At 35.6% G+C, this 144,179-nt stretch overlaps 1 protein-coding gene across 2 annotated transcripts; it reads left to right on the forward strand.

The window, feature by feature from the left end:
- Positions 1-38,722: 38,722 nt before the first annotated feature.
- LOC149530288 (putative boron transporter 2) lies at positions 38,723-115,204 on the forward strand. Of its 2 annotated transcripts, XM_089811661.1 has the most exons (13): positions 38,723-38,881; positions 39,233-39,278; positions 40,061-40,158; positions 40,487-40,569; positions 40,990-41,182; positions 41,358-41,496; positions 111,930-112,095; positions 112,564-112,730; positions 113,278-113,373; positions 113,466-113,603; positions 113,708-114,027; positions 114,174-114,438; positions 114,527-115,204. In XM_089811661.1, the coding sequence occupies exons 5-13, from the start codon at positions 41,106-41,108 to the stop codon at positions 114,947-114,949; spliced, it is 1,791 nt and encodes a 596-aa protein (XP_089667787.1). In that variant the 5' UTR covers positions 38,723-38,881; positions 39,233-39,278; positions 40,061-40,158; positions 40,487-40,569; positions 40,990-41,105; the 3' UTR covers positions 114,950-115,204. The 2 variants fall into 2 exon arrangements, with proteins under 2 accessions (XP_089667787.1, XP_089667786.1); XM_089811660.1 differs by having other exon boundaries at positions 38,729-38,881; positions 39,233-40,158.
- The last annotated feature ends 28,975 nt before the right edge of the window (positions 115,205-144,179 follow it).

Genomic DNA, 144,179 nt, shown 5'->3' on the forward strand with positions numbered 1-144,179 from the left:
TAGTTACACCATTGTTGTTTTGGGCTAGCCCCCTAGTTTTGGTTGCTTTTATATCAAAAACAAGAGGGAGGAATATGCAAGTACACACATACATAAAATTGCCAACAAAATTTTAAAAATAAAATAAAAATAAATGCAAAGATGCCAAGGAAGAAAGTACCCTAAAACTATAAAAATAAATAAACAACTTTAAAATAAAAATAATATATAAAAATAAAAAGAGAGCCTAATGAAAAAAGCCATTACACAATACTAGAGACCCACTATGTTTGTGATTGCTTCTCAAAGCTCTTCTAGTTATGTTATAGTAGTTGTTTTCATTGGTTTATGGTTGCTTTTCTTTGTTGCTTTCTCATATCCTATTTCTTTCTTCAAGTTGATTAACTCTTGTTGTCCTCTCTTAATGTTGTTTTGTAGGCTTAAAACTTACTCTTTTAACCACTTGTTTTCCTTCTCAAGTTCCCAACTAGCTACTGTGATCTTGTGTAACCTTTCATTCTCTTGTTGTCCCTTTGCCTCCAATACATCGATTCTATTTTCATGTCCATAAGGTTGCTTACAATTCTAACAACCAAATCAAAGGGGATTAAGAGGGGCTATATAAATGTTTATTGTTTGGAGACCTCCTCTTCTACTTCTTTGCCTATCACAATAGTTTCAATAAGAATATATTTCATACCATATTTGATTCTTCTTTGCATTTCTTAGTCATGCATTGCATGTCTCCTTGAAGTAGCTATCAAGAGTATGTTTTTAGCTACTCTAGGGAGGATCACAATAAGCCTTTCCTTCTGTAGTTGTTTTCTCTTCTGAACTCATCTCCGTTTTAGAATCCCCCAATATTGTTTTCATTCATGAAAATGAACTTATTATTTATGTTGCTTGTTCCAATGTGATAAAATTTTGATATGAGGGATTTCCATGCTAGGTCGTACAATGATTGTTCTCTTGTTAATTGAGGACTACCTAGTGTCCATTGTATCAACCCTAGGTGATTCAAGTGAATGTTTTTCCTCAAAACATAACAACCATTAAATCTATAGGCCCCTATCTTAAAATAGTCTACACCTAGACTTGCAATTTGGGCATTATTTAAGGAAATAGCTTTGAAACCTTAGAGGGCCAATAACCAACGTGTTTGTTCAAAAGCCTATATTGTTGATGTGCAAATTTGATAATTATATTGAAGTTTGCAAATTTTATAATTGTGTTGAAGTTTACAAATTTGATAAATTTGTAAAAAAATCATATTGTAGTCTTTAAGAGGTTTTTAAAGGAGAGTACAGAAGATATACTACATTAAGAAAATAGAGGGAAGAGGGTGGGGTGGACCTCTTCTCATAGACTATTGCCAGAGCAACAAACAATTAATAATAATGTTTATCAATGTTGTCCATGAACACTTGTATTGAAATCTGTCTCCTAGCCTACCTCTAATTCAAAGCTCACAATGCTTGTTGTCAAGACCAATGAAAGCCCTCACCCCCAACAAAACCCACATTCCAAACACACAACCTTGTCCCTGAGGAAGAACCCTAATCACCTGAAACAAACTATTTTCATTTATTTTACACATATAATGTGAAACTACTAAGATGCAATTTTAAGAGGACACAACTATGCTCCCACAAAATCATTCTCTCATACACGAAAAGTACAAAAAATGGACATGATAAATACATCCTTTTTATGGCATGATACATACATCTAGGATACATCCCATGGACCCATTTAGACGTATCTATGGTCATTCTTTGTCCTTCTTTAGGTGTCTTGTTGGCATGATTGACGAATGTTTCATTGAACTGACAATTTTGGATGGTTTTTTTATAAATTATGCAATCTCGTATAGAATCCAAGTAATGGAGTTCTAGTGGAATTGTCACCATGGATTGCTTTCATATGAATACTTACTAACAACGTAAACTCATTCAATGTGGTTTTGTGGACCTATTAATGTTGCATGAAGTTAGATAACTATTTATGTGTCTCCAATTAGCCATTGTTGTTACTTCACCATAGAGTTCAACATTTGAAATGAGTTAGTTGTTAATCATTTTGTCACCCTTCTTAGAAATTCAAATATTCAAGGTGAAAACCATGATCACATCAATTATATTATTCATAGAAAATTTATAATGAATGAAGCATTCAAGCTGCGATAATGCAATTTTTTCCTTGCTTGCATCATTGCAAGCAGTTTCAAGCTTAAACAGATTCAAGTTGCGACCATGCAAAGTTAACTATAGTAGTTCAGATTCATGTTCTCTCACATCATCATGCACGGTTAAGGCTTACCTCAGGTTTAGGCCATGAGGTTGTAGAATTATGAATCGAATGAAAGTAGATTAGTTGGATCGATTTAACTCCATTGATGAGCTTCAAATGTTTAATTTACAAACATACAAAAGACAAAAGCCAAGTCAAATCCAATGCTTTCATGAGGTCACAAAGGGTTACGAGATAACCATGGTTCATACTATGAAGTGGTGAAATGGCTTTGGTCGCTTTATCATAGAGTTAAATGCTAAACCTCAGGTTCAGGTTGTGAATGAGTGGCGAGTAGACACATGTCTTAGTGGACCCAGTTCATGTGAGGTCTTTCATCGCATCTTCATAGGGTTCGAGTCTTTCTCATTGAATGAGGGAAAATTGATAAATCAATGCACTCTATCAAATGGCTTCAATTTGTAACCATGCAAAGTTAACTACAATAGTTTAGATTTATGTGTTCTCACATCATTGCACACAGTTAAGACTTACCTTAGGTTTAGGCTGCAAGGTTGCAAAATTATGAATCGAATAAAAGCAAATAAGTTGAATCGATTTAACTCCATTGATGAGCTTCAAATTTTTAAGTTAGGAACATGTGAAAGTCAAAATCGTAGTCAAACCCAATGCTTTTGTGAGGTTGCAAAGGGTTACAAGATAACCACAGTTCAAACTACAAAGTGGAAAAATGCCTTTAGTTTCTTGATCATAGGTTTAAATGCTAAATCTTAGGTTCAGGCTATGAATGAGTGGCGAGCAGACACACGTCTTAGTGGGCCCAATTTGTGTGAGGTATTTCATCACATCATCGCAAGTTTTGAGTCTTTCTCATTGAATGAGGGCAAATTGATCAATTAATGCACTCTATAGAATGGCTTCAATTTATAATTGTGCGAAGTTAACTAGAATAGTTCAAATTCATGTGCTCTCACATCATCGCACATGATTAAGACTTACCTCAGGTTTAGGCTACAAGGTTGTGGAATCATGAATTGAATGAAATCAGATAAGTTGGATTGATTTAACTCCATCAATAAGCTTTAAAGGTTTAAGTTATGAACATGCGAAAGTCAAAATTTTAGTCAAATCCAATACTTTCATAAGGTCACAAAGGGTTACGAGATAACCATAGTTTAGATTGTAAAGTGGAAAAATGCCTTTGGTTGCTTCATTGTAGGGTTAAGTGCTAAACCTCAGGATCATGTTGTGAATGACCGATGAGTAGACACGTATCTTAGTGGACCTAGTTTGTGTGAGGTCTTTCATCGCATCGTCACAGGGTTCAAGAGTAGTTATCATTGGTATTGCAATGATCATAGATAAATTGTGACTTGAATTGCGATAAAATTTGCTATACAATCGATGGGATGGAGATGGCATGATTGACTGATATTTGTGACACCATGTCATTGGTTATATAGCATTATTGTCGCAACCGAGTTGTGATATCAGCTACAATGGCCTACTAACAAAAATTTGTGACAATTTGGCATTGAAACATTTAGGCTCTCTATCATAAGATATAACCAAGTGACAATAGAGCCAAGGTTTTTTGATGACAATTAATATCATAGTTGTGATAGCAAGCCAATATTTGTAATGATGGGGTGTCGCACAATTTGGTGGAAATCCAACAATTTTTTATGGGAGTGGTCATTAAAAATGCAATTGCAACCCCCACCATCACAAGTTGTGACACAATAGTACCGATGCCACATGGTGTTGACATGGCGATGATAGGGTTTCATAATTTTAACGACATGTCGTCGAAAAATATAACCAAATGTAGTAGTGGTTTGAGTCTTTCTCATCAAATGAGGGCAAACTAATCAATCAATGTACTCTATCAAATGGCTTCAATTTGTTAAGTTGCGAACACGCAAAAGTCACCAACTCATTCAAGTCAAATGTTCACATGATCACTTGTGGTTGACGTCTACCCATGGTTAGAGCTGCGAAGTTACGAAATGCCTTGCTTGCACTGTCATACACAGTTAGTGATAGATCATGGTTAGGGTTCTGAAATAGTGAAATACAAAGAGCGCATCATCATAGGGTTAATACTGAAGTCAAGTTTTTTGTCGTGATGTTGTGATGATAGTTAGTGTGGTGGCCTCACATGGTCGTAACAGTTAGAAAATTAAGGAGATACCAGGTTGCGAAGCAACAATAAAGAAAAGGATAAGGACATCGTGGCTTTGCAAGGCTAGACAATTAAGTTGGAAACCAAGCTACGAAGCCACGATCTGAGGCAGTCAACAAGTGAACATAGGATAGAGAGCTATATGAGATAGCAGAATGTTGTAAGAAGATTGGGCCCCATGGCGAGGTTGATTATTCAAATGACGACACAACTTACTTGGCATGATACTAGCCCCTTGTTTAATGTAGTTTCTTTCCTCTGCTGCTCTGGTTTTCCATCTACCCAATCAAGATGATAATAGTCATCATTTTTATCATCTCAGAGTCAAATATGCATGTAAAAGATTAGATTTTATGTATAGGGACGTGGATCTGAGCATGATTTTTTCTGATGAGCAGTTGTTGCTCCTTTGCAACCTCAACTCTAACTAGTTAGAGTTTGAACTTAATGTAGTTTCTCAATTATGTTTGAACTATAAAAGAAAGTTTTATGATCCCTCCAATCAATCTTTTCTCTAATTATATAGAAATTGTATCATATTCTCTGTTACTATAATTTCCTTTTGCCTATGAATGAATGTATTTCTCTGTTGTACCTCATTCTCCCATTAATATAAGTGGAAAACCTTCTTACCTTTGTTAATGTATTGCCTTCATTCTTCAATGTGCATGATTGTATCTATTTGTCCTTGAATGATATAGACTAAAGTTCCTTCCTTATAATATCTCATTTGGTTGCTGATCTACATGTGATTGTTGAATTAAAGCAAAGGTTGAATCAATGTATTTTGAGATTATATTGGTGAATAGTGCATTTTTAGGCAAAGAAAAGATTGAACATACTATTTTGGTGTATCACCCCCTTTAGATTAGATTAGGTAGTTTGAAAACACAAAATAGTTTCATCCATACTTTCATTATGTAGTCCAGTACATTTATACGATATGTGTTGAATGTTTTCGAGCAGCTTCAGTTTTATTGAAAATACATTACAATTTCATCCATAAATGGATATTGTTATTGGATAGTGAGGTTAGGGTATTATCAAAATTGCATTACAATTTTATGCATATTTTGATATTTTTAACGAGTCATAATATCAAAATTGCATAACAGTTTCATCCATATTTTCATGCATAGTTTGTAGTCGAAAACAACAAAAAAATAAGAAAAATATCACTACATTTTTGTGATTCTAGAAAAAAAAATTGACTTTGTTTTGTCTCTAGTGCGTTTTGGATGGAGATTAGCATGTCCCATTGGAATAGGGATACATCAAAAACCTTGGTCATTTATTTAATTTTCTATATTCCCAAGTCTTTTGATTATTTTCATATTGTAAGTCTCACCTCTATCATGTTTTCAATTGAGATCTTGCAAAATTGTCTTGGTCACTCCATCGCTCCATTATAATCACCAACAGTTTTGGAAGTTGTGAAGGTGTAAAGCAGTCACGATAAAGGTCATCACAACATTGCACAATCCTGGCCTAGTTCTAGCTTAAAATATTTTAAGTTGCGATGTTGTGGGAGATAACCATGGTGGTCAAGTTTGGAAGCTGTCGCAGCTTTGCAGGAAGTTAAGAGTAACCTGAGATTGCAGTAGCAAAGCAGTCAAAGCCTATGATTGCAACTTTCTAGGTTAAATGGAAAATCAAAATTTGTAGTTTGCAAAGCTGCAAAAGATATACAACAGTTAAATTCAAGGTTGGTGCTTCTAATTTGATCTTTGTGCATTGTTATTATGAAATTCATTTACAAATGTTCATTCTTATGTTGAAATTAATGTATTATAATATTGATAACTAATAAAATTATTTAGTAATTTCATTTATCTACTACTAAAATCAAATTTATAATATAGTTATTTTGGTTTTCTTTATTTAAATTTAAATATTATAAGAAAAAAATTTCAAAAGTAAAATATTATAAAACTAAATTGAATCTCACCCAAAAAAATACATTAAATATATTTATAAAAATATATAAACAATAGTTATGACTGAATCTCAATGTCCTCCTTATGCATTGCATTTTTGTAACATCAAAGGCAATGAGTTAGCCATTTCTTTATTAGACGCATCAGTCAATTGTGGGGGCTAGTATTTGGCCCAAATTTTGTTGCTCACATCATATCGAAGATATACACCATAATCAGCTATCATATTTACTAATGTGTTCCCTTGTTTGTAGATGTGAGTACATTTCCATTCTTCAAAAGCTTTACACAAATTTGTAGCATTTTGAATTATAACATCTTTTTTTGAATGTCCACAGTCCTCATTATTAAGAGCTTTGACAATAGTCATACAATCATCTTGTATTTCCAATTTTGTTCATCCATGTTCTGCTGCAATCTGGATACCTTTCAGTAATGCTCTAGCTTCAACATTGTATGATGTTTGTGTTCCATAAGCTTTAGCATATGCAGCCAGGATATGCCCTTCTGCATTGCGAAAAATTCCTCCTATTTTTCTAGGATTTCATTTCGAAGCACCATTGAAATTCAATTTAATCCAATTATTTTGTGATGGCTACCATTTCACACCTTCCCTCTTTTGAAATCCTTGGTTATAAACAACCATTTTTTTCCAAATTATGCTCTGCTACACAAAAGTCAAAAGACATAGTGGTCAACTCGGCTATAATTGTAGGCAGTCTACGGAGCTAAACAAGAATCCTATAATCACCTACAACAAAGAGAGACCCACCACCACCCTCAACAGACTTACTTGTCTGTCTACGCTCACTTTATTGACTATAAGTTCCAAGCAACAGTTCAGCTAATTCACGTTAAAATAGTATTGAGTAAGTTATTTGATGGAGAGAAGAAATCACATATAAGAAATCACATGTTACAAGAAATATTTGCGTCTATTATATGAAATCACATGTACTAATAAAGATGGGTCATTAAATGAATTTACACTAAAATGAGTTAAAGAAGGATTCACGTTGCCCACAACAAATGCATACAAAGCATAATTATATCATACTCTTGAAGCCATCATCCTATTAAGGAAATTGTAGAATTTTAAATTAGAAAAAAAATATAGTGGTTTTTTATTACTTTAGCTACATTTTACATTTTACAATCTGCATTTTAGAGCATCCTTCAAATAGAGGTAACCATTATAAAACTTTTTAAAAAATTATTGTAATGAAAGAAGTGATCAATTGTGCATTATAGTTAAATGGTGCATCTATGTTTTTTGACTTCAAAGTTAAATTAATCAACTCTAAGTATCTAGCAATTACTTGTGCTTAGTAGAATGGTCGGATTCAATTGCACTCATTGTTCTATACAAATTTTTTTTTTCCCTAATATGATTCAAATCATAATGGACCTATATAAAACGTAATTGACTCTTCATTTTGAATTTTGTCTTTGCAAAATGATTACAACTTTAATACAAATTAATAAAAAAAGTAATAACAAGAAAGGAAAAGAAATAGTTGAATCATTAGTTTTCCTATTGGTTTTCCTCTATATCTACAATGTCAAGTAATCCATTTTATTCACTGTCATAGATATCATTGTCAATTTGGTTATTTTATCGATTTTCCCTAATAATGCAAGCTTGTTGCATGGTATGAAAAAGCCTCTTAATTATATTGTTTTCCATGATAGAAGATAGCATTGACAAGCTATGGTTATTGCAAGGTAAACATGAACATAATTTTGCATGTGAAAGACCAATCCCAGGATTTAATTTCGTCCATGGGCACCTATTAAATGCTCAACACTATGGTAATAAGCATTTTTCATTATTTTGTTTCATTATTCTTCCTAATAATTTAAAAAATTGTCTTATTTAGTAGTAACAATTGATATGAACTATTAGTCAATGCTTCTCTTCTTCTACAAGGTTCATGCACACATCTTTTTTCAATCATTCATTTGACTTCAACTAAAAAAAAATATTATCTTTGATATACAAGAAATAATTTCAAGATGACTAGATCTTTGTCTAATCTTAATTGATCCAAGGTAGATAATAATTCAAAGGAGCCAAAATATATGAAAATTATTATAAAAAATGTACTAAACTATAATATAATGATAGATGTGTAAATACTTATATTTTTGTATACTTATTATAAAATTAGTTGCAATCTTTCTTCTATTTACCTATCAGCTTATCCTTGCACCTTTTAGTGGTGCAAGTGCTAGTTTTGATTTATGAAGACAAGTTAAATCAATGTTCAAATAATTAAATCTAACTTTAGAGAAGTAAATTAAACTTTATATACTTAAATTAGCTTATATAGATTAAATAAATAAGTAGATTAATTTAATAGTAAACCGTATTAAACCTTAATCCTTGTATAGGTTTTATTTTAATAGTAAAATCAATTGTTTGTTGCTTTGAAATCTGAAAATGAAGATGAGTATAAGTTTTTTTAATCGTATATAAAATGACTATTAGTTATTAATACTTGTAAAATCTTAAAATTATTGAATAGGTTTCTTAATTAATAGTCATATTTCTTAAATTATTCAAGTTTTATATCTATGTTGTAATCTTCAATTCTTGTAATTTTTTCCCATTAGACCAAAAAAACTATCTTACATTAATTAATGATCATTCCACATTTTCAGAAAAAGTAATGATATTTTGGATATTTTGGAAATTGGTCAACTGTACAATTTGTAGGAAGGATAGTCGTGTCCATTTCACACCAGCCTCCCTACGTAACGTCTTCGCTACACCAACCTCCTTCTATAATGTCTTTGCCACTTGCATGGTGAAACAACAATCAACTTCAACAGTTTGTAGATGCAGATGTCGAGCCTAGTTGCCAATTACATACTTTAATTCGTGAGAAAGTTTATATCGACAATTTTTAAAAAAACATGAGATGTTATGAAGCTTGAAAAAAATGTAGTGCATATTTCCCACAACAAAATGCCAATGCATGCTCACCAATATTCAATGAAGTAGACACAGGGTGACCACTAACTTCAAGTACATGCAATGAATTCTTCTAGTCCTCCCCCTCCTATGTCCCTCGGTGAGAAACACAGATGACTATGAAGAATAAGGATCATGATTAATATTTTCATGTTGAGAGGCATGCTTTTGTTGTCGCTTCTAGGGGACTCGTAGCGAGGTTGGACTAAACTACAGACACATTTGCAATGTGCTAGTAACAGATGGATCAGTGTTCAAATTAAGACTAAATGGGAGAAGATCGGACATGCCAAGATCATTCTAAAATCCATTTATGCATTAATGGAATGTTTTCACTTGTTCGTCAGACTCTGGCTTTATATATGTGGCAGCATTCAGCAATGCCATGGATTCTTTACATTAGTCAACTCTCTAAAAAGGGTTGTGTCTTGTTCTAGGGGGTTGTTCTCCACAACCAATTATGGTGGTGGGATGTATGTCTGTAAGTTGCTGGAATAATCTTGTGTGCATAAATTGTCTATCCCCATTGCAATAGTTATGTTAGAGGCACATGAATCACAAGTCCAAGCCAAATTATACAAAAGACTAAATTAGGAGAATGTGTATACTTGCCAGTAATCATAGGTGTAATCATAGCTGAGACCTTCAATGCATGCTTGCATGTGTTACCCTACAAGGCTCAAGGACAATCACACATATACAACTAATCACCGAAGGGTCTGATGATATAATAATTGCTTGTAGTATGGCTCTTCACAAAATAGTATCCTGGTCTAGTTTCATCAACAATCGAATCATCATCGAGAATTGCCTGTGACTTATCTATACTTTTCTGCAAACTTTGCACCTTGTAGTTCCTGATGAAATCAAATTCCTATAACATTTTTTTTTTTTGTAGAATGGTTCCATCCTATAAACCAACATGAAGTATAGGTGATCCATTCGACACATACATTTATTTTGACAATCGCGAAGGAACCACATCTTCAACGTACAACGATAAGATTTGGTGGTAGTTTTTGTGTCCTAGTTTGCATGTGGGAAGATTCTAAACACTTTGGCCACCTTTTTATGTGTGTAATGGGAGGCGAGATTTCATGCAAAGTCAGTGTAGCGAAGAGAAGATAAATTTCAATATAACAACAGTTCAAAATAAGAGAGCAGAATGTCTTACGTATATGGCCATCCCCTTCACACCATGTCCTCTGGAAGTATACTAAGAAATCTTGCTGATCAAAGAATTCGACAAAAAAATATCCAATAGCCTATAAGTGGTATCCTCATTCTCACCCATTGCATTCATAATCATCCTGAGCCATTCAAACATTGACTTCACTCTATCATTTGATGCATACTTCAACACATTCTTCAACCATGCTTGACGAACATGCCAAATAGACAAAATGACATGACAATTGAAAGCATCCCTGGTGGACACAAAGATGAAATTCATTGCCTTTTCTAGGGGAAATCTTCAAAGATATAAATGTTAACAAATTTTAAACATGGAGTCAAAGATATATATATTGTTGCATCTCTTACTCAATTGCCTATATTTCGGTGTTCGCATCGTCAGTCAAGAAGGCATTGATTGTCTAGTCATTTCTAACCACCTTTCCTCGTCTATAGATAGCAAAGAGCTAGCATTCGATGTCCTCAATATTTTTGTGAGATGAGATAGCCCATGCAACTAGAACCCCCGATTAATGTTCATCAAAGATGAGAAGAGAATATAGTTGGTACTGCAATTGAATAAGAAGTTAAAAATGACTTGCGACAGATTATCGCCAATTAAGAAGAAGAGCAGAGTGTTAATGGTAAAAAACAATTGTACATGTCTCACCCCATATTTGTTTGTTCCAAAAGTGGAATCCATGGATATTATAGAATTATGAGAATGTTTGAGCATCATATCAAGCATCCATAGGGTTTGGAAACCCATGATGAAAGGTCTCCCATCTATCTGTGGCTTCTGCCAATAAAAGAAATTAGTTTGGTCCTCTTCTCTCCATTTAATAATACTAATTGTATCATTGACAACCTTCTGTGCTTGACCACACTTAACTCTCCTCCAAGCATTCATGACATCTTTCCAAGTTAGGCAAGTATCCCTCTATAATATAGCCACAAAATATGGATCTCTTAGATGTTTGTCCATTATAGCATCCACACTCACATCCATTTCCAAAAGGGCCTCTATGTAAGCCTTGCATTCGGCAACATTAGTTCGAGGCCAAATTAGCCTATGGCTCATTGCTTGGATCATTATCCCATGACAATCTAAACCTTCATCATCTATGTGTAACATATCAGGGTAGCTAATAATAGCGACATCCGGTCTACCAAATATAACCTTTACATTGAAGTGGCATCGACACCCCCTTTTCTTAATAAAATGATGACGGTGTTTCTTTGCCGGTGATTTGGTCCTCTTATTATCTGGCCCAAAACAACACCAATAGTTGCACACAAAGGATAGTCAATCAAAGTTTAACTCATAAAGGTTATGGTATAGTTTCATAGCAAACAAAAACTACTGATTACATCTCTAATCACCTAGAATTGAATTTCACTCTGCCTTGTAGTTTGCATGGTTGTTGCCATCATGTCTCTCATGAATGAAATCATATTTTGTACCTTCCCACTTTGAGTCCTCTATGATAAATGCATCAAGTCTGTGTAGTGGAATAACTATAAGGAAGTTTGTACCCACATGTTCGTCAAACTAAAATGTAGTCCACTGAAATTTATCCATTAAAAAAGGCTTGATTCCATCACCTCCATCTTGCACTTTAAGTTTGACAAGCAAGTGCCACTTACAATCTCTCCCCATCACAAGAGACTAAAATTGCAAAGGAGAAGTATAAAATATGGAAAGCCACATTAAAACACGCTCAAACATTTAGAAATCATGATTGTTGCCTTCCTGCCAAGATTGGCTAAAACCAAGTCTGATCATGTTTGTTGCAACATTTGTTTAGTTGTTTTCATGGTAATAGTCATTCTATAAGCATTCTCTGAAACTCGTATGATAATCTATTATATGCATCTCGTGTCAACCCTCGAAGGTTTTGTCATCGTAACCATTACTATACTTTTCTCATATACTATTATAGTTTTAAACATGGGGTAGTTTTGTGCATTGAAGTAGCTACATTGAATGAGTCAAATATCAAATGAATATATTTCTACAGTTCAAGAATTGTGGTGCATTTTCGTGCTTGTGTAGGAATGTTGTAGCTCGAGAATTGTGCTACATTTTTGTGGTTGTGTAGGCTCGCATGACTATTTGGAGTGAAGAGATTCCTTGTTGCGATCTCACGATGTTATGTGGTTTAATGCATCAAAGGAGATAGAAAAAAGTGATGAAGAAACATATTTCACTATGTGATATCACAACAAAGCAGTATAGCTATAACAAGGATAGCTATAGATTATAGTGAGAAGGCAATTTTGATCGCGGATCTCTTTTACAAGAAAATGGATATGATAATGAGCATTAGGGTTATAGTTATTACTATAGTGATAAAAGTAAAAAATGTAATAGATCACTATTAGGAATAATAAGCTAAAGCGATTGATGGTCTGTACATGTTTTTCGCTAGGAGTTACAATGATCATTTATTTGAATATTTTTCATGGAGTAGGTGAGTAGTGACTAGAAATGACTATTGACACGCTTACAATGATCAAAAATCTTGACGGTCCCAATCTTAACTACGGCAATCAATGTGGTGAAATGAATAAAGGACATGCATGAACTCATTCCCTCCTTGAACTCAGGGCATTTTTACCAAGAAATTGATCACCGTGAATTTCACAAGTAGAGAATTTATAAAGAATTGTGAGATTTTCTAAAGCTTCCTAAAGTAACAGTTTGCAGAAAAATGGAAGGCACTAGTTCATCAGTAAAGAGAAAGGCCAAGAAGGTAAAGAAGGGGAAAATAGAAAAGAAGCAGAAGACAAAAGATGAAATTCCTCTCAGGAAGTTGAATGAAGACTTGATTAAACAAATGGAGTTTGCCAAGCATAAATCCAGAAGGAGTAAATTTGCCTCTTTGGATAAATTGGAAGACAAGTACAATGAAGTTACTGATATATGGACAAGAACTCGAGGATATGAACTTTTCTTGTATCACTATGTTAGAAGTGATCATAAGGGGACCATATGTCATCCATGGGTAATGAATTTGGGGAAATTGATTTTGCCAGATGTGTTTGTGAATGTCAAACTACTGAAGGTTATCATTGGCAAATACAATGCTGATGACATATGTATATATAATGGTACAAGGAAAAAGTTCAAGGAGATTTCCATTGATTCTCTTAATGAAGTTTTCAAGCTGACAGATGCGCTCACCAAAAGGTTGTCATTCATGAAATTAATGAATGAATATAAGAGGTTAGATATATCATACATGCAATGGAAGCTAATGTTACACAAGGTCAAAAAAGAGCCACTTATTGAAGTAGATGGGCTACCATTCAACATATAATTGTTCAAAACATACTTTGACATGACATGTCAGTCTTGTGGACAAGTTGGAGCAATGGAGGTTGCCAACTTGATGGAGATTGGACCTATGGTGTTGGCTTCTAATGTCCAAATGTTGGAGCCCAGGCCCTACGATTATGCTAAGTATGTTGTTGACAACATTCATACTTGTGTTGTTAATTTCAAAGATGTTGATACTCCTATTTTTAGGCATTATTCTTTGTTTATGCACACGATTTTGTATTATGGTCAAATGAGAGATATGTGGCATAAGAATTTGAAATTAAATATAAAGGAAATTAATGGAGAAGATAAGCTAGCTAAGATGTGGACTTCTATGTGGGACTATTGATACAGTGCCTCATGTTACCTCACCTTTTTATATTAGTTTGTTCAGCCATTATATTCGTCATTTGGATATCAAGCTTTCCCTTCCATTATCCCTAACATAAAGAGGTTTCTATGACCTAAAGATAATGGGCTGGGAGAAAATATTAAATGCAATTGGGGTGATTGGTATACCTATGACTATTTCACTTGTATTAGAGTATATTGATTTGAAGGGATGCCCTACTAGTTACCAACCTCGATACCAAATAGGATTTCTTATTTGGAAATTGTGAGACATATGTCAAAGTCAAGCAAAAAACATTTTGGAGGGAAGCAAAGGAAACAAACTTTTCTCCCTATTGCTCTATCTTTTGGAGATTTTACTATTTGTGCCACCAAGTCTTATAACAAAACTTGGCACGAATTGAAAAATGAGTATTATATATACACCATGGATCCCTAGACCCATTACGATCCTGAAGGCTATATCCATGCCTATAGAAAGTCACATAAATTGGGTGACTATATTCATAAAATTATTGAAAATGAGGAAAAATACAAGAACATGAAATGGTTGGAAATTTAGCAGAAGTTGCAAGAATAGAATAGGGAGTTGGAAGAAAGAAGGCAACACGAGATGGAGAAATTTAGAGATGACATACATAATGTGCCAGACTCCCTTGTACCACTGAGGAGAAATTTGGAGAGACTCGAGATACAAGCACTGGAACAAGATGTCTAGGTAGTTGATAGGGTTAACATGGAAAAGGATGAAATAATCCTTGAGTCAAATAAATTTATCAGTGATGATGAATTTATAAAGTCAAAGGAATTCATGACTTGCCTGTATAATTATAGAGGCAAAATCTTCAGGTAGAGTGTTCCACACATCACTCCTAAAAATTAAAAGGAGATGATGGCAAGACTTAAAGAAGATATCAAGAAACAGGCAAAAAACATGACTCCGACAAGAGAGAGAAAACTTCTTAGTGAAGGAGTCATGGTTTTGCCTAGATGGGATCTTAGTGCATCCTATATATTTGACAACTTAATGAAATCTAAGAAAAAGGATATGAAGCTTGATGTGCAAGAAATGAAAGATGTCATTATTAGTTCTAGGTTTACTGAGGATGAGAGACCTATGCTGCTATGGGCTTTTTACCCTCCACAGAGGAGGCCACAAATTATTGATATTGATCAAGCATTTGGATACTTGATGACTTTGAAGGTAGGGCTAACAAACCCTAATAATAAATTAGCACACATGCAAGTGGGTTTGGCCTAATTCAATGAGGTTCAAATGAAACAAGTGTCAATTGAAAGAGACAAGTGGAGAGAAATGTATGAAAGCCTTTCAAAATGGTAAAGACACAAATGCAACCTATGATTCAATCACTGAATGATGCCATGAAAAGGGAATTCAAGAGACTGCAAGAGGAAAATAAGAAATTCAAGGATGCAACTATGATCAAGAGAGAAGTATCAAGCTCCATATTGAGAAACCGCTTCAAAATATTGTTGAACAAGATTGGACATGTGTGAGAATTATACAATGGTTACAAAAATTTGGCTTTAAAACAAAATTAAATCTACAAAAAATTGGCCAAGGAAAGAGATGAATTAGTTAAAGACGTTGATATCTAGGAAGCCAACATATTAATTCATGATCATTACGTATTTACTAAGGAATTCAACAACACTTTAAAGATGTTGAAAGATTTGGTAATGGAGTACTAACATGACACAATCAGAATGGATAGATTATCAACTAGGAGATATGGATTGGGACTTTTCATGCAGAGGAGGCCCTGGAAGCATCACAAAACGATGACTTGGAATTGACAAAGATGAGCAAGCAGTTGGAGAAGATGATCTAGATGGATTTCAGAGCTCAAGAATTCATTGTAGGTGTAGACTTGCTCGACGACGATAAATATCAGGAGCATATAAAAAAATACAATGATTTTATTGAAGAGCTAGCATCAAAATCACCCAAATGAATTCAATTTCCTTTGTAATTTTGTTTCAATTGATTGTCATATAATACTTAGTTACTACTTGGCTAGTTAAGATAAATTTTATAAATAAACAGACAAGCCTCTTCATTTTGTAACTGATTCATTGTCCATAAGTATAGGGACCTAATGGAGATAGTGACTGAATAGAGCTTGAACAAAGCATGAAGAGCCAATAGACACTATAGGAATCTATCTGCAGTATCGTTTCTTGTTGTTTTGTCTTAAATGTAACAAGTTAAGTTTGTCAAATGGAAATATGACATGTGTCATTACGGTCCCATGTCTGAAGCTTGTTGCAATCCTTATGTTATAAAAAGGATTTCCAAGACTGGGATGTGGAGGGTCTGAATTTGAATAGAAGGAATGTTATTATCATGTTTTTAGTCATTTCAGTGCTCTCTATTTCATGACATATGATATCTAAGTTGTATTTTGCAAGAAAATCTATCCCTCTTTCATTTCTTGTGTTGTTCAAATTTGAAATGTAAAGTTATATGATTTTGCAAAAGGAACTATGGCTACTAATAGAAAATCTCTAACTAGCACTTGCACCTTTCAAGGGTGCAAGAGTTACGCTGATAGTAATATGTATCAATATTTATGAATCTATATCTATCTATTTCTATTTACATATGTCTCTCCCATATCACAAACACTCCTTGTGTACCTCCTTATCACTATCTTTATATTAATTAATATGAGCTAGGGTTTGGTGAAATTTGTATTGAATACTATCCTCAAATATTGTCATTGTAACAATGGTTATTGTTGAAAATATTTATGTTAATTAAAGGAAAATACATATTTCAAAAGAAAAATACTTTCAAAATTTAGTAAAGCAAAAAAAAATTAATTAAAGTATTTATTATTTTTACAATACATTCATGTTATAGAAAATAATGAATTGTTACAATTTTACTATTTTTAAAATAAAAAAATTATATTCAAATTTAATCAATTATTTAAAAATTAACCTTATTTTTTGAGATAACATTTTTATATATCATAATTTTGCACTTAATTAATCAGATAATTAATTTAGAATTTAAATTTGCAGAATATCAACACACAATCATGTCACCACCACTCTTTCCACCTCTCTCTCTCTCTCTCTCTCTCTCTCTCTCTCTCTCTCTCTCTCTCTCTCTATCCTTGTGTTTTTTTCTACCAATTTAAAACCCAAAACAAAGATAATATAATAGAGATTGCTAAATGTTTCTTTCTATGATATATTAATTATAACACATTACTATTAAAGTATATTACTTAAATCATTTTGACTTAAGTTAATTGTAAGTATAGTAAAAAATCTATCTATTAAGATTTAACATTTCCTAGTGAGTGATAGCATCTATCACATACTCTTTTAATTCTTTTGCTTCCATTCAATTATTTGTTCTACAATAGACCATCTAAGAGATCCACTCAGGAAACATATAAATTTGTTCTACCTCACTCTCTCTCGCTCATAAACTTCCTTTGTCTACTTCCATATCCTTACCTTTACATCTTTCTTATTTACAAACATAGACACCTCCCTCTCTAGACTTGTATGCGTATATCTAGCTACATCTCTATCTTTGTATATCCATATTCTAGACATATAATATAATCTTGTAATAACTTTAGTATTGTCAAAATTGATTAGATATATTTGTATCTTTAACTTTAATTTGTTTTATTGATTTAAAATATTTTCAAGTATAAGATACATATTATAAACCTATTTATATTTTTAAATATTTTTAATGATAATTTTCAAATTATATGAAACTTTACTAATGTAAATAAATAATAAAATCAAAGCCAATGAAAATTATCAATCTTTAAATTAAAGTAAAATTTGTTTTTACAAGAGTATTTTATTTACAATTAAAAATACACTTAGGCAATCATCCAACTCACGTAGAAATCAGTGAAATTATTTTGAAATTGAAAATAGACAATAGTCATGAAATTATTTCAAAATTGAAAAGATATAAGTCATTTTATACCTTTTATATTTACTTGTATTCATTTATCCCCAGTTTGTATTAAAAAAGTTTTTCTTGGTATTATTTACTTTTTTTAGTCATTTATCACCAGTTTGTATTAAAAAAAATTGGCGTTGTTAGAAACGTCATTATAAATTTAACCATGACTTTATGGTCATAGATGATAGTCTAGAACAATCCAACCCTAAATCAATTTTATGGATTCTATAGGTAGACAATGACACAAAGCTTAGGAAACAAGTGGATGTTCTACTGCGTCTGATTAATACTCTCCAGCAAGATTTTCTTGAAATCTGTCATTTTTTTAGTTGTGAGGCGATCCACAACTATATTGCCTAAAACAACTTAAACATCACCAGGTAGAGATAGATAACTGACCAAACATTGGCGACAATAAAATCACTAAATTAACACAAAGCAGAGGATTTTTTTAAAGCTTATAAAAGTTTTTATTTTCCTTTGTAATGGCCAAGAAAAGGCCTAAAATAGGTGGTGACAATAGTTTTTAATTTTATTATTTTATTATTATTATTACAGGTGTGGGGTTTTAGTTTCGATAGGTGCTTAGTTTTTATCTATACAGTGGCTTGGCCATCTATAAACATGGCAACTATAGATGCTTGGAAGATTCTAAAATTTAAATTTTGGTAAATTTTTTATCAATAAATCAATATTACCCCTAGAAAAATTTCAAAGAGCAAATTAGAAAAAATAATTTATTGACTAAAAAATAATTTAAAAATAAATCAATGTTTGAACTTTAGCAAAAGAAAGTTTTTAGATATAAAAATTAATTAAGCCCCACAATTGGAACCATGGGTGCAATTATTTTTAATTCATAACTTTCCTTCTCGATAAGTTGAGCTGATATCGTTGTTTCCTCCCCACGCTCATGCACTACACATGCCCATAAATTATAGTATCGTAGCCACGGTTAGCAAGAAATTGTAATAAAATAAAGCAAACACTAGAATTTCACAATCATTTCACTGTAAACGCACCTATGTGTTTCTTCAGAAATTGCAGACCTTCTTGGTGCCAATTGCTTTGTCCCTCCTTTGGCCTTTCCACTTTCAGCTCTATAGTTTAGAGATAAACCCAAAAATGTCTACTTTTGTTGTGCGTTGCCCGTTATGATTGGAGCGAAGGGGAGAGAAAGTTTTTGTATGCATAATCATTAATATTTTTAATGTACTTCAATTTCGTGCAACAACTTTCACCACCTTTCCCTTAATTTGATGACTCCATTTATGAATACACGTATGAGGATAGGTTGACTAATACAAATTGATACAATACAATATCTCTATCACTCATCGTTGTACTGATTATATAGGGTTTTTGTTTGTTGTTGATCACTATATCTTATAGTAATACCTTCTTTATCGCTCATTACTATATTGTATTTCAAGTTATGAGCATGAGAAAGATTTTCATCACCTTCTGGCTCTAGTTTGAGATCTAATTGTTCTTATGGTTGCGAGGATGCACACAATCAAGATAACCCTCAACATGGCTTCATGGTTGTTAATGCTAGCATTCAAGTTAATGTTGCGAAGGACCACCTTTCGTAAATTTTATGTCTCCATTTATGAACACACATACGATGACATGCTAACACGATTGACTGTCCATTCCCACATATACTGTAATGCAGTTTTGATAAAAATGAAGCTACCTAAAAACATTAAATAGATATTGTATAAATGTATTGAATTACATCACAAAAATATGGATGAAATTGTTATGCGGTTTCAATAAAACTGAAGCTACCCAAAAACATTAAATAGACATTATATAAATGTATTGAATTACATCACGAAAATATGGATGAAATTATTATGCTTTTTTTTATAAAATAGAAGCTGCCTGAAAACATTAAACATATATCATATAAATGTATTGAATTACACACGTATGAGGACAATCTAACACGATGAACACATGTATGAGGATAGGCTAACTGATACAACATCTCTATCGGTCATTGTTGTAATGATTATATATGTTTCTCGTTTGTCATTGATCACTATATCTTATAGCTATAAGCCTTCTTTATCACTCATCGTTATATTGAGTATTTCAAGTTACGATCATGCAAAATCCTTTCATCACCTTCTCGCTCTGGTTTGAGATCTAACTATACTTAGGGTTGCGAGGATGCACACAGTCAGGATAACCCTCAACACGACTTCACGACTGTTAATGCTAGCATTAAAGTTCATGTTGTGAAGGACCGAGTCATCGTCAATCGCATGATCATGGATCAGTTCTAGATTAAGGGAATTGAAGTTGTGAAGATGCAAAATTCAACAACAGTTAAGTTGAATGGGTATCACATCATCGCAAATGGTTAAGTTTGACCCCAAGTCAAAGTGGCGAGGTGGAAAAATTATTCATTGCATCATTGTAGTGTCAAGAGACAATTAATGTAATCAATTTTGAAGGATTGTCGTATCGAATAAAAGCGAATAAATTCAATCGATATCACTCCATCGAAAGTAATCAAATAGGGTTTAGTATTTCAAGTTGTGAGGTTGCAATGGAGAGAAATAACTAACTTAAATGGTTTTCACACGTTTGCATGCAGTTAAGAGGAACCATCATAGGGTTAGGACTACAGTTAAGAATCATGGTTGTGAGGCTACGATAAATGAGAGGTCAATCAAGTTAGCAATCACAACATTGCATGGTTAAGAAACATGTATGTTTGTCCGTTGCGATAAGGTGAGACAGTTAAGGATAAAGGCATCATAGCATCGCATGTAAAATAAATGTTAGATGCCAAACCATTGCAGAGGTGCAAAGCAATCAGTTTATGAGGTTCGCAAGGTCGCTGCAGTTAGGTAGCATTGCTATACAAAAAAGTAAATATTGATTTGAATTTAAATGTGCTTTGTGTAACCACATGAACATATCATTTTGCATCTAAATTGATGATCAATGCCTTATCCATTGCTATAGAGAGTCTAACCAGCAAAACTTGAGCTATGACACATAGAGAACTATTGTAGCTAACTATGACACATAGAGAACTATTGCAAATAAGTGCTAACCAATGATTATTTCTTCATACAATTCCAACATAACCAACACATAAAATGAAGAATTTTTTTAGAGAAAACAGGTATGGCAGACATTCCTTTTGTATTAATTATCCTTGAAGATTATACAATACTGATGAAAAATCAAAAATACTTCATGACATGACAACTTATCCTTCAATATTTTCCTGTATTCTTAGATTTGTAGATGAATACATCACAAAAACTACACCAAGACTAACTGGACCGAATGCAAAACTAGCATACCACTAAAAATTACATAAATTTTAGACCTCAACTCCACATCTTGGAAATCCTTTTATAGAAGCATTTACTTAATTCATTGAATTAACAACAATAGTAAATTGATATATAACTTATTCTAGTTGCATTAAATTGCATAAACATTGCTCATACAATCTCAACATAACCAACACATAGAATGGAGACAGAATTTAGAGAATATAGATATAGCAGAAAATTCCCTTTGTATTAACTCTCCTTTGAAGATTATACAATATTGATGTAAACTCAAATAATACTCCAAGACAAGACTACTTATCCTTCAATATCTTCCTATATTCTCATATTTATAGATGAATGCATCATAAAAACTACACAAAAGACTGACCGGACCAAATGCAAGACTAGCGTGACACTAAAAATAACATAAAATTTGGACCCTAACTTCACATCTTAGAAATCCTTTTATAGAATGGATTGCAACAAGATTTAGACGGTAGGACACTTGTCAAAAAATTGTTAAAAAATAAAAACAAAGGTATTTTTTAAATCAGTTACATCACAAAACGTTCTTTGTACTTGGTTAAAACTTTGGATGTAGTTGCAAAAATTGGCAGGTGTCATTTGTCAGTAGATATCTCTCTAGCAAATTTGGTTTATCTTCAGCTCTTGTCACCACCCATGCCTTTTCTATGTTCTTTATACCTCTAACTGCATCCTAACTACATCATTCAACTGCACTAGTGACTGTCACTAGACAAAAGTGCCTTAATATTTGCAATCAATTTCCATATGGTAAATATCTGTATCAATATCAGGCCAAGTGGCATTCCTAATTTCCTCCAATTCATCCAAGCACTTGGTCCACTTGGCATATGCTATGGCTTTAACCTCAATACTTGCCTTGGGCATTTATGCCTCTATCTTATAAAGCATGTCAAGCATATCATAAACTACTGTAGCACTTGCTTCATTATTGCAGAAGGACAAAAACCTAGGATGATCAAGAATGTTTCCAAAAGAGGATGACCACTCTACCCAGTCTTTCATTTGCCTTCGCTATCCAAAATTGTAGGTACAAAATTAGGTGTACCTACAACAATTGTCTTCATATTGTTTTGGATTAGTTGCATCTTTCCACCAAAGAAATCATTCAAATCTTTCACCTTATGGATCACTTTTCTAGTATTTGCAATGGTTACCTTTGGCAAGTCTTTTTTCTGAGGCAGTAAAGTGACTAAACTATCAAAGAATTGTATGTAGGGGCCCCATGTATTACAAATTGGAGCTAATAGAGTAACAGCCTCTGCACATTTATACTTTGCTCCTTTCAATGCAAGGTAACTGCTATGCACATTCTGAGAAACTATTTTTAATGCATTGATCTTATGAATTAGCAAGTTCTTCATGGTTTTGATCTTTGCATCCTTGCTTGCTTCCAAATTTTCTTCATCAATCTCCATTGCATAGTTTGATGTTTCCCCTATTTCAAAAGCTTGGCCCTCTCTTTGCACACCTCTATCATGGATCTCAATAGTGTTTCTAACAGTTTTCTTCAAAGTTGTTACATCCACTTCCAGCTTGATGGTTTTTTCCTTCAAAACATATGTTTTCTTCATCTCCTCTTCATAGCTTCTTCTTGTCCTGAGGTATCTCTCATATGTTTCTTCTAGTTAAGCTTGAAGAGTGTCCATCTAGTTTTTTCTCATCAGTGCTACTGAAGTATGCATCCCATATAGATGAATCACTGGTGCACATGCTAGAAAATAACATTCCCTCTAAGGGATTCCTTGATTTCCATAAGGGTGGTCTTATCATGCTCTGGAGGTAAACTCCAAATCACCATTGTCTAAGAATCTATGTTGAAACCTGACCCTCTCAATTCTTCATACTAATTTTCATCTTCAAATGAAATTGTTCTTTCTTATCTCCTTATTTGATCTAATAGAAAAGATGAGCTGAGATCCCATCTTGGAAAAACAATCATGCCACTCCTTGTTACCAAATCTCTTGCCTCTTCAACTGTGAGGGTTTCGCTTGTAGGATCATATTCTTGTAGTTTTTTCACAAGTCTAGCAACTACTTCATCTAAATCACCTAGCTTCATTTGCAGAGCAAGTTGATTCTACTTTATCTTGAATAAGAAACTCTTAAACTCCTCAGACTTTATAAAACTATCATCACTCATGAATTCATGAGCTTCAATAATCCTGTCATCTATCATCTGAGCCTTTAGCTATAATTTGTGTGCTCTTTGCTCATCTTTTGATGCTTGAGATATCAAATATCTTCTCCTTATATCATCAAAATAGTTACTACCCCTTGGAAAAATTTGGAGGGCTTTTTTTTGGTCTTTCTCCAGTAGTTCAACCATTTTTTGTCTTTTGCTTCTCTGTTCTACCCACTCAGAACTCTCAGGAATATCTTCTTCAGCTTGATCTTCCTTTGGTTGGTCCTCATCATCAGATTCCTCAACAATGATCTCATCATCTAAATACTTAGGGTCACTCATTTTTTTGATTGCCTTTGGAACTTGGGATGCTAACTCATCAAAATTTGCCACACATTTATCCAATTTGGACTAGTAGTCTTCATTGAGATAAAAGCCTTTGAATGCTAGATTTTCCTTTTCATCTCATATTCAAAACTAACAATATCCCTATACTTAATCATTATCTCCCTACATACATCTTCATTAAGCCTATCAACTATGACATCTTCTTCCCACATGGGTTTTGTAGGAGGCAAATTATATCCTCTCATACTTTTCAGGGCATGTTATATCCTCTCATACTTTTTAGGGAATGGGTCATAGGTTCTAGCTAAACCAATTGGCAATCTATAGTTTCTCAAAAATTCATTGGTTTCTTCAATGACATTTTTTCCAATCTCAAAATCTCCTACTTTGGTGCATCTACACAGGAAGGTTTCCTTTTTGACACCTTTGCCTAAGTATTCTCTATTCAAGGAAATCAACTGCCAAAATACTTCTACAAACCCTAGCCTCTTAGGGACATATTTGGGTAAGATATGGGCTGGCTGAGGGCATCCATAAACCCTTATAACAATATACTCTTCAAATAAAAAGACACTTCCCCAATCATGTGTCAATTAGTTTCCAGCATCAGAACACATTTTGGGTTTAGCAACCTTTCTAACATTCCTAGGGATTCTTTCAACTTACAATCCTATCATCTTTAAAACTAGATACACAAAATCATTGTAAAAGGAAATGACATTAGAATATGGATAGAACATTTGCCATACCCTTGTCCACCTTTGTACTAGTAGACTTTCACCCCATTCTTGTGTTCATTCGAAGAAACTCTAATAAAAAATGTTAGCATTCTTTAACAGGATCATATGCATGAGTAAGGAATAATGATGGAAACTGAAATCCTTCAAATTTCCTTGTTGGACAACAATGATCACCTTATGGATCTAAACAATGATATATTCCACAAAATCATATCCAACATTATGATTTGGGTCTTGGATATTCAGAGCCATAACATAATGTGCTCCCAAAGCTTTTATGGTTCCATCTGAACCTAGGGCTTTGTTAATTCCAAATACAGTATTCTAAAAGTATCTTTGGAAGAATTCCAAGGGCATAATCTTGTCAATATCTTTCCTTTTCAAAATATCTCCCACATTCTTGTTTGTAGATGGAATATGTCAAGTCATGTTCCTACCCATGTAGAAGCTCTTATGGTTCTTGAAATTCTTAGTTAACTTCTCTATCTCTATTGGCAGTAACATAGGTCCTCCCAAGTCGAAAGCTTCTATGAATGTTTATTTATCCAAGGATAGGAGAATACTTCTATCCTTTCTATGAAATGACTTGTTGATAGGATTATAACATGTGATTACTGCATTCACTAGGTCCACATCTACAAATACTTCAGGCATAATTAACTCCCCTAAGTTTCTTACCCAAGGGTTACAAACTGGAACCTTCTCTACTCTATTCTTGTAAAAGTACCAGAACAACTTGTATCCATTTCTTTCAGGAACCTTTGCATCTCTACATAATGCATATGGATATTTGAAAGCTAGGTCATCGGCATTTTGAGCATTCATAGAACCAAGTAGAATATGAATCCACTCTTCTACAAATGTGTTGGGTGCTTTTGGTTGTGCAACTAGTTCTTCAATTACTGCTTGTGCAATTAATTCTCCTTCTCTCTAAGCCATTTCTACAAGTAATTTTGTCAATTTTGTAAAAGATATCAAGAAAAATTTGCATATCCCTATTTTGAAATTGTAAAGTCAATTTTGAAAGGGCTTCAACTAGTCATAAAAATGAAAGATTTTGACCTAGGGTTTTTCAAAAGGGTTGACAAATTTCAGAAACCCTAAGAAAGGAAAACACAACTCTTTCATGGTTTTCAAATATGTTTTTTACAATATTTTGGGCAAGTGGAAAATTAGACCAACACATTGAATGCTAAACAATCACTAGAAATCACTCTACATGTAGTGCCTACCCTTGTTCACATCTTTCTGGACATTGTTGCTCTTATTATCAGACTATGTTAGATTAGTTTTATGTTGATGGATTAGTGGTATTGTTTTGAGACTATCATACATTATGTTATGGATTCAGTTGATATATGATGAGATTATTTAGAGTTTACATTTCATGTATGCATGATGATTAGTTAGATGGTTTATTATCTCATGTGTTTTATTATGGATATTTACCCCATACTTGCATGTGTATGGTGTGCGTGTTTGTTCTTATTGTATGGCATTTCTAATGTGATTAAGGAAGGGAGTCGTAGTCACCTGCTAGTTGGGATCTACATGATGCACCACTTCCTGCCATTGCCTGTTTAGCTTAGCATTATATATATTGTATGTACATGCATGGTTTTTATGCAGGTTGCAGGTACCGGGTATCGACTTCCCTGAATTGTCAGGATGAACGTACCCTATTACACTATCTCAATGATAAGAGAAGGGAGATAAATTCTCAAGTCCAAATGCCAAACCTTTAAACCATTTATCCTAGTGAGGTAGGACAAGTATCTAGATATTTTACCTTCCGAATTTGTCGGATGACATGATTCGTGATTTTTAACCCTTTAGACTGATTTTGTGTGAATTTTTCTATGATGGGTTTTCATATTTTATCTTGGATGTCTATGGTAAATTTTCTATTAATTAAATCTTAATAAATAGATTTAATTAATAAATTAATTATTTGGAAAAAATTAATATAATATTATGATCTTTGATATTTTGATTATAGTTAATTAAATGAGAATTAATTGAGAAAAAGAATTAAATAAAAGAAAATTAATAATTAAAATTAATAATAATTATAAAATAATAATAAAGTAATAGATAAATAATAATAATAAAAGTTATAAAAATTAAAATGAAAGTTATAAAAAAATTAAACAGAAGTTATAAGCTTGCATAGGAGTAAACACACCTTTTTATTTCTCATATGTCAACAACACGGGGGTTAGTGCACCAATTAAGCACATGATGTCTACAGCCTTATGACTCATCTAGAAGGTTGGAATAGACTCATGCTTAATTGTCTACACCTAGTTGTTTCTAGAGACATTCTAGGTGCTTCCTGAGAGGCCTTTATATTCAGGCATTCCTAGAAGCTTAGAGACAACGTGGGAGAGCGTTTTGGAGCATTGGAGGACTCGGAAACTTTGGAGAAGGGAAGAGCTTGCTCTGCGGGTTTTCTAAGGAAAAGCAAATAAGCATCAGAATCCGAGTAGACTCTTGTGATTTTGCTTATGCTATCTCTGCATCTTGCACTTCCTGTCTTCTTCGTGTCTTCCATATGTTTTCTGAAGATTTTCCTATTTTGGTTGTATGCATTCTCAATATGGGTAGTTAAAATTTATTTGAAAAAACCTTATATGCATAGATCTGAAGAGATTACGGGGCTAGGGGTTAAATTATAACCAAATTCTTTAAAAAAATTTACTGAAAAAATTTAGAGAGAAAATATTTTATAGGAAATTCTTAAAATTGTATTTATATTCTTTGTGGAATATATATATATATATATATATATATATATATATATATATATATATATATATATATATATATTCAGATCTGCATAAATATACATTTATATTTACATATAAATATATATGTTTATGCTGTATAAAATTATGTGCACACACACACACACACACACACACACATATATATATATATATATATTTATTTATTTATTTTTATTTTGTTTAATTAAAAAAAAAATGAATGTTAAATTGCAATTGAGAAAACCTTATTAAGAAATCACATTGCGATTCATGTTTGAGGAAAGCGTTTTAAAAACGTTATTAAAAAAATAACAATAAACATAACTTTGGGCGGGTATATAACTCGTACCCCCTGCACGCCCTACGACGACACCATACCTGCCGTCGCAGGCCTGGCATGGGGTCGCACGACTTTTTAATAGCCGACGGTGACTGTTATTAAAACAGTGTTAGTATGTGATAAAAGTTTTTTTTTATTATATGATATCAATCGAAATTGTTGTAATTCGATTTTATATTCCATTTTTTTATATAAAATGTAATATTAATAATTTGATATATATATATATATAAGTATGCAAGTATGTTATTAATAAATTTAAATTATTATATAATTGATAAATGATTTATATTAAAGGTTCATCTTTTATAATGGTGAATTATTTTATAATATTACAATTTAACTATTAAGATTTAATTAATTGATTTAAATTATTAAAAAAAATATGAAATTTAATTGGTAGTTTGATGGGGGACGTTTTCAAACAAAATATTATAATTGGAAGATGGATTTTTAGACTTATAAAGGAAAACCTTTATCCATCCAAAACAATACATGTGTTAAGGTAAAATGTGCAATTTCTCTGCTCAATATCTAAAATTGAAATTGAAAACTGAGACCTCTACATTTAATTCAAAGATGTAATTTTAGCAAAACCAAAACATGTACTTGCATTGTGTTTTCTCTATGCTATTTGTTTTGAGTTTTGGGTTGACTAGTGTTGACCAGTTATAGGACGTCTACCAGAGGCTTGGGGGTTATGATTGTGATGTCATGATGATGTCTTATTTCCAATCTTTATTAACCCAAACATGGTTATGTGATGGAATGCTCTATGTAATATTTGTAATTACTGATTGTTATAGTTGAGATTCTTATGTATGAGACACTTGACTTAACCATTTTTGAGTCATCGATCAGTTATCCTTGGGATATTTTTCAGTCGCCATGATGGGACTGAAATATTGATTTATGATGTCATGTTGTGACACGTTTTGACTCAACCATTTTGGAGTCTTCGATCAATATGCTTTGAGATATATTTTGGTTATTGAGAACCAATGGATACTTTTGATTATCAGTGATGCTTCAGTTGCCAATAGAGAGTTGTTGTGGTCATAATTTTCTATGGATGTTTTTCAATTGCTCATGGAGATTTGATGCTTTTATTGTGGATATTTGATGTTCTTATTTTGGATTATCTTTTGAATTTTCTTTCCACTCGCTTGTATAGGACTGGGGTGATTTATGATTCCATTAGCTTAGGGTAGGTTATCTGCTTGTAGTGTCGGGAAGTGGCTTGCAATGGGGGCCGGGGCCCTAAGAGGCTGCCAGGGTAACTCATTGTAAGTTGTTTAATAAGTGAAAACATTCACACCTAATACTGACTAAATGAACCTAAAAAGATAATTGTTTTGTTCTCGTCCATGCCTCGAGTGCTAGTACAGACTAGGATGGGAGTAGAGAGAATGCATGGTTGCGACCTTGCATTCCATAGTATGCCTTGTCAATATGAGAGGATACTAGTGGCCGCATGAGGATCAGTAGGGACCCGTGGAGTTTAGCTAACTACCAAGGTAACTTCTACATGATATATGTGATGACACTTTCCCGTTTGCATAGTAGGTTTCCTACATGTCTTTGTGTGCCTCTGGGGATAAGATGTCGGTTTTGTAATTGGAACCTTCGAGTTAGTATACTTTTAGGATTCTTGGACTTAGAGAGTATTTATGCTATGTGATTTTGTTAACTTGTTTGGGACTTGAGATTATCTCCTCAGCACGGTGGGAGTGGACCACTTAGGTACCACGCGGTCGGGTGGTAGTATTTTTCCACTCTTATCATTTGAGATCCGTCTGAGACATCGTGGCTGATGCGTCCTTCATGATGGTGGATATGTATCCTTTCACTGATGATTAGCATATGTTTAGATGATGTTATCTTATGCTTTATTTTATGTGCTAGATATCTTTCTGCATATGATGTAGGATGTTTTAGGTGTGACATTCCTACTATGTTAATACCGATGATCTCTTCGGTGCTTTGGAATGTTACGCACAGAGGGATAGCTAGGGCCCATGATGGTTTAATGATGTTATTAATGATTGGGAGGAACCGTGCACTTAGTTTATTATGTTTGATCTTCTATGATGGATGTCTATATTTTCTATGATGATGTATCATGTGTATCATATGGTTATCTTTTCTTTGTTGCATCATGGATTAGACTAGGATGATGTACCTTATTTCACATATGTATATTCTTTAAAGCTTATCATACCCTGTGACATGTACAGTGGATGATTGAGCATTTAAAAATGTAATGTATAAACATTGGACTTATCATTATTATTTCATGTGATTGTTGTATTAGATGGATTCAATAATGTTAGTTGATTTAGATGTAATTCAACGTTAAAGGATCGTTAAAGAATGTAATCTGTTATGTATGTTATGTTTACTTTTAGATGGACATTGCTATTGCTTCTGTTATTGTGTATAAGTGGTATTTACTTTCATGTTTTTTAAAAAAAAATGCTACCAAACTTAGTGAAATTCTAGGTTAATTCTTTGGATCCCTTGGCGGGGCATTACACTGCAACTTGAAATTCACTTAGAAAATCTCCCTATCTTTTAGAATTTATTTGTTTTTGTAATGGGAGTGTGGCATTAATGGCATTTAAGGTTGGCACACTTGAAAACTTGGCAAAATCAATGCTTTTTCATATCTTTGTACATCTAGCTCATGTTTCTTTTGTCCAGCTCAGACATGGCTATTAAAACTGCTTTTATGCCTTAAAACTGACAGTTATGATGATGCAAAGACCACCTTATCATTGTTTCGCCACACTTTCTTCTTTTTCTTTGTTTCTAGCTATGACCATGGGATTAGGGCTTTTCTTACTATCTCCCAGCTTCAGAATTGTTTATCTCTTAACATCTTGCAGGCTTGCAATGAAGCAATGCTTCATATTTTATTATTTTCACTTCTTCGCAACCGCCAAACATAACATTCATTCTATCTATGTGATGTTGCGCCAAGCATTTTCCTTGAGTGTTACTTCACCTCGCAACATAGCAACATAATATTTTGACTAGTCATGGAAATATGCAAGAGTGTGAGTTTTCTTTAGACCCTTCAGAGCTAGTGATAAATATTTCTTCTAATTGTTGGGCATCTTTCATGGTTTTGCAACTTAGAATTCTCCTTCATAATAACTTAACCATGCAATCATGTGAATGGGGCTTTTAACTTGACTGTCTTCTTTTCATTGCTGCTTCATAGCTTAAACCTTTAACCCAACAAGTGACCCTGTGAAGGCACAATTATAAGCTTTCGCAGCCTCACTTCGTTAACCTGAGGTTTCCTTAACTCACTTACGAAGATGTTCTTGTTGTTAACTCTTAACCATCAGTTCCTTTTCGCATCCTCACAACTTTATCTTCACAGTTTATGTGACCCTCTACGATGTTGTGCTAACATTTCTACTAATTGTTTCCTTCTATTCACATGGTCGCAACTTTAGTTATCCTTAATGTTTTCTAACCCACAACCTTGCGATGATGCACTCTTCATTGTTTCGCTCAATCACACCTAACATTGATGCTAACAATAAATGTTGTGAGGCCACGCTGAGCTAAGAATAGACCTTTTCACCTCCTCACAACCTTAAAAAGGGTTAGTGAGTAAAATGGAGCGATGTTGCAATCATATAGACTTCGCAACATTGCGACTTAAAAGAAATAAGAGATCATGAAATATATAATTAGTATTAGCTCAAAACTTAGGGATATAAAGATATAACATAAAAGGTTTTTCACATATCCCTTTTTTGAATTGCAAATCAATTTTCGAATGAACTCTATTGAAACAAAAGACAAGACTTTGCTGTCCTCCCACAAAAATGTATAGTTGACCAATTTTCAAAAGATCGAAAACATAATGGATTTTTTTGAAAATTTCAGCGTTTGATCTTCGTGATCTGCATAATTTGTAGTCGAAAACAACAAAAGATTTGAAAAAAAATCACTACATTTTCTTGAATCTGGAAAAAAAAAGTTTGACTTTGTTTTGTCTTTGGTACTTTTTTGTTGGAGATTAGCCTGTACCCAAGACTTTGCCCTTAGGGTTTTTCTACGAGGGTTACACAAACTTCAAAAACCCTAAGCAAGGATAAACACAACTTTTTACCTTATTTTTCACATATTTTAGCAAAATTTGAGGCAAGTAAAAATTTAGGCTAACACAATGTTCACTTCTATTCTCATATTTGCAAATGAATACATCACAAACCGAATGTAAAATAGCATAACACTGGAAATTACACAGATTTCAGACCTCAACTCCACATCTTGGAAATCCCTTTATAGAAAGGATTGCAACAAGCTTCAAATGGGAGGATACTTGTCAAAATTCTAATGGAAAGCAAATACAAAGATATTTCATATTTAGTTAGTAGTTGCTCCTTGCAACACAAGTTAATTGTTGTGCACACTCTGTGAGACTAGTTTTAATGCACTTATTTTATGGATCAACAAGTTCTTAATTGTTCTAATTTATGTATTCTTTCTTGATTCTAAGTCTTCTTCATCTATCTCCATTGCTTGGCCTGATGCTTCCTCTCTTTCAAGTGTGTGGTCCTCTCTTTGGATAGCTTGATCTAACAATGTTCTTTAATGCTGCTACCTCAAGTTTCTAGCTTGATGGTCTTCTGCTCCAAAACATAGGTCTTCTTCAATATGCAACTGAATAAATGATCAGTGCCCTATCCATTGGTATTCAGAGTCTACCCAATAAAACTTTGACCTAATTAATTGTCTTACAATCAATTATGTTAGCAATTATCCCTAAACCCCATTCTTATGAGTATCCTTGTCATATGACTGAAAATCCTACCAATTTATTGAAGCATTAACTTAATTTTTTGAATTAAAAGCAACAAAAAACTTATATACAACCTATCCTAGTTGCATTAAATTACATAAACCTTGCTCATACAATCCCAACATAACCAACACATAACAATGTGGATAGAAATTAGAGAAAACAGATATGGTAGAACAGTCCATTTGTATTAATTCTCCTTGAAAATCATAGAATACCGATGTAAACTCATAAATACTTCAAAACATGACAACTTATCATTCAATGTTCACTTGTATTCTTAGATATGCAGATGAATACATCACAAAATTGACACAAAGACTAACTAGATTGAATGCAAATAACATAACACTAAAAATTACATAGATTTTGAACTGCAACTCCTTATCTTGGAAATCCTTTTAAAGGAAGGATTGCAACAAGCTTTAGATGGGAGGACACTTGTAAAAATTTAATTGAAAAGCAAATAGAAAAATATTTTCATTCGATTACAATAAAAAATATTCTTTGTACTTGGATCAAAACTTTGGATACAGTTGCAAAATTGGTAGGTGACATTATCAACACGTATCTCTTTAGAAAAATTGGTTTTTCTTTAGCTCCTATCACCATCCATGCCTTTTCTCTTTTCTTTATGTCTTTAACTGCATCCTAACTGCATCTTTTATTATAATAGTCATTGTTAACGAATGATAGGGCTTTGATGTCTGCAATGACTTCCATATGGCAATATTTGTATCTACATCCGACCAGGTGGCATTTCTAACTGCATCCAACTGATCAAAGCATTTGGTCCACTTGGCATTTGTTATTGCCTTTACGTCAGCAGTTACTTTAGACATTTTTTCCTCTATCTTGTAAAGCATGTCAATCATATCATAAACTATTGTAAGACTTGCCTCATTGTTGGAGTAGGCCAAAAACCTGGGATGATCAAGGATATCATCAAAAGAAGTTGACCACTCTACCCAGTCTTTCATTTTGCCATCATTATCCAAAATTGTAGGCACCAAACTAAGTGTACCTGCAACAATTGTCTTCATCTTATTTTAGATCAATTGCATTTTGCCACCAAAGAAACCATTTAGATCCTTTACTTTATTGATCATTTTTCTAGTGTTTGCGATGGTTATCTTTGGCAAATCTGTCTTTTGTGCCATCATGTGTACCAAGCTATTAAAAAATGGAGTATATGGCCCCAATGTAGTGAAAAGTAGAGATAACAGAGCAATAGCTTCTGAAAATCTATACTCAACTCCTTGTAGTGCAAGATAACTACTATGCACATTCTAAGAAACTACCTTTAATGCATTTATTTTGTGGATAAGCAAGCTTTTGATTGTTCTGATTTTAGTATCCTTTCTTGCTTCAAAATCTTTTGCATCAATCTCCATTGCACGATCTGATGCCTCCTGTATTTCTGGTGCTTGGCCTTCTATCTGCACACCTTTTTCATGGATCTCTATAGTAGTTCTGACAGTTTTCTTCAATGATGCTACCTCCATTTCTAACTTGATAGTCTTATATTGCAAGACGTATGTTTTCTTCATTTTTTCTTCATAGTTTCTTCTAGTTTTAATGAATTGTTCATAGGCTGCTTCAAGTTGAGCCTTCAAAGTATCCATCTTGTTTTTGCTCATCAGTTCTACTGAAGTATGCATACCATATAGTTGATCATTGGAGGTAGACTGCACATGCCAAAAAATAACATTCCCTCTAGGGGATTCCTTGATTTCCATAAGGGTGGGCTTATCATGCTCTAGAGCTAAACTCCAAATCGCCATTGTTTGAGCATCTATGTTGAAACTTGACCCTTGTATCTCTCCACATTAATTCTCATCTTCAAATGAGATTGACCTCTCTTGTCTTCTTATTTGGTCCAATAGAAAAGATGAGCTGATATCCCATCTTGGGAAAACAATCATACCACTCCTTGTCACCAAGTCTCTTGCTTCTTCAATAGTAAGAGCTTCACTTGCAGGATCATATTCTTGTAGTTTCTGCACTAGTCCAGCAACCACTTCGCCAAAATCACCTGGCTTCATTTACAGAGCTAATTCATTCTGCTTTATTTTAAACAAGAAACTTTTAAATTCATTAGATTTGATGAAGTTGTCATCACTCATAAATTCCCGAGCTTCAATGATTCTATCATTAATCATTTGAGCTTCCTATTGTAGCTTCTTAGCTCTCTGCTCATCTTCTAATGCTTGAGATACTAAGAACCTCCTTCTGATATCATCAAAATATTTACTACCCCTTGGTAGAATTTGGAGGGCCTTTTGTTGAGCCTTTTCTGGGACTTCCACCATCTTCTGTCTTTTATTCCTATGTTGCGCCCACTCAAAACTGTCGAGAGTGTCCTCTTCAGGCCGGTCTTCCTTAGGTTGATCTCCATCATTAGTGAGCTCAACAAAAAACTCATCATCTGAATACTCGAGTTCAATCTTCCTTCTGATTGCTTCAAGGACTTGTGATCCTAATTCATCAAAATTCTCTACACATTTATTCAATTTGGACAAGTAGTCTTCCTCAAGATAGAATCCCTTAAAGGATAGATTTGCTTTTCTCATCTCCTATTCAAAGCTCCCTATACTTCATCATTCTTTCCCTGCAAATATCTTCATTTAACCTATCAACAATGACATCTTCTTCCCACATACGTTTTGTGGAGGCAAATTGTACCCTCTCATGTTCTTTAGGACATGTCTGACTATATTGAATGGATCATAAGTTCTAGCTGGCCTAGTTGGCAGTTTATAATTTTTAAAAATGCATTGATTTCCTTAATGGTATTTTTACCTATTTCAAAATCTCCTACCTTAGTGAATCTACACAAAATGGATCCCTTCTTGACACCTTTGCCCAAGTATTCTCTATTCAAAGAAATCAATTGTCAAAATACTTCTATGAGTCCTAGTCTCTCAAGGACATATTTGAGTAAGATACGGGGTGGCTAAGGGCATCCAAAACCCCTTATAACAATATATCCTTCAAATAAGAAAACACATCCCCAGTCATGTGTTAATTGCTTTCCAACATCAAAGCACATTCTAGGTTTAACAACCTTTCTAACACTCCTAGGGATTCTTTCAATTAACAGCCCTATCATTTTCAAAACTAGATACACAAAATCATTATAAAAAGAAATGACATTAGAATATGGGTAGAACATTTGCCATACCCTTGTCCATCTTTGTACTAGTAACCTTTCTCCTCATTCTTGTGTAGATTTGAAGAAGCTCTGATCAAATATATCAAAATTCTTGAACAGGATCAAATGCATGATCAGGGAGTATGATGGAATTTAAAATTCTCCCATTGTCCTTGCCAAGTAGCTGTGATCTCCTCATGGATTCTATCAATGATATACTCCACAAAATCATACCCAACATTATGATCTAGGTCTTGGATATTCAAAGCCATGATATAATGTGCTCCCGTAGCATTCATGATCCCATTTGAACCTAGGGCTTTGTTGATTCCAAATACAGTATTCTAAAAATATCTTTGGAAGAATTCAAGGGGCATGACCTTTTCAATCTATTTCTTCTTTGGAATGTCTCCAATGTCCTTTTTTGACGAAGGAATGTGTCTAGTCATCGCCCTACCCATATAGAACCTCATGTGCTTCTTGAAATTGTCATTCCATTTCTCTATCTCAATTGGCAATGACATAGGTCCTCCCAAGTTGAATGCTTCTATGACTGTTTCTTTGTCCAAGGATAAGAAAATACTTCTATCCCTTTTGTGGAATGACTTTTTATCAAGATTGTAGCACTTGATTAACGCTTTCACCAGGTCCATATCTACAAACACTTCTGGCATAATTAACTTGCCCAAGTTCCTTACCCAAGGGTTACAGACTGAAACCTTTGTTGTTCTATTCTTGTAGAAATACTGGAACAACTCATATCCATTTCTATTGGGAACCTCTACATCTCTAGGCCATTTTTGCAAGTAATTCTGTCAACTTTGTATATTGGATGCTGAAAAGTCACTGGAAATCACTTTGTAACTTGAAATTCACTCAGAAAACTTAAGCAATTATAAAAATGGTAATGAAAATGGGAATTTCCCTATCTTTCAGACTTTATTAACTTCTGCAATGGGAGCATGGCATTAAGGGCATTTAAGATCAACACCCTTGAAAACCTATCAATTCTAGAAAAGCTCAGACGTGGCCGTTAAAATTTCTTTCTTGCCTTAAAACTGACAGCAACGATGTTGTAAAGACCACCTTATTGCCGCTTTGCCACGTTTTCCCCACTTTTCTTATTTCCGGCTGCGACTATATGGACAAGGTTACCCTTTTAATGTTTCACAACCTCACAGCTTATCTCTTTAACTGTTGAGTTTGGCTTAAGTTGTTGCGATTACCATCATTCGCTCCTTCGCAACTTCATTATACTTTATCTTTCTACCCGCTACAATCCGACGATGAGCTCTTTATCTAACATCTTGTTCATTTGTTGGCGTCACCTCCTCTTTGTAAAAGTGATCAAAAATGCCAATTACTACTTGATCAATACCTAAAATTGAGGGATCTTCAAAGAAGATCTTGTACACACATCTTTTATGGGACATATTTGGTGCTAGTATACCAATAAACAGTACTCTGAATACCCTCTTGAAATATGGTGATGAATTTTTATGGATTGAAGGCATATTTAGTGGAACTTTGACGGGAATGACCTCCGTTAATCAAATTTGGAGGATTCGAAGATGGGGTATGTCCATCGACTTGCACAGTGTAAGGGGGACTTGTCTTTGATGGATTGCAATACTTGTATCATTGCAGTTGTGCACAGGCTTAGGGATGTTTGTGGAAACGCTATTGCCGGTCAGATTTATTTGAGCAAGTGCTATGTGCGGTACTCGTAGGACACGTTTTTCAATGAAAATTCTTCATTTGGTGAAGTAGAAGATCAAAATTGTTTGCTATAATTTTTAGTGTTTGCATTTTTTCTGTTTAAGGGATATTGAATCGTGCTCTGTTCTTGAAGGATTAAAATAATCATGCTTATTTTGTGATCAAGTGTTTGTTTAGGTTTTGAAGCTTAGATTTGAAACAATGCCTCAAAGAACTAAGATAAAGAAAATAGAGAAGGCAACGACTACAATGCTAGGGGAGTAATATATTAAGACAAAAAAGAAGAAGAGACCCTACCTTTTAAAATGGAAGAACTCTACATGCGAACTTTCATTATTAAAAAAAAATTTCTCATACTAACAAAGGCAAAGTGGCGTGACGAACAAACAGGGCACCAGTATTTTGTCGATTTGATGCTCATTCACGTTCTTCTCAACGCTATTTGCTCGATTTGTTCTAGACTGCTAGGTGAAGGCTGAAAATATGTTTAGCTAAAGCTTTTGCAAAAGGATGTTTAGGGAAACTTTCACTCCATGAAACCCTACACACGCGGTAACCTACCAGTCAAAGTTAGGGAAACTTTCACTGTAGTTACATAACTATAGTTAGGACGACGCGGTTTGGACTCAACATGCGGTCGATATTTGCTATGGTTAGGGATGCCAGAAAAGATGATACCAAGAAAAGCGAAGGTGTCACATCGAAGCATTTGACACCCCACGACCACTCCAAAGTAATTGTGTTATGTATAGAATGTAAGTAGTGGTTAGTAGTTATGTTATGAATGGTATGTAACACTTAGAGCAATTTTGTTGGAGGATAGCTAGTCCCATTTTAAGATAGTACGATAGGAAAAGAAACAATATGATAGTGAAATTACATAGGCTGCGATTTAATATAGTACAAGAAATGACCCAATGTCCGATTTTTATTATTTCAAAATATCGTTGTAAATTTGATTTAACACACAGGTCACATGTTATGTTTTTATTTGTCCTCAAATAACTTGAATTCTTCCATCTGCCTCATGGCGGATGATGTGAACAAAAACATTGTGATATTGCTGTCAAACTCATTGACCCATGGATCAATGAGTTTGACTCAAAAATCACACAGTTAAATCCTGATAGCAATATCACAATTTGACTTGCTGTGGAAATTATCTCCTACTTATCAAAAAACAAACATGCCGGGCATTTTTAATACCATTAAACGAGGTTCTCAGTCGCTGTCTTCTTAACTAAGGCAGTAAGCTAAGGTTTACTGATTGTTAAACCGTGTTGTAGACAGCAAAATATGTATCAAGCAGAACCCCGGCAACTGCCGTTCCAGTATCCATAATCCCCTTTTGCAGCTCTTATTTAGGTAAGTAGGCTACATTTTTCTCTGTTTGATAAATGGCGGAGTGAACTAGTTTTTGCAGTGACAAATCTGAGAAGCCCGACTGAGTTCATCCTTTTGTAAAAGCAACAATTTCATTTTTTTCTGCTGTAAAAATACACATAACTATTCAAGCATATGTCATGCATATTTAAACATCGGTCTACAGGGATTACAACTTGAGCTTATCCCATTTGACAGATAACTGCCTTTTCTTTTTAAGCATTTACAAATAATTTAATATAAGCACCAGCAAGCTGAACTAAGTTTGGTTAAATACGAAAGCTGTGTATTGGTTTGATTACTTATTTGCCACTGGATCGAAATGATTGACAGGCAATGTAGATCTTGGAAGAAGAAGAGATGATAACGGCCAGATATTGTATTATTTAACTCCCGAGCAGTTCCTGCATTGTAGATTTTTTCTTCTTGAAGCTTTTTAAAGTTACTGTACTTGCTTATTTTCGCGAGAGAACGTCCGCATTGCTTCCTTTAGTGTCGAAAGTGTTGATCTGGTTGTCTTTATGATTATAGAAAATTTTCATTTGAACCATCCATTTGTATTCGTCTGTGTCCTCTCGGGGGGAGGCGTAGGGGAACTAAATCAAATGCACAATCCCTTTTATCAGAAATTGTATTTGCTTAGCGTTTTGAATGCAATCTTTAAACATCGGGTGAATTTGTATTAAAAGTACAACGTACTCATTTTGTTTTCCCCAAATGACTCTATCACAAATTCATCGCCGTGAATCTGAAAGTTTTAGCTTGCATTGGCATATATCTTTTAACAAATCAAGATGTAAACTCCAAGAGTAGGATTCTCAAGTCTGTCATAAACGCAGTTGAGATTCAATCTCTCTTTTACCTATAGCTTCTCCTAAACTTTTGATTTATGGCTTCAAATGCGTTGGTTCTTTCTTTGAGAGGTCCAGAAATAAAAAATTTTGCTAGACCATATTCCTCATTATTCTCAACTGCCAATATGGAGTTCAAATAGGCGAATTTTCAACTAGTGATCGGTAGTTGTACGGATCTCTTCCCTTCCATATACTTTATATGCCAACTTTTATACTCTCCCAATTTGTTAATATTTCAATTGCTGAAATTAGAAAAGAGAATCCAGAGCTCCTTTTCAAACTTACTACATTCTATTCTTTCATGGAGGATACATTCGTGCCTTTCCAAGGAATCAAGAATGATCTGAAGGGACGGCTTCTATGTTACAAACAAGACTGGACCGGTGGCTTCAGTGCAGGATTTCGGTAACTCATTCTCTTTGACTGGCACGTATTTGTAGATAAAAAGCTCCTACTGGTCGAGGTTGATTTGTTTGTCATTTTGTCTTGTTGATTGTTTAATCGGTTTAGAATCTGAAAATGTATTTGAAAGCTTTTGATTTGTTATGAAAATTAATTGTTGGCATTTGATTCCCACGCTAAGTATATTAATTTGGGTAGCATATGTAAACATCAGCAACTACAGAATACACTTTAAACTTTCATATTATAGAACGTCCATAACTAATAAAAAATTATATACAAAATAAATTTTTATTCTTTTGATAAAAGTGACACAATGATTGTGCTCCAGGATCCTCGCTCCCACAACCTACATATTCTTTGCTTCTGCACTTCCAGTAATTTCGTTTGGTGAACAACTGGACAGAAATACAAGTAGGTTGACTTGTTGAAACTTTTTGTTTTTGGCCTTTTCTCAACGGTAGCATTTCTGATTTTGATTCAGTATCTTGGAAAGTGGAAAATCTAAACTGTATGTTTTCTGGCCAGTAATAACTGTTTTATGATTTTTATTATCCTTAGAAAGATAAAAACTTAAAAAGACAGAGAAAGAAATATTGGAATCTTTTAAAAAATGAAAAAAATGAAAAGAACCATGAAATGTTTAAAACAATATGCGCACTTTAATAAACAATCTATAACACTCTAGCGACTGATGCTGAGAAATTGAAAAATTATGTATGCTAGAATTGATGCATATTTGAAAGGAAAGTTGGGGAAAAGAGCAAAGCTAAAGCACTTTTTGATCTACGAATTAAGTGGAAATTAAAATCATAAATTAGAATGTGTTTGCAGATGGTTTATTGACAGCAGTTCAGACGTTGTCATCTACTGCAATATGTGGCATCATACACTCTATTATTGGAGGTCAGCCTTTGTTGATTCTGGGAGTGGCTGAACCAACTGTGCTCATGTATACTTTCATGTATGACTTTGTCAAAGACAGAGAAGATTTAGGTCCGAAGTTGTTTTTGGCTTGGACTGGCTGGTATGTACTTAAAATCTTTGCCCAAAGAATGTTGACTAAAACTGGCAACCACATACCTGTCTTGTTTACAAATGATGTATTTATGGAACCTGAACTGGTTATCGTATCTTAACTGGGCTTTGCAGAGGTGTATTTGAGTTAGATAGTCACAGGCATTTTGCTCTTTAATATACAGGGTATGTGTATGGACTTCCTTCTTGTTATTCTTGCTTGCCATTTTGGGTGCATGCTCGATTATCAACAGGTTTACCAGGGTAGCTGGAGAACTATTTGGACTGCTCATTGCTATGCTGTTCATGCAGCAGGCTATTCGGGTATGAATCATAGGATAGAATTTTCTTTTTATGTATCATTAATTAAGGATTAAGTAGAGGATAACATTAATGAGTTGGTTCAATTCATTTGTTAGATTTAGGTTGCAGAGTAATAATCTCTCTCTCCCCTCACCTTCCCCTTCGCTCCCTCCCTCCTGCCCTCCCCAACTATACAGTGAAATGTTGTTAACCTAGAAGATTAACAGGATAACATGAATATTTACATTCCCCCTCTCAAACTGAAGGGCTTGTAGTCAAACCAAGCATTCATTGGAATTTCTAAAACTTCCCTCTGCCAAGCAATTTGGTAAGAACATCTGTTGGCTGATCTGCAGTGGGACAGTACTTGAGCTAAACGCTATTTTCTGTACATGGTATCAAATTAAATGAAACTTTGTGTTGATGTGTTTGGTTTGATCATGAAAGACTCGATTCCTGGCTATTTTGATTGCAGATTGATTGCCAACAAGGAGAGGTGTCGATGAAACCTGGTATTCCTGCAAACCTTCAAGAATTCTTTCAAGCTATAATATTTCCATAATTGCCTCAGAAGCTGCCATTTGTTCTGCTTCCGAAGAGGACGGAGTTGGCATTGACTGTTTCTTTGATTTCCAAGAAATGATTTTGACCCTAGATGCATTAGGATACCTGAAGTAATTTCTCTCTTATAAGTCACTTGCATAGACAGGATCTGAATATTCAATCAATGAGAAATTTATTGTCTTTGAGCACTTGAACCCATAGTTTTGGGTACCTTTTAGATAATGAACACTTTTTCTGTTAACTACTGATTTTCTTAAGGTTGTTGGATGAACCTAGAGAGAACTTCAACCCCCACCCTCCGCAAAAAAAAAGAATAAAGAAAAAATTATCTGGTTTTGTTGTTGCACGAATTTAGACAGAACTTAAAGAACAAAAAAATTGTCTGGTTGTGTTGTTGGATAAATCAAAACTCCAAGAAGCTGTTGATATTTGTTGAATCGATCTCTCCTGCAGAGTTTTTTAATGTTAGTTTTAACATTTGCCCCATATGAGTACTAAGTGGTTTGCAGTCAGATATGTAAAATTTTCTTAGAAGGTCCCTAATATATTTTTGTTGGATGTTTGGTTTTTTTGAATCACCTCAATACCCAAATAGCAATGAGCATGTTTTAAGGCATTCATTTTGAACCCTTGCTTCAATTTTTCTTTAATGGTTGTAATGCGTGTTTCATTGTCGCCGGTTATAATTAGATTATCCACATAAACAAATAGATATACAATTATGCTACCAAGCTTTTGACAAAAAGAGATGCATCATCAAATTCAAAGTGCTTGAAATAACTTCAAGAGATGCTAGGTGATTTTTTCATACCAGGCTCATAAGGCTTGCTTTAGACCACACCATTTCTATTAGCTTGCATACTTGGTGTTCTTGACATGTGATTGCATATCCTTCTGATTGAGGCATGTAGATTGTTTCTTTGACATTGACATTCAAGAATGCAGTTTTATGTCCATTTGATGAACTTTCCTTCCATTGTCGAGAGAGCCGATAAAACATGTATAACAGTCCACTTTGTCATAGATGCAAAGGTTTCTTCATAATCTATGTCCAATTTTTGAGAATATCCTTTTGCAGCAAGCCATGCTTTATGTTTTTCAGGTGAGCCACCTGCTTTATGCTTATTTCAAAAGGCGCACTTGCAACCTATAGGTTTATAATCTAGTGGAGGATCTACCAACTTCAATTTTGGAAGCATCAATCTGAAGAAATCAAATTGATCCTCTTAAATTTGGGCTCATCGTTATCAAACTAGAAATCAAAAGATGGCTCCAATCTCTGACTTTGAACTATTGGTCAGGTAGGATCTTGGGCAACCCTCTTAGCAAGCCCAACCACAAAATCCCTATTGGGAAGTATTGTAGCCAAGGTCTCTACAATCTTCCTCACCAATCGTCAAATAGCACGAGAGCCCCGAATGAGAGCACCCTCAGATATACTGTATGAAACCTCCCGCAAATTCGAGCTCAAGCAAATACTCCATGAATGACTCAGTATAGTAGAAATTATATGTGGAAGCATCAATCTGCTCCCCCGCAATCCACAATCGATCTCTCTGAAAATGTGACAATGCCAACTATCCAATGCTACCAGCTGCATGAAAAGAAGAAATAGATTCACTTCCAGTAGAATGAAGCAAATCACCATGAGAGCCCGTCTACACTAATGCTCTCGCCTCCTTTGTACATACTACACTCATATCTTGGACGAATGTGTTTGCCACATCATCACGTCCCTCATCCTCATCCGTAGAAGCAAACTCACCACCAACCACAATATGTAATTGAACAGGGTCTGGGGCTGGTGTTGATTGTACCCGTTCTAACTCCATGGTAACCTCACCCAATTGTGACTAGGACTCCTGAAGAGCCAACTGAGTATACTAAAGAGAGTCCACCGTCACCTCAAGCTCTGGGTGAGCTCAACCACCTCCTCCTCTTTCCCTAACAATGCCTCATAGCAGGTGTTACCCCACTCCAAAAGGTAATCTCTGTCATCAACTAACTGAGAGTAACCATGCTTCAAGATCCTAACAGCCTCTTGAAGCACATGAACCTCTACTAGGGAAAGACTACTATCACCGTGCTCATTTGACACTGGGACACCCCAACCAGATGTAGCTAGCATATGCCAAATAGCATTATAATGATCAAGAGATGAATAAATGTCACTATCACTCACCTTCAGCTAATAAGTAACATGATGCCTTTGTAACCCCTGATTCCTATGCAAGCTCCGTGTCTCACTATCTGCACTGCGATAGGAAACTGAATCAGGACTGTCCACCACGAGATCACTCATACATGTGCTATCATCCTTGCACAACTCTGCATCCAAGATACAACTACTATGTACCTCAAACAACTCCGAAGAAATAGAAGCCCTCGCAATCTCAATCTCTCCACATGTCTTAGCTTCTACCTCAATAGTAAGATCTTGTAAACATCGATCCTGGGATTCATCCAAAACCTCATCAGAGTTATCACCCAATATCTGACAAGGGTTATCATACTTGGTGCAAATCATAGCATCGTCCAACAAATCACCAGAGGTGTCCACACCATTTGCATTCCCATCACCTACTAGAGTCTCAACTGCCATCACTTGACTCTGCACACATGAGTCTATTCCAGGTTGTAAATCAATAACGCTAGAGCATGAACCCACATCTACTGACTCCACTGTAACACCCAAATCACCAGCATCACAATTGGGTGACTCCATACATGCATCGGTCCCACCTGAGGAATACACTGCCTCCTGCACTAAAGCAACACTATGACAACTCCCATACAAATCTCCAATAATAATTCCCTCCTCAAGAAAGCCTGAAGTATCAGTAGTAACAACTGCATCAATTGTCTCTGCACTAACTGTAACAAATCTGGGGGCCTCAACGTGCTGAAGCTTAGTGCTGCTATCCACCAAGGGTATTGACACATCTATTGATCTCTGTGAAATGGGTCCATCATCAACACTACAAGTAGGACTAACAGGTCTCGTACTAAATATAGGTACATCTGCATCATAGACACCTGTGGGGGAAAATTGAAACTTCCTTCCCTGCAACCTTGAAGTCGGCTTTCTAAAGGCAGCAACTATATACTTCGCTGTCCTCTCAACTATCTCCGGATCCGACAAGCTCTCCGCCAACCTCTGTTGATGAAGCTTAAGTCTTTCCATACTCTCCTACAAAGCATTCATTTTCGTGCTAAATTCCTCATTACTCCACTGGCTTCTAGAACTACCAATCCTCCTATGTCTATCCATAGAAAAAGAAAGCTAGAGTGCTGATCACTCCAAATCCAATAAAAATCTGAAAATAAAATAACTTTCCTACTCCACAGGAGAGCAGGACTTATAGCTCTTATAGCTCTGGTAATAACATCACTTTATTTCTCACATAGAAGTACTTTTCCAAACCTCCAGTAGAATACAATTTTCAAAACATTTATCAAAAAATTTAAACCATTCAGATAAAACCTGTTGTAAAAATTTTCTGATGAAATCTCTGATTAGAATTTCTGATAAACAATTTCCGATAACCGCACAGGCTGAAAGTTTGTTTCACAGGCTGGTAGGATGCACAACTCTGATACCACTGTAATAACCCTTGCTTGCTTTGATCAAGGAGATCAAGTTTGGGCTAGAAGTATTTAGTCAAATAGTTAGCATGTAGCCCGAGTCTTAAGCTTGGATACTGCTGTAAGAAATCTGATTCATGGGAATATAGTAACGAGACCAAAGGAATATGCAAACAATACGAAAACTCAAGAAATAACAGTTCTGAATTTTTATTATTCTCCACTACAGCAGACCTCATACAACATTTAATCTATCCGAAACAATGAAGGAGTAATCACTGACTGTATCCCAACAAACTAATCTATCTTTACATTACTAACACAAGTTACCAACACAAACAAATGATAAAGAGAACCTGATATAAATCACAGATAACTGAGGAATTGTGCTGCTGTCTACGAAATGTCCTTATGATCTTAGTTCGGGACTGCTAACTCCTAGTTACTCCAACATGCACCAGCTACTAGTAATCTGTCATAGCATGGTGTCTTTGACCCGTGAACTCTCTGCAATTGAAGGTGTCCGTGAAGTGTGTCTCTTGGAGAAGCTTGGATGACCGTCTAGCCCCCACCAACTCTCATGTGAATTCCTGCTACTGTAGGTTTGATACCAGGCAGAGCACTGACTAATATATGAGCCACTAACACCTGAAGATAGGCTTTCGCAAGGTACTCTTACCACTCTCCCAGCTATGGATTAACTGTAATCTATTTCTGCCGTCCAAACACAAGAATGCTAGTATTGACTTGTACGTGCCAGTTACCCTGAAATGACTTCAAACACCTGTACTCTTTCTGCCGCTAAACTTCCACTTCTTATAAGTCTTCAATGCATTGATTTGCAATCAAAGATCTGAAGTGCAAATGTGAGATACTAGGTTTGCGTCTAGTCTCATTGTTCTTCCTTAAGGGTTTCGTCCTTAGGAAATATCTAGTCACACTTAAGCAACTCTTAGGATTTGAGAAAATAACACATATTCATGGTTACAATCCCAATGCAAATGCTTTCCTTTATAACTTCGAAATGAAGAGAGGCTCGAACAACTTAGTAATGTGGGATAAAAGACTATTTCGTCTTTTAGTCACTTAAGTAACTTTATAACTTTATAACATTAAAATATTTAAATAAATCACTTAAGTCACTTGAACTTTAATATTTCTTGAAATATTTGTCTGATTGCTGTGCTGTTTGAAATAGGAATCTCTCCTCATAATTCCCCATGTGACCAAATACACTTTCTAAAATTAGAAAGGGTCCATCTCTATTACCCCTGACTTACTATACATAGTAAGTATGGCAAATGGAGTCCAAATGACATTGAACGAAGGTCAAATCCACAAATTGCTGAATGTTGGAGATGAATCAATCCTCAGAAGCCCCTCTAACCACCCTCATTAGCCTACGAGGATCCAATATTAGGCTAATCCCTGAAATTCTGATGTAAGAAACCAATGGGGACGTTAAACATTGTTTGTTCAAAGAGCACTTATTTGAGATTGAACTTCATTCTATCATAATACAAGAATTCTTAAAAGTCCCAAAAGCTTCAGACTATTTTGCAAGAAATAAACCCAAGTTATTTGACTTTGATCATTAATGAACATATTAAAATTCAAAATTGGTGAATTTTCAAAAGCCCAATAATCACTTCCATGCAAATGACCTATCACATACAAGAGAAAATCCTCAAACAAGAAAGTGCTTTAAAAGCATGAAGTAAAAATTGTATATTGTAATGATGTTAAAATTACAAAGGAATTCTTCACTTTTATAGTAAGCAATGGTGCTAAAAATAGAAAACAAAACTCAATCTAAATAAGGAAACTCTAAGATGCATGCATAAAATGAAAGAATTATTAAATGCAAACTAAAGCTTCCTAAATTTAGCTAAGTGAAAAAAGAAAAAAGGCGACTTAATTAATTGATCGATATGATTACATCAATTAAGTTAAATTTGTTTTACTCTAACACCCCCTTAAGATAAACTTAGGGAGTAGCTAAAAAGCCAAGTGCATGAATTCAAGCTTGGGTCTCAACAACTAGGCCTGATGAGGTACCCCATCACAACCAAATCTCTCTACAACAAAGAAAAGGAGAAAATCTAGTGGAAAAAAACTCTTCAAAAAGACATGGAAAGAAAAGTACAAATGCAATGTCTCAAGAGAATCTCTCAAAACCATAAGTACAACCAACCCCCCATGAGAGAGGATTGTGACTCCAAAACCCTCCACAATGATAAAGCCCCTATCTCAATGATCAAACCAATGTGGTTCCAATGTGGAAGAAACAAAGGCAACAAACAAAGAAGAGGAAACCCTTGAATGTGAGGTGAAACTAGAAGTCTCAAATGATGCTCAAATGAGAATGCATAAGATTTCTATAATGGAAGCTCCAATAAAGGTGGGATAATTGATGTGTGGAATTTGTCATCTAAGAGGAGATGATTGTCCTTTGATATGTCTTCGATAACTACACTAGGTAGCTCGATGTATGGCCCTACAATGTCAAGCAAAGTTGAAGAGGAATCTTGCCAAAAAAATAAAAACTCAGCACGAGGGGGAGGTGTAAAAGTCACAATATTGGTCTCAAGAACAACACATAAGTTCAAGTGACCTTACTTTACCTCAATAGGGTCTCGTGAAGAAAGAGGTCTATTCTTTGATTGTGGAGATGGTGGACCAAAATGAGAGAGTACAAGTAGGGAGAATGATCAACTATCCTTGTTGCAATAGTATTTCCTATCTTTGATGTGCACTAAATCTTTTGTGTACTCAACTATCTTCCCTGCCCCATTGTGAGTAATCTGATGGATAGAGAGAAGGTTAGAGGACAAAGAGGGAACACATAGTACATCATGAATTTACCTTAATCAATGTCAATAGAACATTTTACAGATACAGTCATAACAGTGTTGTTCCCCCATCAAAATGTCTGGGGTACGAGAAGCCTCAAAAGATGAGAATCAATCTTGAGAAGATGCCATATAGCGTGAAGCATTTGAATCCAATAGCCATCTAGAAGAGGGTGGACCAATAGTTGCACATAAAGCATGACCCTTTCCTTTGTCCTGTCCATCTGTCTAGAATGAGGACGAAGAAGAAGATCTATGAGAAGTAGAAGGAATATCAATGTTGCTCTTCTTAAGAAAAGTTGTCAAATTTGAAACTTGTTTTGCATATCCATCTATCTTCTTCTCAAAGTAATGAGATTCATCATGATTGGGATTTTTACAATAAGTGAAACTTAGGTCTTTCTGTCTTCGATTTTCCCCCCTTAGGAGACAGTGGGCCAGAGTCGCTAAGAACTAGAATCCTTCCTAGGATATGTAGTCTTTGACTTCTATTTCTACTCCTGCTTCCCTGGAGATGATTGAGTTGCCAATCTTTGGTTCTTTGATCCTAGAAGAGCATCCAACTGTGTGAGCTCTGATTGCTCATGTGTTGATTGATTGCAAATTACCTCAAAGGTGGGCATGGAAACTCGTGGAGCCAAAGCATCTATGGTGGAGTAAAAGGTAGAAGAAAATATCTAAAATGAGCCTCAAAGCTTAGAGAGAATCAGGTGTATACAGTTAGTGTCTGTTTTATTCTTATCACAATCTTGTAACAATGATCGCTTTGATTTTCATCAAGCAATCCTCAATAAATGGAAAAGAGTTAGGGGCCAAAAAGGTCAATTTGCCTCAATTTGAAGTGCCCTAAATTGATTGATGGTGCCAAAAGGATCATGAAACTTACTCCACATGTCCTAAGGTGTAGTGCAACTCTTGAGGTGAAATAAAAAAAACTATTTGAAATGTTTAGGAAAATTATCTCGATGGCTAACCATTCTGTTCCGGTGCTGCATGACTTTGAACGGGCAAGTCAATTGAGGCTGAACCTCATCCAAATAGGACCATAACCTCCTTGACATAAGAAGGCGGGTTATATGTGCCTTCCAGGTGTGATAAATGTGCGGAGTAAGCCGCTTAATAAAGGAAGAGTTTGCCATGTGAATAAGAGGAAAATTACCCCCCACAATACAAGAATGGGTTATATGTGCCTTCTAGGTGTGATAATTGTGCGGAACAAGCCGCTTAACAGAGGAAGAGTCTGCCATGTGAATAAGAGGAAAATTACTCCCCACAATACAAGAGTCCAAACCCTAGCACAAATTTGAAAGGTAAAAAGTGCACAAAACTAAAAAGAACTAAGTTTGATCTTTGTGTACGTAATGAAACATTTGCTGAAATTTTCTATAGATCTAGAGAGAGTGCCGAAACACCTTTCTAATGCCTATTTTCTTTTCAAAAATGGAGTCTAGATGCACAAGTCATGCCCTTGAGAAGGCAAAAAAATCCTTTGACTTTGTCTGGAGGAAATACCTGAAAATGGAAAAAATCATACAAATAAACCCGCACCACTGGATTGGCCTCGAAATCAAATTTTTGACGATATTTTGTTTGCCCAATTTCAATACTATATGAGCAAGTTATGGGCAAAAAACCTCAAGCTGCTCTTCATGATAAAAGGATCAAACTGGTTGATGGGTTCACGATTGTCGAATTTTGGCTCTTCCTACTGATGTCGGCATTGCATGTTCTGTTGTACCTCTATGCATGCCTGTAGTATTTGTGTGCTCCTTTTCAATTTTTTTTTAATTTAAAAGTTTAATAAAGCTCTTTTTGTTTGAAAAAAACTTTTTAAAATTTCATGAAAACCTTCTTTTTAAAATTGGCAAAAATAAAAAAATTATCAATTTTTTTTGTAGAGTGGGCTGCTGCGCCAGGGCTGATCTCAGCAAAGTACAGGTGCATCATAAAACATGCCACCCCTAAAAATTCCACAAAAAATTCACGGTCTCCGATTTTCATGAATTTTATATGGATATAGGGGTTTTTAGATCTTCTGAGTTGAATGGTGACCTTTGTTTGGTTTAGCACCAAAGTGCCCAGATTTTTCAGCTATTTCCAAATTTCACCACATTTTCATGCCCTCAAAGATTCATCAAAAGATGAACATGAAGCTTTAGGTCTAGAGCTCTGATACCGTGTTAGAATTCAAAATTGGTAAATTCTTGCAAACCCAATAATCACTTGCACGCAAATAAGTACAAGAGAAAATGCTCAAAAAAGAAAGTGCTTTGAAAGCATGAAGGAAAAATCGTATATTGCAATGATGTTAAAATTAACAAGGCATCCATTGCTTTTTGGTGCCAAAAATAGAAAAGCAAACTCATTCTAAATAAGGAAAATCTAAGATGCATGCATAAAATAAAAGAATTATTAAATGCAAACTAAAGCTTTCTAAATTTAGCTTAAGTGAAAAATGAAAAATGAAAAATGAAAAAAGGTGATTTAATTAATTAATTAATTAATATGATTAATTTAATAAAACTAAACATCCTTTTTACTTTCAACTCAACATAAAATACTTACATCCTCCAGCAATAGTTTGCTAGTAAGGGTCCACGCAAATTATAATTAATGAGTTTTAATTTTCTTTGTGCTCACAAAGTTGAATGAGGGAAATGATGTCCATATTGTTTTGCCACAGTACGAACTTCACATATTTTAAATATTTTGGGCAAAGTGGGCAAAGCTATAGCATCATTCTTTTGCATGATTCAAATGCTATCATAATTAACATGGCCAAATCTCGTATGCCATAAAAAACTACTTAAAAAATTACTTTCTTTAGTAAGGTAAGAAAAAACTCCTAGAATGGTTGAACTGCCTTTGAGTTTTAACAACTTGCGACCTTCACAATAGTAAATGCAACTTGATTATCTGACTTTTTCCTAATCACTTGTCCATCTTCTAATATAATGGAGTGACCTTGATGTCAAGTCAACATTAGTGACAAGTTACATCATAGTTGATTGGGGAAAATTAATGTGAATTTGGCAATTTGTATAATCAATTGGTTATTTCCCAAACAAATCCATATTTATATGTTTCAATATCTCTTTTTTGCAGTTATGAGTATAAAGACATGGTCTGGTTTGCAGTCCCAAGGAGTCTATGATGATCTAGTGCAAATTTGTGATTTCTACCCACAACTCTAACTTGAGATCAGTTAAAAGGACTTTAGAAGGTTAGTGACGCTTTCACCGGAAGTCTATGATGATCTAGTGCAAATTTGGGATTTCTACCCACAATGTTAACTTGAGATTAGTTAAAAGGACTTTAGAAAGGTTAGTGATGCTTTCACCATGCTGACAATGAGATAACTTGATGGAAATGTTGGGCTCAAGATCTCTCTTGAAGCTTGCAAATTTGATAACCCGATTTGTTAGCTATTTTATTGAATATTGAATATTTCATTATATAAGAATAGGTTGTTTTGACAAATTTCCTTACAAGCTACCTTGCTATGTAAGTGAGAACCTTTTTCTCATTGAGGCATGTAGGGAAATGGGTTCAATCAATACAAAAGTGTAAAGAAATGAAGGATGGTACCCCTTTTCCTTTCCCTTCAGCTATTATACTTGTCAGTCTTCTTTGGATGTGTGCAAGTGCAGCAGTGGGAGGTATTTGTAAAACTCAGCCTGTACTTTTATGGGACAAGACTCTCCTTTGATATCAAGAATTTTTCTAGATATCACTTGCTTCTTTGGTCAACATGATTTGGAGGATAATTGCCTTTGGTCTACAATAAGATGTTGATGTTTTAGAGACGAGGACTCAAATTTGTTGGATTTAGTCTATGTCTCTTCCATCCAAGTGCAACCACTGATGCCCATTAATTGAGCTAATAATGAAATGACTCTAATTTGGGAAATGACCTTGTTTGTGTTACAAAAGATAAAAAGATAGTTAAGAACAAGGGTGTAAAGAACCCAACCGGTTCTAACTTCGACAAACACTGAGTTTTCTTCACTTTCTAGATGTTTGCCATTTTGTCAAACACTTTGCACGAAACCTTTGTCTCACAGTCTTTTATTTCAGAGTGTATTTGCTTGCTTGAAATGATTTTAAATGCTTGCAAAATGATTATTAAGAAATCTAGATAAAGAATTGGAACACAAGTGCAATGCCTTTTAACCATTTGAGTGCATAAATATGATTTTTACATGTCAAATGTGCATCTACAGCCAATGGACATTTTTACAAACATTTGCCATGCAATCTAACTTGCACACTAACTTCATTTTGCAATTGATCAATTATAAGTATTAACAAGGCTCACACTTATATGCAATAATCTTTAATTACTTAAAGAACTTGGATGGTACTTTGGCATTGATTTAGATGCAACTGTTGTAGTAGATTTTCCCTTGCCACATTCAGATAATAATTGCAGACCAAACCTCCAATTGCTGCTGTAGGATGTGACGCCAAATAAGGTGACTTGACTATTGCAAAATGACTCACAAATGCGAAACGCAGGTATCAAAAAATCCCACACAGGAATAGGTAATCCATTGCTACCTTAACCAGGTAGATTGCAGCACTATAAAACCCAAGGAAGTGAGATTGATTGCAAAAATGAATGCACAATTCAATGCCTAACAACCAGACTCTTGCTTCCTAAATTTGCAGCAGTAACAATTTTTTACAAACCCTTCTTTCTCAGCTTCCAAAATGCAGATTAATGTTAATCAAATTGGTATACATCAACACCAATTTAATTACCAGATGAATTCAGACCTCAGACACAATTCACTGGATACTTTACCAGTTCAGAGTGCAAACCAAAAATGGAGGAATCAGTCCTCTTCTTCAGCCCACATTGAAACCCTAACGAAATTCACGAAGTCATTCATTCACTTTTGATAATAGCAAGCTCATCAAGAATGTCTCCTCTATGGATTTGTGAATTCCATCTTCCATAGCTTTTGCTTCTTTCGTTCTGTGATGTAATGACCCTCTCTATAAAGGCCACAGAAACCCTCAAACTGAACTTAGGAATTTTGTCAAACACTTGGCGTGTAACAGTAACAATATTCAGAATATGGTAATTTCAGATTTGATACTTTCAGAATATAATCACAGAATTACAATATATATAAAGCCATTGAACTATATTTCAATTACAATGCCATAAATTCTGAAATTATTTTATTCCCAATTCTGGTCTGATTATTACAATGACTGTATGACAGCAAATTTACCCAAAAATTGACATATATTTCAGAATGCAAGAACCTGGTTTGAAGAACTATGGAAGAACACCACGTTTTGCTACAGATCGTTGATGAAGACCTCCAACCGCACCCCCAAACTATCCTTAATTTGCTGCTGCTGCCCAAACTAGCAGGGCCGTACCAGGCCGTACCTGTACGGCTGCTGAAATAAAATAATATTAGGGTTTTGGGACCCCCAAATGTAAGGAAAATGGGCGCCTAGGGTTAGGTAGTAACCCTGTAAAACCATAAAAAAATAACTCCAAGGGGTTGAGGAGATATGAGCAATTATGTGGTTCCGAACCCTACTTTGCCAATTCTGAAAATGCACTTATTCTGTCTTCAAACTCTTGTCAAATGCTTCTCCAATGATAGGGAAAATCTGAAATCCTTATTCCAACCAAAAACAAACCCTAACAACGAATTCTCAATAAGCTCCAATGAGATGGCTGAATACCAACTCCAATTATGCAACAATTCAGGTGATATTTCACACCCTCAAAGTCGCCAATCCAAGGGAGTGATTCGTTCCCAAAGATCGAATAATTTGCAGATCCAAAGTCCACAAATGTCTTCACAATGAAGAAGTAGAAGAGTTCTCCAATCCAAGCATGTCCAAATGAGAGGCCCAACCCTCTATTTATTCACTTTTCTAAGAAGTTGCTCCAACTTCTAGAAACATCCTTTATAATTTCTCATTATAATGCACTTTTTTATAATAAAGTAATTTTATAAAATAAAAAGTGCAACTCAAATTAAAATTATAACATGTGGGCCCCAATATCACATAATGATAAAATATAACCTCTTAACACTTCTTCAAGAGCAAGATATGACTATCTGATCCGCAGAATTGACTCTCTTTCCACACCATTTGCCTACGAGAGTCTGGAATAGGCAAATCCATGATCAATGCCATGTCGAACTAAAGAGGGGACATTACAGTCCGCCCCTCCTGAAATTGCTTGGCCTCAAGCAATCTCAACGCCGGGTGCTGCAAAATAGCCTCCCCCTCCCAAGTAGCATCCTCAACAGGTAAATCTTTCCACTTAACCAAGTATTCTCTGATCACCCTTCTACGAAGCTGCTTTTCTCTGCTCTCCAGGATGGATTCTGGTACTAAAATCAATTTTCCCTCATCGTCTAAAGGAGGTAATACTGCAGAAGGCACCACATTCTGACCCAACGCCTTCTTGAGGCGTGACACATGAAACACATTGTGCACTCTGCTGTCTGCGGGAAGCTCCAACTCATAAGCCACTTCACCAACTCGCCTGATAATCCTGAATGGTCCATAATAGCGTGGCTTAAGTTTCTCTGCCCCACTCTTCTTAAGAGTAGATTGCCTGTATGGCTGCAACATGAGGTAAACCATATCATCTACCTCAAAACTACGCTCAGTTCTCTTCTGGTCTGCATACTGCTTCTGCTGGTTCTGAGCTCTTGTAATATTGTCTTTGAGGGTAGCAACTATATCCTTACTCTCCTGTAATAATTCACCTGCACTGGGTACTCGGCTGTCGCTCAACAACAAATCCAAGAAACTAGGTGCTTCATAACCGTAAAGTGCCATGAAGGGTGTCATCCGTATAGTCATATGATATGTAGTATTGTAACAATACTCGCAGAGATATATCCATCTGACCCAAGCTCGCTGCTGAGCTGCCACATAATTCCTTAAATACCCTTCCACCCATTTGTTCACAATTTCTGTCTGACCATCGGTTTGTGGGTGATAGCTAGTGCTGGGTGTAAGCTCCGTGCCACATAACCGGAATACCTCCTGCCAAAAGTGACTCATGAAACGGCTATCCCTATCACTCACAATGTTCTGAGGCAAGCCGTGCAATCTGAAAACCTCCCGAAAGAAAACCTCTGCCACCTGAGCTGCTGAATGTGTAGTGGTGATAGGAAAGAAATGAGCATATTTCGTTAATCTATCTACCACCACATAAATACAATCTCGTCCTTGTACCTTGGGCAAACCTGTGATAAAGTCCATGGAGATGCATTCCCACTTCCTGTCGGGAATCGGAAGTGGCTGTAGGAGCCCTGCCGGATAGCTGTGTTCTTGTTTGTTTTGCTGGCAAACAAGACACTCTCGAACATACTACAAAACATCAGCTTTCAGCCCCTTCCAAGTGAACCGCTCTCGAACTGACTTGTAAGTCTTGAAGTACCCGGGATGGCCTGCTGTTGGTGAGTCGTGAAGTGCTCTCATAATCAGTTGCTTAACCTTCGATCCTGGGACCAGGTAAATCCTGTTCTTGTAAATGATCAAATCATCCACAAGTGTGTATCTGGTATCAATCACTGTTCCCTCTACTATATCGGAGGCCCATGTATCCCTGGCATACTCTGCTATAATCAAGTGTCGCCAATCCTCTGATATCTGAACCATAAGAGTGAGGTGTGGCCTTCGAGATAGAGCATCTGCAACAACATTCTGAGTTCCCTTGACATATGAGATGTCAAAATCATATGCCTGCAACTTACTTACCCACTTTTGTTGGCGATCATTCAGGTCCTACTGTCCCAAGAAATGCCTCAGACTGTTATGATCAGTTTTAATACAAAACTTGCTACCCACAAGATATTGTCTGAATTTGGCCAAAGCATGCATGATGGCCAACATCTCCTTATCATATATACTGAATGAACGCTCAGGGCCTCTGAGCTTCCTGCTCTCATAAGCTATGGGGTGCTTATTCTGCATAAGTACAGCACCTACTCCCTCTCCAGATGCATCACATTGAAGCTCAAATGGCTTCGTGAAATCAGGTAATGCTAGAACTGGGCACGTAGTCATTATCTCCTTAAATCTCATAAAACAGTCCTGTGCCTTCTGAGTCCACACAAATTCCCCTTTTTTCAGTAAATCTGTCATGGGAGCTGCATGTCGTGAGTAGCCACTGACAAACCTGTGATAAAAACCACATAAACCAAGGAACCCCCTCAACTGTGTAAGGTTCTCTAGTGGAGGCCAATCAACAATAGCGCGAATCTTTTCAGGATCCATCCGCACTCCCTCTGCACTAATGATGTGTCCTAAATATAACAGCTCGGTCATCCCTAAGTCACATTTGGACTCCTTTGCATACAAGGACTCCTTCTGTAGAATGCTCAACACCGTCTCCAAATGCTCTAGATGCTCCTGCCATGATCGGCTATAGATCAAAATGTCATCAAAAAACACCAGCACGAATTTCCTCAACTGATGGTGGAAAACTCTGTTCATAGTGGACTGGAAAGTGGCAGGTGCATTGGTCAGACCGAAAGGCATGACTACAAACTCAAAGTGCCCACAATGACATCTGAAAGCAGTTTTCTCAATATCCTGTTCACGGACTCTGATCTGGTGATATCCTGATCTCAAATCAATTTTTGTGAAATAACAGGCCCCATGCAATTCATCTATCAACTCATCAATGCGAGGAATAGGATACCTGTTCTTAATGGTTCTCTTATTTAATGCCCTGTAATCAATACACATCCGAAGCGTTCCATCCTTCTTTTTTACCAAAACAACAGAAGATGCAAAAGGTGACTTACTAGGTCGGATGTGCCCCATAGCTAGCAACTCCTCAATGGTCCTTTCGATCTCATCCTTGAGTCGCTTTGGATGTCGATATGGTGTGATCATGATAGGTTTAGCACCTTCCTCCAGTTCAATAATATGCTCAATACCTCTGTCCGGTGGCCTGCCTGGTGGAATCTCACTGAATACCTTTTCGTACTTAATCCTCAACTTCTGAATATCAGGATGATATTCCGCCTTATGTTGCTCCTCCTGTGTAGGTATCAAAGTACAAACTGCTGCCCACTCTATATCATTATGCCTAGTTAATCTCTCCAACCGCCTAAATGAGATAGTCCTGATGTCTCCATTACGGATAGCCTTTAGCACATGAGTCCTACCATTCATTTCGAATTGTATCTCCATATCCTCTAATCTTAGGGTAACCACCTTCAATGAATGTAGCCACTGCATTCCAAGTACTATGTCCATGTCACCCATGTTGACCACATGATAGTCCGCCTTAAACTCATAGTTGTTCAAGCGCAAAGGTAAGTCTCGTACCATCCTGTCACAACGCAGAGTGTATCCATCAGCTACCTTGACTCTTAGTCCCTCGAATTCCTCAGTAATGAGTCCACGCTTCTCTACGAATCGTGCATCAATGAAATTATGCGTGGCACCTGTGTCCAATAATGTAATAACCTTTTGCCCAGCCAAGACTCCCCGAAGTCTGAAAGATCCCTCTCTCTGGATACTAGACAGTCGTGCTTCCTGTAAATGTAGCTCTGTTTCCTGCCTTTGCCCTGCACTGTCTATCTCCTGTTCTCCCTCTGCTTCATCAGGATCCTCATCATGATGTTCTGAACCATCTGAATCTGAGTCTTCGTAATAAGCCCACATTGCCCGGTTGGCCTTCCCTTTTGGCCTCATAGGACAGTCATGGCCGTACTCATACGGGCCTTTGCAATAGAAGCATAGCTTCTTCCTACGCAAGTCATTAAGTGTCTCCTTGTCCAGCCTCTTACTTTCTTCCTTAGGTAGCTGTGCCTCTCTATGAAAGGGTTTCCTGTCCTTATCTTTTCCTGAAGGGAAACTCTTTGCCTGAAATTTGTTTTTTGAAGCTGAAGAGGAATCCATGTCACGAGCTTTCTTAATGGCTTCCTGCAAAGTGGGAGGGTTGAGAGCTTTAATCCACCCTCTCAACGGATCAACTAACCCATCCATAAATAAAACCAATAGCCTTCGTTCAGATACATCTGTTACTAACACTGCAAGTTTCTGAAACTCTGAAATGTATGTTTCCAATGATCCCCACTGTTTAAGCTGGGCTAATTCCTTGAAATGGAGTTCTGGATCTTTCTTATCAAAACGTTCAATCAGTCTCTCCGTAAACTCCACATATGAGGTAATGTGTGCATGACCCATAGTGATCATACCATGATGCCACCATTCGTGTGCTAACCCATCCAGGTGAATTGCTGCATACTTAATAGCTTCTTCCTCAAACATAGGGTTCAATTGAAAGTATGTGTCAAGCTTTTGAACCCAAGCTCTTGCTGTAGACTTCCCCGAGCCATCATAATATGGTAACTATAGTTTGCCTACTTTCTTTCGTAGCTCATAGTTCTGAGTCCTATCTTGTCCACGGGGCATATGCTTCATCCGCACATCCATATACTCTCTAAAGGTGATTGCAGCTGTAAAATCTGGTCCTCCTGCTTCCCAATCTCTCCTCAGCTGATCCTGTATGTCAGTGATCTGGGGTTCTGGTACCGGCTGCTCTGGAGCTCTAGGAAGGAACGTAGGAATCATAGGCCTCGAACTTACTGTCCGAGCTTGCTGGGGGGCATGACCGAAATTGTTCCCAATTTGTTCGCCTCCATTATGTCTCTCATCCTGATTATTCCCATTCTGATTGTGACCATTCTGATTATTTCCTCCACCTATGTTAGCATTCAACCCCATTTGTCGAGCCATCATCTGCATCATAAGCTCCATTCTCTGATTCTGTTCTTGTGCTCTTTGTTCGGCTAATCGCTGTCCCTATGCCAGGGTGTCTAATAACTGTAAAAATCTTTCCTCTTGCGGATCTGGACCGGCATTCCCGCCTCTATCCATATTGTAGTCGTAGTCTTGATCAAAAAAATACCTCCCCTGTGTCTGTATGACTGGATTCTATGTCCACCTGGATAGATGAGCTAGACTGTTCGCTCTGCAAGTCAGAAATCCTATCTTGTCTTGCTTTGGTATTGCGAAAATTATAAGGCCTTTGTCGCATGCTCTGATTTTAGTGTTTTGACATTTCGTCAAACACTTTCCCTCCTATCCAGCTGTTCCAAATTCCCTATAAGACCTCCACAGGATGGCAGGACTTATAGCTCTGATACCACTGTAATGACCCTCTCTATAAAGGCCACAGAAACCCTCAAACTGAACTTAGGAATTTTGTCAAACACTTGGCGTGTAACAGTAACAATATTCAGAATATGGTAATTTCAGATTTGATACTTTCAGAATATAATCACAGAATTACAATATATATAAAGCCATTGAACTATATTTCAATTACAATGCCATAAATTCTGAAATTATTTTATTCCCAATTCTGGTCTGATTATTACAATGACTGTATGACAGCAAATTTACCCAAAAATTGACATATATTTCAGAATGCAAGAACCTGGTTTGAAGAACTATGGAAGAACACCACGTTTTGCTGCAGATCGTTGATGAAGACCTCCAACCGCACCCCCAAACTATCCTTAATTTGCTGCTGCTGCCCAAACTAGCAGGGCCGTACCAGGCCGTACCTGTACGGCTGCTGAAATAAAATAATATTAGGGTTTTGGGACCCCCAAATGTAAGAAAAATGGGCGCCTAGGGTTAGGTAGTAACCCTGTAAAACCATAAAAAAATAACTCCAAGGGGTTGAGGAGATATGAGCAATTATGTGGTTCCGAACCCTGCTTTGCCAATTCTGAAAATGTACTTATTCTATCTTCAAACTCTTGTCAAATGCTTCTCCAATGATAGGGCAAATCTGAAATCCTTATTCCAACCAAAAACAAACCCTAACAACGAATTCTCAATAAGCTCCAATGAGATGGCTGAATACCAACTCCAATTATGCAACAATTCAGGTGATATTTCACACCCTCAAAGTCGCCAATCCAAGGGAGTGATTCGTTCCCAAAGATCGAATAATTTGCAGATCCAAAGTCCACAAATGTCTTCACAATGAAGAAGTAGAAGAGTTCTCCAATCCAAGCATGTCCAAATGAGAGGCCCAACCCTCTATTTATTCACTTTTCTAAGAAGTTGCTCCAACTTCTAGAAACATCCTTTATAATTTCTCATTATAATGCACTTTTTTATAATAAAGTAATTTTATAAAATAAAAAGTGCAACTCAAATTAAAATTATAACATGTGGGCCCCAATATCACATAATGATAAAATATAACCTCTTAACACTTCTTCAAGAGCAAGATATGACTATCTGATCCGCAAAATTGACTCTCTTTCCACACCATTTGCCTACGAGAGTCTGGAATAGGCAAATCCATGATCAATGCCATGTCGAACTAAAGAGGGGACATTACATGTGATAGGGGTTTACATGTAGGTGATTCTTGAGAGTTGTGGGGTTGATCTTTCATCAACTCTAACATGGTATCAGAGCTTCAGATCTTCACGCCCTTGTTCTGTTTGTGAGAGATTTGGGATCAATTTTCAGATCTGTGGCTTTTAGAGGATTTTGTATTGGATCTAGGGGGACTTATTTTTAGAGCTTTTTGAGCCCAAACGAACATCACCGTTGAGCTCAAAGTGCTTGAAAACCCTTATTTCCCTATAAAATACATCTGGTTTGTACGCAGTTGAAATCTGCAAAAAATTTGTAGCCCAAGGTCGTACAACTTTGGGCCCAAAAATCGAGGCGGCGATTTTTTTATTATTAAAAAATTAAGTTGCAAATTTTTTTTTACAAAAAACTATTTTTTTTTGCAAAGTGAATGTGCTTTTTTTATTAATACAAGGAAAGGGAAATTTCTTTTTGTTGGACGCGCCTCCTTTTGTAGGTCCGTAATCACCTGCTAGTGGTGTTTTTTTTGGTCAGCTTAGTAGGCCCCCAACGTGCTTCCAAGACACATTTTTTTGGCTTACATATGGTACACACCGATAGTTATGAGGCATGCCCAAGGTCAAGCCAATAGAAAGCTTTTGGACCCCAGGCGATTGGAGTGGCTCCCTTGGAAAATGTGGCATTCTGTAGGTCTTTCGTACCCTGGCCGGTCAACAGGACTTGCGATCACATGTGCATCAATTTTGGCACTGATTGCAATTTTCTTGGTGAAGGCATTGGATTTGAGGCTCATGAACCTGCCTTGTACTTTAATACCCGCCACGTGGCAGACCCTCCAATGATATCCATTTATTTCATTCAACACGGTCATCTTTTATTGATGCGCATGTCAGTGTTTATTGGAAGGTGCGGTTTTGTTTCGATATAGGGTAGATCAATTGTAGTACGCGCATCAAGATCAATGGGCTCCACTTGCCACGTCACATATTGGCATCCTATTTTGGGCCCTGCTTTGTTTCTAAGGCAGTTTCCCTTTTGGCGGATTTCGACTCTGACTTGGCATTTTTTCCCAGTCTTCAATGACGGTTTCTTGATTGGTGGGTATTTTGACCCCGCACTTCGAGTTCTAGCACAGGGTATTTGGACAATGCATTTTTTGTGGAGCGTCGCAAAATCCACATGCATTATTGGAGCACTTTTTTGGGAGTGAGTTTTCTTTGGCCATATGTGCCCCTCCGCCTTCTGGCCACCGGCCTCCCGAGTCCTCTCAATGACGCCTTGGTTTTTTAAACCTTTTTGGCCTCCCATCGGTTGCATCAGCCACGTATGCGCTCTAAGTTTGAATGTGTAGGGGTACTGTGGGCCACGCGGTATTTGGAAGGACCGCCTTTGGCCATGTCACATTTTTTTTTGGAGTTGTTTTTTGGATCGCTTTGTATGCGGGTGGACCTTGTTTTCCGGTGCGAGTCTCTTGTCCTCCGTGTGCTCATCTCCAATTCCGCACCCACATCAACGAGCTCTTTGGTTTGCCAAAAAAGAAACTTTTTTTTGCCTCATGTGCCTTGTTAGCAGGTCCCACCTTAGACACCTCGTTCATACAAGTCATGCACATTGGCAGTTTCATTTTTTTTATTTGGTGGTTTTCACATGTGATGATTTTTGTTTGCCTTCAATTGTGATTTTTGGCCCTTTCAGTGGTTTTTTGAAGGTTCTGCGGTTTTTCGACATATACTATGTTTTTTCAACACATGCAAAAATTTCATGGCCACCGGTTTTTTCTTTTGGCACCAACCCATTTGCTTTTCCAAAAGCTAGATATTTATTTATGACAAGGTGGATTCTTTTGGCTTTTTTTTGCCTCAATGACATTTTGACTGTCAAATTTAGGCTCGTCACTTGCTGATGTCACACTGCATCAGCATAGCTTGCAAGCCCTCTTGGCTTTGTTTGGACCTACCTTCACATTTTTGCTCAAATCTTGGGTATATGGACTCTGTTTTCTGCAAACGAGATATTACCGGAAAGTTGGTTCCAAGCCCGTCATAGTGGTACATGTAATTTTCAGTCTTGATGCTTTTTAATGGCTTTTTTTGTTTTCAAAGTGAGTTCTTTTTTGCACTCCAGGAGACATATTTGGATTATCTAATCTCTGATTTGGAAATTCTTCATATTGTTGGAAATGTCTTTCCAAGATCTTTCTAATGATGCTAGTTATTCTTCTAGATTCTGCTCCAACCACATTCTATTTAGTCTTTTGCATTTTTGTATTCTGGTGGATATCTTGGTTGTTTCAAGTCTGGAGATTGATTTTGTTGCTTTCAATGATTTGTCATGGGTTGTACTATCTATTGTATCAGCCTTATCTCTCTTTTGGTCTTTGTAGACATCATTTGTATGCATTCTTGCAAACGCATTGAGATAACCGTTTCAGTTGTTTTGCCTTGTTTTGCCTTTTGATTCGAGCAGTGTCATTTGAGGACACTCATGCAGGTTATTGTATTCTTGGGATTCAACGAATCTTGTGCCTTATTGTACATGCACTACTCCGATTAAAGTGCCCTATGGAGTTGATGTTTGACCTTTGTTTGCCATCTTTCTTTGTCTAGTTTGTATTCCTTTCGTGATATTAGCCTCATGATGTGTCTAAGATTGATCACCTTAGTACACATATGTAATCTTTTATGCATCTTGATCGTGGTTCCTTGACATGCAATTCTATTGGCCCACTTTTCTAGTTTCCTGTCACTTCACCCTTGTCTGCGTTAGTGGAGGTTCTTCTATTGGTTCTTATGCTTCCTTGGTTTGATGGAGTGAGCTTTGTATTTAGTATTTGTTCCTATATACTAGGCGGATGCAGTGGTTGGGTACCTATGCATTTCGGTGAGATGGATCATTTACCATATAGACACTCTTCTTTTCGTTCCTACTTTGGATACAACCTTCCATGTTCGATTAATCAACTCTTCAGGCTTAGGTGTTTCATGTCATCTGTATTTTCGAGTTCAGTTGCTTGCCTTTGTGTGCCTCCTGATTCGAATAGTGTCCTCAAAGAGTACTCATGTAGATTATAGTCTTCTCTACCCAGTCAGGTTCTATTTCAATAGAGGTTCTTCTGATCAATAGTTACTTTTAATAGAACTTTGCAACTTCTACATACTTCAATGATGTTCTACATGATCATCTCTTTTGTTCAATCTTCTGGGACTTTCCCTAGTGAGGATTCTTCAGTCCTTCACTAGTTCTTTTTAACATTATTCCATCTCTTTTTGGAGTAGGGTTTTTGGCATGTGGTTTTTTCTATTTTTCCTCTTTACAGAGATTTGGTTGTGCTTGGGTACCTTGTTAGGCCTTTGTTGCCGGAACCCAAATCTACTTTTAGTAGTAGTTTCTAGGCTTTTAGCTACTCCCTAAGTTTATCTTTAGAAGGGGTGTTAGAGTAATTAGATATTTTCTAATTAACTCTATGCTACTTAAGCTAAACTTTAGGCATATTATAATTAATTCTTTTATTAATAATTATAATGCAACCTAGGTTTTACCTTTTAGGGTTTTTGATCTCCTTTATAAGGATGACATCTCTTTGTAATTCAATTCATTCACTTTTGATAATAGCAATTCATCTTTTTGCTCGTCAAGAATGTCTCCTTTGTGGATCTATGAATCGCAACCTCCATAGCTTTTACTTCTCTCTTTTTGTGATAGGTGTTTGCATGCAAGTGATTCGGGAGTTGTGGGGTTGATCTTTCATCAACTCTAACACAAACGATAAGAGGTGATAAAATCAAAGTTAGAGGCTTGCTTTTATACTAATTAAAGCCAATATCTTCTTCAACAAACCAACGGCCAACAACTTCCTCCATACACTTTTCACCTAAATACAAACTTTGCTTTTGGTTGCATATTTGAATTTGAAATAACATAAAATGATAATTATTTACTCCAAAAATTTAATTAATTCCTTGACATAGGCTTCCGTATATCAATTAAATAAATGGCCCCTTCCAATGATGACTCTATTGTCTTGCATTTTGTTACCACAAAATGTAGGTAACTAGTACAAAACTTTTTCAACTAGTTTCGCATTTTTCTGAGATAGCTCATTATTTAATTGTCTAATATTGATCAATCAATTGATTTCAATTCATATAACATCCCTTTTATTGAAGGCTTTTGTCAAGTCTTTTTCGTTTTTCATTTTATTAAGCTTTTGCATGATTTATGAAGCCTCCAATGTTTTTTTTTCGCATTTTTGAGTGTGTGTTTAATGCTTTTGGTCTTTTAGTTCTGTTCAAATCCTTGCTTTTAGTTTTTCCTTTGATTCGGTATATCTTAGGGCTTAATCGAGCTTGGCAGTCAAAGAATATGACAATTTAGGTGCCCACAATGTGTTACCTTGAGATGTAATTGCATATTTTAAAATATCATGTTATATTTTAATGTTAACATTCACTTAAAAAAAATATAACATAAATTGACTATATGTTATGTTTTAATGTTACTTTATCACTTAAGTGACTATAGAACACTTTATGTTATATTTCATGTTGAGTTGCTTTTTAAATTTTTCACTTAAGTGACTTCATTAACTATATAGTTTGATTTATTTTTGAGTTACTTTATGTTTTAATTTAAAACATCTAAGTTAAATATTACTTTTTTTGAAATGATATTTGCACATAATATATTAATTATAGTGTAAATATTAATTTTGACCCAATTAAGTGATATTTCTTCAAAAATCAATTAGACACGTGTTTAATTTTTCACTTAAGTTGTGCATATACATGTTTTTCAACCCATTTACATGTTTACATGCAATGGACCTCCGAGAGTGTGTTTTACATTAAAATGCATGTAATGGACTTCCTAGAGTCCATTTTGCATTAAAAAACCTCCTTTACATGTAATCCAGTTTACATGTAATTGCATCTAGAATCCACGTTTTTGCCTTCCAAGGTTAAATTTGTCAAATGCATGTTACATGTTGCATATTTTTAAAATATGTAATGAGGGTCCAAGAGTGTGTTTTGCATTGTTTGCCCATGTTGCAAATTTTAAAATATGTAATGAGGCCTTGAGAGTGCATTTTGCTTACTCCACCTAATTTTAAAACATGTAATGAAGCCTCTAGAGTGCGTTTTGCATAAGATCGGCACTTACATGCATTTTAAAACATGTAATAAGGCTTGGAGAGTGTGTTTTGCCTCTTGCCTCCATATACATGTTATTTAAAACATGCAAAAGCACTTGGAGAGTGTGTTTTGAATAGAGGAGCAAACAACTTGCATTGTTTTACAATTTTGAAACATGCAAATGCACTCCAAGAGTGCGATTTGCACTTCCAACCAATGGATTTTATATGTAAGGTGTCTTGAAGAATCTGATTTTGCATTCAAAACTCATGTAATCACCCTCCAAGACCTCGTTTGTGCACTCCAAAGCCAAAGACATCCAAACACATGACATGTATTACGTCTTGACAATGCGATTTGCACTTCCAGCCATCATATGAATACATTTTAAACATTTAATGCATCCATAGACCCTGATTTACATTTCAACATATGCAAATGCTATTGGAGACCACGATTTTGCATTCCCAAGCCAAAAACAACTCAAATACATGCATTTTTAGGGCACGTTTTTGTTAAAAATGCCCAGAAAATTGGGTTTTTATCCATGTTTTTTGCATTTTGGAGCTATGTTTTTGCATTTGGATTCATATTAGCATTTAGGGAAGACATGTTTACATTCACAAGTAAAAAAAAACCAGTACATATGCATTTGTGAGCCACATTTTTGCAAAAACAGCCCAGATTTTTGCATGAAAAGGGCACTTTTTTGTTAAAAATGCCATAAATATGGCATTTCCAGCCCATGAGTTTGGATCAATAGGGGTCGTTTTTTAATTTTAATGCTTGCTAGTGCCTTTGTGAATCACGTTTTGAGTTTCCTAGCAAAAAATGATTCATGTTATTTCTGCTAGAGACTACATTTTTGCTCTCAAAATGTCCAAATGCATGTGTTTTTGAAAAATGTTTACTTGTTGAAGGTTTGAGATCACGTTTTTTGGGCATTTACATACAAAAATGTCTCATACAAAGCCATCATTTGCAAGCATTGAAAAGGTCAAAGTTTGTTGGAAATTTGAAATTGGAGGAGAAACTTTTCTCAAATCTATTAATCTTCTACTTTTGGCTCTTTGATCACCAAGTAGAAGTTTTCAAACCTTTGCTATTTTGTTGCATATTTTGGTTTACCATTGCACACTTATTCAAAGGCATGCCATGTATTGTGCAAAATTTCTTTAAATAAGATAAAAACTTCAATTTTTGAATGCTTGGAATTTCCTCAAATTCCAATTTTGAAATTGCATTTAGGAGAGCAACTTGATATTTTGTAAGTTTGAGTCAAAGCAAGGGGTGTGTTTTCGTTTTGCTTGTTTCTTTGCTTGCCTGTTTTCGAAGAAAGTTGAAGAATTTTTCCCAAGAATGCAAGTGCATATTGCATCCATTTCACTTTCCACCTTTCTATGCAAATGCATCACATCTTTTTGTATCCCACCAATTCATGTCAAAGCATATTGAATCCATGTCCTTCATATGCAATTACATATTGAGAACAATTACATGTAATCTCATTCTCCATCCTCAATTACATATAACTCCATCCTTCATATGCGTTTACATATAAATCCATTTTCCAAACCCACTTACATGTAATCTCATCTTTCGAACCTAATTGCATGATTACATGTAAATCACTTTACATGTAGTTGCATCCGGAGAATCCGACTTTGGTAGGTGGTCTCTCTTTAAACACCAAAGTCGCCATTTGCACACATCCATATGCATCCCAACTTGCATTCTTGGTCATCCCAACAAAAACACATCATTGCCCACATGCAATCCATCCTTCTACGTCTGACTTTGGCTCTTTCTATCCAAATACATATGCTTTCTAGTTCATTTCCAGCCATCATATGTGTTTTGCAAGTATCTAATCCATACTTTGAACACTCATCCCTCATGGATTCGTCGTTGTAACTCAAATCCTAAAGTTTTCCATGGATCCAATCTCATTGGAAGATGTTTTCATCTTCATGCTGTGGCGTACTCTTCAAGATATCTCAGAACTTCTTCAAAGAACAGAGACATCCCGTCGAGAAGATATGCTTTGATCCTCAAGAAGCAATAATTTATTTGGTCTCCATTTTCCCAATGGCTGTCTGAGAATTTGAGTTCATGTGGGAATGCACCAAGTACTTTGCTTAAAAAAAGAGAGTTGAAGGTGCTAATGGAAAGTTGTTCTGAATTTACATTTAGACACCATCGAGAAGGTTTTCAAAGTGTCAAAGACTCCAAAATGTGTCAATCTACAAAGGAGAATTCATGACAACTCAAATGAGAAAAAACTTGATCACATCAAATTTTCAAATGACAACTAAAACTTATCAAAGAGGATGGAGTGGTGCAGAATACAAGAATCCCTGATCCTACAAGCATCGCCAAGTGTAAGGCCTTTCAAAACAATACTTAGGATTGTTTCAACTCTCTTTCGTCTTCTTCCTTCTTAGTTTTCATGTTTATAGTTTGAGATAATGAATTGCATAAAAATATGTAATTACATGTACTTCGATTTGCATATCCTTATGACATTTAATCCAATAATTTCTCTCGTTTAGTTTGAAAAGGTCAAAGTTGGTGGAGTTGCTCCTACTTTTTCCTCATTTTTCTCAACTCCTTTGCCTATATAAAGGAGTGCCTCCTTATTGTAAAAATCATCTTTTGTTGTATGCAAGAAAGCTTTGCCAAACTTGTGCAAGCATAACTTTGCTGTGTAGTACGAATTTGGGATAAAAGTGAATAAAAGAAGCAATTGGATTTTAAGTTTTGGCTGGAAGCAATTGTGATAGAGAAAATTAAAAGCTTTGACTATAATTTGTGCCTATTGTCTTTGATTCATGTTATTATTGTGTGTTCAAGAATAGAGCATAGTGAGTTAAGAAGCAATCGGAGTCGAAGCTTTGGCTGGGAGTGGTTGTGGTAATACCTAGACTAGAAGCTTTGATTGTAGCTTGTGTTACCATCTCAAATTCACAAAAAATAGTTAGAATTTCTCTACCTCTGGAAGTCTTTGTGTACCAATGGTAGAGGTTTTTCTTATAGAATAGATTAAAACTAAAAATAAGTTATAGAATAGAGATCATCTACTTATGGAAGTCTTCGTGCTCTAATGGTAGTGATTTTTCTTATAAATTAGACAAACAGGACTTAGAGCCAAACCGGTACACTTTCAATCAGCGTTTGAGTTGGTGTTGGTTTATCGGTATCAACGTTTCTAGCTACTAGATAGAAGTGTAGTTAGAGATTTCATCTTGCCCATTACTTGCTCTGTGGGTAAGTGGATTCTTTCCTAAAAGTTAAGAGGAAAGAATATTGGTAACACCCCTTACGAATCTCTCAACTTCTTGCTTACCTCGAGTTGATCCAAGGAACGGTGAGAAGGGGGAGCCTTCCCTTTAAGATAGGAGAGACTGTCTCATACGCTGTGGCTGGTCATCCTATTTTGTGACTAGATTTTAACAAAACTATTGGTTGCAAAATATCCACCCAGTAGACTCAACCCTTAAGTGAAATTATGAAGTTAAATTATAACTTTATAATAAGCCATTTAGCAATTTAATAATAATTTGACCACTAAAATAATAATATCTCTCAAAATACTTATCCTTTAAATATGTCATCTGAAATATGAGTCACACCTTTTATTTCCCCATGTGACCAAATGCACTTTCCTGAAATAGAAAGGTTCCTTCTCAACCATCACTAGACTTGCCACAAGTGGTAGGTGTATGAAATTAAGCCCAAACAAAGTCCAATCTAGTCTAAGTCAACGAAGTCCATACTAGAACTAACTGAATTGTGAAGAAGACAAGACCCTCCCATACCAAGCCTCAACCACAAAAGAGCCTCTATCCACAATAATTAGCCTACGAGGATCACAATAGTAGTTTAATCCCTCAAACTCCAATGCTAGCAAAAATGTGGACATTACAGTTCGCCCTCGCTAAGATTACTTGTTCCCAAGCAATCCCAGAAATAAATAACACATCAATCCACCCGAGTCCCAAGGGTAGAATCACGTAATGTCCTTGTAATCACCAACTAGCTCTTGTAGCATCTGTTAGAAATAGGGAATACTAAGAGGGGGGCGGGTGAATCAATATTCCACAAACTTTTGCCCAACTATGGATATCGTTAACAATATTTCAACTTGCATAGATAATCAAACTGAAATGTAAACATAAACATAACACAAAGAAACTCAACACTATTGTTTCTAAACTAGGGAAACCTTGGCCAAGGGAAAACCCCGGTGGGGATGATACCCACAAAATGATCCACTAATCCAAAGTACCTTGTGAAAGATATAGACCATGTTAGGAGTCTTACATCCGAATACTGTATCTGTCCTTGTTAGAGGACTAGGCCTTGTTAGAAGCCTCAACCTTGTTAGGAGTTGTGATTACAATACAAAATAGGAGCTCATTGCTCATACACAACATATATAACTTTACGAGTTATATAGAGTAATACCAAAACTTGTCTGCTGCTGATATCTTCAATATATGATTAGTCCCTGTTCCTCTTCACAAAACAATCATACTACTACTCTGCTCTGCTCGATACACCAAATTTGCATTTATACCATGCATACAAAGTGCACATATAAACATTTAATCATTAAAATACAATGCCATACTCCATTAAACAAAAAGATAAGTCTTTTATACCAAAATCTTAATCTATCAGCCTTGCAATGCTTGCACATTACCCAAAACTTAAAACTATCTTCTGCCATGTGTGAGTTAGCATCAAGGATGTCATCCCAGCCTTGTCAAGTAATTATTTTGGCAAGCCAAAATAATTCCTTAACCAAAAATCCAATGCTCTACTGTTTACCTTGCTTTGCTTTCTCAAACTTATCTCTAGTAATCTGACCATGTCTTACTCAAAAGTCAGCGTAACATTCTGCAGTCCGGAACATATACTCTCAGGTATCCATACTACCTTCTTCTAAGTTCGCATAACTTGATATGCTTCTAGTGAAGCTTGCCAAATAAAAATTGTCTGCCCGTACCTTGTTTATCAACATTATACTTAGACAAGTTTTGAAGTATACTAACTCAAAACTTGTCCTTAAGATCTGCCATCTCAAAATAAGTGATATATTGCAATAAATGACAACCTATCAACTTACCCTAGCTAAATTGCCAACAATCTCCCTCTTTGGTATTGATGGCAACATATGGGAAAAGTTGGCCAAGTATGCAAAAATTGTGAAGTAATCACAATTGCCTTTCAAAATCTCAAAACTGTGGATCATTCAAAATTTTATACCATCATGCACATGCTCTTATACTGTACTCCCCCTATGCACATGCTCTTATATCTAAACTCTCCCTTTCAATATGTCCATTATGCATATGTATAGTATAATACTTACAATTTTTCTTCCCATTACTCCCCCTTTGACATTAATGACAAAGGTGAGTCGAAAACTATATACAATTCAAAACTTTGTTCTTTTTTTTTTTCCTCAAGCTGAATGTGTGCTCAAGAGTGTTATACAGTAAAAAAAGTTCTTTAGGTTTGCAAATTCAGTGTCCCATGAAGTTCTAAATACATCAACAATACTGATAACTCCGCACAATGCATAAGATGCTAATTCTGTTGAATTAAGATCAGGAAAAGCAAATTTATCATATGATGAAGTACTTAGCTTCCAACAATGTGTCAAATTCTCTTTGTACTAAGTCTATCTTCAGAGTTAAGTGATCTCTAAGTAGATTGAATCTCTTCAAGATTCTCTCTCTATCATTCTCTAACATTCTTAACTCATCATATGCCTTGCTAATCTTTTGCACAATTTCAGTAACCTTGGCATCATTCTTCTTAAAATATTCTGCCATCTTCTCAAGTTCTTCCTCTTTGCTCTTAATGGCTTTGTCAATAGCATGGGTATATTTGTGTGCTTAGGCTCATTCAACGCGTAAGTTCTTCCCTTCTGAAAATACTTTCTCATATCTTTAATGCAAACATCTAACAGTGTCATATCATTTCTTATGTTATCACATACTGTCCTGAACAGTTTTGCATCGTGCTCTGTTTGTGCTTTAATATTTGCTGCATCCTCAAGAGTGGAAAAGTGATTATCAAATTCCCCAATTTCTCTCTCAGGTTTCTTCTCAATATCTTGCTTTTGCTAGCTGAATAGGAAATGGAAGTGTACTTCGTAACTTCTCAGTTACCTTCTCAAAAACATTTAAAGCATTCTTGCACAATTTACTGGATTTCTCTGCTATCTTGGTCAATGAAAAAATATGTTATCTGAATATACTTATGCAAATCCACGTCCTCAGTAATTGAGCTTGTGGTGTCATTTCCCATACAGGTAAATAATGCTTCAAAAGGTGATTTTGAAGTGCTTGGGGTGTCCTTGCCAATCTTCTTCACAGGAGTTTGCAAGACTTGAATTTGTGTGTCCTGGCTGGCCTCGTCTGTCCTTTGATTTGTCCCATTACTCTGTTCTGTGTCTGCCTCTACCTTCTACTCTTTACTCTCTCTTTGTTTTGCCTCTTGCTGCAATTATAAAACTGAAACTGTGGTAGCTTGTTGCTTATCCTCTTTCCTCTGTTCTGACAAATTGACATCTACGCTCTCAAAATTGGGGGTGGATATACTTGGGAGTGGCCAAGTCAATAGAAGTCCTTTAGGTGTCAGCTCACTGCGCAAAATGTCAAGGTCCCGATGACCTATTCTTTCTTCCTCCTTTTCCTTTCCCTCATCACTGTTGTAGTCCTCTACATTGTCATTTAATAAATTGCTAACATTGAATTCTGATTTGTCTTTGAAGGGGTCTTCAGTAGTGTCAACAGTGATCTAAACTCCATCAATAGTCATAGAAGTATTGTCCGTCTGTTGTGCAGGTGTATCCATAGTAGTGTTCTCCTCAGTAAACAAAATAGTACTGTCTTCTCCTTGTGTGTCCTTAGCTGCTGTGGTCTGCAAAATACCAGGTTCATTCAGTACTTGTTGTACTGCCTCTTCTGTTTCAGCTCTAACTTCTTCATACTGTCCTCCCATTAACTGAATTGCTCTCATCTTTTTCTTCAAAAGTGGCTCTAATCTCTTGAGAATTTTATCCATCTTCTCTGCACTGCCAATTACACAAAACTTATGAATAATGGTCTCTCTTAAATTCTTATCTTCTTCAATAGCCCTTAACCTTAAATTATTCAATCTATTGTACATCTCTTCAGGTAAAGTGCCATGTAGATTGATAAGGTATTGCTTGAATTTCAACATGTATTTGATAATAGGTATGTCAAGGTTACTCTTCTGATTAGGATCATAGTTATCAATGTACTTCTTCAATTGCTTTAAATTCCTATCTTCCATAATCATTTTATTCATTCTGCCAATCTCAGGTTTCAAATTTCTCTTCTTCTTTCCACTACTAGGCTCAGGTTGATCTTGTGATTTTGTTATACGCCCTCTCATCTTAGGCTTCTCTTTGGCTGCAACTTTAGACTCATCTTGATTCTTTTTGTCCTTATAAACAAGTTCAATCTTTGGCTTCTTCTTAGGGCCTGGGCCTTGTGCCATTTCCTTTACCCTCTTAGTCCTTCTAGGTGACTCGTTAACTTTCTCTTGCTTTATCTCTGTCTTCAGTATCACAGGTGGCTCTATTACTGTCACTAATGGCTTAGTAGCTGGTACTAATGGTGAAGTCCTTGTGGATCTCCTTGTAGGTGCTTGTGATGTAGATTGTACATGGGGTATTCTTACTCCTTTAGATGGTGACCGATCTATTGCTACTGTGGTAGGTGATGAAGTGCTTGTTGGAAATTTGTTCAGCACTCCCCTCAGGATTCGTGACAAGGGCTTAACTGCCTCCTGTGTACTATACATTGAGTGGTTGTATCGAGCATTGATAGATCGATCTTTTGGTGCAACAACAACCCCACTATAACAAGTGGTATTAGAGCCTGGTCACAGGTTTGAATCCTTAGACCCTTAGGTAATGCTGAGGGGGAGATTGTTGGAACTTTGTTCAGGTCCCCTTAGAATTTGTGACAAGGGCTTAACTGCCCCTTGTGGACTATATATTGAGTGGTTGTATCGGGCATTGATAGATCAGTCTTTTGGTGCAACAACAACCCCACTCTAACATTGCTAGCTACTACAGGGGGGCTTGAAGTTGCTTCAATAGAAAGTGCTTTGACCAAAAGAATATCCGACTGTCCGCTAGCCTTCATTTCAACTACTATTTGCTTAGCTTCCACACATTCTTGCTTTGTCATTTCTGTTTCCTTAAGAATATTATCAATTGTTTTTTCAATCTTCCTCTTCCTTGCACTACTAGTCAATTGCTCATGAATGACACTTGACTTCTCCTCATATGTCCCCCATCTAGGACATTCTTTATCTCTCTTTGATTCAAGTATCAATTTTGCATATCCATCAACCATGTCTTCAGTTACCTTATAACACATAGGATCAATAAATTTTATTCTAGGTTCTATTACCTCCGTACATGTAAAATCTATTTCAACCATAAAGTTAATTTCATCCTTATACTTCTCTATAACTAATCTCGGAATCCTAACTCTCTTCTTCATCTCAGACTGAAAGGATTTCATTATCTTGGTTATATTCTCTGTAATTCTCTCTCTAGAATATTTCTTGAACCATTGAGTAACTAAGTCCATTGTGCATTTGTTGGTATTCCATTCATAGGTAGGCATATCAGGAAATCTCTTAATGATATGAAAGAAAAGATAGATTATCAGTGGTTCAAATCTTAATCCAATATACTTATACTTCTTTATCCTTGAAATGTTGTCAATCAGTTGTTGCTTTAAAATCTCACATGTTCACTTTCACTTTGTCTACTACCATCTTGTATACATCATGGATGAATCTAGTTGATATAGAGTTGTCCCTTGAACTGAAATTCATCTTATATACAATTATTTTGCTAATAAATCTCACATCAATTTACTTAATCTTGTTCAACACCGTGCCTTTGCCATCCCAAAGTGTTTTAGTGTTCTATTGTACAAGCTTCTCTACATTCTTTTCATTGACATGTACAGTTCCTTCATTGCTCAAATTGGTCACTTGGTGAATTAGGTCAATCGTTATCATAATTGGTGTGTCTTTAACCCAAAACACATTGTCATGAATCCTACTCAGTATAATTCTTGACCATTCTGTTGTCGGTAGAAATTGTGTATCAGCCGACGGGTCCCTTCAGAAAGGTTCTTGTTATGTGGCCGACGGGTCCTTTCAAAAAGGTTATTGTTATGTAGCCGACGGGTCCCTTCGGGAAGGTTCTTGTTATGTAGCGACATGTTGTATGTGGCTGACGAACTCCTTCAGGAAGTTTCTTCGAAAAGTATTTATACACACTTCGAATAATGTACTATTTGGCATATGCGAATAATAATAAGAAGTTCTGCTATTCATATCTATTGTCTGTGCGTTGATTTCTTTACCCAGTACCGTAAACACATTCTTCCTGTTGAAATTCCTCATAAAATATATATTGCACAATGTTCAATTGACCTAGGTGTCCAAAACCTTCCTTGAATGTTTTAGCATTGTTGTACCTTATCTATGTCCTTAATTATGTCCATGTCACCAGTAGTCTCAAATTTGCAGTGAATGTACACACAAACATCTTCCACATGTAAAACCCTATCCAAAATTTGAGAAAATGCTCCTACAAGATCATCTCCCAAAGACATGAAAGGATGTTTCTTAAACTTGTATTTAGGTCTTTTCTTAACATCACAAATTACTGGGGTTGCCATAGCTAAGATTATATCTCAAATACAGTGTAAACAATAACCTCGTGGATTGGATAAATATCTTTCTTTCGCAAATTAGGACATCTTGATAAATCTTTTCAAAACGCTTCCAAATTCTCTGATTCTCCTTTGAATCTCTCTACTAAGTCTCTTCTCTTCTTAATTGATCAAATGGTAATCGAATAGCTCAATTTCAACACTTCAATCCTTGCCAAACCGGACCTTCATTTAATGCACAAATGAGTACACTCAAAAAGCTGTTCCTTAAACTAATATGCTTCAATTCTTTCGTAGTCTCTCATATGTGCATAACTTTTTCTGCGCTCTTAGATTTAAGCTTCATAATATCATGCCAAACTATAGTTAACCTCGTAGGAATTAATTCCATAATCCAGGGGCTTGTCAGATCTCAGGTGCAATATTCCCTGTTCTTCTATAAAGTTGATTGCTCAAGTTGATGCAGGGGGATTCAGTACTTCGTATATTTCTTATCTTACTCTAAGATGTATCTTTGTCTTTTCAATCCATACTTTAGTGTTTGTTGGTGTTCCTTCTCTAACAAATCTTTCAACAATGCTTTCTACTTGCTTTCTCTTTACATTCTCATTCCTTCTTGCATTGTTGTTCACGTTTCTTCTAGGATTAGATGTTTTCATATTCCGTGATTTCATGTTTCTCATGTTGTTAAAACTGTTACAATCTGCAAAATCTTGTTGTATGCCCCAAGTTATTGCAAATCTGACATGTCATAACTCTGTTTCTATATCTAGGTCCAAATTGATTAGTCTGTAGTCTGCAATTTCTAGCAATGTGTCCAGAGTTGTTGCACTTATAACACATAACTCCATTTGTAATGATGGTGTTTACTCTTAGAGGTCTACTTGCTGCATTGTTAGTCCTTTCATGCATACTATTATTAAATCTAGATTTCCTACATTCATTAGCTCTATGACCATAAGTAAAGCAATTATAACAATATCCAGAAAAGGGTTTAGAATACTTATCTGTGCAGTCCTTCTTCATTTGTCCAAGCTGATTGCATACAAAATATCTTCCATTGAATTGTCTCCTTGTATCTTTAGTTGTTTAGGTTGATTTGATGCTTCTTTGCTCAGATCTGTTTGCTGATTAGGTTGTTTGGTTCACAAGTTCTTGTTCTTCAATAACCTCTAATTACTTAGATGATTCTCCTTCAAAGGATCCTATTCCAGTCATATCTCCTACAGACTTTTGCTCCATGATCTGCTCATCAAGCTTTTCAGTGCTTGAATATAATTTCTCAAGATGTTGCTTGGTTTGTGTAAGTTCTCCTTCTATCACACAATTGCACTTCTCAAGTTTTGTAAACTGTAATTTTGTAGTTTCAAGTTCAAATGTCACTTTAGTAAGTTGAGATTCCAGATTTGCATTCTTAAACCTTAGACAATATCCACTTTATGCTCATTTGATATCAAACTCATCTTCAATTGGGTGATCTCAAGTTCATGTCTCAGAATTTCATTTTCCTTCTTAAACTTTCAAGCTGACTCATAATCCTTGATTTGATCAAGTAACTCTTTTTTAACTCTAGAGCTCTCAATTTGTTCTTTCAACTTCTGAATGAAATCTTGGGCATCCCTAAGTTTGATCTTCAGTTTTGTTTCTTTCATCAGTAATTTTATCAAGTTACTCAAGAGCTGCTTCAAGATTCCTCTACAAATGTTATGAATCCATAGTGATCTTACTCAAGCTGTTAGGCCTTCCTTGAGAAACTGTGCTCTGATACCAATTTTTAGAAATAGGGAATATTGAGAAGCGGGGGGAAGGGTGTAATGCCCTGCCAGGAGATACTTGGAACAAGGATAAACAAAGGCCAATATTTCTTTTTGAGGTAAGATGCAACAACAACAACTCCACAAGAATGCAACGAATACTAACATAAACCATCAGCCAAAGATCCCCAAGCATCACTACTTACCAACGCGTTCACTAAACAGCTACATGGGTTAAGCATACAATGTTCATTCCCAACTTACAACTAGCATTTAATTACGATGTTCATTTTATACCCATCGTACAAGATTCCTAGGTGTTTAATCCATACAAGTCAATTTACTGATTACTACAAACACACGATGAGGAACCACAAAGATCAAACATATGAGAATGTAAAAATACGAACTGTTATGGATTAGGAAGGTATATCTCCAAAAAGGGTATTTGAAACACTAATTTTCATCTTCGTGAAGTGCAGGAAAGTGTCCAATGTTTCTTGTACGAGGATTCCCTAACTTCCATACGAGTAAATTCAAGACTTGTATGAGGAAACTCAAGTCTAGTACAACAATTCACATTAGAATGTCTTTTCTTGTACGAGTTTTTAGTAGGAGTCATTGTAGCCTTCACTCCGAAGGCCATAACTTTTGCGTTCGGACTCTGATTGACTTCATTCAAAATGCCTTGGAAAGATCTCCACGACCTCTACGACATGAAGGAGATAAAACTACCCTAGGCTATGCACATTTTTGATGCCATTCAAAGGAATCCAACTAAGGCTATACAGGTGATCCTAGTTACTAGGGTATGCAACAAGATGATCTCCTAAGCAACGATTGAAAGGAGCATGTTGACACCAAAGTACAACATGAAAAGAAAGCTAACTCCACACTGGGGAGTACTAGATCAACACATAGAGAGATTAATAAGAAACCACAACTCTAATTATACTAGAAAGTGGAAACAAGAACATCTATCCATCTAAACCATAGCATCATAAGAAAAACATGAACATAAGCAACATGAGAATGAAAAGGAATGGGAAACCATAAGATATCCTACAACATGATATCAAAGAACATAAATCATAAGGGAACATACTCTAGAAACCACAGAGAAGCCAAATGAAGCATCAAGCTCTAGAACTAACTAGAAGAAGGCCAACTCCGTACGCCGGTCCCCAACAGTGGTATAGGTAACTACGCCACCCAACCATGTGGAATCTGTAGGCCCACTCTTGCTATGCTGATGAGATAGTGATCCGACCCCAAAAACAAAGTACAATCATCCAAGGCTAACACACACGCCAAGTAGAACAAGGCACTGAAACCAAATCATGAGACAATGCAGTACAACAGGTCCTGGTCAGACACTCTATGGGATAATTATGCAGGGACTCTAGTGGAGTGTAGGTCACTTGGCATCAGAACGCTCAAGCTATGTCTATGCGGTAATATCAACTCCAACCAAGAGGCCATGCACCATGCCCTCAGCTTAACCATTCAGGCACACTCAACTTAACCGCTCAGGTGTTCTCTTGTCTTATCATTAAGTTTTATTACCCCATTATTAATTTTGGTTATCACTTGTTAGAACCTCTTTATGTTACCTTGTCGGAATACTAGTGACCCTAGGGTATACGGGAGAAGCCACTCCACATGTCTACCCTACATACCCATGCTCATCACATGACTAGCGCTTGTAGGCAATGCAAGTTCCCAACCCAACCCCCAAATGAACAATCACTGAACCAGCCAATGTTTGGGAGTTCGTGTCTTGCATGATCCCATCCTACGCACACACACATGCTTATGTGTGGGCACAACTATCCACATTGAAATCAAAGATGAACAAGGGTTGGATGAGAAACAAGAAACACCAATTGTAAAAACACACTCAACCGAGCATGTTGTCAGGATTACGGATTTGACACAACTCCCAATAAAGATAAAGTGAAAACATAGTCGGATTGAAACTTAGCATACATTCCAAATCTACAACCAAAATCGATGCCAAGAAATACCTCTGAGAAAACTGGGTGGCATACAAAACAAGCCGATGCAAAAATCACTAAAAAATGAAGGTAGTTGAAAATTGACAAAATTAAAGCCCTTTTTCCAAATGGTGGTAAAACACTCAAAAATCCAATAAAAATCAAATTTCAAGTTCATAGGCAAAATCGACTAGCATAACAGTATGAACTTCCAAATTAAAATACATGAAAGGCCCTAATTACTCATTCCCGTCCAATCGGGCCAAATTAACTTATGAAAACGGAGGGGAATACTAGTTCTCATCCTCCAACTATAAAGCAATAAAAGACAATAACAAAAACGAGCCAAAACTATTAAAACATAAAGACCCTACCTCACAACCAAATGGGCTAAAATGAGAACATGTGCCACAAAATAACAAAGACATCAATAACGATGAAATGCTTGGCAAAGGAGGTGTTTTCTGCTTCGAATGCAACAAGCACACTCTCACGTCGACCCCATGAGTGTAGCTCTCACAGCGAGCAAATCTCTAAATTGCTCATAAAGGGTTTTGAGGATTTACTCCAAAATTCCTAATTCAAATGTGAGAAGTGAAGTATATTTCACTTTTTGGGCCATATATACAATTTTAAACAAAGTGACATATAAAGGGAAAAGGTATAACATAATAAAACTAAATCCCTTTTAAAACCCAGATAAATCAAGTAATTCCATTTAAATGGAATTCAACTACAACAAATTTGTCGGTAATATAAAAAAATTTAAATCAAATATAAAATTCCCTTAAACATGAAAACATAATAACTTAATAAATTTCACGACCATTGTGGACTCCTAAATGCATAGTCACTTCATTGGTCTAGTCACAAATGCATAATGAATCCAGATTTACTGAATTACTGGAGGGTTTAACTATTTAGTTATTTAATTAAACAAGATATGTCACTCGTACAGGGATGGCATTGGCTAGGTATGAACGACCAAACCATTAACTCTACTTGCCACTGCCCGGGATATAAGTCTTGCACAATAAGCAACATGATCAAGTGTAGATGCACAATAATACTATGGCCGAAGCAATAGTGAACAAAATCGTGTAAATAATCATTTAATTAATTTTATTAAAATAACCTATTTAAATCATTCATTTGCCCCATAATAAAAGTTTATTGCAAGAACGATGTAAATATTCATAGCACAAACACATCAACCATAGTCCGACAAAGTCCATATATCCATAAACAAAGTTTATATTCGAATAGAAAACAACTAGATATCATCATAAGGCATCATGTCACATCACTAGCATCATCATGCAAATATGATCAAACTAATATTGACAATCAAAATAATGTCAAATGCATCTCAAATGCACATAAACATGAATATCATAAAATATCATTGAACAAAATAGATCAAGGTACAAAATGCAAACACGAGAGGCACTACAAAAGATTCCACAAACTTTTGTCCAACTATGGATATCATTAATAGCCTTTAAACATGCATAGATAATCAAACTGAAAAGTAAACATACACATAACACAATGAAACTCATAACACCATTGTTGGTTAACTAGGGAAACCCTAGCCAAGGGAAAACCTCAGTGGTGATGGTACCCACAAAATGATCTACTAATCCAAAGTATCTTATGAAAGATATTGACCTTGTTAGGAGTCTATTACATCCTTATAGTGTATATGTCCTTGTTAGAGGACTAGGCCTTGTTAGAAGCCTCAACCTTATTAGGAGTTGTGATTACAATGCAAAACAAAAGCTCACTACTCATACAAAGCATTTATAACTTTACAAGTTAGAGTAATACCAAAACTTGATTGCTGCTGATATCTTCAATGTGTGATCAGTCTTTCTTGTTCCTCTTCACAAAAAAATTATACTACTGCTCTTCTCTGCTCAGTATACCAAATACCATGCATACAAAGTGCACATATAAACATTATATCATTACTATACAATGCCATACTTCGCTAAACAAAAAGATAAATTTTTTTAATCTGTCAGCCTTGCAATGCTTGCACGTTACCCAAAACTTAAAACTATCTTCTGCCACGTGTGGGTTAACATCTAGGATGTCGTCCTAGCCTTGTCAAGTAATTATTTTGGCAAGCCAAAATAATTTTTTAACCAAAAATTCAATACCTTGCTATTTACCCTATTTTGCTTTGCCAAACCTGTCTTTGGTAATTTGCCCATAAATTACTCAAAATTCAACATAACATTCTGCAATCTTGAACATATACTTTCTGTTGTCCATACTACCTTCCTCTAAGTTTACATAACCTAATATGCTTCTAGTGAAGCTCGCCAAATAAAATTGGATGCTTGTACCTTGTCTATCAACATTATACTTAGACAATTTTCTAAGTATACTAACTTAAAACTTGTTCTTAAGATCAAAATGAGTGATATGTTGCCATAAATGACAACCCTATGTAATGACCCTCCTCAAATCTGCTCTCAAAAATGCTGATGAAAGCTCAAGGAATTTCATCAAACAATTCACATGCAAGGGACGTATGATTGATATAGTATTTCAGCTAGCTTTAAATGACTCTTTTTCAATTTGCATCAATGAGAATCTTGTGCTAGAAGACTCCAAATGGACTACACAATGGCCTAACATGAGTGTGCTACTAATTTTGACAATATTCAGTGCATATATATGATCTAAGCATGAGAAATGAACACCTACAACCAACTGGCATTTTTACAAACAGTTGGTGTACAAACTAACTAACTGATAAATAATGATATTGAATTGCTTAAATGACACCAGCAATTATTATCTTCTTAATTTGCAATGAAATTTCTAAAACAATGCTCATGAAGTATGGCCAAGACTTTTGGCATTTACATGGATTACAAAATGATAATGCTGGTATAATGCACACTTACAGCTAAAACTTATAACACCCTAAAAAAACAATACATTATAAAGGAACCTGGTTGTAGATGGCTGTAATAATTTTCTTCAATGCTGCCCCTTCTGCTTTGCTTTTCTGATTTGCTTTTTCGGACTGCTTTTTTCGGCCTGCTTTTTCGGTTCCACTTTTTCGGACTGCTTTTTCGGCCTGCTTTTTCGATTCCGCTTTTTCGGACTGCTTTTTCGTATCTGTTTTTTCAAACTGTTACCCTTTTGAATCTCAAGATCATATCTTTCAATGGCGTCAAGATTTCCAGCTTGAAGAGATTTCATCCTTCAAACTATTGAGACATAATCTCCAGAAAAATTTCTCAATTTCTTTGATATTTCCAAGCATGAATAAATGAGAGCTATCCTCTTTCTTTTAATCCCTTCCTCACTTGCTCCACGCTTCCGTCTTGCCAATGTGGGATAATACATGACTTTTAATATTACTTACTTTTTTTCTTTTTACAAAGTCCATGTATGTACTCAAAAGGGGGACTCTTGATTTTTATAAAGTGACTTTATGAAACATTATAATATTTAATTTAAATAGTCACTTTACCGTTGTAACTTCAAACATTAAAATAATATACCAAATAAACTCGAAATCCCACATATAATAGCTCATCAAAAAGAGCCCAACAAAACACATCTCATCCTATCATTGAAAATTGAAGGCACTGCATCCCCCTATTAGCTTACTAAAAATAGTAAGTCTTTCTGAAAACCCAACAAACGAACTCCGTTTGGCCTGTAATTAAATTTGACTAAGCCAAATAATCTCAAGATCCCTTTTGAAGTCCTGGTTAGCCCTCGGGACCATACAAGAATGGGCTAACGACAACATACCTCAAAACTGGCTAAGTGGGGGACATTACAGTCCGCCCCTCTTGAAATTGCTTGTCCCCAAGCAATCTCAACTCAGGATGTTGAATAATCTCCTCTGCCTCCCATGTTGCATCCTCAACTGGTAGGTTCCTCCACTTTACTAGGTACTCCCTGATAGTCCGCATGCGAAGCACCCTCTCCCTGGAGTCAAGTATAGCCTCAGGAATCAAGATAAGCTTTCCCTCATCATCGAGAGGTGGCAATACTATTGAAGGCATCATATTATGCCCCAATGCCTTCTTAAGGCGTGACACATGGAACACATTATGCACTTTACTATCTGCAGGCAACTCCAACTCATAAGCTACCTCACCCACTCTCCTGATTACTTTGAATGGTCCATAGTAGCGTGGTTTCAATTTCTCTGCTCCACTCCTCTTGAGAGAGGACTGTCTATACGGCTGTAACATGAGGTACACCATGTCTCCTACCTCGAAAGATCTCTCAACCCTGTGCTGATCAGCATATTGCTTCTGCTGATTTTGTGCCCTTTGCAAATTTTCCTTCAAAGATCGCATAATGTCCTGACACTCCTACAATATATCCTTGGCCTTAGGCACCCTACTGTCCCCAAATAACAAATCCAGAAAATTAGGAGCATCATACCCGTACAGTGCCATGAAAGGGGACATTTCAATAGACATATGGAAAGAGGTGTTATAGCAGTACTCCCCTAGATGCAACCACTTCACCCAAGCCTTCTGCTCTCCTGCAATGTAGTTTCGAAGGTACCCCTCAACCCATTTATTCACTATCTCTGTCTGCCCATCAGTTTGGGGGTGGTAACTGGTACTCGGAGTTAGCTCTGTTCCACACAACCTGAACAACTCCTGCCAAAAGTGGCTCATAAACCTACTATCCCTGTCGCTGACTATGTTCCGTGGCATCCCATGTAATCTAAATACCTCTCGAAAGAATAGCTCTGCTGTCTGTACTGCTGAATATGTGGACATATCGCAAAGAAATGTGCAAATTTCGTCAATCTGTCTACCACAACAAAAATACAATCCCGACCCTGTACCTTGGGGAGGCCTGTAATGAAATCCATGGAAATGCTATCCCACTTCTTCTCTGGTATGGGTAGGGGCTGTAGTAAACCACCTGAAAAGGAATGTTCCTGTTTGTTCTGCTGACATACTGGGCACTCCCTAACAAACTGAAGCACCTCTATTTTGAGTCCTTTCCAAGAATCCGGGATGTCCTACCAATGGTGAATCATAAAATGCCCTCAAAATCTTCTGCTTCATATCAGACCTGGGTACTAAATAAATCATTTCCTTATAGATGATCAAATCATTTATAACAATGTATCGACTATCCTGAATAGTTCCTTCAATAACACTAGATGCCCAACTATCCTTGGCATACTCTGCCAAGATCAACTCTCTCCAATCATCCATGACTATCCCAATAGCAAGCAAATGAGGCCTTCTGGATAAAGCATCTGCGACGATATTTTTCTTCCCTTTGACATAGACTATGTCAAAATCATAAGCCTGTAACTTACCCATTTCTGTTGCTTGTCATTGAGGTCCTTCTGTCCAAGGAAATGTTTCAAGCTGTTATGATCTGTTTTTACTGTGAATCGGCTCCCTGCTAAGTATTGCCTGAACTTACCTAGCGCGTGCATGATTGCTAGCATTTCTTTGTCATAGATGCTGTAAGTTCTCTCAACACCTCGTAATTTCCTGCTCTCATATGCGATGAGATGTTTGTCTTGCATGAGGACAGCTCCTACGCCCTCTCCTGAGGCATCACACTGCAGCTCAAAAGGCCTGGTGAAATCTGGAATGGCTAAAATAGGGCATGTACTCATCAGCTCCTTCAACCTGTCAAAACAATCTTGAGCCTTCTCTGACCACTTGAAACTCTCTCTCCGTGTCAAATCTATAAGTGGTGCTGCTATCTGTGAAAATCCCTTCACAAATCTGCGGTAGAACCCGCAAAGCCCAAGAAATCCCTTGAGTTGTGAAGTGTTCCTCGGCGGTGGCCAATCCAGAATGGCCCTGATCTTGTCTAGGTCAACTCGAACACTTCCTGCACTAATAATATGCCCTAGATAGAGCAACTCTGTCATCCCGAACTCGCATTTACTCATCTTGGCATATAATGACTCCCTCTCTAGAATGCTAAGCACTGCATCGATATGCTTCAAATGTTCCTCCCAAGTATGGCTGTATATCAGTATATCATCAAAAAAAATCAACACAAACTTCCTCAACTGATCTCTGAATACTCTATTCATACAAGACTGGAAAGTGGTGGGGGCATTAGTCAACCCAAAGGGCATGACTAAGAACTCAAAATGTCCATAGTGGCATCTAAAGCTGTCTTCTCCACATCCACCTCTCTAACCCGTATTTGGTGGTAGCTGAATCTCAAATCAATCTTAGAGAAGTAGCAAGCACCATGTAATTCATCAATAAGCTCATCGATGCGCGGAATAGGGTATCGATTCTTGATTGTCTTCTTGTTTAGTTCCCTATAATCAATGCACATCCTCATTGTACCATCCTTCTTCTTCACCAATACTACTGAAGAAGCGAAAGGACTCTTGCTTGGTCGTATGTGCCCCATGTCAATCAACTCCTTGATTTCCTTTTCTATTTCATCTTTATATCTCTTTGTATGGCGGTAGGGTGTGATGATGACTAGCTTAGCCCCTTCCTCTAACTCAATAACATGCTCAATTCCCCTATCCGGGGGTCTCCCTAAAGGTATCTCACCAAACACCTTAGTATGTTTGGTTATTATTTTTTGTACATCAGGTGGATACTCCTGTTTATGTTGCTCTGTCACCTCAGGCATTACTCTGAACTCTGCTGTCCACTGCACCTGGTCGTGTCTGAAGAAACTCTGCATCCGCTTGAGTGACACCACTCGTAGTCTCCCATCTGACAAACCTCTAAGTACTATCTTCTTACCATTTGCCTCAAACCTCATTTCCATTTTCTGGAGGTTAAATGTAAACTCTTCCAGAGATTTCATCCAATTCATCCCAAGCACCATATCCTGATCACCAATGTTGACAACAAAGAAATCTCCCACCATGTCATAATCTCCCAAACGAAGCTGCAAGTTGGAGATTTTCTTGGTACAGTCGATTTTGAAGCCGTCGGCAACCATCACCTTAAATCCCCTATGCTCTTCTGTATGTAGCCCTCTGCGTGTCACAAAATTTTCATCAATGAAGTTATGTGTTGCCCCTGTATCAATGAGTGCCACAAATCTTTGTCCATCCAAAGTTCCCCTAACTCTGAAAGTGATGGCCTCCTGTATACTGGACAACTGAGCTATCGTGCTATCACTGTGTGCTTCCTCATGTGAAGAATTATCATCTCCATCTGATTTTGATGACTGCTCTGAATCTCCATCCACTGACTCTTCGGCTGAAAAGTACTCCATCTGCTTGGCTTTTGCTTTCAATGGACACTTATGTGACAAATCACAAGGCTCCCTGTAATGAAAACAAAGCTTCTTCTTCCTAAGATCATTAAGTGTCTCATTGTCCAACCTCTTACTTTCCTCCTTAGGTGGCTAACCCTCTCTACAAAAAGGTTTACTGTCCTTATCTTTCCTCGAAGGGAAACTCTTTGCCTGGAATTTATTTTTAGAAGCTGAAGAGGAATCCATGTCACGAGCTTTCTTAATGGCTTCCTGCAAAGTGGGAGGGTTGAGAGCTTTAATCCACCCTCTCAATGGATCAGCTAACCCATCCATAAATAGAACCAGTATCCTCCGTTCAAATACATCTGTTACTAACACCGCAAGTTTCTGAAATTCTGAAATGTATGTTTCCACTGATCCCCATTGTTTAAGCTGAGCTAACTCCTTGAAATGTAGTTCTGGATCCTTCCTATCAAAATGTTCAATCAATCTCTCCGTAAACTTCACATATGAGGTAATGTCTGCATGACCCATAGTGACCATATCATGATGCCACCACTCGTGTGCTAACCCATCCAGATGAATTGCTGCATACTTAATAGCTTCTTCCTCAGGCATAGGGTTCAATTGAAAGTATGTATCAAGCTTTTGAACCCAAGCTCTTGCTGTAGACTTCCCCGAGCCATCATAATATGGTAACTGAAGTTTCGCTACTTTCTTCCGTAGCTCATAGCTCTGGTTCCTATCATGTCCACGTGGCATATGTTTCATCCGCACATCCATATACTCCCTAAAGGTAATTGCAGCAGTAAAATCTAGACCTCCAGCTTCCCAATGTCTTCTCAACTGGTCCTGTATATCAGTGATCTGGGGCTCTGGTACGAGCTGCTCTGGGGCTCTAGGAGGAAATGTGTGAATCGTGGACCTTGAACTCACTGTCCTAGCTTGCTGGGGTGCATGACCGAAATTGTTCCCAACTTGTTCACCTCCATTATGTGTCCCATCCTGATTATTCTCATTCTGATTGTTACCATTTTGATTATTACCATTCTGATTATTTCCTCCACCCATGTTAGCATTCAACCCCTTTTGACAAGCCATCATCTGCATCATAAGCTCCATTCTCTGATTTTGTTCCTGTGCCCTCTGTTCTGCTAATCGCTGTCCTTGTGCCAAGGTCTCTAATAACTGTAAGAATCTTTCCTCTCCAGGATCCCGAGCATTCCTGTCTCCCATATTGCCGTCTTGATCAAAGAATACCTCCTCTATGTCTGTATGACTAGATTCTATGTCCACCTGCATGGATGAACTAGACTGTTTGCTCTGCAGGTCTGAAATTCTATTTTGTCTTGCTCTGGTATTGCGGAAATTATAAGGCCCCTGTCACATGCTCAAACATAAATGCTCTGATTTTAATGTTTTGACATTTCGTCAAACACTTTCCCCTCTATCTGGCTGTTCCAAATTCCCTATAAGACCTCCACAGGATGGCAGGACTTATAGCTCTGATACCACTGTAATGACCCTCCTCAAATCTGCTCTCAAAAATGCTGATGAAAGCTCAAAGAATTTCATCAAACAATTCACATGCAAGGGACGTATGACTGATATAGTATTTCAGCTGGCTTTAAATGACTCTTTTTCAATTTGCATCAATGAGAATCTTGTGCTAGAAGACTCCAAATGGACTACACAATGGCCTAACATGAGTGTGCTACTAATTTTGACAATATTCAGTGCATATATATGATCTAAGCATGAGAAATGAACACCTACAGCCAACTGGCATTTTTACAAACAGTTGGTGTGCAAACTAACTAGCTGATAAATAATGATATTGAATTGCTTAAATGACACCAGCAACTATTATCTTCTTAATTTGCAATGAAATTTCTAATACAATGCTCATGAAATATGGCCAAGACTTTTGGCATTTACATGGATTACAAAATGATAATGCTGGTATAATGCACACTTACAGCTGAAACTTATAACACCCTAAAAAAACAATACTAATAAAGGAACCTGGTTGTAGATGGCTGTAATAATTTTCTTCAATGCTGCCCCTTCTGCTTTGCTTTTCTGATTTGCTTTTTCAGACTGCTTTTTTCGGCCTGCTTTTTCAGTTCCGCTTTTTCGGCCTGCTTTTTCGGTTCCACTTTTTCGGACTGCTTTTTCGTATCTGCTTTTTCAGACTGCTACCCTTTTGAATCTCAAGACCATATCTTTCAATGACGTCAAGATTTCCAGCTTGAAGGGATTTCGTACTTCAAACTATTCAGACAATCTCCAGAAAATTTTCTCAATTTCTTTGATATTTCCAAGCGTGAATAAATGAGAGTTATCCTCCTTTTAATCCCTTCCTCACTTGCTCCATGCTTCCGTCTTGCCAATGTGGGATAATAAATGACTTTTAATATTACTTCCTTTTTTTCTTTTTACAAAGTCCATGTATGTACTCAAAAGGGGGACTCTTGATTTTTATAAAGTGACTTTATGAAACATTATAATATTTAATTTAAATAGTCACTTTACCGTTGTAACTTCAAACATTAAAATAATATACCAAATAAACTTGAAATCCCACATATAATAGCTCATCAAAAAGAGCCCAACAAAACGCATCTCATCCTATCATTGAAAATTGAAGGCACTGCATCCCCCTATTGGCTTACTAAAAATAGTAAGTCTTTCTGAAAACCCAACAAACGAACTCCGTTTGGCCTGTAATTAAATTTGACTAGGCCAAATAATCTCAGGATCCCTTTTGAAGTCTTGGTTAGCCCTCGGGACCATACAAGAATGGGCTAACGACAACATACCTCCAAACTAGCTAAGTGGGGGACATTACACCCTATCAACTTACCCTAGCCAAATTGCCAACAAAATCATCACCAATCTAGCTGACAGAACTTGCCAAAGTGAAATGAATTTGACTGTAGATGTCCTAGGAGTGAATATCTCATAGGGAAGCAACTTAGAAAGGTGACAAAACTTGCTTCCCCAAACTGCACAAAGCGAGCTTCTGTAGACACTATCTAACACATGGAAAACTAAACTGTGCACCTGCAAAGGATCATGCACATGAGAGTCAAAAGTAAAACCATATGTACTTGGCACCATGTGCTCATCCCAAAACTCCTTTGCAAGCCCTATCAAAAGTTTCGATGCAGTAGAAGGATCCCAAACATTGAACAAAAACCCACCAAGAAGCACATCTTGTAATGTCCCCATTTTTGCCACCATCACAATTTGCGGGATTAGCCTATTATTGTGATCCTCATAGGTTAATTATTGTGGATAGAAAGTCTTTTGAGACAAAGGCTTGGCTAGCGTATTGTCTTCTTCATAATTCAGTATGTTCCAGTTTGGTATTCGTTTGACTTAGATTGGACGTTTGGGCTTAGTTTCGTGCACCTGCTATTCATGGCAAGTTGAGTGATGATTGAGAGGGATCCTTTCAATTTTTGAAAAGTGCATTTGGCCACATGGGGATATAATTAAAGTGACTCCTATTTGAAGACGAAATATTTAAAGAATAAGTATTTTGGGAGTCTAGTGGCCAAATTATCATTAAATCATTAAATAGCTTATTATAAAATTATAATTTAACCTTATTTCACTTCAGTTGAGGGTTGAGTCATCATTGGAAGGGGCCATTTGTTAATAATTAATTATAAACCTAAGTGAATTATTAAATATTTAAGTGTAAGGAGTTGTTATATTTAAAAGTTGAAGCCTCTTAAGTGAAAAGCGTCTTCATGAAGCCATATGCTAGAAAGTTATTTACTAGAATAGTCTAATGTAAGCTTATAATTGATGGTGTGTTGGTGAAGCCAGGTGCATTAATAAAGGTGGCTTCATGAAGCAAATCGATCATCCAATTGACTATTACTTTTGTTGTTCCTTATAAGGGTTTCAGTTTTGGAAAATCAATTCCATTGCCGGAGTAAAATGGTTTTGATCTGAGGGTTTGAAACAGAGTTGTGCATTTGATCTACTGCTGAGGTATCATAGATTAAAATTGAGTTTGACAAATCTGAAATATTGGTGTCTTCTCTTCTGTATTTTACTATTTTGCTGTTGCTAAGGAGACATTTCTGGAGCTAAGAATTAATTGTAATTATATCTGCAATTAAGGGAGTTTGGTTCTGCATTTGGATGCCTAGGATCAGTGTTTTGTGGCAAAGCCATTGTTTTGCAAATTAGGCGATTATCAGCTTGCATTCAGCACCTGTTTACAGCTGCTGTTGGGTGTCTTTTCCTCTACAATCTGTGCGTTGAAATCATAATTGCGAGGTGTCATTAGCTGCTGCAATCAGGCGCCATTTTTCTGTAATTTCTAGATGCCTAAAATACTGATCGGTTGGCTTTGGAATTGCTGCTGTTGGATGTCTGATAAATCTGGGCAGAATTTGAAGGGCATTATAACATCATTTCATCTGCAACCTTTAACCAACACAGGCAACAATATGAAGGGTTTAGTAGGATGTGATCATCACAAGTTGACTGCAGATTTGTTGATGTTTTGTAGCCTTTGTCGGATTTTATCTTTTTATCTATCTATATATATCAAAGTAACAAGAATCGGAATCGGATCGGAATCAGCAAGGCCGAATCGAAATCGAATCGGCCATGAATCGAAATCGAATCGGCCATGAATCGGAAAATTTTAAAAACCCTTGAAATTTAGTGAGTAACTTATTTCATAAACCCTTTATCGCTGATTCGATTCACCGATTCACAAAAAATCGTTTGGCTTGAATCGAATCGCCGAATCGCGTGAATCGCATGAATCGCCGTGATTCTTGGAACTATGATATATATATATAACAAATGTTATTCATAACTAATGAGTGTTAAAGAGACATGTCTCTTAAATGACATATACATATGCTAAGGAGACATGCCTCTTAAATGACATATACATATGCATTGAGAGCATTATTTGGAAGACACAGAAATCACAAATAGTGTTAGTACATTAACATCCTCTAGGAAAATCAATAAGATTGATTATTAAAAGGAGCAGACCAGGTTACACTTGACCATTGCAATTTCCTATGTTAGTTGTTGAATATTAATTTGAAAGGGAGAATTCAGATTTCCTAAGCATTGGCATGTGTTACTATATGTTATTTCTTGTCATTTCAGTATTTGATATACATATCTCTTCAAAATTCAAAAATGTTGTTACATTGCCAATGAAAGTCACACCATTAGAGATATTTTTGAACACAATTAGCAGTGTATAATCTCAAAACATACAGACTGAAACAAGAACTGCAGGGAAAGACTTTGTAGGACAACTGTTTGATAGAATGTTGAACACCAAAATTTGAGTTTCTAGAGTTGGGACTCCTAGGGGTCTTTATAGTGGTATCGGAGTGGTTTCCTGCTATCCTGAGGGGTTAGGAAATTCATTTTTATTTCAGATCTGCTGTTGTATTTGGAGTGACCAACGCTCGAGCATATTTTAGCTATGGAGGGATACAGAAGGCCTAGTAGTTTGGGAGCCAATAGAGCAATGTGGAAAATAGTGAGAAAATAAATGCCTTGAGGGAGAGTATGGAAAAACTTACACTTCATCAGCAGAGATTGGCAGTGAGGCTGTCGGATCTAGAGACAGTTGATAGGGCATCAAATTATATGGTTTTCACCTTTAGTAGGCCGACACTGAGGTTGCAGGGAAGGAGGCTTGAGTTTTCCTTGGCAGGTGTCCATGATGCAGATGTACTTGTATTTAGCACAACACCTACTAGTCCTATCCATAGTTTTGATGATGGACATTCTGCACAGAGACATGTGGACGTGTCAGATCCATGGGAGACAACTACACTAATTTTCAACAGGTTCAGGATTCCAGAGTTGTCACTATAGATAGTGCAGGGGCTATTGGAGCAGTAGTTACCACTGATTGTTCAAACTCTCTCGAGGAGGCGATTGTTATTGGAGATTTAATGTCAATTGTCGTAGTGTTGCTCTAGTGCAGGAGGCAGTTACGTCCTTAGGTGGGACCGATGCATGTAGGTAGTCACTTAGTCATTATGTTGGTGATCTGGGTGTTACAACGGAGTCAATGGGTTTTGGATCATGCTCTAGCATTATTGATTCACAACCTGACATTAAGTCGTGTGTGTAGAGTTAGGTGATAGCAGTTGAGCATCTATTAGGAGATGTGGATGCAAATAGTATGGATACCTTTGATGATTTATTGAATGATGCTATGAGACATTTTACTATTGGTGTCTTCTCTTCTGTATTTTACTATTTTTCTGTTGCTAAGGAGACATTTCTGGAGCTAAGAATTAATTGTAATTATATCTGCAATTAAGGGAGTTTGGTTCTGCATTTGGATGCCTAGGATCAGTGTTTTGTGGCAAAGCCATTGTTTTGCAAATTAGGCGATTATCAGCTTGCATTCAGCACCTGTTTACAGCCGCTGTTGGGTGTCTTTTCCTCTACAATCTGTGCGTTGAAATCACAATTGCGAGGTGTCATTAGCTGCTGCAATCAGGCGCCATTTTTCTGTAATTTCTAGATGCCTAAAATACTGATCAGTTGGCTTTGGAATTGCTGCTGTTGGATGTCTGATAAATCAGGGCAGAATTTGAAGGGCATTATAACATCATTTCATCTGCAACCTTTAACCAACACAGGCAACAATATGAAGGGTTTAGTAGGATGTGATCATCACAAGTTGACTGCAGATTTGTTGATGTTTTGTAGCCTTTGTCGGATTTTATCTTTTTATCTATCTATATATATATATAACAAATGTTATTCATAACTAATGAGTGTTAAAGAGACATGTCTCTTAAATGACATATACATATGCTAAGGAGACATGCCTCTTAAATGACATATACATATGCATTGAGAGCATTATTTGGAAGACACAGAAATCACAAATAGTGTTAGTACATTAACATCCTCTAGGAAAATCAATAAGATTGATTATTAAAAGGAGCAGACCAGGTTACACTTGACCATTGCAATTTCCTATGTTAGTTGTTGAATATTAATTTGAAAGGGAGAATTCAGATTTCCTAAGCATTGGCATGTGTTACTATATGTTATTTCTTGTCATTTCAGTATTTGATATACATATCTCTTCAAAATTCAAAAATGTTGTTACATTGCCAATGAAAGTCACACCATTAGAGATATTTTTAAACACAATTAGCAGTGTATAATCTCAAAACATACAGACTGAAACAAGAACTGCAGGGAAAGACTTTGTAGGACAACTGTTTGATAGAATGTTGAACACCAAAATTTGAGTTTCTAGAGTTGGGACTCCTAGGGGTCTTTATAGTGGTATTGGAGTGGTTTCCTGCTATCCTGAGGGGTTAGGAAATTCATTTTTATTTCAGATCTGCTGTTGTATTTGGAGTGACCAACGCTCGAGCATATTTTAGCTATGGAGGGATACAGGAGGCCTAGTAGTTTGGGAGCCAATAGAGCAATGTGGAAAATAGTGAGAAAATAAATGCCTTGAGGGAGAGTATGGAAAAACTTACGCTTCATCAGCAGAGATTGGCAGTGAGGCTGTCGGATCTAGAGACAGTTGATAGGGCATCAAATTATATGGTTTTCACCTTTAGTAGGCCGACACTGAGGTTGCAGGGAAGGAGGCTTGAGTTTTCCTCGGCAGGTGTCCATGATGCAGATGTACTTGTATTTAGCACAACACCTACTAGTCCTATCCATAGTTTTGATGATGGACATTCTGCACAGAGACATGTGGACGTGTCAGATCCATGGGAGACAACTACACTAATTTTCAACAGGTTTAGGATTCCAGAGTTGTCACTATAGATAGTGCAGGGGCTATTGGAGCAGTAGTTACCACTGATTGTTCAAACTCTCTCGAGGAGGCGATTGTTATTGGAGATTTAATGTCAATTGTCGTAGTGTTGCTCTAGTGCAGGAGGCAGTTACGTCCTTAGGTGGGACCGATGCATGTAGGTAGTCACTTAGTCGTTATGTTGGTGATCTGGGTGTTACAACGGAGTCAATGGGTTTTGGATCATGCTCTAGCATTATTGATTCACAACCTGACATTAAGTCGTGTGTGTAGAGTTAGGTGATAGCAGTTGAGCATCTATTAGGAGATGTGGATGCAAATAGTATGGATACCTTTGATGATTTATTGAATGATTGACATTCTAGAAGCCAACATTCCATTCCAACTCAACACAAAGAAGAGAATTTGCTAAAAGAAAATTGCGAGTCTTGGGAAGACTTTAGAAATCTTGTAATAAGTGGGATCACATTTCTTCTCTTTGCCCGAAATTCTGAGTTTTTGCAGAAGTCACATAAATATTTGTTCTTGGAGTGATCATATTTCATATGGTCGGGTTGGAGAATTTCCCTATGAAACAAAGTTAAACTATTTTCTCAATGCATTTCCGTGCAAAAATTATGAGTAATAAGCCCAAGCGAATATATTTCTTGGTTTGGGTTGGATAGTGGAGGTTAGAACACAACTTTGTCCAACCATTACATTTTGTGCAAAAGGATTATTCGCAATTATCGCGTTGTCTCTAAACATAAAAGAATTGGTCATATGTGCACTTGATAATGAGCAAAAAGGATTAACAACTCTATCGTGAAATTTTATTTGCAACAGAGCAAGAGTCTTTGCCGTTGAGTGAAGAACAATTAGCTTGGAGGTATTAACACTAGAGACAAAGGTTCCTTTTGAACTGTACTAAGATTGTTCTGTTGGTAATTGTCGTCTGCAGCTAAAATGTTTTTTACTGCTACTGGTTGTGAGTGGTAGAAGAAAATCACAGTTAAGTTGTGAATGCATGAAGTTTGTAGAAACCTTAGCAATGGACTTATACAAACATATTTTCATAGACCGGTGCATAGAGCTATTTATATGGATTGAAGAATTTGACTGAAACGACATGGAAACGAGGTGGTTGAATTGGCTTGGAAGCACATAAATTATGCCAATTGGTGTAGCCCATATGTATAGGAAATCCAGTGAAGAACGAACTCTATGATTTTTATCTTCTCTATATTAGATAGGCTACCTCAGAGGGGTAATACGTATTTGTCTTCATAAATAGAGATTGCATCCCTTTGAATGAATAATAAGCATTCATTTACTGAAACTGTGAAGAGTGATAGTGTTTTTGTATTGTCATAAAACACTACAAAATTTTATGTACAAAATACTAAAAACTGGGAGCAGGGTTAGGGACTCTAGCAAGTCAGTGGAAATACAAATATCTGAGCTTATTTGCCTTAAGTAGAGGCCTAGGAAGAAACAATTGGAGAGGGACTGCATGTTTTTCAAGTCATAACAACTTGTCCTGCATTTTGTCACCACAAAATGTTGGTAACAACACGAAAATTTTTCAAGCTAGTTTCGCCTTTCTCTAAGCTTGAATTTGATATTCAATTGCTTAATGTTGATCGATCAATCTATTTCAATTCGTATATCAAATCATTTTAGTGAAGGCCTTAATCAAGTCTTTTTCGTTTTGCTTTTTGTCGAGCCATTGCTTGATTTTTGAAGCCTTCATCGTTCTTTCTTTGCTTTTGAGTTTGTGTTTGCTTTTTTTTAGTCCTTTGGTTTTGCTCATGTCATGCCTTTCATTTTTCCCTTCGATTTGGTCTAACCTAGAGGTCAATCAGAGTTGTCAATCAAGAGTTATGCCCATTTTAGTGTTTCAAAAGTGGACCTTTTGGGTGCAACAACACAAATTAAAAATATGATGTTATATTTTCAATTTGACTTTCACTTTTTTAAAAATATAACTTATATTCACATTTTTGTTATGTTTTTAAGTACTTTGTGTTTGCTTGTTTTTAGTCCTTTGGTTTTGCTCATGTCATGCCTTTCATTTTTCCCTTCGATTTGGTCTAACCTAGAGGTCAATCGGAGTTGTCAATCAAGAGTTATGCCCATTTTAGTGCCTCAAAAGTGGACCTTTTGGGTGCAACAACACGAATTAAAAATATGATATTATATTTTCAATTTGACTTTCACTTTTTGAAAAATATAACTTATATTCACTTTTTTGTTATGTTTTTTAGTTACTTTAACTTTAAATGTTTAACTTTAAGTGACTATAGTGCACTTTATGTTATAATTTTAAGTTGAGTTACTTTTTAATTTTTCACTTAAAGTAACTATATAACTATATAGTTTCAGTTTAATTTTTTGTTTTAAAATCAAATGTTTATTTAAATGTTATTTTAAAATGATGTTTATATGTTATATTTCAAAATATGATAAATAAATATTGTTTTTGACCCATTTTGTAACATTTTTATAATTTTAAGTGAATTAAATGACTAAAGTCTTCATAAGTGGACATTTTATATGCAATAACATGTAAAATCCATAAAAAATAGACGTTTTACATGTCACTGCATATAAAGTTTACGTTGGTGGACCTTTTTGAAGTTATTATATCAAAAGTCCATCATAAGTGGACCTTTTTGATGCTATTGCATCAAAAGTGAAGTTTTCATGCTTAGACATTTAAAAAGTGAGTTGTATTTTAAAATATGCTTCCTCCCCCAACAGGTTCGTTTTTGCCTATGAGCACATATTAAAACATGTAATGGCACCCAAAAAGTGCGATTTTGGAGAGATGCATGTTTTAAAATATGTAATTGACCCAAAAAGGTACGATTTTGGAGAAAGACATGTTTTAATATATGCATTGACCCACCAAAAGTTCGTTTTTGAAGAACATGCTCTTGCCCTCCAAAAACCTAATTTTGATCATAACTTGAGATTTTCTTAATGGATTTGCATGAGATTTGTTCCATTGGAGGCGTTTTTGGTTGGCAATAATTTCTCTTGCTTTTAAAATGGATTTATTAAGCTCAAAAATGTTTTTGAAAGCTTCATTCTAGGGCACATTTTTTGAAAAATCAGCAAATAAATCCATTTTTAATGCATGCTTTTCCTCTCAAGTAAATCAATTTGGCATATTTTGGAGGTTACATTGCATTGTGGTTCACATTTTGGTGTTTAATGATCAAAATGTTTTGATCTTTCATCATGGAGAAAAACGTTTTTGCCAAAAATGTCCCACAAGCATGAACACCCAAAAACGCTGGATTATGGAGCATGAATAGGGCACGTTTTGGCATCTCCTAACAACTTCTCCTTGTTTGTTGCCCTCTCCCATTCGAATTTGTTAAGTTGGAAAAAGTCTAAGTGTTTTGGAAGAATTTTTCAAACATTGGAGCATCTTTTCCCTTCATTTTTGGCACATGTAAGTGGACTCTCTCTTTCTTTCTTTTAATTCATGTTTATCTTGCTGATTTTATGCATGAAATTACTTGATGGTTGCCTCCTGTTAAAATCTTTGCCATGGAAAGTGCATTTTTCCTTTAAAAATGACATTTTTGTTCATTTCATATTTTTGGTTCTTTCCCAAGTCTCAATTTCGAATTTGAGTATTGAAGTGCATTACATCTTGGTATATTTGAGTCACTTTCCAAAGGTACGTTGTTTCTTTTGTGTTTTGTGCTTGCTTGCCAGTTTTCTCCACTTGGAGAAATTGCAAGTTTTTTCCCAAGAATTTGTTTTTGCTTCATTACATGCGAAAGCATCATCACATTCCACATTCCGTTTCCATGTCACAATACTTCATCTCTCACTCAACAAAATGTGATTACATGTTTTCCGTTCCATTCACCATTCGCACATGCATGTAATCCCATTTTCCGCTTCCATTTTCACCCATCTCACTTTCCACCTCCACTCGCATGACACGATTACACAAAATGTCTTACATATAATTGCATCCAAAAGGTCTGATTTTGATTAAAAGTCACATTTTGAAAAATCATAAAGATGTCATTTTCAGCTCCTATGTACTTTGACTTCCCCTTTTCCCCAAAAGTGACTTGCGCCTTCATGAGCGAATACATGTTTCCGCATCTTTTCATGCTTTTCATCTCGTCCTTCATTCGCACTTACATGTGAAGTGCATCCTCCACCCGCATTCATATCTCATTCCACCTTCCATCTCCCGTTACATGTTGTACTTACATGTACTCATTTTTCATGCAATAATGTCTTGAAAACACTAAGTCACTTTCGAAATCAGCAATTTTCATTTGCACGCATTCCCATGTGTTCCACCTTCACGCTTTCTCATTTCATTTCGTTTCACTCCATCTTCCATTTTCTCACTTTCATTCTGTTTATTTCATTCCACATTTCGTTCATTTCATTCCGCACTCCATTGCATATGCATATGTTTTCTCTTTAGAGTCACTTTGTCAGATTTGCAAAGTCTCCAATCCATTTTCGAATCTTCATTGCTGATCCAACTTGCATGGAGATTCCTTCTGATGATGTATTTGTGTTTTGGGATTTTTATGTTGTAACGCAAGCACAAGACATGTCCTCGCCATCCAAATCCAAAGGCAAAATGAAATATCAATATGACAAAGAATTGGCTCATGCAGCTCCTTCGTCAGTCATATCTATTCTGGATAACGTGATGGACACAAAGATTGGTTATGTGGATGTGACTGATTTTCTACAAAGAGTTGAAGCTCCAACTAGTCATGAAATGAAACGTATCAAGAGGAGCAACATTCACCTAGTGTCTATGTTTCCCATGGCGGCTATAGAACCTGATTTCATTCTCGGATGTGCACGACGTTTTACTCTTAAGACAAAGACTATCAAAGATGCTAACGACAAGGTTATCCTTAGCCTTGATCTTGAGGTCATTGAGCAAATTTTCAAAGTTCCACATAAAGCAAAATGTGCTAATTTACCAATGAATCATTATTGGTATGTTGGAATGAGCAAAAGGACGATTATCAGAAGTATGTCAACCTTTACTGGTTAGATAATAAGAGAAGCAACTTCTCCAGATGGCCAAAGGCCGTTCATTGGTCCAATTTCAAACAAGAGTATAAAGATCTCATCATCTTTCTCAGCAAGATTTGTGGCCTTAAAGATTCTATTGATTTCGAGCCATAGATGTATAATTTCATGTTTCAAATTATGGAGAATAAAGAACACATCTTTTGGAGAGAACTCATTAGTATTGCACTTTTCCAGCAGATATGCAATGTGGGAACATCAATGCCCTTCTACATGAATTCTTATCTTGTTTACATTGCTCCTGCTATGGAATCTTTCTCTGGTCTTTCTACCAAGGGAGATCATCTTCAGGTTCCTATTTGGGATTACTATGACCAAATCACTTTGGCAAATAGTAAATTCCATTACAGAAGAGTCCAAGATGCCTTCTTTGGGAATTTTCGGTGCTTGTTCAATAAGCAGTTATCTATCAAAAGAGTATCCAATCCAGCATGGGAGAAGGTGAATCAATACGGCTGTATTTTTTTGCAGTTTCCCACTTTCACATATTTGAGAGTTGGATATTTCAAAGATGAGCCATATACCTTACCTGGATATGCTACAAATCGGATTATTTTGATGGAGCTAGCTAGACAGCTCATGGACATGCAAAGTGATCAACATGCTTTGCATAGGCCTGATTTTGGCATTACTTCAGCTAAGCCTTTGGCTATTGACAATTATTCAATCGATAAGTAGGAGATGATTTCCACAGCTAGTCAAATTGTGATGTGAATATCAGGATTTAACTGTGTGATTTTGAGTCAAACTCGATGACCCATGTTTCATGAGTAGTGATTCAACATGAATCCATCTCTCATGAGAATAAATGGAACACTTAGCACTCATTGGATCTAGGTGATGCTCACAGGGGTTGCAAGCTTTGGGTTTAACTGTGGAGGAAACTCCGTAGTTAAGCGCGCTCAGGCTGGAGTAGTACTGGGATGGGTGACCTCCCGGGAAGTCCCGGTGCTTCACCCCTGTGAGCATCACCTAGATCCAATGAGTGCTAAGTGTTCCATTTATTCTCATGAGAGATGGATTCATGTTGAATCACTACTCATGAAACATGGGTCATCGAGTTTGACTCAAAATCACACAGTTAAATCCTGATATTCACATCACAATTATTCAATCATTTTTGTGCCTAAAGCAAAAAACATGAAAGCAGAATTGCAGTTGATTACCTTGAAGAAGTTCAAGACCAGATTTGATTTTGACTACCGAGAGATGAATTCTCAGATGAAAAGAGCCTACACTTATGTTCATCGCATCAAAGACACCTGGATAGATATGAGGACAGAACTTGACATCATGAAGATGGACTACTGCAGATTAACCCTGCAGCAGATAATTGATTTTAGCATGTTGAAAATCCCTTTAGATTTCCAAGTTGAAGATAATGACAACAATCTTGATCTGGAATTTCATCAAGCCAATTTTGATAAGAAGTACCCTTTCCCTATTCAATGGCAATCAAAGGAAGGTATGTCTATCATGGACAGATTTCAATCCATTTTGGTAAACATCAACAAATGGTTAAAAAGTAAAGGCCTTAAAAGAGTAATCCTAAGATGGGTTTGGATTGTGGAAGTTTTGGTCCTCTTGGTACGAAGTCACAATTGGAAATCACAAGGAAAGATGGTGCCTCATCATCTGATACTAAGGGTTCCCTCAAATTCAAATTGAAGGGCAGAAAATGAGCTAAATCATTTCAAGACCCCGAACCAATTCAAGAATCAGAGGAAGAATCAGAAGAGGAATTGGAAACAAAATCTAATATAGGAGATTCAAATGAAGAAGGGGAAATCACGATCATATCTCCTCCAAAGCCTGCACAAGCTTGTACATCTTCTATACATGAAGAGCCTTTCCTACATGAGCTTAATGATGATGTGGATTCATTCTCTACTATTTTTACTCCTTCCATTCCAGTCTCGGAAGTTAATACCATGGCTCTTCCTATTTCCTCTGTTGCTCCTTGCATCCCTGTACATGAACAATATGATCTTATAGCGAATGTTATTAAAGATTTTCCAACTCTTACTAGCGGTCAAGTTTCCCAACTTGATACATCTTTGACAGGATTTGAGCTTTTCATGATGGAGTCTTCTCAACATGTTCCTATGCCTTCAGTTGTGCAAATTGAATCTTACTCCATTACAACGGAAATACTATCAGGATCAATGCTAATGGTCTCCACTGTAACTGCTTCTGTGGATGAAAATTTCAGCCTACCTGCATGGTTAAGAAAAATAACAACGAAGAGAAGGAAAGTGGTTGTTCCTTCGGACAATCTTCCTGTTAAGAAGACCAAATCTAAATCTTTGAAAGACAAGATTGTTTCTAAAATTTTGGTTGATTCTGATAAAACCAAATTTGTTGAGGTTGTTGAGCCCTTGGTAGATAAACCTGTTGAGGAACTTACTCGTTCTGACTACAAGTTTACTAAGGTTGAGATTGGAAAGCAATCACGATTGAGTTGTTTGCAAGATGCTCAAGATGCATTGGCTAATGTGTCAAAGAGCAATCACGAACTTTGGGAAAAGAAAAATCAACTGAAATAGGTCTCTCGTCTGAATGAGGTCATCCCGAAACAATCTTCTCAGATTGTTGTAATGTCTCAAACGTCTAAGGAGAGAAAGCTGATTGAAGCCACTAAGTCTTGGATACAAAAAATCATTTTTGAAGGAATTTGAGCTATTACAGAGTCATTTGCAGTTCTTAGGTGTGTCAAAGAGATGAATGAAATAGAGCGAAACTTAATCTCTTATTTGACTCAAGAAACAACTAACCTGAAAGAAATCCTTGATGATTGGGATGAAATGATAAAATTAGATTTGGATGCTATGATCTCATGTTATATTCTTTTGTCATGTAAAATGTTCTTCAGATTTCAAGGATTCATTGGTTACAAGAACAAGACATTGAGGAAGTTGATCACAAAGTTGCAGGTGGCCTTTGGAGATTGTCAAGCAGTTGAAACAAGTGTTACTTGTGATTTGGAATAAATGGGATGCCGTGTTACTGATGACTTTGGAAATCTTATTGCAACAGAGAGAGTAAATTCAGAATATACAATTAGGATCAATGCTGATGTAGATTCTGAAGATTTTGGTTTTCACACAATGAACAAGTTTGTTTTGTATAAATCCTTCACAAAGCACTTGTTAGATATTACAACAACGAATTTCAAAGTTGTGCAATTAGCATATGAAAATGTAGTCAGAGTAGAAGCCATATCAAAGACTATGGAAATTGCTGATCTCCCAACAGTACGTGACATCATTGTCAAATTCAAGGCACTGAGAAACAATCTCTAAGATTATTGTTTTGTTTTTATTTTATGTTAGTAGTTGCATGAAAAAGTGTAATTACATGTAATGAGAGTTACATGTATGTAAAAGGATGTAATGCAAGTTGCATGTAACCCTTTATTTTTTTCTGTAGTTAGACTAGGTCAAAGTTGGTTGAGTTGCTCCCACTTTTTCCTCCACCTTTTTCTCAACTCCTGTGCCTATATAAAGGAGTGTCCCTTCATTGTAAAATCATCATTATCTTTATGCAAGAGAGCTCTGGAGAAATTGTGCCAGCAAATCTTTGTTTGTGTAAGCACTATTTTTGAGAGAAAGTGAATACAAAGGAGCATTTGAGACTTAACTTTAATTAAGTGAGATTGTTATTTGTGTGAGTTGTAAGCTTTGTCTATAACTCATCCAAATTATCTTTGATTCATATTATCTTGTGTTATTGGTAATTGTATCTTGTGAATTGAATAGAAAAGAGTTAAGAAGCAATTGGAGCTAGAGCTTTGACCAGGAGCAATTGTGGAAGTGTATAGCTAGAAGCTTTGTCTGTAGCTTATACTTCTTTCTTAATTTGCAAAATAGTTAAGTTATTCTTACTTTTAGGAGTCTTTGTGCCCTAATTGTAAAAAAAATTCATATAGAAGTACGATCGAACTTAGAGCCAAATTGGTACATTTTCAGCTAGCCTTTGAGTTAGGGAAAGTTTATTGGTATCACTGTTTTCAACTCTTGATAGAAGTGTAGTTAGAGATTCACCCTGCCCATTACTCACTCCATGAGTAAGTGGATTCTTTCTTGAAAGATAAGAAGAAAGGATATCGGTAACACCCATTTTATAAAATCTCTCAACTTCTTGCTCACCTTGAGTTGATCCAAGGACGTGAGAAGAGGGAGCCTTTCCTTTAAGGTAGGAGAGACTCTGTCTCACACGCTGTGGCTGGTCATCCTATTTTGCGACTGGATTTTTACCCAAAACTGTCGGTTGCAAAATATCCACCCAACACAACTATTCAATGCTAAGATTCTATTCACAAGCAGAGAAGTAACAAGGCAAACTCAAAGGATTTTGATATTCGTAATGACAACAACTAATAGTTTAGCCAAAGTGCTTTATGAAGCAGGGACCAAACTTGGTTTGGAATTTTTAGATAGGAAACATGTTCTCAACATATTGATTGAGTTGGAGGGATGCTTAGCCATGGTAGAGCAATCACCCCCTAATTTATTGCAGGTAGCTCTTGTTCTTAGCACGCAAGTGGTTGAAACATTTAGATGAAGAGATAAGACTATTAGTCACTTCTTGTCTAATGGAGGTAATAAGAATCTCATATTGTTGATAGTTTTCAATGTCTTGGTGATAGTAGTAGCTGTCAATTCCCTAGAAGAGCTCGCATCCTCAAGTCATTTGCAGTAATCAGATTATGGAATCTTATGCTTGATATGGGATTGTATGATTTAATACATACCATGTTTCAAAATCTATTTGGCACAATCATGGAAGACCAAAATGCAGATTTTATTGCAGCCATGGAAAACATTTTAGTTATGACAATTAATGAGAGTGACACTCATTTCCAGCCACTACTTCAAATGTTGTTAGCAATTTCAAATATAAAATAAAAGTCTTGATAGAGTGCTTATAAGTTGGTCAACAAGGTGCTCAAACAATGTGAGCAAAAAATTGACAAGTACAAACAACAACGGGCTAAACAAGAACGAAAGGCAATGGAATTACAGGTTGTAAAATGTCAGAAAATGAGCAAGAACCAAATGAGGAAAGAGCAGGTTTGTTTTACTTGCAAGCATAATTGGTTACTTGATGACACTTGTGAGGATAACAAGGAAGAAGAGTCAACTCAAGAAGTACAGATCAGCTTTGAGGAAGTTAAGGACTCGTTAGTCTAGCTTCAACATGATGAAGATTATGAGAGGGGTTCCTCTATGGTTAATGGTAAAGATTGTTCTAGCATTTTATTTGGTGATTTGGAAGTGGTTATTGACAAGCACTTTCATGAGAATGCCTGTCTACATTATATGTCTAAAAATGAAAAAGTACCTTTCCATGAGGATGGACTATTTGTAATCAATGGTGTAATAGTTGATGAGACAATCCAAATGAAGATAGAAGGAAACTCTGAAAGAGGTACAACTGAAATTGAATCTAGTATTCAAAATCTAGAGGAAGATGATGATTTTGGAGCATATAATTTGGAAGATAAACTGAAAGTATCAAATGATATGATCATTGCAGCCTTAGTGCATTTTGACCAAGCCCATAAAAATATTGAAGAAGCTGTGTGAGAGGTTAATAATTTTGAAAATGAAAAGGAAATAACAAATGAAAATAATAGTGCATACTTTCACACACTTAACAGGGCATTGGAAATAATGAAATCAGACTACTTGAAGTTGCTCAAAGATGGGATATGACTATCAAACATGTTGAAGATAAAGAGAAGGAAATAGATGAGCTTTGTCTCCAGCTAAGTATGAGACATTACTCCTTATATCAAGCTAAAAATCAGAATTCTATAACAGCCACTCGCATGGATGAAGGACATGATCATAGAACGAAGGATATCATACACATTGTAGAAGGAATCAATACCCTTGTTGAGAATGGAGGTGAACTTAGTTTCCCCATGTCACCTCATCTATATGAGGCTCATTATTTTGCAGAAAAGTTGAAGAACCAGCAAGAAGTAAACCATGGGAACTCTGATTTTTATGATAGCAATGGTAAATCTTCAAAATGTCATGTGGATAGGTATGAACCATGTGAAAATAATTCAGAGTTTTCACTTGATGATGGTCTCTTCATTAATGGAGATGTTGATTTTAATGATGATACTTATGGTGAAGCTGAGAGTTCAATTATCAATGGCTGTTCAACTTGTACTATGAACATATTTTCAGGTTTGGCTTGGCCTACAAGGGTTAGTGACTTGCTTGCAGATGAGCGGGAACCACACATGTTGCGATATATTCCACATGAGATGTTTATCTTCCTAGTTTAATGACATAGTGGTGACACTGTTGACATTCTTGATACTGACATGAGTTATGGTAGTAACATTCTAAGACAGGACGAGTTGGTTTCTTGCATATGGGCAGTGTGTTTGGCATCTGCTTGTTCAAATGGCTGATTCAGGAGGTTGGTGATTCACTAATCATCTATTTCTACACCTAGGATCGTAGTGATAGGTTGGTTTGGGATCCAGGTGTCAACATGAGGTGCGCTTTGCATTTGGGGGAGCATGTTGTGATACTTCACACATTGAGGTTTATAATCAGAGTTGCGTAGATTACAGTTGCATCAGAGTTAAAGAGATTGACTTGGGATCCAAGAATTTCATTAATTAAAGAGTCGAATTTGGACACCTTGCTTCATCGTGTTAAAAAAATGTTACAAGGATGAGCTACATAGCTATTTGTAGATTTATATGGGATCTCAGTACTAATTCCTTGAGGACAAGCAATCTCAAGGAGGGAGGACTATAATGTCCCCTTTTGGGAACATTATAAAAGTACAAGTCCAAATTATTAAATAATTCAAAGTGACTTTGGATTTAAATTAAAACCATTTAAAAAGTCTCTTTTAATTAAAAAGGGTAAAAGGTGACAAAAGAAAAACAAGACGAAAGACAAACGGAATTTGAATGGGCACAAGATGGATCCTTAAAAGAAGAGTGAACATATTTTCATCTATGCTTGGATATTGATTTGGTTTGAGCTTTCTCTAGGAGAAATTAAGGAAGCTTTAGCTTCTATTCAGGATCGAAGGACGCAAATCCTCAAGTTCTTCTTGGGTGGATTGGACGTAGCTTTGATTCATCATCTATGGTGAATTCATAATAGAGTTCACAGTTGCATTTCAGGTTTAGTTCTCATTATCCAATTTGATTGTTATCACTATTTTTACGATTGGACTATTATTGTATTGCTGAATATTATGATGGAATAACATTTTGAGTAATTTTTACAAGCATTTACAAGTTAACATTGATGGTCTTCATTGCATAATTTATCTGTTCATATTTTAAAATTATTGTGGTAATTGGGGAGAATATCCGATTGGAATATTATAGAAAACCAATTCAAAGTGCAAGCAAGCTCTGAAAGAAATTCACAATTTCTTCAGCTCAAGCCTTCAAACTCTAAATTCACCAAAATATAAAATGTCATAGAATGAATATCCATCTCCAAGAGCTTTCTTTTATAACATTTAAATTCAAATGACTTCTCCTTCACACCAAATGGCTAGTGGCTTCATGTTTACACTTCTCACTTAAAAGGCTTCATTTCTTATAAAGCAACTTTATATTATAATTTAAAGTTGACAAATAATAAAGTCATTTTATTAATTAAACTCCCGCAATGCTCCAAAATTAACCTTTTTACTGATGTAGTGGTTTTTTGACACACGAGGTTCCTATTTCATGTATCCATGATTAAAAAAATTTCATCCTCATTCTAACATGCCATAACACTAAGATGCCCATTAAACAAATAGCAATCTTAGTAAACATAATAAATTATAAACATTATACATTCAACTTGCAAAAATGGCCTAATAACACCAGAGTTGAAAATATGATAGCACATTAGTGATCTTGATGATAAAAGATGACAAATGATCTTTGACTGGGTGACTTACTAAAAATAAATGCTCCCTCCAAAAAGCTTGGAACCCAAACCAAATGTCAGAAGTAACATCTGAAAGTGTCATATAACTCCTCTAAATCATTTGAGTTCATTGGAATCATTTGTTGACTTATTATAAATAGTAAGTCACTCGAAATGGAGCTAAAACTCACAGTTAGTCACTGGAAAGCCAAATAGCTCCACAACAAGGTCCTCTAATCACCAATATCAGCCTGCAAGGACCCAATGACCTATAGGCTGAATCCATTAACTTTGATGCAACTAAAAAATGGGGACATTACACAAACAACCACATTATAATCATATTCATAACTGAATTCACAATTAAACTCATTATCACAAGCTTCTAGCTCAATCTCATATTCAGGCTCATCCTTTTCTCTCAAAGCTGCTTTATCAGTAGCACATTTTGTATAAGGCACTTGTCTTGGCTCATAGCAAAGTAATGCATCACATTGTGCTGCAAATTTGTCTCTATCAAGACAAACCTTTGGCATTCTTTCTAACAGATTGTGCATCCAATGGAAATTGTTCAACCAAAGTGTCTGTGGAGAATGCATCTTTTATGCATGAAAATTTGAGATCGTTTCATTATTTACAAATGAAAGCCCTCATTATGGGTAGCTACTTATATAAGCTACTATATAACCTCAATGACTAGGTTGAATGGACCTTCTAGAAGCCTCCACATAAGGCATCTATGCATAAGAATGATATATATACCCAACACCACTACTTATTACCACTTAATTACAGGATGTAATGAAGTTAAGGTTTTATAGTTTCTACCAAAATAGATCATTTACATTAAGTAACAAAATACATTAATAAAAAACACAACCCACCTTTCCCTTTGGGAAACTTCATCCCCAAAGCTTGAGGGCCAAATGGAAGTTCTTCCATGATTCTTCTTTTGATCCTTTGGTCTTTACTTGGAGTTGATCAAATGAAGCCCACTTAATTGTGTAGAAGATTTTAAAATGGTCTCTTATAATGGAATTGATAAACTTGTCAACTGTATTCACTGGTTTTCTCAAAGAAGTTATATGGCTCTATTTGTCTCATCTAAATTGCCATCGACATATTTCTAATCTAAGAACAAAGAAATAATCATTAGCTGCAGGCATTTCTAAGGGATAAGATTCATGACATGAATTTCTTATTATTGTAAACAATTATTTTCACTTATCTTTTTTTTTTGTAAGGAAACTTTCCTCATCATCAAATTTACCGTAAAGGGGAGATGAATTTCTTACTTCTGGCACATTGTTTTGGATGGAAGACTCATTGTAGGGAAGAAGAATCACTAAACACATGCCAAAAATTATTTTCTTTATTATAGAGAAGCTCAAAAAGGTTATCATCAGCTAAGAAGAAGAAATCTTAATTGTAAGCATCTTACGTATTAATCCATCCATATATTTCCTTTCCATACTCTTATTTCAGGTGGAAATGAAAAATGTATCTATCAATTGCATGATAATATGTATTTCTAATTTATTTCAAAAAATTTCCCCAATTTTTTTTGAAATTGTCATATGCTTCTATCCATTTCTTTTTTTAAATTTTTTACATCCTAGGATTTATGAGGCTGAAAATAAGTGTCTGATGGCTGGCTATTTTTCTTCATCATGATTCACAGAAAAAGATTATAGAACACTCATTCTAAGTTTAATGAATAAACATTGCAAATAAAAATGATACCTCGGTTTAGTGCTTGAGCGAAAAATTCTGCCTGGCTGAAATCAAGAGACCAGAATTAATAATTTTTTAGATAATTTCAGAATGATTTTTGAAAAATCTATTTCCCTCCAGAGTTTCAAAATTAACAAATAGAGCCTTTTCGGAAATGAATTGAGTGTACTTTCCAACAAATAAAAAAACTCAGCACAAAAGTTTTGGCTTCCACAATGAACGATACTTTCTTCACTCTTGATCAAAATTCAGTTCTGAGAACACCTTAGTGTGCTTAGTACTTACAACCCTAGCAAACACACACAAAATAAAGAATGATGGAGGCTTGTGTAAACAGTTGTACTTACAAAACTAATAAAGATGGAGGGACCATTTGTTCACGGTGAGTGATAAAAAACAGTTATATTGATATGAAATTTGAAAATGAACCGATTCATTGATACAATAGATGGTTAAGCCGTTATTAATAATAAAATAAGTTCCTTCTTGTACAAGCTAGTGAATAGTCCATAGATTAGGTTCAGTCAACCTTCTAGTACCATTTCACATAGGCCATCCACTCGTTAGCAGTGATCTACCAAAGTTCAAATTTTACTCACTGCCCACCTATATTATATGGCGTGATAAAGTATAAAGCTTTATAAAAAAACAACTCATTACATTGAATAACAAAATATATTTTGTTTAATAAAACAATGGATACAAGGACCTTTTGATTGCATCCATTGACCTACAATTTAAAATTTGCATTTGTAAGAAAAATAAACAAATAAAAACTAAACTTCTTTTCACTTTTGTGGATAAAAGGTTAGTGTTTCTTTCTTTCTTCTTTTTGCTTCATTTTTGTTACTGTTTTTTTGTCTTTTTGTTCATTTTGTTCATTTTCTTGTTCTTTGGACTTAATGCACCTAGAGAAGAATAGTTGTTATAAATGAATTTGTATCTCCTCCAAGGCTATCCCACCAATCCCTTGCCTCCGCATCGAGGAATTGGTCGAGATAATTTTTTCAAAAGACTTGAACTGTCTCTCCTAAATTCTGTTTTTGCTTTCACTTTATTCATATCTTATAACAGGGATGGCAAATGGCAATCCTATCATCCTTGAGCAGTTAATCCTTAATCTTTAGGATATATTTATATTGTGTCCAAGGTACTTGCATTTCTCACATTAGGAGAAGTCCTAGTTTCAAGTGCATGTCAAATATGGCCTGTACTATCATTCCTCTGCCTGTCATCAAAGTTTGACGGTTATCTTTGCAAATCCAAATCAGATTAACAAAGTAGCAGGTCTGATTTCATGGGCAGATAAAGGCATACCAGCAACGTGTTAAGATTATTTTCAGTGTACTGCCTTCTTGTTCACTAGGCATCTCCCTAGTATTTGGACTTCACCTTTGAGATAATCTCCATTGAAGACACGAGTCCTTTCCCAACCCACATGGGAGGTCAATGCATCACATTAGGATTTGAGGTTAGTGTTGTTATCCTTTATGATCAATTTCAAACTCTATTACTTTGGTTATTGGACACACTATTATCTCAAGTCAGCATTCCCCTGACCTCATCATATTCCACTAAACATAAAGTCTTACCTTGATGCTAAATTGCTAGCAATCTTCTAATCAGTATAAAGGGGTCTATTGTGTGAAATTGAGAAACTAAAGTATTCCTTGGTTGGTCTCTCTTCTGCACTTAGTTGGATTGTCTCTTAAAGACAATATGTACATGCTAATTTAGGTTTGTACATCCTTTTAGATTATCTACGTCCAAGACATGAGTCGGTTCCCAGGCCATGTGGGAGGTTAATGCATCCCATCAGGCTTTGAGGTTAGTGCTGTTATCCTTTATCATCAGTTTCAAACTCTATTGCTTTTGTTATAAGACTAATGTTAATCTCAAGTCAGCATACATTCCAATAAGCATAAATTCTTACCTTGATGGTAATCTGCCAGCAATCTTTTATTATTACAAAGGCATCTATTTTTGTAAAACTGGGTGATTAAAGTATGCCTAGATTGGTCCCTCTTCTTCACATAGTTGAAGTGTCCTGTACGAGTCCATTTTCTTGCTAAGACAATATGTAGATGTTGATTTAGGTTTGCAAATATGTATCTGTGTGCATACACACACATGTACATTTGTGTGTGTGTATGTGCACAATACACACACACGTGTGTGTGTGTGTGTATGCACAATACACACCTAAATTGACATGTGCTCCCACACATGCATGCACAATCACACCCAGACATGCACCCACACATGCAAAGCTCACTAGCACTGATATGCAGATCCACTCACCAACATGTGCAACTTCACTCTTGTGCCCACATTCACTCACACATGCTCACATGCACTCCAACACCCACACCTACTTTTGCACACACACAGAGCCGTACCCTTATAAAAGTACCTCTAGATTTAATCTGAGAATAGCATCTCCGATTGGTACCCCATGTTTCCTGCTGACGATGGATAATCATAAGACTGACCAAAGAAATATAAGATGGCTGTCCTAGATAGGAAATGCAGGGTTTTTACCTTATCTGAAAGTTTGATTCTGATGAAACATTATTGCAGTTTAATTAGTGATGGCAAGAAATACACAATTACTTTAAAATATAAAATTATGACACTTTTACAAGTTCAAAATATGAAAATAGATTACGGTTCTAAAATTTGGTTTGAAAGTAATAAAATGTTTGTATTGAATAATCTGCTATAGGGTGCTGTGGATGAATTTCGCATTCCAAAGAGGAGTAATCCAACACTCGAACAATTTACTCCTTCTTGGTGCTTTGGAAATGGAATGTTTGCTTTGGTTCTATCATTCGGGCTTCTGTTCAGTGGACTGAAGAGTCGCAAAGGAAGGTCATGGCGTTTTGGTACAGGTATGCATTGTAGGGAATATATATATAGTATTCCTCACTAGATGATAACCTGTTTTCATTTTCATTTTTCCTGTGCCACTTCCTTGTGATCAATGGTGTTGTTTTCAAATCCAAATAACTGCAGTGCCAGCTATATAAGATGTAAAAGTATTTTTATTGTGACATGAATTCGTGATAACAATTAAATATTTTTTTATTTGTGGAAAGTCCCTAATCTGGATCTATTTGAGATGGTACTTGGCCTTCTTTTAGCAGGGATCATGCCTTACTGAGAAATACAGCTCCATTTGAAGAATTTTATTGTGAGAATTATTAGCTAGAAATACACATTGGTGTAAACTTATTGTATTGTTCTAGGGTATTGCTGTTGCCGATGGCATCTATTTGTCATTCATGGCAATTCTGAATGCATTCTATATCTTATCTGTGTGTTTCTAATAGGAGGCTTGAAATCTTTAATTCTTCCAGGTTGGTTACGAGGTGGCATTGCTGATTATGGAGTACCTTTGATGGTAATTATTTGGACTGGGATATCGTATTTACCTTCAGCGCATGTTCCTGATGGTATTCCTAGGCGTCTGTTTAGTCCAAATCCATGGTCAGCTGGTGCTTATGACAACTGGACAGTAATTAAGGTAAACATTATTATTTTTTATGGATGACAGGACTAGTTGACTGGAGACAACATTTGACAGATATTTTCTTTATAGCACCGTGCAATTAATTTACAGCACTTGATTAATAAACTAAGGGATTGAGGTCATCCATTTTATGTTTTGTCTAAAGAGTATTTAATAACTCCATATTTTTGTGCTCCTATTACAAGTGGGAAGCTACTGGACTCCATTTTTTATTTGATGAGCTTTTTTACTTCCTGTGGGAAATGCTGGATGTTCCATTGCTATACATTATTGGTGCATTCATTCCAGCGACTATGATTGCTGTACTTTACTATTTTGACCATAGTGTAGCATCTCAGCTTGCTCAGCAAAAGGAATTCAATTTGAGAAAACCTTCATCATTCCATTATGATTTGTTTTTGTTGGGATTCTTGGTATGAAAGATTACACGGATTTTCTTTGAATACATTTTGAAAGCTCTAGCATTTTTCCAAAGTGCTGACTCTCTAGGTCATTTTGGTATGGGATCACCGGGAATCCTGAGAATGATGCTTTATTGCAGGTTATCATATGTGGTCTTGTTGGTATACCCCCTTCAAATGGTGTTATTCCTCAATCTCCGATGCATACAAAATGTTTAATTACTTTGAAGCACCAGGTACTGCTCAATTAGATATCTCGGTTTTTAATGTTCAAGATGTAAGCATGAGGTGAGTTGTGCCATTTGGTAATTATTTACTTTTATTATAGTTGGTCCGTAATAGGTTGGTGAAGACAGCCAAGAAAAGCATTAAAGAAAATTCAAGCTTAAGACAATTGCATGGCAGCATGCAAGAAACTTATCAGCAAATGCAAACTCCACTGGTTTATCAGCCACCTCCAGCTCTGGTAAACTAGATGTGAATTTCTTGTAGATGCTTTGCATAGCTCATAACTGAAATTTGACTTTAATCTTTCTCATCGGGTCTGGATACCTTTCTGCTTTTGTGTAGGCTCTAAAGGAATTTCAACAGACAACTCTTCAGTTGGCTACAAGGATCGGAAACCTAGATGCTCCAGTTGATGAATCAATTTTTGATCCAGAGAAGGATGTTGATGAACTACTTCCTGTTGAGGTCAAAGAGCAGCGTTTGAGTAATTTGTTGCAAGCCATGATGGTAGGTGGTTGTGTTGCTGCTATGCCCCTTCTTAAAATGATTCCTACTTCAGTGCTTTGGGGTTATTTTGCATTCATGGCTATAGAAAGTTTACCTGGCAACCAATTCTGGGAAAGAATACTCTTACTCCTTACCGCACCAAGTCGAAGATACAAGTATGGACAATCATGCCACAATCTGAAGTCAGATCTGTTTCATTTTCTAAGTTCTTTTGCAGATCTCTTGCTTTTAGAATCACCATGTCTTAATATTTGATTGCAATTTCTAGAGCTGACTTTCTTATTTTTTATTTTGGTTGCAGAGTACTTCAACGCTACCATGCTTCATTTGTTGAAACAGTGCCTTTCAAAATGATTGCTGTTTTTACCATCTTCCAGATGTCCTATTTGCTGGCATGTTTTGGTATTACATGGATTCCCATTGCTGGTGTTCTTTTCCCAGTGCTTATAATGCTCTTAGTTCCTGTAAGGCAGTACGTTTTCCCCAAACTTTTCAAGGAAGCACATCTTCAAGAATTGGACGCAGCAGAGTATGAGGAGGCCCCAGGATTACGTTATGACATAGTAGTGAGTACCATTGTCATTGCACGCAGGTAGGCATGTTATGCACAATCCACATTAAACTAAAAGTCACAAGTTATTCGTTGCTTTGCAGGAAGATGAGCTAACAGGGTTCGGCCAAGGATCAAGGGGTGCCAAGGCAGATGATGGCAAGATTTTTGACGAGATAATTACTCGAAGCCGTGGCGAGGTTAAATATACTTCTAGTCCACAAATACAAAGAGCAAGTGAGCCAGCTGAAGCCAAACTTCTTTTCAGTTCACAAATACATTTTGCACGTGAGCACACACATTCTGGTAAAGTGAAGAACGGAATGAGTCCACTAGCTCCTGAACCCAAACGAACTGTCAATCCACAAATCGCGGAGCTACAACAAGTCTATAGCCCCAGAAGAGGAAGTCCTCGAAATGTTTTAAGCCCGAGGTTTGATGAAGTAAAGCTATGTAGCCCAAGGATGTCCAATTTGGGGGAGGGTGCAAGGACATCCACTTCTAGCAATTGTTCCGTTGATTATTGAACGACTGTATTAGTACCTATGCTAAAAACATTTTGCATTTGAATAGCTCATCTTTGTTGTTCATTTTGCTGGTTATGTTTGCAAAAGGAATACTGGAATGGATGAGACCCCGTGCTGTTGCCTTTTTTTATTTTCAGTTTACTCAACGTGCTAGAAATAGGTGTTCCATTTTTTAATAACGCTGACAATGGGATTGAGTGGACTGTGGTACGATGTAATCCGTTTGAGCTTAAACTTCGTAACTCTTTAATGGTCTCTGATAGTGTGATGCAGGAGAATCCTGGTGCTTGTTAGCCTTTTCTTTCAATTACCCAATATCTGTTCCATTTATGAAGAAGGACGCATGGCATCTAGTTCCTGCCGATGCAAAATTAGAGTTGAGGTCAGAGTCAAAGTGGTAAATATTGTTTTTTCATGAGAGATATAGTTAAGCTACGATGACATTAAATAAGTTGGTGTCCACACTTCGCAATTGTTAACATGTTGTAAGAAATCACACCATATAGTCAAATATTTGTCATCTTAATCTCCGTATTTATGTGCCTAATTCTTTTTTGCATTACTCTGAACTATAAGATGTTAAATGAAATAGTCTAATGTAAGCAACAACTATTAATATATAATATATTGAAATGATAACAAAATATGAAGTATTATATTTTTATTGTTGGTCTACGATTCTTTGAAACCTGAATATTAAAAAGAAGGAATATTTCAAAAGTAGTTTCATATTCTCAATGTTGCTTTTGCAATCCCAATGCACGATGGATAGTGCTTAAAATGAAATTTAGAACATTTTTAAAATTAATTTCCTCATCTCACAATTTTTTAAATGAACAATAAAATTAAAAATTAGTGAATGATAATTGCTTAAAATGAAATTTAGAACATTTTAAAAATTAATTTCCTCATCTCACAAATTTTTAAATAAACAATAAAATTAAAAATTAGTGAATGATAATTGAGTGTACAAGATTTACTGTGAGATTTTCATATTATGCTCAGGCCAAAAATAGACAAACTTAAAAGTGTAATCTAAAATCTGCTCCTTAATGTGTTTTCTTCAATCTTGTAAAGAAGTAGAAGATTAACAAGTATAACTTTGAGAGTTTTGAAAATGCTACAGTAGAAACTCCCACCATAAATGAACATTTGAAATAGGCATAGTCAGATTAACAACAAACACACAAAAAAATGAATGATAACAACTAACTAGAGCGAACATAAATTCCAATCTTTCATTGGTTAAAAATAAAGATATAAACATTTTTTTTAAAAATGGCCAGCATAAACTACATTGTCTCATTGGCCAATAAAGAAGATGAATCAAAGAAACATGAGTTTCCTTCTTATGCCCATCTCAAAATTAGGAATACCGGCAAAGGAAATCATGAAATAATTCCTGGAACCTGCAAAAAATAGCAATTTGGGCTATCAAAGAGAAGAAATGAGAAAATGCAAAGAGATTTTCGGTAGCAAGGTGTTGGCAATTTCTAGACCCAAGGGTTTGACCCAAAGATACAAGTTTTTTGAGTATGTTTTGAGCTTAAGTTTTGGCTCGGATAACATTTTGAAACAATCTTCGAGACATGGTTTATGAACATTTTCCTTAGAAAGTATAAGGACACCGGAAAATGAAAGCATTGAAGGAAGAAAACACATAGCAAATGGAGAATGCCTCCATAAATCCATGCTGCCATTCTTGTTGCTTGCGAGGCATGTCATCTTTCAAACATATGGCCTATGGCCTTTAAATGGGTGCATTCTAAGCACAAGATGGCATAGTAGAGACACCCAAAATAGAGGTGTTCTGGTTGATTTTCTTGCAACTGTGGAAGTAGATATAGAGCACGCGAGTCTCTATTTCAAAGATATATTATCTCATGGAATACAATGGATATGTTCAAATATATTGCTGAAAGGGTTTTAAAAAAATCCAAATGGAATTGGCAGGAATAATCTTCTTGCAACTTGAAACAAGCTCTAAAGATGGAGAGGAAAACTTATTCTTCAAAATGAATACACAGTATGTGCAGAAAAACCCAAGATAGATCGATAAGGAAAATTAGAATGATGCTTACCTAAATAGTACGACATTGTGTAGAGAAATGCACTTGTTGGACTAGACAATATAGATGTCCACCTTACTCCAAAGCATTTTCGTCTGTCTGTGGACAATCACAATTATGAAGCTGAGCTATAAGAGTTCCTATATGCACACAACAAACAAACAACAGAAAAATACAGTCAATAGGTCAGAAAAGTAGTATAAAAAATATCAGAACTCATTCTAAACTACATAGAAGAAGAAATAAATAACCAAACAGACGAGAAATATTCACAATACTCCTCTTTGCAACTATGACCTGAGAACATCGCAAACAAAAAAAGTCCTTGCACTGCCTTTTGAACACATTAAATGATGCAACCTAAATCGATTGATGTAGTGAATTGCCAACATGAAACAATGCCCGATGAAGTCAATGCTAAGAAGTCACATGGTTTTATAGTGCTTTTGCCCCCAAATCCAACTGTAATTGCTCAGGAAATCAGAACAAATTCAAAGTTTAGTCCCCTAGAACCTAGATTTCGCTAGATTTTTTAGAAAATCAATCATTCAAACCTACCAAACTGTAGACAAATTTAAGAGCACTAACTTCAAAATTAAGGGTTGGCAATAATTGTAAGGTTTAACTTCTGTGCAAACTATAATTGTTACCTATGCTCATAAACGTGTAAAATAGAGTAGTGAAATGTTTCTTCAAGAAAGTTTCGATAATTTTTTCAAATTCATTCAACCTAACAATTAAAATTGTGGCACAATGACTGTTCATTTTGGCAAATAACATGCAATCAATGCTATAATTTCTTGCACATTTTAAAAGAAAATGAGAAAGAGAGCGCTAAAGAAAATCTAACCAGCTGAAAATGTTTCTTGCAGATGAATAGGGTCGTGATCGAATCCTAGAGAGGCCTAATTTTAGCATTACTGAAAGACGATCCCAGAAGATTGCTATAGATGCCATTATGTCAGATGATTGGCCTTTTCAATCTCTTTGTATTTCTATTAATTGTGATCTACTCAGCGTTTGGTCATTTGCTCAACGATCTTTCAAACGTTTTGGCCATTTTGAAACAATACTATCGTAACATTAGAGTAGGTAGGCGGAATTTTGATTGTCGTAGAGGAACATGAGACAAATGTGATTTTTGTATTTGGAATTTATATTTGTTTTCTATTTCAAGAATTATGACCCTACTATTCAAAATAAAAAACCATGCTCACAGTTAAAGATCAAACAATACTTGAATGCTCGAGATTGTGGAGTTTTTCTAATCTCCAATTCCAATAATTGGCGCACATTAAATGCGGATAGATTTTTCTAGAACACTACATTAAATTCTAACATTGATCATTGCACAAAGTAACAAATATCTCCTTTCAAGGCATATGGACAGAAGTCACAAATCTTCAATACAGATCTTTTTGATGCTTTCCAATTTGACGATAAAACATGTTCCCATTATGCACTGTGCTATACGTGGGCACAACAAAGTTCACAATAAATATTTCATTGTCTCACCAATCAAAAGTTTTGAAAGAAAGTGAACAATGACTGAAACGAATTTATAAAATAAAATAACAAAGTTTACATAAACAAACATTATATCTAAATAGGAACCTTTAAAAATTCATTATTTTGATTGGCTGAATAAAAGTTCAGAAAAAGCATCTAGTGGATGCTATAATATCATGCCTCTTGGCAGGAACTAATAAGGTTAATTAACTTCACTGTTGGATTTAATATGTTTAAGCTTAAATTTCATAATTCCTAAATCAGCTCTTATGAAAACTATATTTAATGTGATTCTGACTTGTGGACCAACCAAAGTCATTAAGTACATTCATACATGAATATTTGATTACATTCTGATCGCTAATTCATTGGTGAGGATATTATTTTTCACATGGTGCAACTTATATGTACTTTTTTTTTAGTGTATTTCATTTGTATATTAAAGACTTAAGACTATTTAATACTAGTATGCGTGCATATAAGTTGCATTGTAGCCACTATGTTGAAATTTAAACTACATTATTGTACTTTGCACTATACGATGCATTGTTGTATTCACTTTATCTTAAATTCATTTGATTGTGTTATAAGAACCTTTTTTTTCGGAAGGTACTCTATATTAAATTTTTTCTAGCTAAATATTAGGTAAACATTAAACATTATTTATGAATTATTTTACTATGAAATGACAATTATATAATTATATCTTATTTAATTATATAATTATATGTATTACTAGTATAGATATCTTAAATAAATTTATCTAAAGAAATGCCTATAGATATCTACTCCAAAATGATTAAAATTTAATTTCCTACACCAAAAACTATTTATATTTCTTTTATTTGTATTTATTCTTTTGCACTAACTTGAGTTTTTTATTTTCATTTCTAAAAAAATTGACTATTTATATCTTCAAAGATTATAATTTTAATGAATAATTTGTGGTGTTTATTAAATTATTTTTTAAAGTACATTCTATCTATAATAAAATTAATTTTTTTGATGTGTAGATGGTTGTCAAATTTAACCTAAAAACATAAAAGTTAACATTAAAACACTCACACCATCCCCATCACCCTTTTTGCTATAGTAGAATGCCTATCAACATTAACTATTAACGATTACAACAAATTCTATAAAATTTTAATCAATATAGATTATATATACTTTTGTTATATTTTAAAATATTATAATATATCCCTATTATTATGTTGAAAATATATTCAAATGTATATTCTATAAATAATTATTGAAGTTTAAATATTTAAAATATATTATCATTTGATATATATAATACTATGTTATATGTCATTTATTATTGTTATATTTTGAACATCATAATATATTACTATTATAAATTTTAAAATATTTACTTTATTAAAGTTGTAATATATAAGTTTTGTAAATAAATATTACAATTTCATATATTAAAAATATGTTATTCTATACTATATCTTATAATAGTAATATATATTATAGAATTACAATCTTGTCATTTATAATACATATAAATTATAATTATAATTATAATTACTAGTAAAATTACAATTACTTTTATTTATTAATTATATTCCTTGAACTATCACTATACTTTACTATGACAAGTACTAGTCACTATGTGGCACTTGTTTTCATGGTAGGTAGTTGGTTGTGAATTTATCTACAGTTTGTAAGGAAAGTTAAAAGCTTCCTAGGGCAAAAAAAATTTAAAATAATGATTCAATAACTTCTAAAGGGTGTGTCGAGATAGAGCAAAATGTACTATCAACATTGATGAGTTAATTACTGTAAAATAATGAGGTGACATAGAAACACACATGAAAAATAACTGAATTACCCAAGGCATTTAAAATCATATGTTAATTTGTATAGTTGGAAAAGAAAACTTTGAAGAGGTTGACAATTTTCTGCCAAGAAAAAGTTATTTCTGGGAACCAAGCTCCCACATAAAGTCCATCAACTTAAATATATGGTGTAGTGTCATAACTTGTAAATGAGAATTGTTAGTCATTGCCTTAAGCAAAGACTAATGTTTTCAGTTGTCTATTTGCAATAACTTTTTATTTTGTAATTTGTCTCATAATTTTATCCTATGACTTGTATCAATTTTTAAATTAAGTTGATAGGCTTATTCTTGAGGGATCTACCATCGAAATCATTTCATTTTTTTGGTGTGGTTGGATGCAAGGAAATGGCCAAAATGTCGAACAAAAATGATGCTGGGAATACCAAAAAATGTCTTGAAGTTTGTGAAATGGAACCTTTGGACTCAAGGTCATTTCTGACATAATTGCACATGTTTACCATGTAATTTCTCCTTCCTAGGCATTGTGCATGTTTTCCATTTGTGTTGTTCAAAATAGTAGCTGCACAAACTTTTCAATAATATCATTTGAATGAAATCTCTTCACCAACATTTTTCATCCTCTTAGGAATTTCAATAGCTTTTCTATTAACCAAATTGTCCAGAGAGTCTCTTCCTTTCAATTCCATCTCTCACCACCACTTCTCCCACAGATGATGATATTGTAGGTTCAATTGGAAAACCTTCTGAAATTGCATCCTTGTTAACATATTTAAATGGTAACACTGTGATCTGGTGTTGGGAGTTCTCTGAAGGAGGAAATATCTGTGGTCCTTGAATTTTCCTTTCAAACAAGTTAAGAATATGTGATAAGATAGACAATTGTTCCACTCGTTGCTTGTTACAATGCTTTGATTTCCCAGTATTGTGGGATGTTTAAAAAGGAGAATCAATGCCAAAAATTTAGACTACCATGTTTGCCACATCATCAGTTCGCAAGCTACACATATGTAATGTAATGAAGAATAGCTTCCATTGCGTGCGTCCACTTATTCCAAGAGATTTAATGGTTGCTAAATGAAGTTATATGTAGTCGATATTGTAAGGGGCCTAATTGGGTTGCATCTATTGGAAACATATATGACGTTGAAAAGGTGGATCCACTAGGGCGAGGCCGACGATGACTTGACTGATCTCAACTGTTAATCCATAAAACTTTTCATAATGAATGAATATTATTTTTTGTGACTTTGAGAATCAGATTATGTAGTCTATGAATTTTGTAGTGGACCTTCTTTAACCTTCTTTAAATTAGTTTTTGTCACTATGGTTTAACATTCTGTCATGTAAGATGATTTTAATACTGATTTATATTTCATATCTTACAATCACAGGCCCCCAAATTTCCTACACATGTTGGTAGTGCCAAAAACCAAATAAAACAACATTGGTGTCATGGATTTCTTCCTCTCTAGCTACGCGTATGTTTTTACAAAATCCAGACATGGACTTATCCATCTTAGGACAAATTATTTTGTACTAGCTAATTAAATGGCCATTTTTGGGATTTCACAACCCCATTACATCAACCAATACAAGTCATTCTATCGTCCAAAATTACATTACTAAGATGGATCCACAAAGCTCCAAAGAAACCTGTTAGAAAACCTGCAGCATAACAATGTTCAAAAGATGGATCCTTTGAGGGGGAAAGCTCTCTCCCTTTTAAATATGTATGGACGGTGGAGATCAAGATCAAGATGGTGGATGATCAACGGTTGAATTCAAAAATAGGAGTGATCCATGTGCACACACAAGTCAACCAATAGAATATAAGTTGACTTGTCACATAAGACAAAAAGTCTCACAAGCCTTTTCTTTTAATTCTAAAATAGAAAAAGGACTTTATGTGTGCACTTTAAGTGGGTTAGAAGAATGGGGTCTTTTATTTAATTAAAAGGGGACATGTTCTTTTAATCAAATAATGAACTTAGGATAGCATAGTCAAAGTATAGGTTATAATCAAATAAATTGATTATTAGGAATTTGGTCTATGTAAATGATTAAATTAATTTAGCCAAAATGTTGAAAAGGGGGCTAATAGTCTAGATGACCATTTTTAGGTGATTACATTTGCCCCTGTTTGACTAATGCGTGATCGATCTGGGAACACATTATGTCAAAGAAAATAGAAAGCCAAGTAGGCGGTGATAGATATAGATATCTGATTTTGAAGAACGAAATGTAGAAAAAGATAGCAAGTCCTAAATGTACAACCTGATAGTGGTAGTACTGAACACTAGGAAGAGAACAATGTTAGAATTCAAGAAGAATGTTAACACCTAGAAAAGCGGATAGAGTGAGAGCAAGTGAGAAGATCAAACAAATGCTCCTAAGCAGTGATAGAGTATTTCTGCCCCCTCGGGATCGAAATTGAAATGAGGTAAGGGAATGCAGAAACTGGCTAGACATGAAAAAATTAGAATATAGCAATGTCCAAGATGACAGATAGATGATTAGAACCCAAGAATGGCTATATAAAAAATTTGATAAAATGCCCCAGTTTGAATAGAGTTGACCTTAAAGGATATAGCATAAAAATAACGTCGAAATGAGTAGAAAGGTGATTTTAGACATGAAATAGTGAATTTAAGTAGATATGAAGTATGGAAATGATGAAGACATGAAGAAATGAAGATGCCCCAGTGATGATTCAGAGATTAGACCTCAAAAGGTCAACTAACTGCTCAGAAGAAAGTAGAATTTTAAAAGACAATTTTGACCATCAAGATGAACTCGAATTTGGATTTCGATCTCGAAAATGAATCTAGGACATCAAAATTATTTGAGAGGTCAAAACTTTATATAATGTGATGACAAGATAGAAAAGAGATGAAGCGAAAGATTAAGAAGGTGAAAAGACATGAATAAGAAGAAAGTAAAGAAATATATGAAAGGAGTTAGCTGATATGTCCACAAAAAGATGAAGAAAGAGAGCTCTCCCCATATGCAAGAATGCAAGACTAAGCTAGAAAATGAACCTAAAATGCAAGCTAATATGCAAAGTGGTTTACCAGCAAGAAGCGCATAACATTTAGACTCTTAATTTCATCATTGAGCATTTATTAGGGACATCATGAGATCATACAACCATCACTAGTATAACTATGAGGATATGAATATGATCGATATTAGATAGGTATGTGGAAATCCAATCTAAGCATCAGAGACATGTAAGTCAAGATAACTACACGATTAGATTCCCTAAGTTTAATTTAGCAAGATTACACCTGTATCAAGGCATAAGCGCCAGGATAAACCCTGAGCGCGGTCTTGCAAAACAGTCAAGGATGATACATTTGTAAGTCAATGTGTTGAATAGGACCAACATAAATGCTTACAACACTATAGACAAACAAAGTATACCCACAAGCAGAAATCAAGAAGACATGACCCATGCCCCCAGTCTTCTAGTCAATGACATCCTCGAAAGACTATTAGGGAGGGAACACATGGCAAAGAAATTATCATAGACATCACACAAAGTAGATAAATGTTAGCATAGCTCAGTCGTTTAAGTGTTAAAGTGCGTGTGTGTAAGTCACTTGGCCATTTCTTCCAGACTTGATTCTGATAGTGAGAAATATCGCGACATCGAAGATCGTGGGTAAACTATCTGTAAAGTGTTGAAAAACACTTGATGTCAAGGTGGGGGAAGTGTTGAGAAACATTATGTTGTGAGTTGTCAAAGAAACCCTAATGCACAAGAATATCTCAATAGGCTAAGTAGCTATGCCCCCAAGATGAGGACAAGAAACAATTCCAAGCTAGGAAATGTGTAGCGAAGTGGATGATTGAGATTGAAAGACATAGGTGCAAGGGTTTCAAGTAGCGCCTGTTTCCAGGTTTTCACCACTTTGACAGATTTTTTATTTTTTATTTTAATTTTTTATTTTTGTTGATACACCAAGGTGAGGTTTTCACTAAGATGATCATTTTTTCAGGACATTTTCTAATTTTTAGGATTTTTTCAAGCTCATAGATATATACAAGATAGCTGAGCAGCAAGCCTCTAAGTATAGAAGTTCTTCAAGTGTAGGATGTTGATAGGTTCTACAAGTTCTTCACCCTCTGAAGTAGACAACTGGTAAGCACCAGACCCAAATGCTGCTGTGATAATGTAAGGACCTAACCAGTTAGGTTCAAATTTCCCTTTCTGTTCTCGATTTTGCTAATTTTTGGGATTCTCTCTAAGCACGAGTTCACCAACTTGGAACTCACGGGGGTGAACCTTTTTTTTATATTGTGTAGATATGCGCTTCTGATAAGCTCTCATGTGATCAAAAGCAGCCTTGCGCTGTTCATCCAAAGTCTCTAATTCCTGTACTCGCATAGCTCTATGATCTTCATCGGTTATTAACCCATGTAAGGAGACACGCAAAGAAGGTATCTCGACTTCTAATGGGAGAACAGCCTCAGAGCCATAGACTAGAGAAAAGGGTGTAGCCCCTGTAGGAGTACGAATAGAGGTTCTATAGGCCCAAAGTGCCGAATTTATTTGCAAGTGCCAATCTTTCCCAGACTTGTGAACTGTGCGGTGTAGGATTTTTAGCAGTGTTTTATTAGAGGCCTCAGCTTGGCCATTCCCTTGGGGATAGTAAATGGAGGACCAGTGTTGTTTAATTCGAAACTTTTTGCATAGCTGTTTTAAGTCCTTATTCTTGAACTGCCCTCCATTATCCGTAACAATAGAGGATGGGATACCATATCGACAAATGATGTGATTTAGTATAAACAGGGCAACATGTTTGCCTGTAGCAGCAGATAATGGTACAGCTTCAACCCATTTAGTGAAATACTCCATTGCTATGATGATGAATTTATGACCGCTGGATGAGCTTGGATGAATCTTTCCTACCAAGTCAAAGGCCCATTGCTGAAATGGCCAGTATGTCACAGAAGGGATTAATTCTCGCCCAGGAGCATGTATCAAGTTACCATGGAGCTGACATTTCTGACAGGACTTTGCATAGCGCACAACATCAGCTTGCATGGTGGGCCAGTAATAACCCGTCCTAAGCAGTTTTCGGGCAAGTGCAAGGCCATTAGAATGCGCCCCACAAATTCCATCGTGGACTTCGGCAAGTGCCTTCTCAGACTCTTCTAGCTCTAAACACCTAAGCAACGTTCCGTCTAGACCCCTCCTATACAAGTCACCAGAGACCAAAGTGTAGTGTGAGGCATTACGAAGGAGTTGGCATTTTTGGTTGCACGTGAGGGTTTCGGGAATTAGCTGATCACGTAGGTAGGAGAAAATAGCCGCATAGCGGGAGGAATCATGACCCACAACAGTGTAGATCACCTGGTTATCTGAAGAATCATAGGCTCGATGACGCAATTCTTCCACCAGGAACTCAAATCGCGATTCATGTTCTTGTAATTGGAGGATAGATGCTAAGGTGGCCATATCATCAGCAGCCTTGTTTTTTGCTCTAGGAATTTGTTGGAATGTTACAAAGGTAAAATAATTCCTTAGAGCATCTATCAACTTTTTATAAGGGATCAACTTATCATCCTTTGTTTGATATTCATTATTCACTTGGTTCACAACCAGTTGAGAATCCCCATAGATGTGTAGCTCAGTTATTCGTCATTCAAGGGCCATTTTGATCCCATTTGTTAATGCTTCATACTCTGCAATATTGTTTGTACATGTGAACAATAATTTGTAGGACTTTGGGATCGTATAACCATGAGGGGAAACAAACAACACCCCTGCTCCTGCTCCATTCTGTGTATGGGATCCATCAAAAAACATTTTCCATGTTCTGTCAGTAATGTTCATGATTGAGGCATCTGGAAACTCAATTTGCATAGGTGCTACATCTTCAAGTGGGAAGTCAGCCAACTGGTCAGCTATGGCCTGTCCTTTGATTGCCTTACGTTCAACATACTGAATGTCAAATTCGGAAAGAATCATCATCCATTTAGCAAGGCGACCAGTAAGTGCAGCTCTACTTAATAAATATTTCAAAGGGTCTATCTTGGAAATCAAGTGAACTGTATGGGCCAACATATAATGCCGAAGTTTTTGGGAGGCAAAAACTACAGCAAGGAATGCCTTCTCTATACTTGTATAATTTAGTTCATAAGCCACCAAAGTTTGACTGATATAGTATATGGCTCTTTCTTTACCCGTCTCATCACTTTGGGCTAAGAGTGCTCCTAGAGAAGAATCCGTAGCTGAAATGTACAGAATCAAAGGTTTTCCCAAAATGGGTGGCATCAAAACTGGCGATTTTGCCAAGTAGCCTTTGATTTGGTCTAAGCTTTGTTGACAGTCACTATTCCAAATATGGGTAGATCCTTTATGCAGATTTTTATTGAAAGGTTGAGCCTTATCAGCTAATTGAGAGATAAATCTTCTTATGGATTATAGCCATCCTTGCAGACTTCTAAGTTGACTGATAGTCTTTGGTAGAGGCATATCCATGATAGCTTGGACCTTTTCAGGGTCAACCTCAATGCCTTTTGCTGAAATGATATAACCTAGCAATTTTCCAGAAGTGACACCAAAGGCACATTTTTTTGGATTCAGCCTAAGTTGGAATTGTTCCATATGGTCCAATATCAAACTAAGGTCTTTGAGATGTGTGTCTCGTTTCTTTGATTTTGCCAATGTGTCATCAACACAGTCTTCCATGTTTTTATGCATCATATCATGAAAGATGGTTGTCATTGCTCTTTGATATGTAGCGCCAGCATTTTTGAGCCCAAAAGGCATGACATTCCAGCAAAAGGTACCCCATGCACATGTAAAGGCTGTCTTTTCTTGGTCTGCTGGAGCTATCTTTATTTGGTTGTACCCAGAAAATCCATCCATGAGAGAGTACATCTCATAACCCGCAGTCATGTCCACTATCATATCGATGTTTGGTACTAGAAAGTCATCCTTGGGGCACGCTTTATTGAGATCTCTAAAATCAGTACAGACTCGTATGGATTTGTCATGCTTGGAGACAGGTACAATGTTGGAAATCCACTCAGCATAATCAATGGCCCTAATGAAGTTTGCATTCAATAGTTTTTCTAACTCTTTCTTGACCAGTAGAGCCACATGTGGATGCATTTTTCTTAACTTTTGTTTGACAGGCTTGACATCTGGTGAGATTGATAAGTGATGCATGATGAGATCTGTATCAAGCCCTGGCATGTCAGAGTATGTCCATGCGAAGTTGACCTTCTTGTGTTGAAAGAACTGAGCAAACTGTGTCTTTTCTTTGTCTGACAAAGATTGAGCTACATGGATAATCTGAGGACATTCTTCTATTCCCAAGTTGATAGGCTGTGTAGGTTCGACTAGAACCAAAGATCTATCCTAGAAATAGCTTGGCAAACTACCAAGTACCTCATCCACAGGTGCCTCAAAGAGGTTTTCACCATTAGATACGTCTTTATTTTTACTTTTTTGAGGGTTAGACACCGCCACAATGTGGTTTTTGCCGTCTGATCGCTTATTTTTTCTTTTAATTTTTCGACTGAGGTACTTGATATCCGATTCTGTCATGTTAACCGCGGGTTCGCCGATGGAAGAAATGACAGGTTCAATTGCGTTTAGATAACAAGCGATCTCATAGTCATTTTGGAAAGACCATATTTCAGGTTTTTGATTTTGGATAGACCAATCTATGAGATCTGGGTAAATTAGCGAGAGTGAGGGAGAAGTTTCAATGTGATTGATATGGAAGGAGTCATCTCTGGTGACCTGTGAAGTTGAGCCTATAGAAAATGTCGCAAAAGAGTCCAGCTCAGGAATAGTCCTAGAGGAACTAGCGTGATCCATTGAGACATGTTGTGAGTCAAACTCATCCGACCCCATACTAGACTGTTCGACTACATCGGGTTGGGTTTCATAGGCATGAATGACATCCACCCATAGCTCGAAAGATGCATCAGAGAGGCTTTCCCACTCATACTCATGAGAATCTGTACTTTGACCCCTATCTATGAGATGAGCAATATTCTGCCTAATTCGTCCTCTATTTATGTCCTCAGAAGTAGACCCTTCTTGTTCCTGTTGTTGGGAGGTAGAAGCTTCTTCATTATTAGCAGTAACTATTTCTTCTCCCCAAAGGAGGGAAGTGAGAGGAACAAAGTCTTCGTCTTGTGCAATAGCAGCAATTATGGGAGAGTCATCATCTTCTGATTCACTAGACATGAGTAATCTTCGATCACAGTTTGGTGTATTATTGTCTAGCCCAAAGCCTAGACCAGCGGTGTCTCGAGCATCATGACCTTGAGTGTGACTTAAAGGTTCAACTAGAGAGTTCTTACAACCAGTTAAGGACCTGTGGCCCTGGTAGCCCATTTTTGTCAGAAATTTATAGCCTTTTCCATATTTTTTGGGAGAAATAGGGGTAGTCATTGTAACTTCCTCGTCTTCCTCTTCTCTGTAGATCCAGTCCCTAATGGTTTGTTCTTCCTTCTCTGCTTCTAGTGGTATGGAAGATTGCACAAAAGTGCCAAAAAGTGTCATAGCAGAAGCAGAAGACTTCTTTGCAATAGTTGGTTTCCCATAAGACCGAGGGGAAATTGGTAAGGCAGCAATAGAGTCCAAAGTGTACTCGCCCATGCCAAGGCTCATCATTTTCAGTTTTTGTTCACATTCTGTGAAAGATGGTGCTAGCTCATGAGAAGAGCGATTGTGCGGGACTAGCATTTCGGCAGCAGATAATGTGTTGATAGACATAGAGTTATCGCTGGGGACAACCACTTCAGTACCATTAAAATGGAACTTAATGCACTGATGGTATGTAGAGGGTACTGCTTGCATATCGTGAATCCATGGTCTTCCCAACAACAAGTTGTATGCAAGTGGTATGTCTAAGACTTGGAAAATGACATTCTTCTCAACTGGACCAACTCTGATTGGAAGTACAATTAGACCTTTAGAAGGCCTTTCAACCTCATCATAGGCCTTTATAGTGATCTTGCGCTTAGGATCGATGGCAAATTCAGACATGCCCAATTTTTGGATTACATTGAACGAAATGATATTTAACCCTGCACCATTGTCTATCAAGACTCGACGAACACAGGTACGAAAGATTTGAACTTCGACATGAAGAGCAAGGTTATGGGGATGACTGAGAGCTCGGTCATCTTCTTCAGAAAAGGTGAGATAGTGGGGCGAGGAGATGTGGTTCACCATAGCTTGGAATTGTTCCACATCAATATCTGTGGGAACATTGGCAGAACGTAAAGCTTTCTCAAGGATATCCCTGTGCAAAGGAGATAACTCTAGCAATTCAAAAATGGAGATTTGTGCTTGTGTGCGTTGCAGTTGGCTAACAAGATCATAGTTGGAGATCTTGGAAGTAATTCATTGCTTAGATGATGAAGCATTTTTAGGATCATTAGCAACTTTTAGGACAACCTTAGATTGCCCCCTAGTGACAGCGTTAAGTGGTTCACCCTGAGAAGATGAAGACTTAGCCACTCGGAGTACCACCTTGGGTCTAGTATCAGTATGATCTTGAGGAGTGGATCGTGTCCTTAAGACCACTCTTGGTCGTTCATCTTTAGCGTCATAATTTGGCCAGTTGTCATTGTTGGAGCTTGCCATACATATGTATTCAACTGGCTCAAGCATGCTTATAACATTATCAGTGTTAGCGTAAGCATAACTGATTTTGGCGTCATGATTCTTTTTGGAAGCTACCCTTGAGGTCTCACCCTTTTCGTATTCAGGTAATGGTTTTTGGAAAGCCTTATGATTAGTATTCTTAACAAGGCCATCTGTAACAACTTTTCCAGCTTCGATGAGGTCTTGAATTACATCTTTGAGTTTGAAGCAATTCTCTGTGTTATGTCCTTTACTTTGGTGATAGCTACAAGTATGATCTTCTCTCCACCATGGAGGTCTAATAGGTGGATCGTAAGGACGTGAGTTGTCTGGTAAGGTAACCAATTTGTTTGCAATTAAGGTTTTTAAAACCACTTCATAAGGTTCGACCATAGGTGTGTAAACACGTCGCTTCTTCGCAAATTTAGAGCCTTTGTCAAAGGGTTGTGGTTTTGAACCTTCTTGGTGCTTTGCTGCATAGATGGCATTGGAAAGGTTAAACACAGGCTCCTTAGTCTTAGGAGTGTCTACTACTCCATCATTGACAACATACTTATTTTTGTTCCAAGGTTTGCCTTTGTCTTACCGTTTCCATTGTTAACTCTATCCTTGTTTATGGCAATGTCACCTCTTTTCATAGCAACATCCTCAATGCGATATGCACTTTCTACCATGGCGTTGAAGGATGTGAATAACTATTTTCTTAGATCAAAGTATAATTCAGGTACAAGCGTATTGACAAAAATGTCAATTTTTTCAGCCTCAGGCACTTGCCGAGGATACCGAGAGTATAAAGATCTCCATCGTTGAAGGTATATTGCAAAAGATTCTCCTGATTTTTGTTTGATGTTGCATAAGTCTAGCACAATCATAGGATGTTGAATGTTGTATGAATATTGCTGGATGAAGCATTGTGCAAGTTCGTCAAATGTTTTAAGAGGAGGACTTAATTTTGTGAACCATTCCATAGCTTGTCCTCTTAGACTTCTAGGAAACAAATGCATAAGAAAGGTGTCTTCATGCATAAAGTCCATGCTAATAGCATAGAAATGTCTCACATGGTTGTGAGGGTCACCATTTCCATCGTATTTTTCATACTTAGGAACTTCTATATCCTTAGGAAATGGCAGCATGTATAGACTCCTATCAAATGGAAGAGCACAAATCAATTCAACAAATGATGTCTTAGGAGGCTCTTTTGAAGTTTGTAGTTGTGCAAATTGTTTCCTTAGTTCCTTTATTTCTTCCCTTAAGATTTCAGCCTCAGTGGGCTCTCATCTTGGAATAATATGTTCGACATTAAAACCTTGAGGGAGTTTCCATCCCCTAGCTGCCATGTATCGGAAGTATTGGTCTCCATTTTCCTCTAAAGCTCTGAGCATTAGTTTTTGGGCGAAGCCATCTTGTTGAAATTTGATCACGTCTTCGCTAGTTACTTCTTCATCACTATCATGATGAGATGGTTTAGGTGAAAGACATGCGCCAGCGGCAGCTCTAGGAGTCCTTGGAGGCATGTGATTGCCATCATTGTTCTCAAAAGGATTTCGAGGACAAGTTCATTTGTATCCTTCATAGCGTGCCTGATTGTCAGTTTCAACTTGTTGATTTTCTCTCTCCCTAGCGTATATAGCCTCCAAAGTCTTTTGGGTTTCACGTGCTTGTTCTTCTAAGCGACGTTTAATTTCATCAGGGTGCACCATAGTGACTATACCACTCATATCCTGGGGTGTCTCAAAGGGTGTACCAAATGGATTTTCAAAACTATAAAGTGGGTTGTGCCGAACGTTGCCCGTTTGTGTTTGAGCAAATTCAAGATTTTTATCACAAGGTTGTTTGTGAGGACGTTTGGGTGGTGTTTCCAATTGCTTGAAAATGAAAGGCATGTGGCTACCATTACCAACTTGATATCTAGTTGTGACCGGCATGTAAAGAGTTGTCTTTGTTTAGTAGGACAAGAAAAGCGAGCCGAATTTGAAGCTTTTACGACCAAGACTAGTCACTTGTCAAAATGTGATAGATGGCTTGTCAAACAGTGCTCAAGATCTTACAACACGGATGACTCGAGCCGAGCGGACAAGCAAGCAGCTCAATAGCGGATAGCTAGAATAAAATAATAGCTGAATTTTGACAAGTGATTCATCAAGACATTTCAAGACTTACATTCAACGGACTAAACCCATCTTTTCAACCTAGGACGAATTCTTCACACACTGATACATAACCAGGATCAAGGGTGACCAACGTGACGCTCTTTAGACCAAATAAATCCAACTGCAAACTCTGTTTTGACCCAAAATAACTCTAAGCGATACTTTCTCAAAAGGAGGGCGACATAAGTTTAAAAAATAGTGTCGCGCGACAGAATTTCAACAAGGGTACAACACTTTTTGTCTAAGCGACAGATATTTGAACTGAGTGCGACAGAAACTTACTACTGACATGTGACATAATTTTTGAAAAAATGATCGTGCGATATTTCTCGTGAAAGCGTGCGACAGATTGCCAGTTTTCTGCAAAAAAAGTCAATTTTTGGTTTGAAGTTCGTTTCAATTTGGCAATCAGATAGTCGTTTCAATCAGACAGCATTTCATTTCAGTTCATATCAGTAAACAACAAGGTTTCCAAACAGTAAGTGTTGTAACATGTCTCAAAACAATTGATCAAGGGTAAAAACAACCTTGTCAATACGCATTTGGGATATCAGGACAGCCTTCCTAACAACTCTTTATCGAAATGTTTATGTTGCAAGAACATTAACACTGGTCAAAACATCAAAAACAATAGCCAAGCAATCTACCTTAGAGTCACAGTTCATTACTCAACAACTTGGCCCATGCTTGATGCTCCTTTGCCTCACACCAAGTGGTTTCCCACAAGAGATATTGGCTTTGTCATGGAAGTGCCATAAGCACAACCAAGGGAACACATATGGTGAGTGTAAATCTTGGGGTGATCCGGGTAGTCCACTAGGATCGATCCTTGCACCAAGAAGTTGAGTGGCTAAAAAAAAGGTAGTTACTAACTTAGAGTTTTTAGATCGGGCTTCCGTTCATAGTGTTCCTCTTGCTCCCAATTACGGGACACCTCACCTTGCGATGAGTAACCGATCTCGCGATCACAAGAGTACCTTAAGCATTCTTGCCTAGTCTTCTCCCTATGGTCGAAATCCCATAAGGAATCACACTAGGCGAAGACAAACACTACGTCTACCAAAGTTTTGTGTCCTTGGTAGCCTTGAGTTTATAGTGGGTTGGAAGAGCCAGGTAATCGGCTTGTCCCCACTTAGGTCGTTCCTCTCAGGTTGTCCGAGAGCAGGCCCTCTAAAGGATTCTAACTACACAAAGTGGATCAAATTTTGGAAGTCAAGATTTTTGGTTCACCACAAGGGTGAAGAGCATACTCTCCTATTCCAATCATTTTCTCCCAAACACACCAAGAAGATTCAGTTACCCCTTGCTTTTGAAACCAAATGGCAAGTCAAGATTTCTGATTCACCACAAGGGTGAAGAGCATACTCTCCTATTACCAAAAGACTCCAATCAAAAGTTTTATGTGCCTATGAAAAATAAACAATTAGTCAATGCTACACATGAAAACAAAAAAGCAAAAAATTTTAGTTTTTTATGCTTTGGGCAGCCCTGCAAACAATGTTAGTAGCCCTTGTGCATTTGAAGCTTTGACATGCGTTCTTTTTATGCAATGTTTCAATTTTTTTTTCATAAAGATGGTAACCTGTAATCACAACTTGTTAGCACCAAAAGTTAGTATGAAATAACATAAAAATCTACAATAAAAAGTGGTGAGTTTCTTCAAAAATCCAATTTATCTTCCAACCAAGTGCATGCAAAGAAAGTGCAAGTTAATCACAAATGCTCTCATTTTTACTCTTTGATTTTGACCTAGTCAACAAGATTGGACTTGTTTACTATGATTTTGTATCCAAAAATGAAAATGAAAAGAAGAGACCCCTATTAAAAATCAGAGATCTTTCCAAAAATGCAAGAAATTTTAAAAAATCTCTTCATTTGCGCTCTAGAGATCAATTTTGTCAAAACAAACCAAATTTATCAAATCGAGTTTTTGATCTTTAATACGACCTCAAAATTCAAAACACAAAGAAAGAAACCCCATTAGAATTGAAAAAAATTTCTGAAAATGTAAGTTTTAAAAAAAATTTCGCTGATTTGCGATCAGAAACGGCTTTTTATGAAAAATAAAGAAAAACTCATAACTCTCGAAAATCACATCAAAATGCTCTGCAAATTGGACTGAGGCATTTTGAGCATATACCACACTTGCAAAAAAAAATTCAGAACCAAACTCCAAGCGGTTTAAAAGATATGATCAAATCTTGAAACCAACTAAGTTTTTGGCCTTCAAACCAATTTACTTATGGGTTGGCCTTAAAACCAAAGTGATAATTTTAAAAAAGCATTTGATTAGATCCAATATGCTACTGTAAAAAATCAGAGATGAAAAATAAAAGTAAATGGAGCTAGAAACTTGATTCAAGCCCCACGGTGGGCGCCAAAAATGTACACTCGAAAGTGTCCCACTCTAAACCCTTCTATCCAAACAATTCCATGAGTTGGAATGCTTAGATGTCGGCTTAGAGCTCCCTATCCACGGAGTGCAAGAGAGTATATTTCAAGAATAAGAAGGCTCTCAGATGAGCCTTAGAGATACTCTTCTTGCTAGTAAACCATGCAATGGGAGGTTCCAAAGACAAGATGCAAGAATGCAAATGTCCCAAGGAGTTCCTCAAGAATGCAATGCAAATGAAGATTAAGCTAGGATGAGATGCAAAGTGGAGCTATGCTAACCATGTATGAGAGTGTTGCAATCCAACTATTAGACTATATGATTTAAGCTACATGTAAAAATGAAAGCTAAGCTAAGCTAGAATGCCATGATGCCATGGATGAGAGAATGTAGACAAGAAATAGAAGTTCTCCACAAAGCTCCAAAGAAACCTGTTAGAAAACCTGCAGCATGACAATATTCAAAATGAGGATGGATCCTTTGAAGGGGAAATCTCTCTCCCTTTTAAATATGTATGGACGGTGGAGATCAAGATGAAGATGGTGGATGATCAACGATTGAATTCAAAAATAGGAGTGATCCATGTGCACACACAAGTCAACCAATAGAATATAAGTTGACTTGTCACATAAGACAAAAAGTCTCACAAGCCTTTTCTTTTAATTGTAAAATAGAAAAAGGACTTTATGTGTGCACTTTAAGTGGGTTAGAAGAATGGGGTCTTTTATTTAATTAAAAGGGGACATGTTCTTTTAATCAAATAATGAACTTAGGATAGCATAGTCAAAGTATAGGTTATAATCAAATAAATTGATTATTAGGAATTTGGTCTATGTAAATGATTAAATTAATTTAGCCAAAATGTTGAAAAGGGGGCTAATAGTCTAGATGACCATTTTTAGGTGATTACAATTCTATCGTCCAAAATTACATTACTAAGATTATAATTTATAGACAGAGTGAAGCAATTATTTTTGTGGCTAATCTTATTTGACCAAATTCGTGTTTTAGATGGGTTAATTAATTCCTTTACTTAAGATGATCATCCATTTGATCACCAGTGTGCATCCATGAGTGATTCCTCTTCACAATAAATTTTAGGGGCACTTGGGTTTAGTTGTTGCTCTTCGTATTAGTGTATTTGTTGCTCTAGAGCTCATTCAAAATATTTTTAAATGAATCAAAGGTCTATGTGATTTATTGATAAGCCTTATTGTTTGTTTTACAGGTCAATGTATTAATTATGATTTATCATATAAATTGATTTTTTGACATGGTAAACTTTGATTTCACTTTTTATTTTAAATACAATAATATTGAAGACCTTAGGATCAAATCTAAAGTTCATAAGTAAGAAACTAAATAAATTAAAGATAAATATTGATGAATCGTGAAATATGATTGAAGTGTTAAAGTATGGAATAAATAATAGAATTTCATCGTAATCTAATAAAATCTAGGAAATAAGAAAAAATAAACAATGATAGATCATAGATAGTGATCCAAAATATACATATCGTGGTATGTTTCTTTTCAAGAATATATATTTTTAAAGGTTTAGAAATTTAATTTCTCTTTTTAAGATGTTGTATTAAATTTACATAAACATAAAAATTGTATTGAACATAAAAAATGCTTTCAAAACTTCAAAAGCATACACATTATCTTGTTTTGATTCCTAGAATTTGGTGTAGACAAATTTATTAACTGTTCTTTTTTGAACTGTATAAACTCTATAACTAATATATTTTAATTAAAGAGTTAGAAATTAAATTTCTCTATATAGAATATTTTATTAAATTTACATAAATACAAAATAAATTGTATTAAACATATACAATTATATGGAAATTTTGAAAGCATTAAAATTTGGAAACTCATCTAAATGAACTATATCCAATTTGTGGAATTATAAGCATACAAAATTGACTTCTATTTTTATACAAATTTCTAAATGAACTTTTAAAATTATCTTAATTGAAAGGGTTTGATGTGGAGAATTTTATTAATGAATTTTAGCCATGTTTATTTTTTTGCCATGTGTACTAAAGGTTGACATAATTTCAATGTTCACGTGCTACATAATCTATAAAGCTAGGCAAGTGTTTGCAACAATTTTATCCTACCTTTATATTGAAAGAAGGTTTTTATTATAAAGTGATTTATGTGTGTAATCTATAAATTTAGATAGCTAATTATTTTTAATTACTTATTTTACAATCATTTAAAAATTGATAAAAGTGTAAATAGATTATTAAATATTTACCACTTATTATTATTATGTAATTAAATTATCTAGATTATTAATTAATATAATATGATGTATAAAATTATTTATTAACTATGACATTAGAATACAAAAAGATAATTATTTAAATTTTGTTAATTCATTTTTTTTAATGAATTAGTTTGATGAGAGTATTATTCTTTTATGTTGAAGGATATAATTTTTTTTGGATATAAATTATTGATTCAATATACATTTATGAATTTAATCTATATTTGTTAAAATTATTACATTAATAAATATATTTTAAGAGATGAACAGTAGGGTATAAGAAGGAAAATAACTTCATTAGACAAACAACCTCATTGATCCATAGTGATTATTAAGCTAAACTAAATATAATATAATATATTATATTATAGAGCTTAGTCATTAAGATTATATTATTATTGTATTCTTCGAGTTATTTGGGTGGTTGGAAAACATTGTTAAATATAATGTATTATATTTAATTATAGATCTTATGTATAAAGGTTATACTATTATTGTTTTATTTGAAACTTTTGGGTAGTTGGAAAGCATTATCATAAGGTAAAATTAACAAATAGTGCTTTAACTTTAAATCGTACTTAATTTGTGTATTCTTTGACACCCTAGAAAACTGTTGTAACAGAAGTTAATGTTTCTTGTATTAATGAAAGGAGGATTTGGTAGCTTCATTTAGGTTTCCTATATTTAGCCAAAAAAATAAGATCTAAAAAGACTCATAGTAGATAGTAAAACAATAAATTGGTAAGCTTAGATTAAAATTACTTAACAATATTTTACAATAAATAATAATTTTTAGATTAGACTTGTATTAATGAATAGCTTATGATGTGAATTTTCCTTTCATGTGTTTCTATAGTTTTAGTTTAGTTATTTTAAAAATTCTTTGGCGTAAATTTAATTAATAATGCTACTCAAAAAACTTTACGAGATTTTTTAATTTAAAAAAATAAAATCAAAGTGATTAATTAGCTAGATCAACTAAGCAAGCAAAGGAAGTATGTTAAAAATTATTTCATATTTTTTTTGTGAAATCTTGTATTAATCTAGTAATACAACATGAAAATATCCATAATAACATTTAATATAATTATTAGTTCCATTATAAAACTTTTTTAGATTTATACATCTTTTTAAGCTGTTACATTAATAGTTACCATTGATTTCTATGATGTGGAAAATTATGACACCCTACATGAGTACTCTGAAGATGTAGTCACTATTCTAGATAGTTGATCTAAGAATCTCTCAACTTTTTTGAATCATAATTCATCACTTGATTACTCAACTAGGTCCACTATAGTCAAATCTTCACCCTTTATTCAATAAAGTTTTGAGGACATTACAACTCATATTTTAGAAAATTGAATAATATCATTGAACAACTAAAAAATCAATGCGAACATATTCAACATATGGAATAGGCCATCATAAAACCATGAAGATCCTAAAAGTGTACCAATAGTACCTATCCCTTTGGGTAGCCAAGAAAACTTCCAAAGTCCATGTCATGGGATATCACTATACACAAATCTTAAAGGCTTATGTTATAGAAAGAAATGGTAGATATTGGCACAATCGGAAGACAAGGCCTAAATTTTACACATATATCTAGAGTGAAATCATTAGATAAGCTTTGCATATGACTTACTTTCACCTTTGACATATACTCCAAATTGAAAAGTATAGTTATAATAAAACAAAAAATCACCTAAACCATGTTGCACTTCAAACAAAATGTGAGTATTTTGACAGCATAAAGTCGTAAAAATGGAAATAGTCTATCAATTATTTTACTAGAACTATGAAAATTAATTACAATGTGAAAGATAATAGTAACTAATCAAAAACATCATCAAAAGTATACAAGACTATTGGCTTAATCCTTGCATCCTTCAAAGGAGCCATCTCTAGAACTAATGTCTCTCATCATCTCCCCCTTCCTTGATTCTCTCTATCATACTTTTTTTCTCCTAGTTATCCTACCGAGTGTCACAATTTCTACCCCTATTTAACCTTGTGTGTGTGTGTGTGTGTGTGTCCTAACTAATAACTACCTATTATTCTCTCATCTCCCTCATCTCACTATCTCTTACCTCTTATTTAGCCTACATCTTTACCTCATAGTTGACACCCTCTCCCTTCTCTCTCTCTCTCTCTCTCTCTCTCTCTCTCACACACACACACACACACACACACACACACACACAATATTAAAAATAGGAAATAATTATTATTTAATCTATATTATCAAAGAAATAATATTTAGTATGATATTTTAAATAATTACAAAATAATAAAATTTCAATGATTAAATAAAGAAATAAAATTAAATACAAGAGACAATATTGTAGAAAGTATGTTAAATTTTTAAATAGAATTTAATAATAAACATAGATAAGTAAGTAAATAAATAATATAACATAGATTAACATAAATTAACTAAATCTAATGAAAAGTCCAGAGATATTTAACAAATAGACACGACTCCTCAAAATTAAGATATAAAAGGGACGAGAGTTTATTTTAGAGAGGGGGGAAAAAGAAAAGGAGAAGATATGAGTTCAAAAAGAAAAAATGGAAGAGGGAAATAATATGAAGAAAATAAGGAAGTGACTTTTGGAAAAGGTATCAATGATATTGAAAGGATGTGAACCTTTGAAAGGGTCATAATTATGAATAGTTGTGACTCTTCAAAAATATTGTGATTATAAAGTATTGGAACTTTTCCAAAGGATTTTAGTTATGAAGTGTTCAGACTTTTCGAAAGGATTGTAACTATGAAGTGTTGTGACTTTTCAAAGGATTTGCTAATGCTTTTGAAAGGTTGTGAATCTTGGAAAAGAAGAAACGAAAAAGTATAATTTATCCTTTCCTTATAATTAGAAAAGGAAGAAGTTTAGAAAGTAAATATAGAGTTGAGATAATCTGGAAGGAATAATTCATTGAAGGGTTGACTAATGATAGAGCCACATGGACCAAGCAAAGAGGAAGGTAAGAAAGGTATGTTTATGGATTATATTTGTTTAATTATGTTTATGAAATTTATTTCTATTAATGAATCATACTTGTGGATATTATTGTGTTAACCTATGAGGTTAACACCATGGATATTAATGAGACTCGAAGCGTGGAGCATGTGACATATTAAGATCTCCATTATCCACCATGATTGAGAATCAATGTGGACTTGGAGCATGGAGCATGTGAGATATTAATATATCCATTGTCCACCATGGCCAAGAATCAACGTGCCAAAATATTTTGATGTTGTCAACATATGCATATGTTATTTGGCCTTGAGTAGAGGATGTCTGTCCAAAAATAATCTTAAGGGGTGCTCTCTCAGGAGGATGATGAGGTAGCTATGAGCTAGGAAGCCTGATCTAGGGACATCCTTATGATTGGGATTAAATTAGAGAGTAGAATAGTATAGCTAGTTTTGTTATTGTTGTGATTCTAACCATTATTTTTTAGACCTTATTACTTGTTCCAAACTATGTACCTAATAGCAGGGACATTATAGTGGTATCAGAGCATGATCTTTCGATCTTGAAGGGTTAAAGAGGATCTAGAAAAATTATTTATATGAAAAACTACTAATGTAGAAAGTTGATGACTATGAGAAAGGATTCAAAGATATCCATGATAGCAATGCAAGAACTCAAACTAAAAGAAATATCTATTTCAACTCAACAAAAGAAATTTTCTAATTGTTTGAGGACAAGCAATCTGAGGAAGGGTGGACTGTCATATCCCTATTTTAAGATAGAATTTTAATAATCATTAGATAAAATAATGTTATTAAATAATGATAATAATTAAATATAAAAATATGAAGTAATAATTATTTAATCTACATTATCAAAGAAATAATATTTAGTATGATATTTTAAATAATAAAAAAACCTATAAAATTTCAATGATAAAATAAAGAAATAAAATTAAATACAAGAGACAATATTGTATAAAGTATGTTAGCTTTCTAAATAAAATTTAATAATAAATAATATTAAACACAAATAAGTAAGTAAATAAATAATATAACATAGACAAATATAAATTAACTAAATCTAATGAAAAGTTGAGAGATATTTAACAAATAGACATGACTCCTCAAAATTAAGATATAAAAGGGAGGAGAGTTTATTTAAGAGAGGAGAAAATAGAAGAGGAGAAGATATGAGTTCAAAAAAGAAAAATGGAAGAGGAAAATAATATGGAGAAAATAAGGAAATGACTTTTTGAACAAGTATCAATGATATTGAAAGGATGTGAACCTTCAAAAAGGTCATAATTATGAATAGTTGTGACTCTTCAAAAATATTGTGATTATAAATATTGGGAATTCTCAAAAGGATTTTAGTTATGAATGTTGTGACTTTTCAAAAGGATTATATATATGAAGTGTTGTGACTTTTCAAAGGATTTGTATTATGAAAGGTTGTAACTCTTGGAAAAGAAGAAATATAATTTATCTATTTCTTATAATTAGAAAAGAAAGCAATTTAGAAAGTAAATATAGAGTTGAGATAATCTAGAAGGAATAATTCATTGAAGGGTCGACTAATGATAGAGCCACATGGACTAAGCAAAGAGGAAGGTAAGAAAGGTATGTTTATGGATTATATTTATTTAATTATGTTTATGAATTTAATTCTATTACTAAGTCACACTTGTGGATAATATTGTGTTTACCAATAGAGTTAGCACCATGGATATTAATGAGACTTGAAGCATAGAGCATGTGAGATATAAAGATCTGCATTGTCCGCCATGGCCAAGAATCAATGTGCAATAATCTTATGATGTTGTCAACATATGCATATGTGATTGGCATTGGATAGAGGATGAATATCCAAGAAGAATATTAAGGGGTGCACTCTTGGGAAGACGAAAATGCAACAATGAGCTAGGAAGCCCGATTTGGAGATGTCTTTAAGATTGGGGTTAAATTAGAGGGTAGAATAATTTAGTTAGTTTTATTATTGTTGTGATTTTAACTATTATTTTGTAGGTATTACTTGTCCTGAACTATCTCTAATAGTGAGGAAATTACACATTATAAGTCTCAAGATGAGGTACCTCAACATGTTGTAGACTAAAAAAAAAACAAAGGATATCTAAGGAAAGCGGATTCATCACATCACATGTAGGAATATTATACTTAGATTGGGTTAAATGAGCAAGTTGTTGTAAAGAAGAGATGGTTTGAACCAAGGTACTAACAGTTGGATCAAAAGCAACACTAGTAGCCATAGGTATACTAGATGGATTAGGAAAGGTATTAGAAGCGAAAGGAATATGTAAGGATGTTGATGGAGAATGAGAAGGAATAGATAAGGGGTTAAAATAGGTAAAAGGAGCCACATTAGATGAAGGCAATGAATAAGGAATGGAAGTAGGAGGAATACTCATGGGAAGTGAAAGACTAGGAAGACTAACACTTAAAGGAGTGGAAACTTGTGTAGAAGTAGTCATAAGAAGTGAATCATATGTAGGTATGTTGGAAAGAGTGGTAGAAATGGGGATAGACGATTGAATAGTGGTGGAACAAGGAGGACAGTATCCTAACTCTTGAGCACATTCTGTCAAAGAATTAGCATGAGTATTGATAAGGTGAGATATACCACACAAGATAAAAATATTATTATCATCTTTATTAACAAGCTTCTTAAGGGCTTCAACAACAACAATGCTATTAGGATTATATTTTTCTTGAGCAAGACAAGTTTCTAATTTATCAAATTCACTAAAAACCTTATCAACTTGTAAAGGAGGCATTCTTAAAGCATCATCCTCATCGTGAGATGAGCGAGAAGAGTTATGCTCCATAATAGGATTAAGATAATGATAAAAAATGTGACAATCATCAAACGAATAGATGAGTTTATGACTTTGCCTAATGAGAATGCTATAAGTAGGGCTAAGTGTAACTAAGATCATAAAAGAGGAGACCACAAAGGGAAACCCTAATGAGATCTAACCAAAGTAAATAACACCCAATATAAGAGAAAAAGATATGCAAAATAATCCAACACCAAAAATATAGGGAGTTCACATTAGGTTCACCAAAATGTTGGGTGGTGAAATGGAAATAATTTAATAAGATGTAGGCCTCCACTTTATTGGGCACCAAGCCATTCAAATATGTGTGTGAGAGGGAAAGAGGGGGATTTCCAAGTATGATTCCAATTATAATATGAATTAGATTAGCTAGGACCCAAAGGAAGGAGGGTGCTAATACTAAATCTAGGTTGTAAAGAGGAATGCAATACCAAGAAATACAGTATCTTAGGCCCTTAATAAGATAATTCAATGTGAAATTGAACTAATTTCTTAGGAAATGTAAATCTAGGTACTATGTGAATACGATTATCCTAATTAAGATGAAAATCTAGGGTAAATATATGAAATGTAAAAGACTCACCTTGAAATGCATAGAGGAAGGTGAGGTTATGATCAATACATTTTGGATATGAATCTTTTTTGAACTTCCATTCACAGATCTTGGAATGAAATGACAAAAGGAACAAAACTCAAAAAATATCTCTGGAATCTAAGACTGAACAACTAGGTTGGCATGGAAGGACATCCTACAACTAGGTTGACGTAGTCTATGACTCTGAAATTGATTGTTGGAGTTGATGAAAGATCAATCCCACAACTCCCAAGAATCACCTATCACAGAAGAGAGAAGCAAAATGCTATGGAGGCTGAAATTACTAGATCCATAGATGAACCATTCTTGATGAGCAAAAAGATTAATTTATACTATCAATAATTAATTAGTTATAATTACAAAGAGAGATCATCCTTATAAAGGAGATCAAAACCCTAAAAGGGTCTAACCTAGGTTGCATAATAATAATTAATAAAAGAATTAATTATTAGATGCCTAAAGTTTAGCTTAAGCAAACTAGAGTTAATTAGGAAATATCTAATTACTCTAACACCCCCCCTTAAGATAAACTTAAGGAGTAGTTAAAAACCTAGAAACTACTACAGAAAGTAGATTTGGGTCCTAACATACAAGGCTTGATGAGGTACCCAAGCACAACCAAATCTCTAAAAAGAGAAATAGAGAAAACCACATGGGAAAAACCCTACTCCAAAAAGAGATGGAAAACATGTTGAAAGAAACTAGTGAAGGACTAAAGAAACCTTCAAACTAGGGAATGTCCAAGAAGATAGGAACAAAAGATGATCATGAAGAACACCATTGAAGCATGTAGAAGCTGCAAAGCTCTGTCAAAAGTAACTGTTGATGTGAGGGACCTCCATTGAAATAGAATCTGACTAGGTAGAGAAAACTATAATCTACATCGAATCAAGAGGCACACAAAGGAAAATAACTAAACTCAAATATGCATATGACATGAAACACCAAATCCTAAAGAGCT

The sequence above is a fragment of the Cupressus sempervirens genome, chromosome 11 (genome assembly GCF_028749045.1).
Source record: "Cupressus sempervirens isolate cs-2001-9-10 chromosome 11, ASM2874904v1, whole genome shotgun sequence".
Lineage (NCBI taxonomy): Eukaryota > Viridiplantae > Streptophyta > Pinopsida > Cupressales > Cupressaceae > Cupressus > Cupressus sempervirens.

Bases quoted from the DNA above. Each gene is read 5' to 3' on its own strand.
- LOC149530288 (XM_089811660.1), top strand. From the start codon at position 39,953: ATGCCAACTTTTATACTCTCCCAATTTGTTAATATTTCAATTGCTGAA. The intron at 41,497-111,929 runs GTATGAATCATA...AATCTGCTATAG, and splicing joins TCATGCAGCAGGCTATTCGG to GGTGCTGTGGATGAATTTCG. The intron at 113,374-113,465 runs GTACTGCTCAAT...CTTTTATTATAG, and splicing joins TAATTACTTTGAAGCACCAG to TTGGTCCGTAATAGGTTGGT.